We start from the raw sequence: 142741 nt of genomic DNA, 5'->3' as shown, positions 1-142741 counted from the left end.
GCTGCCCAGCTGCATGTGTTCCCTTCCTTCTGGTGACAGTATTGCCCTTACTTGCAGCAACTGCTTCTCCCTGCTCAGTGTTGTTAGGTGTGATCCAGTCCAACCCTCCTGACACCTTGATTTTGAACTTCTGGCCCCCAGAACTGTAAGAAAATAAATTTCTTGTTGTTTTAAGCCACCCGGTTTGTGGTAATTGGTTACAGCAGCCACAGGAAACAAACACATGCTAATTCCATTCCACCATTGGGGTGGGGGGTGGGGTGGGAGGGGCGGGGGCAGGGGACCCCTGCTTAGGAGATCTGACCTAAAATACAGAAAGGGGGAAATTTCAAACCTTCCTCAGGCAAGCTCTGATTGCTTGAAAAACGGTCCATCACCAAACCACCCGGTAAGAAGATAGTTATCATTTTGGCACAGATACTTAGCCAGTCAAGCACTCACAAAGTAGGACAATCTATCTCTTACACAAACCCTGTTTATTTAGTCTCCTGAAGTTGTAGGGCATTCTCTCTGTAGAGAGAGGAAAGACTCGTTGTATAATAAATTAAGAAAAAAAAAAAAAGTTTAGTTTCACTGAACAGTCCTTTCTTAGAAAGCTTACAATTAATTTCCTTTGTAATTTCCGGTGATAAGTGCTGATAGCAGATTTCCTTGCCAGCTTTTGTAATCCCAATGACATCACAGAACCTCCATCACTGTAAAAAATTGTTCTTTTAGGTGGCAGTGATGACATCAACCACTACCGGGGGGGAGAAAAAGAAACAACAGGAAATTCTACATTCAGCTGTAAACTGATAAATGAAGGAGGAACTGGTTGTTAAAGTAAGTTCCCTTAACTAAAGCCAGTAATTCTCAATTACTTGGCTTTATTTATTCGACCTATTTATTTCTATAATCTCACTTGAAGTACAAGTCCCTAGTCAAAAAGGCTCCTCACTCCCCAAAAAACCCAGGGATTATAGGTTAGAGCCCCTCACTTTGGGGGATTCCGAGGTCACGTTGCCTCATGTCAGGCATAAGCAGAGGGGCTGAAAAAGATCCAGACACAGGGCTAGGATATAATTTTTAGAATGAAGGAAGGAAGGAAGGAAGGAAAGGAGGGAGGGAGGGAGGGGAAAGAAAAGGAAAGAAGGAAAGAAAGAAAGAAGGAAAGAAAGAGGGAGAAAGAAAGGAAAGGTTAAAAGAAAAGAAATAAATACAGAAAGTCAATAAACATTTGAGCTGGGCAACCTAACAAACTGTATTAGTCAGGGTTCTCCAGAGAAGCAGAACCGACAGGATGTGTGTATATAGAGACTGAGTTTCATTTTATTACAGAACATCACGTAGAGTTTTATCTCATTTATATACAATTGAAGAAGTAAACTGCTATATTTCCTGGAAAGGATGTTTACCAGAATCTTAATTCTAGTTATCTACGAGTGGTGGAATTTCAGGTTAGTTTTGTAACATTTATTGGGGGCACACTATGTGTCAGGCATTCTTTCAAGTATTTTACATGGATTAAATTCATTCAATAATCTGTATGGTTTGCATTTTTAAGAAAACCAAAATCATGTATCATTTTCCCCAAAAAACTATGAAGCAGTTTTTTAAAATATCCCTTCTATTCTCATACATGGGCAGCCCTTGTTTCCCAAAGCTACACAACCTTGGGACTACTGAGAGTCTGAAACAGTTGTATGCAGATCCCACCCAGAGTTATTACTGGAAATCTTGCCGTTTCACAAAAAACTGATGCTCTCCCATTGCTGCTGGAGTGTTTTGTTTTATTTGATTGTTTTCATGGCTCCTCTCTTGTTTATTAAGAACTGGGTAAGTGAGTAATATGTTCCCTTTTAACCCCAGTCGTACTGTTAACCCTCTCCCACAGACACCCCTTCTAATGTATTTAGTTTGCATTCTTTTGTTTCTGTGTTCTTATAAAATATGTGCTGTTTGGTAAGCTCGTATTTTTAATTGACCTAAATGGTTTGACTTCACATCTCATTCAAGAATTCTCTCTGCCACACGCCCCCCACAACCACCCATCCAGTGCCTGCACCCACTTAATGCTCTCACTGTTTCTGCCGTTGCTGCCTCAGGGATTCCTAGAGTTGGAAGAGTGCTCTCCATCATCCCTCTGCCCACCGCTCACTCCCAATCCCCAGAACTTAAGGCTCATTAGACCACCCAAAAGTCAACCTTGTTTTTTTTCATTTGTGTAGCCCTCTTCCCTGAGAAACTTGCTCCAGGTTCTTCATTCGCCCTCCTGGAGGGAACTGCAAAGCTAGCAATGACTGCCAAGCCAAGTAGCAAAGTAAGGTCCCTGGACAAGGCACTATCTGCTACCTCTCTCACCTCCAAGTAACTCCTCTGCCCTTCTAGGTCACTTTCCCTTCTCCACTTATGGCTGCCTTTAACTTCAGTCTGATGTAATCTGCAGAAAAATGCTAAGGGTGGGGCATGGGTCAGAGGGGATTCATCTCAAAGTTAATGAAGTTTGAGTTTCAAAGCCCCCACCTTGTAAAGGCCCTAGGAAAAGTCCAACAATGCTCACAAGGGCATGTGTTTTTGTTAAATTTGCAAAATTAAGACATTGTAACCGCAGTCAGTTAAGACCTCCATCCTTGTTCTCTGACATTCCTCCCATCACAATTTCCCACGTGTCAGGGAGCTTTGGAGAGTCCTTGGACATGTTGGGATCTGGCTAAAGGAAAGTTGGCTTGCGGATACACATAGTGGGGCTTAGTAGATGTAAGCACTGTCATGTCTTCTTGTTATAGTATTTGCATCCTAAAATTGTATTCTTTTCTTAAAGAGGGTTTCCAAAATTATAATGCCTCCCTTCACCTCCCAAAGCTGGGTCTTCCCAGTCAGTGAAGCCCAGAGAAATTTGCTTCAGAATCCATGTATCCCTAGGGGTGACCTTGGACCTTGCTGGCTCTGTCCTGATCTTTGTTTTGAAACATTCCTGTTGTAGGTGGACCCCTAATTCCACTGAAGCGCAGCGCTTGGCTCAGAGTATAGCTTCCAATCTACACCTTTTTGTCAATTTTCTTTTTGTGCCTCTCCCCGCTGCCCCCCTACACACACACACACGCACACACACGCACGCGTGCGCGCACTCGTCTATATCTGGTGAAGTTGCATCTTCTATTTAAGTTTCAGAAGAATACTAAGTATTTAAGATTTAAGTATCTGGAGTGCAGATTGGCAATGAGCCAGTTGTTTTAGCTCAAATGTACAAGGCAAACACTTCCAAGAATGCCCACAGCTGCCAGTCTCAACTTTAGAGGGCAAGAGGAGGAAAAAGGCTTACATGGCAGATGTTCTGTCTGGGTGTCTCTCTGGAATTGAGGCTGTTTGATGAGGCAGAAATATTTCCAACTCTTCACCTAACAAAACAGTGAAGGAACAAAACTCTTTTAAATTAGAAAAATCTCTCAAACCAATATCTCAGCAAAATTTTTAGCACATACACCAAAAAAAGTGCTCAAGAACTATTAAGTTAACAAATTCTCCTTTTAGAGCAAAGCACCGCCCCCCCCAACCCTGGCCATCATTGCAAATGGACTCTGTTTCCATCTAAAATGTCCTGGGAGAGAGGTCTTTCCATTGGCCTACATTCAAGGTCAAGTTTTTTGTTGGTTTTTAGGGAGGAGAGGGGAGAATTGCTTTCATCTTCTTTCCCTCTGCAAAATGCCTTTCCAGAAGTGTTAACCCTAGCTATATTTTTTTTAAACGTTAACCTCCATTTCTCTGGCAGACTTTCAAATCACTTTTTCTGGTTATAAAAATAATCTATCCATCTATTACTTGAACAAATATTTACAGAGTACCTACAATATCTCAGGCCCTATTCTAGGTACTTCTTTCACTAGGAGAATTTTCCCTATCATATTAACTAGACTTTGCACACACTTTAATATCATAATATTTATGACAAGCAGACCCCAGAATTTATTTAGCCATTCTCTTTTTGTTAAACACTTAGACCATTTCCAATACCTCCCTATTGTAAATTATGCAGCAATGACCTTACTTGTAATAGTCTCTTGTCTATATCTATGATTAATTCTTCAGAACAGATATCTAGGAGTGGAATTACTAGATCAAAGGGTATGAACACTCTAAAGTTTCTTAATAAACATCCTGGCAGAGTTTCTGATGCATATTACCACCTTTGACTTCCTGAAATCTTCATCAAAGGGAGAATCACCCACCCCTATTTAAAGACAGGAGAGTATGTTCCATTCCTTCTGCGGAGATTTGCTGATTCCTAAAGGCAAAATACTTAGAGAAGAAAGAGTAGCCACACACTCATCTGCTCATTGTTATCACTCTCCACAAACAAGGACTCACCTCAGAAAGGAAATCGCTCATGACAAATATGGAATCATGCAAAGGTATGTAAGATTCGAGTAATCATCTCCATTCCTCTACGTATTGGGAGGGTTTGAGGAGGAGAGAGGATGTATAGTTAAGCATCTCCCTGATTAGCCTTGCTCACAATAACAGCACACGGAGTAAAGGAGCCTTCCCACCTCATCAGCACCTCTGCTCTGGCAAGTCAACTGGTAAAAATGCCTCACGGAGGCGCTTTTCAATATATAAGCAAATTTCATTGCATAGCATTTTATCCTCTCATTTTTATTCTGGAACCGCTTCATTCCCTGACTCTCTACTAAGAAGAATTTCTGCTTTCCAAGAAAACCAGTGCTGTCCTGAGAATGCTCCCAGTATTTTGTCCTCAAGAAGAAAAACTAGGGGAAACAAAGAAAACTAGGAGCAAGTCCCCGTCGATGTAGTTCAAGGTGGAATACTTGCTAACTGCATTGCCTTGTAGTCTCATTTGGATCAGAAGCTCCTTTAGCAGGGAGTTCATTTATATAATGGTCTGCTTAAGACAAAGATGATTAAGATTGAAATTCAAGCTCTTCTCTTTCCTGGAAGCCAGGCAGCCTAAACGTAACTGATTGCCTGGTCTTTTTTTTTTCTCCAGCTGAGTCCCAGCTATGGAGAAATCCATGAGGGGACAAAGAGTTTCTTCTCTGGATAAACAAAAGGGGTTTTACCAAAGTGGAGGACAGAATCTGTGGTGTGGTAAGGGACAGCACCATCATTCATTCATCCAACAGTGACTTATTGAATGCCTAGTACGTGCCAGAAACTAGACCAGGCACTGTGTGAGTGAAACAGACAGATAGCCTGCTCTCATGGAGCCTGAGCTGAGTGAGAAGCAAACACTAAACAAATACAGTTGACCCTTGAACAACATGGGCTTGAACTACGCAGGTCCACTTATATGCAGATTTTTTTTTTTTAGTTTTTTTCAAATACTACAGTACTACATCACCAGGGCTGGTTGAATCTGTGGATGCTAAACTGTGCGTAGGGAGGGCCGACTATAAGTTATATGTGGATTTTCCACTGTGCAGAGGGTCAGCACCCCTAACCCCCGAGTTGTTCGAGGGTCAGCTGTACTCATGCCCATGAATATAAAACCACAGTCTTGGTGTGTGCAGGGCATCAAGAACACAGAGGTGTGGATGCCTGTGATAAAGGATTTACCTTAATGGGGAAGGTGGGCAGCTGTTGCTGGAGTTTAGATCTGAAGGATAAACTGGAAAAGAGGCAAGAAAGGCCTCTTTTCCAGAGGGAAGATGGGCAGAGGGAAGAGCATGAACAGAGGGGCTGCAGTCAGAGAGTGAAGAGAAGGGGGGAGTTTGTGGGATGACCCCATGATCAAGGTCATGCAGGGTTTTGGTCTTCATCCTAAATGGGTCTTTAGGCTGTTAAAACCCCTATTACTTAACAATTCCACTCTTAGGTATTTACCCAAGAGAAATGAAAACTTATATCCCCAAAAGACTTAACATGAATATTCACAGCTGCCTTAAAATAGCCTAAAACTGGAAACAATCCAAATGTCCATCAACAAGAGAATGGATAAATAAATTGCAGTATATTCATACTCAACTGAAAGGAATGAACACACAACAACACAGAATGCTGTCCAGAAGACTATTTTGAGTAAAAATAGCCAGGCACAAAAAAAGTCCATACTGTGTATTTATATTTGTATGGATCCGAAAATGGGCTGGGCAGGGAGTGAAATCACTGGAAAAGGGGAGCAAGAGAACTTTCTGAGGTGATAAAAATGTTCTATATTTTGTTTGGGATGGTGATTTCACAAGCATATCCAATTATCAAAACTCCTGAAACTGTATTGAAGATCTGTGCATTGTATTATTTGTATAATATATATCAAAGTTTTTTTTTTAAAGTACAATACACATTAAACTGTTTAACCACAGGAATGACATCAGATTTGCAATGTGAAAAAAGCCCCCTGGCTGTGGTCTGGAGAAAGATAAGAAGGGGCCTGAATGGAAGTGGGTAGATCATTTCCTCTGCTTTATTCAAATTACCTAGAAGCTGGAATACCCCCGAGCATCAATGCATATCATCAATGCATATTCCGTCCTTAACAGAGGAGAATTCAGACTTCTCCTTGCTCACCTCCTCTACGAGTTGTGCAAAACAGTTGTCAATGAACCACAAAGGGAATTTAGCTGGAGAAAAAGGTTGGGAAGATGAGGTAAGAGATTGAAGAAACCACAAAGGCAGTAGACTGAATCAATTCTATTACACCGAATCTTTCAAGGCAGGATTAAAGTAATCCTGTTTGTTTTTAGTATTTCAAATTCTTGGGTTCTATTCCCTCATCTACAATTTTCTTCTGAAATTAAGAATCTAATGGGCTACAACTTGCTGATGCAACAGGAAGCAAAAGTTATCTTTTACCTATAGTTGGAATGAACAGAATTAAAATGAGATAAGACTGGGTCAGCTTATGTCTCAGAAAGAACACAGGCAATATTATAGCAATCAAAGAGGGTTTGGGGACAGGCGGGTTGGGTTGTAGGATCCTAAAGGGCTTATCCCAGGCACCACCACAAAGTCAGAAAGGCACCTGGCTTGCTGAAGGTTTAAAAGAACCACAGAAGCTAAGCATTTTAGAGCTGGAAAGGATTCTTAGAGGGCATTTCAGCCTATACATTTCACCCATGAAAGCAGGAGTAAAGGGACTAAATTACCCAGGAATATTCATAACTAACATTTGACTAGCACTTTACTAAGTACTTCCACATTTATTGCCTAATTAAATCCCCATAAAGTGTTGACAAATAGTAATTGTTAATTCTTTTCAGAAGTTGGGGCTCAGAGAGTGAAGCAGAGAAAGTGAATTCTTACTGACGTATGAGTTTCTCTTCTTCTTCTAGGGTGCGTCACTAGATCACTGTTCCTAGCTCTCTTGCAGTTGGAGGGATAGAGCAGCAGAGAATTAAGTTTCTGCCCAATGAAATGTGGCAGAAGCCCCCTCCTTTAGGGCTGACCCACCATACAATCCTCTCTTCACATTTTCTCTTCTCCTTTGCCTGGCATCCAGATGCATGGGATCCAGTAGAGGAAGTTCGCAGCTTCAAGGGATGGTGAAGCCACCCACTGGAAGGAGCCTGGGTCTCTGAATGACTCTGTGGAGCAGAGATGTTTTTCCCATTCATGGACCCAAGTGAGAGTATAGCAGTAATGAGAAATAAGCCCTTCCTCTGGCCAGGCACTGATGTTTTGACGTTGTTGCACCAGTTAGCCTAAATAACATAAGAAAAACTAAGGGACTCATGCAAAATCCATATATTAATTTATTTAACAAAATAATGTAAGGGCACCTACCAGGCACTGGTGGAGGACCACACACACCTAAGGGGATGGGAGGAACCCCCAGCAACTGGGTAGGATGTGGGGTGTGGGGGGAGTGAAGGGGGAGGAGAAGTGGAGATGGGACAGGACTGGCACCCCTGAGGGGCAGCTGGGGGAGGGGAAGGTATCCCACACCCAAAGGGGGAAACTGCAGAACCATTGGGAGGGCAGAGGATCAAAAGGGAGCGTGGCCAGGTTTCCCCTGCCCACTCGGGTCTCTAGGAACCTGCTGAGATCTCGGGCCTGATCCTCTGCCCACCTAGGCCCCCTCCAGGCTGCGCGGGTCCTGCCTGAGGGTCAGGGAGGAAGGGAAGGGGGAGCAAAAGTAAAGGCCGGACCTCAGGGATTGGCACTCCTTAAGGGTGGCTGGGGGACGGGAGGAGTTCCTACACCCAGTGGGACCCACCCATGGTTAGGGGTCCAGTGGCGACAGAGACCCTGGGGGAGACGGTGGGGGAGGGGCACGAAGGAACGTAAGGGAACAGGGCCAGTGCTTTCCCTGTCCACTTAGGCACCGGGGAGCCTGTTGGACTCCTGGGCCTAATGCTCTGCCCTTGGAGCCTCCCTCCTGCTGCACAGAACCTGAGCCCCGCCCCTACAGCCCCACGCAGGGCCCCACCTCTACACTCGGAGACCCCCTCCAACACGCTGGGCCCAAACCCCACCCACACACCCTCACACAGGGCCCTACCTCCAAACTCCGGAACTCCACATTCCAGAGGCCCTCCTTTCCACGGCTGCCTCTCCCCTTCCGTGCAGGTCCGAAGCAGAGGCCCCACCCCACGCTTGAACGTCGCCTCACCTAGTCCCCCGGATCCTGCCTAAGTTCCACCCCTGCCAAAACTCCGCCCCCATAGCCAAGGCTTTTTTTTTTTTTTTTTTCTCTTTTAGACTGGGGTTCTGTTTTATCTTGTTGATTCATTGCTGTTGATTCTTTTTTTTAATTTCTCCTAATAAATCTTTTATTTTTCTAATTTTATTTTATTCTTTATACTTTGTTATTGTTCTCTCCTTTTGGCTTATTTCCCCCCACATACCTCTTTTACTTTTTTCTTTTTTCTGTTGTGGTTTTATTTGACTTTTTTGCAGTTGTTTCAATTATAGTTTTATTTTTCCTAATATATTTTTTACCTTTCTAATTTTATTTTGCTTTTTATTCTTTTATACTATACTGCTCCTTCTTTTCCTTATTTCTTCCTTTTTTTTTTTTTTTTTTTTTTTAACCACACCACAAAGCTTGCGGGATCTTGGTTCCCAGGCCAGAGGTCAGGCCCAAACTCCTGCACTGGGAGCTCTGAGTCCAAGCCACTGGACTAACAGAGAACCTCAGACCCCAGGGACTATCAATTGGAGTGAGGCCTCCCGGAGGTCCTCACCTCAGCACCAAGACCCAGCTCTAACCAACTGCCTGCAGACTCCAGTGCTGGAAGTCTCAGATCAAACAACCAGTAAGACAGGAATACAACAGGACCCGTCAAAAAAATAAATAAATAAAATGACAAAAAATACGTTACAGATGAAGGAGCAAGGTAAAAGCCTACAAGACCAAATAAATGAAGATAAAACAGGCAACCTCTCTGAAAAAGAATTCAGAGTAATGACAGTAAAGATGATCCAAAATCTCGGAAACAGAATGGAGAAAATACAAGAAACATTTAACAAGGATCTAGAAGAACTAAAGAGCAAACAAACAGTGATGAACAACACAATTATTGAAACTAAAAATACTCTAGAAGGAATCAATAACAGAATAACTGAGGCAGAAGAACAGATAAGTCAGCTGGAAGATAAAATGGTGGAAATAACTGCCAGGGAGCAGAATAAAGAAAAAAGAATGAAAAGAAATGAAGACAACCTAAGAGACCTCTGGGACAACATTAAACGCACCAACGTTGGAATTATAGGGGTCCCAGAAGAAGAAGAGAAAAAGAAAGGGTCTGAGAAAATATCTGAAGAGATTACAGTCAAAAACTTCCCTAGCATGGGAAATGAAATAGCCACCCGAGTCCAAGAAGCGCCAACAGTCCCAGGCAGGATAAACCCAACAAGAAACACGCTGAGACACATATTAATCAAACTATCAAAAATGAAATACAAAGAAAAGAAATTAAAAGCAGCAAGGGAAAAGCAACAAATAACATACAAGGGAATCCCCATAAGGTTAACAGCTGATTTTTCAGCAGAAACTCTGCAAGCCAGAAGGGAGTGGCAGGACATATTTAAAGTGATGAAAGGGAAAAACATACAATCAAGATTACTCTACCCAGCAAGGATCTCATTCAGATTCGATGGAATAATCAAAATCTTTACAAACAAGCAAAAGTTAAGAGAATTCAGCACCACCAAACGAGCTTTACAACAAATGCTAAAGGAACTTCTCTAGGTAGGAAACACAGGAACAGGAAAAGACCTACAAAAACAAACCGAAAACAATTAAGAAAATGGTAATAGGAAAATACATATCGATAATTACCTTAAATGTAAATGGATTAAATGCTCCAGCCAAAAGACACAGACTAGTGAATGGATACAAAAACAAGACCCATACATATACTGTCTACAAGAGACCCACTTCAGACCTAGGGACCCATACAGACTGAAAGTGAGGGGATGGAAAAAGATATTCCATGCCAATGGAAATCAAAAGAAAGCTGGAGTAGCAATTCTCATATCAGACAAAATAGACTTTAAAATAAAGACTATTACAAGAGACAAAGAAGGACACTACATAATGAGCAAGGGATCAATCCAAGAAGAAGATATAACAATTGTAAATATTTATGCACCCAACATAGGAGCACCTCAATACATACGGCAAGTGCTAACAGCCATAAAAGGGGAAATCGACAGTAACATAATCATAGTAAGGGACTTTAACACCCCACTTTCACCAATGGACAGATCATCCAAAATAAAAATAAATAAGGAAACACAAGCTTTAAATGACACATTAAACAAGATGGACTCAATAGATATTTATAGGACATTTCATTCAAAAACAACAGAATACACTTTCCTCTCAAGTGATCATGGAACATTCTCCAGGATAGACCATATCTTGGATCACAAATCAAGCCTTGGTAAATTTTAAAAAACAGAAATCGTATCAAGTATCTCTTCCAACCACAACGCTATGAGACTAGATACCAATTACAGGAAAAAAACTGTAAAAAATACAAACACATGGAGGCTAAACAATATACTACAAAATAACCAAGAGATCACTGAAGAAATCAAAGAGGAAATCAAAAAATACCTAGAAACAAATGACAATGAAAACACAATGACTCAAAACCTATGGGATGCAGCAAAAGCAGTTCTAAGAGGGAAGTTTATAGCAGTAAAATCCTACCTCAATAAACAAGAAAAATCTCAAATAAACAACCTAACCTTACACCTAAAGCAATTAGAGAAAGAAGAATAAAAAAAGCCAAAGTTAGCAGAAGGAAAGAAATCATAAAGATCAGATCAGAAATAAATGAAAAGGAAATGAAGGAAACAATAGCAAAGATCAATAAAACTAAAAGCTGGTTCTTTGAGAAGATAAACAAAATTGATAAACCATTAGCCAGACTCATCAAGAAAAAAAGGGAGAAGACTCAAATCAACAGAATTAGAAATGAAAAAGGAGAAGTAACAACTGACACCGCAGAAACACAAAGGATCATGAAAGATTACTAAAAGCAACTATATGCCTATAAAATGGACAACCAGGAATAAATGGACAAATTTGTAGAAAAGCACAACCTTCCCACACTGAACCAGGAAGAAATAGAAAATATAAACACCAAACACAAGCACTGAAATTGAAACTGTGATTAAAAATCTTCCAACAAACAAAAGCCCAGGACCAGAGGCTTCACAGGTGAATTCTATCAAACATTTAGAGAAGAGCTAACACCTATCCTTCTCAAACTCTTCCAAAATATAGCAGAGGGAGGAACACTCCCAAACTCATTCTATGAGGCCACCATCACCCTGATACCAAAACCAGACAAAGATGTCACAAAGAAAGAACACTACAGGCCAATATCACTGATGAACATAGATGCAAAACTCCTCAACAAAATACTAGCAAACAGAATCCAACAACACATTAAAAGGATCATACACCATGATCAAGTGGGGTTTACCCCAGGAATGCAAGGATTCTTCAATACACACAAATCAATCAATGTGATACACCATATTAACAAACTGAAGGATAAAGACCATATGATAATCTTAATAGATGCAGAAAAAGCCTTCAACAAAATTCAACACAAATTTATGATAAAAACTCTCCAGAAAGTAGGCATAGAGGGAACCTACCTCAACATAATAAAGGCCATATATGACAAACCCACAGCCAACATTGTTCTCAATGGTGAAAAACTGAAACCATTTCCTCTAAGATCAGGAACAAGACAAGGTTGCCCACTCTAACCACTATTATACAACATAGTTTTGGAAGTTTTAGTCACAGCAATCAGAGAAGCAAAAAGAAATAAAAGGAATCCAAATCAGAAAAGAAGAAGTAAAACTGTCACTGTTTGCAGATGACATGATACTATACATACAGAATCCTAAAGATGCTACCAGAAAACTACTAGAGCTAATCAATGAATTTGGTAAAGTTGCAGGATACAAAATTAATGCACAGAAATCTCTTGCATTCCTATACACTACTGCTGAAAAATCTGAAAGAGAAATTAAGGAAACACTCCCATTTACCACTGCAACAAAAAGAATAAAATACCTAGGAATAAACCTACCTAAGGAGACCAAAGACCTGTATGCAGAAAACTATAAGACACTGATGAAAGAAATTAAAGATGATACAAACAGTTGGAGAGATATATCATGTTCTTGGATTGGAAGAATCAACATTGTGAAAATGACTATACTACCCAAAGCAATCTACAGATTCAATGCAGTCCCTATCAAACTACCACTGGCATTTTTCACAGAACTAGAACAAAAAATTTCACAATTTGTATGTAAACACAAAAGACCTCAAATAAACAAAGCAATCTTGAGAAAGAAAAACGGAGCTGGAGGCATCAGGCTCCCTGACTTCAGACATACTACAAAGCTACAGTAATCAAGACAGTATGGTACTGGCACACAAAAAGAAATACAGATCAATGGAACAGGATAGAAAGCCCAGAGATAAACCCATGCACGTATGGTCACCTTACCTTTGATAAAGGAAGTAAGAGTATACAATGGAGAAAAGACAGCCTCTTCAATAAGTGGTGCTGGGAAAACTGGACAGCTACATGTCAAAGAATGAAATTAGAACACTCCCTAACACCATACACAAAAATAAACTCAAAATGGATTAAAGACCTAAGTGTAAGGCCAGACACTATAAAACTCTTAGAGGAAAAATAGGCAGAACACTCTATGACATAAATCACAGCAAGATCTTTTCTGACCCACCTCCTAGAGAAATGGAAATAAAAACAAAAATAAACAAATGGGACCTAATGAAACTTAAAAGCTTTTGCACAGCAAAGGAAACCATAAACAAGACGAAAAGACAACCCTCAGAATGGGAGACTATATTTGCAAATGAAGCAACTGACAAAGGATTAATCTCCAAAATTTACAAGGAGCTCATGCAGCTCAATATCAAAAAAACAAACAACCCAATCAAAAAATGGGCAGAAGACCTAAACAGACATTTCTCCAAAGAAGATATACAGATTGCCAACAAACACATGAAAAGATGCTGACAATCACTAATCATTAGAGAAATGCAAATCAAAACTACAATGAGGTATCACCTCAGACCAGTCAGAATGGCCATCATCAAAAAATCTACAAACAATAAATGCTGGAGAGGGTGTGGAGAAAAGGGAACACTCTTGCACTGTTGGTGGGAATGTAAGTTGATACAGCCACTATGGAGAAGAGTACGGAGCTTCCTTAAAAAACTAAAAATAGAACTACCATAAGAACCAGCAATCCCACTACTGGGCACATACCCTGAGAAAACCATAATTCAAAGAGTCATGTACCACAATGTTCATTGTAGCACTATTTACAATAGCCAGAACGTGGAAGCAACCTAAGTGTCCATCGGCAGATGAATGGATAAAGAAGATGTGGCACATATATACAATGGCATATTAATCAGCCATAAAAAGAAACAAAATTGAGTCATTTGTAGTGTGGTGGATGGACCTAGAATCTGTCATACAGAGTGAAGTCAGAAAGAGAAAAACAAGTACCGTATGCTAACACATATATATGGAATCTAAAAAAAAAAAAAAGGTTCTGAAGAACGTAGGGGCAGGACAGGAATAAAGATGCAGACGTAGAGAATGGACTTGAGGACACAGGAAGGGGAAGTGTAAGCTGGGATGAAGTGAGAGAGTGGCAATGCCATATATACACTACCAAATGTAAAATAGCTAGTGGGAAGCAGCTGCATAGCACAGGGAGTTCCGCTTGGTGCTTTGTGACCACCTAGAGGGGTGGGATAAGGAGGGTGGGGGGGAGATGCAAGAGGGAGGGGATATGGGCATATACATATGCATATAGCTGATTCACTTTGTTATACAGCAGAAACTAACACAACACTGTAAGGCAATTATACTCCAATAAAGATGTTAAAAAAATGTATTGAACATCTAATATATGTGCTTGGCATGGTGTGTTCATCAGTGAATTAAGATAGATCTGGACCGTGCCCTCATGGGCTTACATCTAGTAGCTAGCTGACACAGTTATGGACAGGGATAAGACCCAAATGAAAATCTGCTAACTCTAAATTTCTTCCATTTTGTATTTCACATGCTTCCTCCCAAATAATTTGAATCAAAATGTGTGACATTCCTCAAAGGTTACTTTAAAAAGTAGACCATTTATCCCACATATGAATTATAGGATGGAGAAAAGAGGTAGGGGTTGATTTTTAAGCTTCTATGTTGCCCAAGACCTAAGACAGCCCAGCCACGGTAAAATCCCCTTGTATCATAGAGCCTTAGTCAGTAGAAGGGATTGGAAAACCATTGTTTTCATATATTTAAGTTTTCAGTTATTTAAGAATGTACAGTTGACTCTTGAACAACACAGGGGTTAGAGGTGCCGACTCTGACCCTCCACACAGTTTAAAATCCACATAAGATGTATAGTTGGCCCTCCATATACCCTGTTCCTCTATATATGCAGTTCCTCCATATCAGCGGTTCTGCATCCCTGGATTCAACCAACCGGGGATGGTGTAGTACTGAAGTATTTACTCTTGAAAAAAATCTGCGTATAAGTGGACTCACACAGTTCAAACCCATGTTGTTCAAGGCTCATCCATATATTGTTGAAAATGGCATGAGTTCATTTCCCCGCATTACTAAGTAGTAACCTAAAATTCTATGACCCGATGAATCTTACTCTCTGATAACGGTGCCTTTCTAGTGTCTCATGGTCACAGCTCAGAACAACTGTTCTCATTGTAATGCATTGTTAAGAGAGTAGATTAAATCTCAGCCTCTCAGTTATGCCAAGCAATTGGTTGGATTTTTCAGAATGTTCAAAGCCTGCTTTCTTATGTTTTACTCTCTTTTCTAGACAATTAATTTTGGCAAGCCTATAGGAGGAGCTGTCATGGCCAATATACTCTGAGTTTTCATTTGTTTTCAGATCTTGCTCCTAAAAAATTCAGATTTATATGTATTTATCCAACTTTGACTCTTATTCAAGTGAATTTTACGTGATCATTGTTACATCAGTTAAGACTCTTGGTTGGAAGTAAAAGAAAGATCCATTCAATTGTGATTAAGCAAAAGGTAAGTTTCAGTGTAACTAACTAGAACCTAGTTTTTCTTTCTCCATCTCTCAGCTTCCTGACTTTTGGGTTGGCTCCATTCTCAGACAGACAATCTCCACATGGTCATAAGATGGCTGCAGGAATGCCAGCCTCACAGACCCTTAAGTTCATATCCAGTGGAGAGAAAAAATATATCTGCTGGTGGCATTCATAAAAGTCTTGACACGTCCTTGAATTGCACTGGTTTAGGTCAGGTACCCACTCAGGAACACATGTGCAGGCTGTCTCGGGCCTGGGTCATGGCTCCACTCGATGTAAGGATCAGAATGCCACTGAGACCTCACAGACTGAGAGTGGGGAAAGGGTAAATCCCCAGAAGAAAATTGGAGGCTGATTCTGCAAGGAGAGGTAGGCAAAGAAAAATGATGGAATGCAATGATTAACACTACCATTGACAGCATTGGATGATTATAAGCATTGAACCAAACCCAGATTCTTTTTAAAGAATACAGCCATTAACCAGCTTGGATAGCTGTCCTTGAACTCAGCAATTGTCTGGGTAAACACAAGGATTAGGGTTTCTACTTAGCCTTAAGGACTAGAAAAGCTAATAGAGACAGTAAAACCTGTTAAAGTAACTCTTCATTAGAGAAAGTGTAAGCTTGAGTAGGCACTTGGGAAGTTGTTTGTAACTAAAGGAAAGATTATTTTCTCTTACAAAACTGATTTATTTCTTGTTGCTTTAGGAAAGGAAGTATTTGATAAAGTAACAAGATAATACAGATTCAGTGCAATAGTGTGATGGGGGAGGTAGGAATGGAAATACAATTTAAACTAAGGTTGCTAACAAGAAAGAGATCCTTGGGATACTGCATGGATAGGTGTTCTAATATTAGGCATAGATAGAAAAAAATCATTTTGGACAACTGCAACTCTTATTAGGAAAAATACAACAGCCATTTATGGTCACTTTATTTCTTACCATTTTGGGTGGGATGTTTGAGATGCTTATCAAAATGAAGTTACTTTCTTTTTTTTTTTTTTTTTGCGGTACGTGGGCCTCTCACTGCTGTGGCCTCTCCCATTGCGGAGCACAGGCTCCGGACGCGCAGGCTCAGTGGCCATGGCTCACGGGCCCATGTGGGATCTTCCCAGACCAGGGCATGAACCCGTGTCCCCGTCATCAGCAGGTGGACTCTCAACCACTGCGCCACCAAGGAAGCCCTGAAGTTAAATTTTGACAATATAAGTGAAGTTAGCTTTTGACAATGTCAGTTAAACACAGATTTACTTGAAGTCATATGAGTGAGGTCTCTCTCTTTGGGTAAAAAGTGACTGAAACCCACATCAAACTAGCTTAGGCAAAAAAGAATCTATGTTGGAAGGCTCAGATAGTCCTGAGATGGCAAGGGCACACCTGGGCCTCACAGACAAGGAATCAGAGATTCAAACACCACCCAGAGTCTTCTCCTTTAATCCCTTATCTCTGTTTCTCTTATGCTGGCTTTATTCCTAGGAATTATGCCAAAAACAAATCGAATGTTCCACTTCTCAATTTGTCTTAGGGAGAGAGTAAGCCTCTTTGCCCAGGGCCAGTTTTTCAAATCCTGAAGAAGGACTCTCATTGGCCTGGTTTAGGTTATCTGCAAACTCAGGACCAAAACACCGTATTTTGATCAGCCCTACTTGATATGGTTACTCATCTCTAGTCCAATTTGCTAAGGCCAGGAGTTGGGACTCCCTACAAGATGTTTGTGTTAGAAAAATAAACATTTTCCAGAAGAAAGAGGGTTGAAATGCTAGGTCAACAAAACCAGAGATGTTCACATCAAACATCCAATTTTTTCCTTAATAATAAGGAATATTAATGCCAATAAACATAATTATCACTTTAACAAGTAGAGAGTTACAATTTCAATGCTAAAGACCACAAACCAAGATGAAATGCTTGGCACAGGTAGATAACCAAACATTTCACAGGTGGTGTCAGGCTTTGCTCACTGTCCACCCTTGTCAGATGGCCTCCCTACCCTGCTGAGATCATGTAGTGTCTGTTGAAAGTCAGAGCTCTGCCCAGATTTCCTAAAATGAATCCTAACCTTAACCTTGGAGTTCTATGTGCCACTCTGGGACTCAAGATCAAATCATCTTTCACCTGCTTTTGACCTTAAGTTTCAATTCTAATAATCAGACCTCTGCTTTGCTCATCTTTACCTAAGCCAAGTTTCCCCCTCTCTCCGTCCTTCCATTCTCTTATGTGACACTGCAGAGCCACAGCCCTTCACAGACATGCTTCTTAAAAGGAGTAGTACGCAACATCTTGGTTTCTAAGTACCATTTTCCACTCAAAGGAAACAGGAGTCCTTAGAAATGGCTGATTCCAAAGCTAGAGGAAGGAAGTACAAGAGGAGCCTGAAACACCTTATTGTACCAGCAAATAAAGAGGCGCTCAAAACTGATGGGGAATGTCAAAGAGCTTGTAGGGCTCCTTATCTTAACTGAATTCTTAGCAGTATATAAAACTATTAATCTCATCCTCCTTCTTGAAACTCTCATGTCCTCTAACTTCTGGTCATTTTCTCAAAAACAGCTCCTTCTAAGAGTCTTTTCTGGGTATCTCATTTTCTGCCCACCTCATAAATACAGGTGTTCCTTGGGGTTCTGTCCTCAGCACTTTTCTCATTCTATTCCCTCTCTGAGTGATCTTAGCTAATCCCACAGCTTCAATTATTATATAAACAATGGCTCTCAAATATATACTTGCAAGTATATTTATATGTAGGTAGCAGAGGAGAGATAGATTTAGCACAGACAACTCTCTTAAAGCTCCAGAACCATAAGTCCATCCAATTGCCTCCTGGATATCTCCACTTAGTTAACTCACTGATATCTCTAAGATAACCTGTTAAAAACTGAAGACATTTTTGTCATCTCGTCTAGTATTCTTTATTTCTATTACCGATACTACCAACATCTGACTGTCTAAGCAAGAAACTCTGGGGTTATTCTTAATGTCAGTGCACTTCAGCCAGAGATCACCAGAAACACATCTCTAGTTGAACAAACTGAATTTATTACTCATTGTAGTGAAGGAGGATACACAGCCTAGGGAACCCCAGGACTCAGAAAGAGAGTGTTTGAAGGAACCTATTAGAGAATTTGAGATTTGGTTGAGTGATCTGAGAGAGGGCTGAGGAAGCAGGAGTCTGCTCTAGATTGGCCACTGTTGGAAAGAAGAGGCTAAATTTTACGATCGGCATCTCAATACATCTTATCTACAGGAAGGATGCCCCAGAGCAAGGATAGCACTATATATTGGTAAAGAAGTAGCTGTCACTCATTTCAGCCGAGAGAGGGGCGGGGTGTTTTGTGTTTTGTGGATGGCACAGTGACCCTGTTTTTGTCTGTGCTTCAACAAAATTATCAACTGGACTTGTTTTGTCTCATGTTGTGATGGTCTCAGAATAATCTTATCTGATGCTGGTATTCTGTGAGATTCTTATGCCAACAGAAAATAACATGGCCTAACTCTGAATGCCAGGTCAGATTCTGCATGTCAACAGCTGCTTTTTTCCCCTCTTTCTCATTCATTACTCTCTGTCATTCACATATAAATTTCTTACCAAGTCCTATTAATTTTACTTCCTACATATCTCTAGAATCTGTCCCCTTCTCTCCATCTTCTTTTCTGCTTCTCTAATCCAGGCCATTATCATTTGTCATCTGAATTACTACATCAGTCACCCCACATTTCATCTTGCTCCTGTTCTAGTCCATCCTCTACCCTCCCCCAGTTAGCCAGAATGAAGTTTCTAAAAATATCACCCCTGCTTAAAATCTTCTTTGGTTACATTATCAGTCATGTTGCTAACATTTAAATGGTAAAATTAAAAATCACTGAGGTTAGCACTGAAATAAAACTATTCTTTTCTCCCTAAAAGGAATTAAGAAGGGTGGAAGAATTTACTTTTACACAAGGAATTGCTGAATTTGGACACTATTTTGATACGCCTTATGACTCAATACAAATCAACAGAGTGACATGACTGCTAAAAAACAATGCATTATTGACACCATTAGCAGAAGTATACTGTCCAGAACAAGAAAATGATGTTCAGTTCAGTTCTAGGTAATACATTTTAAGACATTATTTTTAAAATATGTCCAGAAGAGGGCAACCAGGACAGGGAAACCATGTCATATGGATAATCAGAAAAAGTGGAGCTCAAAGAAAAATAGGGATATGACAAGTATTTTCTAATATCCAAAGAGCTGTCATATGTAGGAGGGACTAAATATATTTTGTATAGTTCTGAGGACAGGATCAATTCTGAGAATTACAAATCATAGGAAGATTGATTTCTACTCAGTATAAGGAAACACTTTCTAATAATTTGAACTGTCCAATAATGAGTTAGCTGCCTAAAAAGGTAATGAACTCCTGGTTACTAGAAGGGTTCAAGCCAAAGCTGAATAACTGTCTGGAAAGAATGCTATAAAACAGGAGATGTCAAGCCATCTGTGATAAAGGTACAGTTTTTTTAATCCATTGTGGTCCAATACCTTTATAAATTATAATAAAACTAAATTAGTAGAATGAAAAGAAAAAAATTAAAAGTACAAGCTCAAAAGTTTTATTACCTAATTCAATGAATATAAACTTAAATTTTAATAAATAGAATTAGAACAAACATAAAGGAAATAAAAAAGAATGATAAAACTTGTTCATTGAACATGTACATTTAGGATTAATATAGAAAATTTCTATAACTATTAACATTTTGTTGTTCTTCAATTGTAACTGAAAAAAATTATGAGTGAATTAGCAGTTTTCTAGATTAGCCCAATATAGGCATACTTTGAATAAATACCTTGCATATTAATATTGTAAAGTTTTAATATTTTAAAACACCATGTGACAAATGAGCTTGTTTCTTTCTTGTTAAAATATCTACAACAGGGCTTCCCTGGTGGCACAGTGGTTAAGAATCTGCCTGCCAATGCAGGAGACATGGGTTCAAGCCCTGATCCGGGAGATCCCACATGCCGTAGAGCAACCAAGCCCGGAAGCCACAACTACTGAGCCTGTGCTCTAGAGCCCGTGAGCCACAACTACTGAAGCCCACATGCCTAGAGCCCGTGCTCCACAACAAGAGAAGCCACCGCAATGAGAAGTCCACGCACCACAATGAAGAGTAGCCCCCGCTCGCCGCAACTAGTGAAAAGTCCGCGCGCAGCAACAAAGACCCAATGCAGACCTAAATAAAGTTATTTAAAAAAAATTTAATCCAGGTTGGATTGACGACAATGGTACTTTCAGGGAATGATGTACATCTAAACTACTTCTATGAGATGTTTTAATATCATTCATAAGAAAGAAGTGAGTTTAAAAATAAAAAACAAAACCTATGGCTCATACCATAAAAAAAAAAAGAGAACTGAGTTTATAAAGGCATGATGATGGGAATGGAAAAAAGAGGTTTTAAAATAATTTCAGCATGCTCACACTATTCATTTTTAACTTTTGTCCAAAATGAAGGGAGTGATCCTGTAATTTCAAATTTTATTTTTAATTCTTCATTAGTTGCCAGTTAGAACAATGTATCCTGTAAGTCTATAATTAAACTTAAATCATCTTTTGATGAAATAAATGGATACCACATCTATGAATTTACTGTCTGGACATTCTTTTAATGGAAAATAAAATTCTAAGCATTTTATCGAATTAATAATAGTTTGATGATAACGTTTTGCAGATGTGCAACATCAAGATAATCACCTCTTTCACTGACAATTGTTAAATTATGGAACATGTAATCACGATCTGTAGAAACCCTGTTCTTCCAGGCTTCTACATTTTGTTTTTGCCCTTTGATTTTATCTTCCACTGAAAAACACCTTGCATTCCTCCTTTGAGTGGACAAATTCTGAAGATTCAAATTCTGGAGATATCAAACAAATTAATAACTCTAGCTGGCCAATTTATATCTAAAAAGTTGGGCCGTTGCAGGGGACGCGGGTTCATGCCCTGGTCCAGGAGGATCCCACGTGCCACAGAGCAGCTGGGCCCATGAGCCGTGGCCACTGCGCCTGCGCGTCCGAAGTCTGTGCTCCGTGGCAGGAGAGGCCGCAGCGGTGAGAGGCCCGCGTAGCGCAAAAAAAGTTGGGACCAAGCTGGTTTCTTGCAATGATGCTAAATATTCAAATATACTCAATAGAATTTTCTCCCAGATAACCATCATATCTCAGCATGAAATCATAGTTCTTTATGATGTTTCCCAATTATCACATAATAAAGAGTGATTTCAAATTTATTGGATTAGCCTTTACATAATTTATAATATTTACTAAGTCACTAGCACACTTTAATTCAGCTGATGAGCTTTTTATACAAAGACTTTCTGAAAGAAAGAAGTGGTATGTTAACTTATATTCTGGGTCAAGGTCCTTAATTTAAGCAACTACTCCAGAATGTTTTCTTATCATTGCAGCTATTCATCTAATTGTATTCCTACTCAAAATTTCAAACCACATTCATTAACAATGTAATCTTTCACAGCTTTCTGTTGTTTACAGTTAGTTATGTTTGTCAGCAATGAAGCTGAAAAAGAGAATTCTTTGGACTTGCCTCTGATCGTCTAAGGCTGGGAGTTGGGGAGGAGAGGCAGCAAAAGGAGCAAGAGGTCAATCTGAGGGATGATGGAAATGTTCTCTATCTTGCCAAAGCAATCTTAAGAAGAAAAGAGCTAGAGAAATCATGCGCCCTGACTTTAGACTATACTACAAAGCTACTGTCATCAAAAGAGTATGGTACTGGCATAAAAACCGACACATGAAACAGAACAGAGCCCAGAAATAAACCCACACGTTTATGGACAATTAATCTATAACAAAGGAGGTGAGAATATACAATGGGGAAAAGACAGTCTCTTTAACAAGTGGTGCTGGGAAAACTGGACAGCTACATGTAAAAGAATGAAGTTAGAATGTTTTCTCACACCATATACAAAAATAAACTCAAAACAGATTAAAGACTTAAACGTAAAACCAGAAATCATAAAACTCCTAGAAGAAAACATAGGCAGAACACTCTTTGACAGGCACATGTAAAGATGCTCAACACTGCTAATCATCAGAGAAATGCAAATCAAAACCACAATAAGAAACCACCTCACACCTGTCAGAATGGCCATCATCAAGACCACCAATAACAAATGTTGGCGAGATTGTGGAGAAAAGGAAACTCTAGTGCACTGTTGGTGGAATGTAAATTGGTACAGCCACTATGGAAAACGGTACAGTACGGAGATTCCTCAAAAAACTAAAAATTAGAACTACCGTATGATCCAGCAATTCCACTCCTGGGTATATATCCGAAGAAAACAAAAACACTCCATGGAGAAGATACACGCACCCAATGTTCATAGCAGCATTATTTACAATAGCCAAAATATGGAAGCAACTTAAGTGTTCATCAACAGGTAAATGGAAAAAGAAGATGTGGCATATATATATATATATATATATATATATACACAATGAAATATTACTCAGCCATAAAAAGAATAAAATTTTGCCATTTGCAACAACACGGATGGACCTGGAGGGTAATATGCTTAGTGAAATAAGTCAGACAAAGACAAATACTGCAGATTATGACTTATATGTGGAATCTAAAAAAGTAAAAGAAATGAATGAATATAACAAAACATAAACAGACGCACAGATGCAGAGGACAAACTAGTGGTTACCAGTGGGGAGAGGGGAGTGGCAAGACAAGGGTAGGAGATTAAGAGGTAAAAACTACTATAAATATGCTACAAGGATATATAGTATAGGACAGGGAATATAGCCAATATTTTATAATAACTTTAAATGGACTATAATCTATAAAAAATTTGAATCACTGTGTTGTATACTTGAAACTAACATTGCAAATCAACTATACTTCAGTTTTTAAAAATGTTCTCTATCTTGGGCTTCCCTGGTGGCGCAGTGGTTGAGAGTCCGCCTGCCGATGCAGGGGACACGGGTTCGTGCCCTGGTCCGGGACGATCCCACATGCCATGGAGCGGCTAGGCCCATGAGCCATGCCCGCTGAGCCTGCGCGTCCGGAGCCTGTGCTCCGCAACGGGAGAGGCCACAATAGGGAGAGGTCCGCGTACCGCAAAAAAAAAAAAAAAAAAAAAAAAGTTCTCTATCTTGATTGTGGTGGCAGTTACCTCAGTGTATACATTTATCAAAGGTCATTAAACCCTATGTTTAAATATGTGCATTTTATTGTATGTAAATAATACCTCAATAAGGTGGATTTAAAAAATGGTTCTCCAAGAAGCAATCTTCCCCAACTAATCTAATCCTCAGTGACTGCTTCTTTTCCTGAACTTGAATGATGGTACTCAATTCATCAGTTGATTACTTAACATCTTATTCTGGCCTCCAATTGTTAAGCAGACCATGCTGCTTTATTGTTTAGCTCTCTCCCACCCCCAGCACACCCTTAGCGAACCAGTGTGTGTGTAAAAGAGACAGTATTAAAATATATGGCTTAATTGAAGGAAATTATCAGTTATTGAGCATATCAGTGAGTGATCATTCAAGGAGAGCTGGGTTATAAGTAAAAGAAATTGTCCGAATTTCTTTTGGACATTGGGAAAGAAAACTTCAATTTCTCACTAAAAGCCAACCATACCATGTGCATTCAGCTCTGTCCTACAGACACATGATGATCTAAACGCAAAAGTAAATCAGTTTAGTGATTCCTATTGTGATGGAAGGGCCATCATTTGCTGCTTCTCTTTTCAAAAGGCAGAGTCTCTTTCCCCACTCCCTGAACCTGGGATGGCCTTGTGGAAATGATGCTGTGCCAGTTCAAAGGCTTGGCCTTAAGAGACTTTACAGCTTCCAGTCTTGTACCCTTGAGACCCTGAAGCCATGTGAACAAACCAGGGCTGGCTTGCTGGATAATGAGAAACACAAAGGTCCTCTTATTGCCCCAGCTGACAGCCATTCAATTGCTGTTGACATATGGATGATGCCATCCAAGACTAGCCAGTCTCATCAACCCAATTAATAACCAGATGTATAAGCCCAGCCTACACCAGAAGAGTACCCAAAAGAACTGTGAACTAAGTTGTCGTTTTAAGCCAATGAGTTTTGGGGTAATTTGTAACTTAGCAATAGATAACAAATACTCAAGGATTCATACAAAGTTCTCTTAAAAGACAGACCAAGTAATTTTAGACACTTATCAACAAGTCATTAAATCCTTAAAAGAAACTGAAAGTGAAGGTTGAAGCTGCCACGTAAGGAACAGTTTTTCTCCCTGGAAATATTAATCAGAAAATAAGGTAAAGTGTCTCTGAATAGATAGCTAGAATGAGTGAGGAAATAATCTAATGCTTTAATAGTAAGTGTATGATTTCAGGGGTACAGCCAGAGGAATGCTAGAGCTAGTTCACACCAACCTGTGAGATCCAATTATTAAATTTTCAGAAATTTTGTGAGCCAGTTGCTAAACCACTGGTAGATTAAATCAGCCATGAGTGTACTTACACCATGGAAATTGGCAAGCACTCCCAATCAGAGCCAGTTGTTAAACCTTTACTAGTATACCACTGGGCACACCTGCTATTGGAGGCAAATTTCATCAGTAGGTGTATACATACATATATACATTAAAACATCCTTAGGGTTTCCCTGGTGGCGTAGTGGTTAAGAATCCGCCTGCCAACGCAGCGGACAAGAGTTTGATCCCTGCTCCGGGAAGATCCCACATGTCGCGGAGCAACTAAGCCCATGCACCACAACTACTGAGCCTGCGCTCTGGAGCTGTCGAGCCCACAACTACTGAAGCCCACGCACCTAAAGCCCATGCTCCGCAACAAAAGAGGCCACCACAATGAGAAGCCTGTTTGCCACAACTAGAGAAAGTCTGCGTGAAGCAACGAAGACCCAACGCAGCCAAAAATAAAAAATATATATAATTAATCTAAAAAAAAAAAAAGACGATGACATTGACTGGTTCTGCCATGATATACGATCTTGGGCAAGTCAGTTAGTCTTACTGAATCTGTTCCCATATCTGTAAAATCAGTCTATGCCTAAAAATCATCTTTAAAGGTTTCTTTCAGGTCTACTATTCTATCTTCTATGATCCTAATGATGGTAAGTATACCTGGATGGCAATGACGGAAAAGGCCAATGGGAGCAATTCAAATGATCACACTGACCATGCTACTAACCACAAACTTTGCTCTAATTCAATACAAACTAAAGTGGTGGTATAGTAGTAATTAAATGTGTTTTGGGTTATGGAGGAGGAAGAGGTGAATTCTGAGTAGAGGGGAAAGAAGAGAAGGTCTGGGCAAGATATTTTATCAATCAGGAATAAGATCTCATCTTTGAATCCACAGTGGCTTGAACTCTGTAGGTGCTTAATAAAATTTGCTGAAATGATTAGCCCCTGAATAAAACTTTAGAAAAGAAGATACTATCCTGCTGAAATGAAGTTCTACTTGAGATTACCAGGTGTAACAGTGAGATTTTGCCTCAGTTTCTCCATCTAAAAACAGGCACTCATTTTTTAAGCAAAAATTCAAGCAATCATGACTGTGAAGTATTTTAGGCTTCCTGCAGGAAAATGTTATATAAATGTGAGGTGATGTTACTAAATCTAAGTAGATGCCTTTCTGCAGAATTAGAAAACACAGTACATACTCTTTCTGAGCATTTCTTCCCAGTGCATTTAACTGTTTAACTTTCAAAGGTTAAACAGCACATGAGAAAATAGTAAGGGGCTAATAGCTGAGCTGTAATAGGGAAAAATGTCTTTAGCATTGGAATATTTGCAAATTATTTTGGTAAAAATATTAGCAAGTAATTTTGAACTTCCGTGGAAAAAAAATCTAAGAAATCATTCCCTTTGACTATAAGCAATGGAGACATTTATTTATGCCTTCAGCAAAAGAAATGGTTTGCTAACTTCTTGTGTTTATGCACTGATATCCAAGCTGACTCATTTCCGAATACACATCTGAAACTGGAAAAATATTCCTTGATGGAATTATCCCATCCAAAATGAAGGCACATGATGTCTTGTTTCCCTCTTTTCTTAAAAATGCTGGAATCTAATTAAGGTTGCTTCTGAGAATATGTGGGAACCACACTTTCTTTCAGGCATATCAGTATCATTCCAGTACTAATGTTACTATGTGCTTAGCTGCAGGCAAATAAGAACTAGAGCATAATGTGACATAGTCTTTAAGGACCTGCTGAAAAACTATTCCTAGGAAAAACCACAGATACAAAATTCAACACAATTTCAGGAGTTTCATAGATAATCCCAACCCCAAATCCCATTTACAGAATCCTTAGGTTAAAAATCTCTGCACTAGAGCAATTTCTTTTACAAATCATATTAAGATGCTTGTGGTACAATGACTGTACCAGGCCATATTAGGCTCTAGGGACATGGTGGTACACATAGCCACTGAGGGTCTTTGCAAGTCATGGAGTTTACAGTCTACTAGGGAAGATGGACATTTATCAAATAATCACACACACGCAAAAATGCCTAATTAAAAACTTTTATCAAGTATAATGGAGAAAAGAATTACATCTGACCTCTCTTCAGACACCATGCAAGAAAGAAGAGAATGAAGTGAAATATTTAAAATGCTGAGATTAAAAAATCCACCAACCTAGAATTCTGTACCCTGCAATATTATCCTTCAAAAGTAAAGGATAAATACTTTCTCAAACAAAAGTTGAGGGAATTTTCTGCCAGTAGATCTGCCTTGTGAAAAATGCTAACAGAAGTTCTTTAGAGAAAAGTAAAATGATATAGGTCAGAAATGCAGATCTACATAAAGAAAGGAAGAGCAGTGGAGAAGGAATGAGTGAAGGTGAAATAAAAACTTTTTTTGGAACTTCCCTGACAGTTCAGTGGTTAAGACTCCACGCTCCCAATACAGGGGGCCCAGGTTCAAACCCCAGTCAAGGAACTAGATTCCACATGCATGCTGCAACTAAGAGTTTGCATGCCACAACTAAGGAGCCGGAGAGCCGCAACTAAGCAGCCCACCAGGGAGCAACTAAGCCCCGGCGCAACCAAATAAATAAATAAAAATAATAACAATGTATTTGATTATGCATATATATGCTTGTGTATGAGAAATGAATGACAGCAATGATATAAGGGATAGAAGGGAGGAATTGGGGTTATTTTGTTATTATAAGGTTCTTGCACTACCCATGAAGCAGTATAGGGTTATGGGGTAGTGCAAGAACCTTATAATAACAAAATAATCCAGCAGTATGGGGTGGACTTGGCTTAGTTGCAAATATGTATTGCAAGCTCTATGGCAATCACTATAAAAGATCTAAAAAAAAAGAAGTATGAGAAATATGCTAAGAAAGAGAAAACAGAATCATATAAAATTATTATTTAAAACCAAAGGCAAGGGCTTCCCTGGTGGCGCAGTGGTTGAGAGTCTGCCTGCCGATGCAGGGGACGTGGGTTCATGCCCCAGTCCGGGAGGATCCCACATGCCGCAGAGCACCTGGGCCTGTGAGCCATGGCCGCTGAGCCTGCACGTCCGGAGCCTGTGCTCCGCAACGAGAGAGGCCACAACAGTGAGAGGCCCGCGTACCGCAAAAAAACAAACAAAAAAAAACAAAAAAAAACCAAAGGCAAAAAAGAGTAGAAGACAAAAATAAGAACAAGGGCAACAAATAGAGAACAGTAACAAATATGGCAGATAGTATTCCAACTGTATCAATAATCACTTTGAATGTCAATGGTCTAAATGCACCGATTAAAAGACAGACATTGTCAGAGTGGATCAGAAAACAAGACCAACTATATGCTGTCTGCAAGAAACCTATTTTAAACATACAGACACATATAGGTTAAAAATAAAGGGATAGAAATGACAACAACAAAAAAAACAAACAACCCAATCGAAAAATGGGCAGAAGACCTAAACAGACATTTCTCCAAAGAAGAAATACAGATGGCCAACAGGCACATGAAAAGAGCTCAACGTCTCTAATTATTAGAGAAACGCAAATCAAAAGTACAATGAAGTACCACCTCACACTGGTCAGAATGGCCATCATCAAAAAATCTACAAACAATAAATGCTGGAGAGGGTGTGGAGAAAAGGGAACCCTCCTCCACTGTTCTTGGAATGTAAATTTGTGCAACCATTATGGAGAACAGTACAGAGGTTCCTTAAAAAACTAAAAATAGGGGCTGCCCTGGTGGCGCAGTGGTTGAGAGTCCACCTGCCAATGCAGGGGACATAGGTTCATGCCCCGGTCCGGGAAGATCCCACGTGCCACAGAGTGGCTAGGCCCGTGAGCCATGGCCACTGAGCCTGCGCGTCCAGAGCCTGTGCTCTGCAACGGGAGAGGCCACAACAGTGAGAGGCCCGCGTACTGCAAACAAAACAAAACAAACAAAAAAACCCTAAAAATAGAACTACCATATCATCTAGCAATCCCACTCCTGGTCATGTATCTGGGGAAAAACATAATTCAAAAAGATACATGCACCCCAATGTTCACTGCAGCACTATTTACAATAGCCAAGACATGGGAGCCACCTAAATGTCCACTGACAGAGGAACAGATAAAGAAGATGTGGTACATATATACAATGGAATTTTACTCAGCCATAAAAAAGAATGAAATAATGCCATTTGCAGCAACATGGATGGACCTAGAGATTACCATGCTAAGTGAAGTCAGACAGAGAAAGAAGAATATCATATAATAGCACATCTATATGTAGAATCTAATTTTAAAAATGATACAAATGAACTTACTTACAAAACAGAAACAGACTCACAGATCTCGAAATCAAACTTACGGTTACCAAAGGGGAAACATGGGGGGAGGTGATAAATCAGGAGATTGGGATTAACATATACACACTACTATATATGAAATAGATAACTAACAAGGACCTACTGTATAGCACAGGGAACTCTTCTCAATATTCTGTAATAACCTATATAGGAAAAGAATCTGAAAAAGAATGGATATATATATATATATATATATATATATATATATGTATAACTGATTCACTTTGCTGTACACCTGAAGCTAACACAACATTGTAAATCAACTATATTAGAATAAAATTTTAAAAAATTAAAACGGCTTTCAATAAAAAGTATCTACCAGGATGTTAATAACAGCATTCTTCCTAACAGGGAACAAACAGAAACAACGATTATGTCTAACAGTACGGAGTTAATTAAATTATGACAATCTAGATTATAAAATAATATGAATCCATTAAATGAGAGTATTTACTGATATGGCAAAAAAATTATGATATTAAGTGAAAAAGCAAGTTATAAAACAACATGCATAATAAATACAATTTTTTTGAAATATATTTATGCAGCAAAATAACAAGAAAGGTAGCAAAAATGTTAGTGTTATCTTTAGCTGGGGCAATTATGGGTAATTTTATTTTCTATTTATTTAGTCTCTAATTTAAAAAAATAATGATGCATTATACTCATGTTTAAAAAGCAACGTTGGACTTCCCTGGTGGTGCAGTGGTTAGGAATCCACCTGCCAGTGCAGGGACGCGGGTTCGATCCCTGGTCCGGGAAGATTCCACATGCTGAGGAGTGGCTGGGCCCGTGTGCCACAACTATTAAGCCTGTGCTCTAGAGCCCACGAGCCACAACTACTGAGCCCGTGTGCCAGAGCTACTGAAGCCCGTGTGCCTAGAGCCCGTGCTCTGCAACAAGAGAAGCCACCGCGAGGAGAAGACCGTGCAACGCTACAAAATGTAGCCCCCATCGCTGCAACTAGAGAAAGCCCGTGCACAGCAACAAAGACCCAACGCAGCCAAAGATTAATTAAAAAAAAAAGAAAAAGCAACGTCATTAGAAAAGTTAAGTAGCTCAATAGATACTAGTTAAGTAGATACTATGCTCCTTAAGAAGGGCCCATTTTTTGTTATTGGCCTGCCAAAAAGTATAATGCCTCTCCATGTGTAGTAGGGGTTCAATAAATGCTTAATGACTGATCGATAGAATGAATATAATAATGGCCTCACTTAATTTCACTAGGTCATTTACTCTACTAGTCATTCTTACCTAAAGAAGTCCACATATTGTCTGTTGAACGTTAAGTCACTATCCTTTGGTTGAGGAATGTTCAAATTAAACCCTATGTGAGATTGCCCTCTGGTGGTTTCACTGACAATGCTTTTTATCAATTTGAAGTGTGTTAATCCACCTCACCAATGGAAAGAAATATGAGAGTAAGAACAGGGTAGTAAGATTTTCATGAAGCTAAATTTATTCCATTTAAAGAAGCATCAGACTTTATGTACTTTTTAAATTTCTGAAAAAAACAAACTGACCTCTCACAAAGTGTTAGTGATAGTGTAAAATAGGTTACTCCTCTGAGGTGGAGAAGCAGAGGGGAAGTGATAGTGGTGATGAAATACGTACTTATTCAGCAACTCTTGAAGACCAAAATTCCAGGAACTACAATGTCAACTACAATGTACTATATTTCCAGTACAACAAGAACTAAGTTAATTCTCCAAAGCACTGACATGTGAATGTGTGGTTTGGGCGTCTTACAATTGAACAATCTCTATTTAGTAGATCCTTGTACTTAGAAGAAAATTTGTTATTTAATTAATTTAGTTTTTATGCTTCCTACTTTTATAACATGGCATATCTCAATCTTTGTAAAAATCTGGATATAAATCAACCAGAAAAAAACTATTTTCGAAGCTATGTCACCAAACACAGTTAATATTTCTGATTATCCAACTCTATTGACTTGTTTTTCCTTTGATCTTTCCCCCAAATGAATATTAATGAAAAGAGCATAAACCACTTAAAAACACTTCCTTTCTGTAATAGAGGGTGGCCATTATTAATTATTTTCTTTACTCTTTCCTATTCACTATTCCTTACATTTTACTCAACACTTGACCCTTCACCTTCCTCTATTCAAAGAACTAGATTAAGCAATAGACTTTGAATGTGAAATCATTTTTCACACCAAATTTTAAAATATCACAAATATTGCACAAGTTTGAATAAAGCACCTTTTCACCTTCTTAATAAAGACTCCTCACCTCCTAAATAGAAATCACAGGGGCATCAATGCTATTAAGGATCATATATAAGCTGGTAGGGATAATCAACAGAATAGACTATTAACATTTTTGTAAGACTAGTTTAGTAATATTAACATTTTAATCACAGAGTTGTATGTGCTCTGAAGCAAGCATAACTTTTAAGACAGCCAGAAAAAAAATCTCAAAATGAATAATATTCTTTCTAGGAAAGCACATTCTTGGGTGAAAGAAAACACCTCTTGTCATAGTGATGCCTTGTAAAAAAGGATCTGAACAGTTTGGATCCTGGCTCTCCCATTTGCTAGGCAGTTAGGCTTCAAGTCACTTAGCCTTATCTGTAAAATGGGGATGATGCACCTTCTTCAAAGGATTATTGTGAGAATTTAATAATAATGTAAACTAAAGACCTAGCAGGTAGTAGAAACTGATTAAAATGTAACTATTTCCTAGAGCCACAAAAACGGAAACATTGTAACATCTATTTTCTGTGTGGATCTCATGAGTTTCTTTTCAAAGGCAGTTTAAAAATCTTCAGGAGAATCATGCACGTTTTTATTAATCATATTTATACTACTATTTGGCTGATAATGTAAAAGTACTTAACCATACCGGGCACATAAAAATAAATAGACTTTAATAACTCAAAAGGAAAATAAAAATAGGCTTCCGTAAATAAGAATGTGAAATCCAGAACTACTTAATATATATAAAGAAATACACATTCTAATATATGAGAAGACATTTTATTATTTTACTATATAACGTATTAATGAATATACGCAATTTGTATTTTCTCAAATGGCAAATGAGACGCAGGATAACATTTCTCTTTGATTCCTGAAAACCTCAATATCATCTGTCTTTTGGAGGATTCAGTTTTCTACGACGTCTATGATACCTTGAAAAGAAGAAAATATTTAAGATAAGATTATTTTAATACAAGTTAACTGTTCCTGATAGAAATACCAAATTTCTATTACCCTGCTGTTTACTGGTATTCAAAAAAATCAGTGAAACCTAATACACACACACACACAGTTAGACACACCTCAGGTAGAAGATACTTCTTAATAATAAGTCACATTTTCCTGCTGTGAAAATTGTCTTCTATTAATTAAGCATTTGGAAAGTCTTTTTTCAGATCTTGAGGTAGTTTCAATATGGCAATATGGATGACTGTTCCTTAAACACTGTGAACATGCAGAACGTGCTCTATTAAAGTTTTATTCAAAAGGGGATGATCAGCTCTAAATGGAGGCCTCTAAAGCTCCAAGATCATGTTTTTATAATAAAATACGATTAGTAATATGTATATGGAAAAATGTGTAATATCACAAAAATGGAAGAAATGCAAATTAAAACAGTGAAAAACGTTTTTACTTTTTTTTGCAATCACAAATATTTTAAAAATTATAATGCACAATCCAAGTATGAGTATGGTGAAGCAAGCAATATCAGATCCAACTGCTTAAAGTATTAATCAGTATAACACTTTTGAAAAACAGTGTGGTTAATACTTAAAAAAATTTTTTTTAATAATCATAATTTTTGACCTAGTAATTCCTCTTCTGGAAATCTATCCTAAAGCAGTAAGTAAGCAGTTAAAATATTAACTACTTTAATATAAAAATATTAATGGGGAAAGGGATGATACAGGATGCAAATTTATATATACAGTATGATAAAAACCATGTAAAAATTTATGTGAACTAATAAAGATTAAAACCATGTAAAAATTTATGCAAACTAATAAAATTTATGTATAGAAAGAAAAAGAGAAATAAAATGCATTGTTAGCAGTGACTAAGTGATTTCGCCACGAAGAATTCTTTCTTCTTCGCAACATTTCCTTATTTTCTTTATTGAGTTAAGAAAATGTCTGCACAGAGTACATTTGATTTCGGTGATGAATTCTCTTCAAAAATTCCCTTAAGGCCAGAATCTTGCAAGTTGGTCTGAGCTAATTTTTAACTTTTTTTGCTAGTGTGGACATTCACTGTAAAGATTTCTACACCATAAATGATAAGACATGTTCTTATGCTCTTTAGTTGTTGTGATTAAGATGATCTGGGGGGACTTCCCTGGTGCTGCAGTGGAGAAGACTCTGTGCCCCCAATGCAGGGGGCCTGGGTTCGATCCCTGGTCGGGGAACTAGATCCCACATGCATGCTGCAACTAAGATTCACATGCCACAACTAAGAAGCCCACGTGCCACAACTAAGGAGCACACCTGCAGCAACTAAGGAGCACACCTGCAGCAACTAAGACCTGGTGCAACCAATAAATGAATTTTTAAAAAAAAGATGATCTTCAGTATTTTTTGCTTATCTTAAGGTTTCATAAGGCAACTTTCCTATACACTGTTTTTTGATATTGATTTTTTGACAAATTGCAAAATACAGAAATTAACTTAAAAAAATGAAGCACATCTATATATACTAACATGGAACCCTAAGTTGTAGAATAATACATATAGCATAATATCAATTATCTAAATAAACATTTCTACATGTACTTATATTGGCATTGAGAAAATAACGGTTTTCTTAAGGGTTCCAGTTATGTGCCAAATAATCAAGGTTTTACTAGTGCAATAGTATCCCTGAAAGGTGTTCTCTCAAAGCAGTTAGATACCAGAATAGGGGGGTTTGGGAAGTCACAAACTTACTGAAATTATTTATAAAAATTTTGTATATGTGTTTTTCTGGGAAGTGGATTCATAGGTTTCATCAGATTCTCAATGAAGTCTGTGGCCCTAAAAATCTAAGCATTATCCTATAAAAATGCGATTCAGCTTACAATGCTCAACCATTTTCACTACCCAAGACTGACTGAAAATGCTTGAGACCCTGATAGCCCTAAACCTAACAAAGTCAAGCTCTGAAATATGCTCAATAAATGTTAAATAGCATTTACAGATTTCTTATCATGCATGAATGTCAATATATGCTATAATCACTCAGAAGCAAGCACCTGAATTTTAGGGTGCCCTTATAACTTATCATCCAAACTGGGATCCTTTAAAGAATAAAAACTCACTCTATTAATAATTAACAAATGAGTTAAACTGAGACTGTCCCTGGGAAACCAAAACATATTGTTACCCTTCTTAAATTACACAATGACTCAGTGATATCTGAAAGATTTGTCTACAGTTCTTAGTCCAAGACAGAACTTCACCTCCTGGTTCACAATGCAGCTAGATGTTCAAATGTCTCCTACTCATGGTGGTAGCTAATTTTTGTTGCCTCCATGGAAAAATATTAAAGTAGTCCTTTAAATAAAGTCGTGCAGCTATTCATACATTTATAGAATTGCTTTATATTTCAGAAATTTAGAATTACTTTCCAGATCCTTCTTACTTTCTATCCAGACTTCTTTCAATCCTTCCATCCTTCTTTCTTTCAACATAACTTTACAGTTAGTGGAGTTATGTTAGCTATTTTCTTTTTTAAGAGATATTATGAAAATCAGAATCATTCGCTCATTCATTTATTCATTCATTTTAAATGTGTGGAGCATCTACCACGTGCCAGGCACCATTTTTAGGTGCTAAGGTTTCTGTGGTACACAAAACATGACAAAATCCCCACCCTCATGGAGATTACATTTCAGTGTATTAGACAGAAAAACAAGATAAACAAGTTGACCAGGGGAGGCTTCAGTGAGTAAAAACGCAAAATAAGTAAGACAGCTATCTTTGCTGATATCAGCAGGAAAAAGTATTCTATATAGAGTAAACAGCAGGTATAAGGGCTCTGAGGTAGAAGGAAGGGCATGTTCAAGGAACAGAAAAGAGGTCATGTGGCTGGAACAGAGTGAAGAAAGAAGAGAATAGTAGGAAATGAGAGTGGAAAGGTAAAAGAGGGTCAGATCACATAGGTTCTAGTAGATAATAGTTAAGGCCTATAGCTTTTCTCTAAGTGAGATGGAAAGCTGTTGGAAGGTTTTCAACAGAAAAATTATAAGAACTAGTGGAATTTTTAACAGGATTACTCTGGCTGTGTGCTAAGAACAGACCACAGGGAAGCAAAGGCAGAAGTAGGGAGACCAGTTAGAAAGCCACTTCTATGAACCAGGCAAAAGGTGGTGGCGTGTACCAGGATGATGGCAGAGGGAATGGTGATAAATGGTCAAATCTGGATACATTTTGGAGATAGAGCCAACAGGGTTTGCTTATAGACCAGATGTTGGGTATGAGACAAAGAGAAAAGTCAAAAATGGCACCAAGATTTCTGGCCCAAGCAGCTAGAACAATGGAACTCGCATTAACTGAGACAGGGAAGGCTGCAAAAGAAGCTGGTTTGTGAGGGACCACGAAAAGCTCAGTTAGAGACACAATAAGTTAGGGATGTCCATTAGACAAGTAGGCCCGTGGATATACAGGTCTGGAGGTGAAGGGACAGGAAGAGATAGATTTGGGAGCCAATGTAGATGGTATTTAAAGCCATGAGACTGGATGAGATCACTGTCTTAGGGAATGGGACAGAAAAGAGAAGAGGACCAAGGACTGATCCTTGGGAAACTCCAAAATTTAGAGATAAGGGAAATGAAATGGAATCAGCAAGAGAAACCAAGATGGTATATGAACTTTGGGTACATAAACAGTTTCAACAAACTTATTATGGTTGAATTAATGAGAAAAACAATGGAAAACTCAAACAAAACCATTAGGAACTCTGCCATATTGCTAAAATGGTGTATTTTGCAAAGAATTATAATGGAAGGAATGCTTCACTGACTTTTTTATTTTTTTCACGCCAATTGAGGAAGACTGAAAAAAGGAAAAAGAGCTTGTACATAGATGCTGGCAAGTGAGGGCACTGATATGTCCTGCTTCCTGAGTACTGGCAACACTAGAGGCCAACAGGAGATACCCCAGGGGTTGCAGAGAAGGGCAAAACAACTCAGAATCATGTCCCCAGCAACTATTTACAGAGGAGCTACCTAATGCAAATTGCTACAGGAATACAAAAAAATTGATTTGCATAAGGAGCACCTTTCAAAGAATATGTTCGAAGCCCCATTACTTCAGGTAAATTATAATGTAGTGGCTAAGTTAGTTTAACTTGTTTTCATCACCTGTAATATCATCAAACAGGAAGTAGCAGGAGCCTCATGGTTACATATGCTATTTTTTTAAACCAACCTTTGCACAACTGAATATAAAAATAGTCATTCAGGCAAAGGCAGAGAGCAGGGAACTAAAAGTTCAATTTAACCTCAAGCCCAATGTCCTGGATTTCCTCACCACTAATCTCTCACACTAAAAATTCAAACAGTTCTAGTATCCAGTTTCAGTATAAAGCCTAAATCTAAGAAGACTCTTTGAATTGCCATCCTAAAGCAAACAGGATCACCAGGATTAGGAAACAGTAATATCCAAATCATAAATTTAGTGGTAACAATTTTAACCTTCGATCTCCAGACTTGAGATAATCTAATCTCCAGTGCTTATTGCCTACTAGACTATTACAGCATCAATTCTGTATAGTCATACTACATATACTCTCAGTCCACCCCACCCTGGGTGAGGCCAATAATTAAATGCAGGTAGGTTTGGGATTGGATGAGGTGGGCAACACCCTGGGATCATAAAGCCTCTGCTGACCTTGATTCAGAATTAGATAATGAAGAACATCTTAATCCACAGGTGACCTACCTAGATAAAATGGAAATTAGATAAATCCACATGACTTGATAGCTGAACTCTGGGAATAAAACTTCCAAGAATCACTGGGAAATTTACCAGCAGACCAACCCAAAGACTAGCATAAAGTATGGTCTCAAAGAAAAACTGAACACCTTCAAGAAGCTGTGAAGATAATTAGGTAAGATAATATTCCATCAGACAGTAACTTAACACACATACATTGTATTAAAGATATTTTATTAGAGGTCTTCTGGTAAACTACAAAACAGAAGTTGCATTCCTGATAAAGACAGAATAATTGAGAGCAAACGATGAAAACAAAAAATTACCCACAAATATAACATTAACAGATCTCTAATAACAGATATCTAATATCTAATATAGTTGCATAGTTACGCTAATGGGGTGGTAGCTATTCAAAGTGACTATAATCAAATTAAATTTCATGAAAAAAGTGAGCTAAGGGCAAATGGCAGAGGAAGAGTGAAAGTCCTGAAAATCAAAACAGAATGCACTGAAGATGACTTGGCACTGAAATGAGAAGTCACATTGGATAAAAAAGCAAAATCCAACTATATTCTATTCACTAAAAAAGACCCACTTTAAACTTAAAAATTTTTACACAACAAAGGAAACCATAGGGCTTCCCTGGTGGCGCAGTGGTTGAGAGTCCGCCTGCCGATGCAGGGGACACAGGTTCATGCCCCGGTCCGGGAAGATCCCACATGCCCCGGAGCGGCTAGGCCCGTGAGCCCTGGCTGCTGAGCCTGCATGTCCGGAGCCTGTGCTCCGCAACAGGAGAGGCCACAACAGTGAGAGGCCCGCGTACCGCAAAAAAAAAAAAAAAAAAAATACCATAAACAAAATGAAAAGACAACCCACAGAATGGGAGAAAATATTTGCAAACGATGCAACCAACAAGGGACTAATCTCCAAAATATACAAACAGCTCATGCTGCTCAATATCAAAAAACAAAAAACCCAATCAAAAATTGGACAGAAGATCTAAATAGACATTTCTCCAAATACAGACAAACAGTTGGCCAAAAAGCACATGAAAAGATGCTCAACATCACTAATTATTAGAGAAATGTAAATCAAAACTTCACTAAGGTATCATCTCACACTGGTCAGAATGGCCATCATCAAAAAATCTACAAACAATAAATGTTGGAGAGGGTGTGGAGAAAAGGGAACCCTCCTCCACTGTTCTTGGAATGTAAACTGGTACAACCATTATGGAGAACAGACAGAGGTTCCTTAAAAAACTAAAAATAGAACTACCATATCATCTAGCAATCCCACTCCTGGGCATATATCTGGGGAAAAACATAATTCGAAAAGATACATGCACCCCAATGTTCACTGCAGCACTATTTACAATAGCCAAGACATGGGAGCCACCTAAGTGTCCATCAACAAGAGGAATGGATAAAGAAGATGTGGTACATACATACAATGGAATTTTACTCAGCCATAAAAAAGAATGAAATAATGCCATTTGCAGCAACATGGATGGACCTAGAGATTACCATGCTAAGTGAAGTAAGTCAGACAGAGAAAGAATATCATATAATAGCACATCTATATGTAGAATCTAATTTTTAAAATGATACAAATGAACTTATTTACAAAAGAGAAACAGACTCACAGATCTCGAAATCAAACTTATGGTTATCAAAGGGGAAACATGGGGGAGAGTGATAAATCAGGAGACTGGGATTAATATATACACACTACTACATATAAAATAGATTGACAAGGACCTACTGTATAGCACAGGGAACTCTACTCAATATTCTGTAATAACCTATATGGGAAAAGAATCTGAAAAATCTGCACACACACACACATATATATAACTGATTCACTCTGCTGTACACCTGAAACGAACACAATATTGTAAGTCAACTATATTCCAATAAAAACTTTAAAAATTTAAAAATAAATAAATATTATACCATGTTAAAAAAACACAACACTCTAAATATAAAGACACATGTAGGTTAAAAGTAAAAGAATAGAAACAGATATATCATGCAAACCCTAATCAAAAGAAGGCTGAACAGGCTATATTAATACTAGACAAATTAGATTTCATAATAAGAAATATCAGTGGAAATAAAAAAGAACACTTCATAAAGATAAGGTGTCGACTTATCAAGAGAATATAACAATAATAAATGAATATACACCTAATAACAGAGCTTCAAAACATATGAAGACAAAACAGAACTGGGAGGAGAAACAGAAAAATCTGTGATTACAGTTGCAGATTTCAACATTCCTCTCATAATAACTGATTAAATAAACAGAAAATTAGTAAGGCTGTAGAAAACTTGTACACTACCAACAGCCAAGTAGACCTAATTGATATTTTTAGAAAACTACCCACAACCATGGCACAATATACACTTTCTTTTCAAATACACATTCACTAAGGCAGACAATAATCTCGGACATTAAACAAATCTCAATTAACTTAAAGACTGAAACCATACAAACTATGTTTCATGATCACAACAGAATTAAAGTAGAAACCAGGAACAGAAAGATATTGGAGGGACTTCCCTGGTGGTCCAGTGGGTAAGACCCTGCACTTCCAATGCAGGGGACCCAGGTACGATTCCTGCTCGGGGAACTAGATACCACACACGTGTCGCAAATAAGTAGCCCGCACGTCACAACTAGGAGTCCACACACCGCGATACCGCAGCTAAAGATCCCGCATGCCACAACTAAGACCCAGTGTAGCCAAAATAAATAAATAAACAAATTTTTTTTAAAAAGATATTGGAAAAATTCAAAACATCTGGAACTCACTGCTAAATAACTCTTGGGTCAAAGAAGAAATCACAGGGAAATCAGAAAACAGTTTGAACTGAATAAAAAACAAAACGTATCAAAATTTCTGAGATGTAGCTAAAAGAGGGCTGAAAGGGAAATTTATAGCATTAAATGCTTAAGGAACACAGACTTCCAAACAATAAGCCTTAAGAAACCAGAAAAAGAACAAATTAAACCCAGAATAAGCAGAAGGAATAAAACAACAGAGAGCAAAATTTTATGAAATAAAAAACAGAAAAACAATAGAATCAATTAAACCAATAGCTGGTTCTCAGAAAGACCAAAACAACGGAATAAGGAAGGTGAGTTCACTACAGATCATAAAAATATTAAAAGAATGACAAAATATGAACAAATACACAATTTAGATGAAATGAGCAAATACCTTGATATAAACTACCAAAGTTGCCTCAAGACGAAACAAATAAACTGAATAGCCCTAGCTATTGACTACAGTAATTGGATTTGTAGTTAAAAATCCTCCCACAAAGAAAACTCCAGACCCAGACAGCCTCACTGGTGAATTCTAACATTAAGAAAGAAATAATAACCATCCTACAAATACTCTTGCAAAAAAACTGAAGGGGAGGGAATACTTCTAAACTCATTCTAAGATACAAGCATTACTTGATACCAAAACCAGGGAAAAATATTATAAAATACGGACCAATATCCCTAAAAACAAAGATGTAAAACTTCTACCCAAAATTTTAACAAATCACAACCAACAATACATTAAAAAAATAATATATCATGATCAATTGGGGTTTAGCCAAGGAATGAAAGACTGGTTCACATTTAAAATCATTCAATTTAATCCATCATATTAAAGACTAAACAACAAAAATTACATGATCATCTTAAAAAATACAGGAAAAGCATCAAACAAAATTCAACACCCATTCATGATAAAAACTCTCCATACTAGGAATAGGAGGGACCTTCTCAACCTGATAAAAGGCATCTACAAAAGGACCCATACTGGCTTCCCTGGTGGTGCAGTGGTTGAGAATCCGCCTGCCAATGCCTGGGACACGGGTTTGATCCCTGGTCCAGGAAGATGCCACATGCTGCAGAGCAACTAAGCCCATGCACCACAACTACTGAGCTTACATGCCGCAACTACTGAAGCCCGCATGCCTAGAGCCTGTGCCCTGCAAGAGAAGCTACCGCAATGAGAAGCCCGCACACAACAAAGAGTAGCTAGTCCCGGCTCACCGCAACTAGAGAAAGCCCACACACAGCAACGAAGACCTAACTCAGCCAAAAATAAATAAATAAATAAATAAAATTTATTTTAAAAAAAAAGACCCATACTGAACATCATGGTTAATGTTTAGATGATTTTTTAAAATTAATTAATTTACTTTTGGCTGCTTTTTAATATGTTCCTAGGAGTTTTCTGCATAGATGATCATGCCATCATTGAATAAAGACAATTTTACTTCTCCTTTTACAATCTGTATGCTTTTTATTTCTTTCTCTTGTCCTATTGCACTGCTTAGGACCTTTAGTACACTGTTGAGTATAAGTGTTGAGTGTGGACATCATTGCCCTTTTCCCAGTTTTAGTGGGTCTTTAAACATTAAGTATGGGCTTCCCTGCTGGCACAGTGGCTAAGAATCCACCTGCCAATGCAGGGGACATGGGTTTGAGCCCTAGTCCAAGAAGCCAAAGCAATCTTGAGGGAAAAAAACGGAGCTGGAGGAATCAGGCTCCCGGACTTTATACTACAAAGCTACAGTAATCAAGACAATATGGTACTGGCACAAAAAAAGAAATATAGATCAATGGAACAGGATAGAAAGCCCAGAGATAAACCCACACACCTAGGTCAACTAATCTATGACAAAGGAGGCAAGGATATACAATGGAGAAAAGACAGTCTCTTCAATAAGTGGTGCTGGGGAAACTGGACAGCTACATGTAAAAGAATGAAATTAGAACACTCCCTAACACCATACACAAAAATAAACTCAAAATGGATTAAAGACCTAAATGTAAGGCCAGACACTATAAAACTCTTAGAGGAAAACACAGGAAGAACACTCTTTGACATAAATCACAGCAAGATCTTTTCTGACCCACCTCCTAGATTAATGGAAATAAAAAGAAAAATAAACAAATGGGACCTAATGAAACTTAAAAACTTTTGCACAGCAAAGGAAACTATAAACAAGATGAAAAGACAACCCTCAGAATGGGAGAAAATATTTACAAACAAATCAACAGACAAAGGCTTAATCTCCAAAATACATAAACAGCTCATGCAGCTCAATATTAAAAAACCAAAAAACCCAATCAAACAATGGGCAGAAGGGGCTTCCCTGGTGGCGAGTGGTTAAGAATCTGCCTGCCAATGCAGGGGACACAGGTTCGAGCCCTGGTCCAGGAAGATCCCACATGCCGCGGAGCAACTAAGCCTGTGCGCCACAACTACTGAGCCTGTGTTCTAAAGTCCACAAGCCACAACTACTGAGACCAAGTGCCAAAACTACTGCAGCTCTCACGGCTAGAGCCCATGCTCTGCAACAAGAGAAGCCACTACAGTGAGAAACCCGCCCACCGCAACAAAGAGTAGTCCCCGCTCACCACAACTAAAGAAAGCCTGCGTGCAGCAACAAAGACCCAACACAGCCAAACTAAATAAATTAAAAAAAAAAAAAAAATGGGCAGAAGACCCAAATAGACATTTCTCCAGGGAAGACATACAGATGGCAAAGAGGCACATGAAAAGTTACTCAACATCACTAATTGCTAGAGAAATGCAAATCAAAACTACAATGAGGTATCACCTCACACCAGTTACAATGGGCATCATCAGAAAATCTACAAACAACAAATGCTGGAGAGGGTGTGGAGAAAAGGGAACCCTCTTGCACTGTTGGTGGGAATGTAAATTGATACAGCCACTATGGAGAATAGTATGGAGGTTCCTTCAGAAACTAAAAATAGAATTATCATATGACCCAGCAATCCCACTACTGGGCATATGCCCAGAGAAAACCATAATTCAAAAAGACACATGCACCCCAGCGTTCACTGCAGCACTATTTGCAATAGCCAGGGCATGGAAGCAACGTAAATGCCCATCGACAGACGAATGGATAAAGAAGATGTGGTACATATATACTATGGAATATTAATCAGCCATAAAAAGGAACGAAACTGGGTCGTTTGTAGAGACGTGGATGGATCTAGAGACTGTCATACAGAGTGAAGTGAGTCAGAAAGAGAAAAACAAAAATTGTATATTAATGCATATATGTGGAATCTAGAAAAATGGTACCGATGAGCCGGTCTGCAAGGCAAAAATAGAGACACAGATGTGGAGAACAAAAGTATGGACACCAAGGGGGGAAAGCGGGGGCGGTTGGGGGGGGTGGGATGAATTGGGAGATTGGGATTGACATATATACACTAATATGTACAAAATAGGTAACTAATAAGAACCTGCTGTGTAAAAAAAATAAAATAAAATTTAAAAAAAGCTACTAGAATTATCTCAAGATCACAGGATACAATGTCAATATACAAGAATCCACTGTATTTCTACATATGAATAATAATCCACTGAAAATTTAAATTAAAAATACTATTTACAATAGCATAAAGAATACAAAATGTTTGGGATAAATTTAACAAAAAATGTACAATAGTCATACACTGCAAACTATAAATATTCATACACTGCAAACTATAAATATATATAGATATTTTTTAAAAGACCTAAATAATGGAGAAATATACTGTTTTAATCGATGGGACGATTCAATACTGTTAAGACATCAATTCTCCTGAAATTGATCTAGAGACTGAATGCAATCTCCTTCAAAATCCCTGCAAGCTTTTTGTAGAAACGGATAAGCTGATTCTAAAAGTTGTAAGAAAATGCAAAAGACCTATGACTGCTAAGACAACTTTTTAAAAAAGAACAAAATTAGAAGACTTACTCTACCTGGTTTCAAGACTTTAGTTACAATAGCCCAAACTGTGTGGTATTCCAAAGACGAACATATATTAATGGAACAAAATAGAGTCCAGGACCCACATATATGGTTTCAATAAGGGTGTTAGGGCAATTTAATGGGGAAAGATAATACTTTCAACTAGTGGTGTTGGGACAACTGGATATACATAAGCAAAAAAAAAAAAGATCCCCAACCTATGCCTCACACCATACATAAAAATTAAAACTCTGGGAAGAAAACATAGTAGAAAGTCTTAGTGACCTTAGGTTAGGCAAAGATTTTTTAAGTAGGATGCAAAAAGCCTGAAAAATTTGTAAACTGAACTTCACCAAAATTAAAAACTTCTGATCTTCAAAATACACTATTAAGGACATAAAAAAGCAAGCCACAGACAGGGAGAAAATACTTGCAAAACATTTGTCCCATAAAGGACTTTGATCCACAAGTTTTACACCTTAATAAGAAAACCAATCTGCTTTTTAAAAAATAGGCAAAAGATTTGTACAGATACTTAACCAAGTAACAAGAAAAACAAAAAAACAAATGTATGCATTGCCAATAAGCACATGAAAAGATGCTCAAAATGATTAGTAATTCATTAGGGCAACATAAATTAAAACCACAATGAAATACTACTACTCACCTAACAGAATGATTGACATTTTAAAAACTGATAATATCAAGTTCTGGGAAGGATGTAGAGCAACTAGAACTCTCACACTGCTAAGTGGGAATGTAAAATGGTTCAGCCACTTTAACTGTGGCTCATGAATTTAAACATGTCCTTATCACATGACCAAGTAATCCTACCCCTAGATATTTACTGAAGAGAAATAAAAACATGTCGATACAATGACTTGTACTTGAATGTTTATGCAGCTTTATTTACAGCCAACAAACTGGAAAGAACCCAAAATGTCCAACTGGTTAATAGATAAACAAACTGTGGTCTATCCATACAAGGGAATACTACTCAGAGTAAAAAGGACAAACTACTGGTATACACAACAACATGGATGAATCTTGAAAGCATTGTACATAGTGAAATAAGTCAGACACAAAAGGTTATGTACGGTATAATTCCATTTACATGAAATTCTAGAAAGGGTAAAACATGAAATTCTAGAAAGGGTAAAACATGAAATTCTAGAAATTCATGAAATTCTAGAAAGTGATAGAAAGCAGAGAAGTAATTGCCCAGGGTGAGGGTTATAGGAAGGGAACTGACTGCAAAAGGGCATGGAAGAACTTTCTGGTGTTATGAGAATAGTCTATATTATGATTGTAGTAGTGATTATGAAATGTAGCAGGATGCTATGGTCCTTGCCCCCCATGTCCTCAGCCTGCCTTATGTCTGTGGAAAAACTTTAGCCAATGAGTAAGTTTACTCAGAGAAGTGAGAAAATGCATAAACAAAGGAAAACAGCCCAACAAGACTAACAGCCCAACAAGACAAGTTTAGTCATTAAGCATAGTCAAGGACCTTTAGTTCCTCTTCAAGGGCTGTAGATAATATTCTGAGCCGTATCCTGTGAGCTGTCTTATAGATACTGAAACCCCCACCAGGAGGAAGAAGTTAATTACATGATGACCAGACTGCAGCCATGACATAAGCTGCCACAATTCCGAGAGCTGGGCTCAAAGAAATGGGAACAAACCAACCCTGGAACTGAAGATTAACTGTACTTAAAACAATCAAGATGATGCTGGCCAGACCACTGATAACCAATTTCAAGATGACTGTCAGAGCTGACTGTGCTGTTTCTGCATGTAGCTCCCTCCCTCTGTCTATAAAAGCTTTTGCCCACTGATAGTCAGTGGGGGGCTCAGCCTTTGGACAGGCAGCAGTAAACCACCCCCACCTTGTGTGCCAGCCTCCAAAATAAAGCAAACTTGCCTTTCCACCAACCTTGCCTCTTTATTGGCTTTTGAGTGGCAAGTAGCTCGACCCCCATTTTCAGTAGCAATTATACAACTGTATACATTTTAACGCATGTTAAAAAAGAACTGTGTACTTAAACTGGTGAGTGCTTTACTTAAAACATTTGTCAAAACTCATGAAGTTGTATACTTAAAACTGGTAAATTTGAAGTATGTAAATTATACCTCAAAAGAGCCTAGTTAAGAAAAGATGCTTCAGGGAGTTCCCTGGTGGTCTAGTGGTTAGGATTTGGCACTTTCACTGCCATGGCCCAGGTTCAGTCCCTGGTCGGGGAACTGAGATGCCACAAGCCAAGTGGCACAGTCAAAAAAAAAAAGATGCTTCTAAAAGAATAAGAGAAAAACTACGAGTAGGAGACAATGTTAATAATTATCATTACCACATTATTACTGTACACATACTGTATGCCAGGTGCTTAACTTAAATGATTATATTTTATCTCAAAACCACCAAGTGAATTAGGCATTATTATTTCTACTTTCTTTAATAGATAATAAGATTGAATAACTAGCTAGTAAGTAGCAGAGACAAGATGATTTGAGTCAGTCTGGCCTCTTTAACAAAAACTTGTACTCTCAGAAAAGTGTTCTACTTTATTGGAGTTCAAAAAGCACAAAATTGAGTACAATATGAGGTTGGGCTATTCACATAGGTAGAGTTTAACAGTGTTCATCTATGGGAAATAGGGCATTAGTAGGTATAAAAAAGATTTTTATTTTATACTTTAAATACTTCTGAATTGTTTAAAAATATTTCTTAAACAAGCATTTTATACCTTTCAGTAACATATTTAAAAAGATGTTATGGGGGCTTCCCTGGTGGCGCAGTGGTTAAGAATCTGCCTGCCAATGCAGGGGACACGGGTTCTGTCCCTGGTCTGGGAAGATCCCACATGCCACGGAGCAACTAAGCCCGTGAGCCACAACTACTGAGCCTGCGCTCTGGAGCCCGCAAGCCACAACTACTGAGCCCATGTGCCACAACTACTGAAGCCCATGCACCTACAGCCCGTGCTCCACAAGAGAAGCCGCCGCAATAAGAAGACCGAGCACCGGAACAAAGAGTAGCCCCTGCTTGCTGCAACTAGAGAAGGTCCGCGTACAGCAACAAAGACCCAATGCAACCAAAAATAAATTTTAAAAAATGTTTAAAAAGATGTTATATATCTCTAATTATTAAATTCATAATGGGTCCCATTCTTCTGTTATAAATCTAAAATTGTGAAATATTTAGTAAAACATCCTTCTATATACTGCCTGATGTTTAAGAGGTGCTAACATCTAGAAACCATTTGAAATGGCTTACATTAATCCAAAATATATATGTAGATACCAAATAAATACTTGTTGAGTATCAGTAATCACACATTAGCTTATTTAAAATTTTGAAAGATGATGCATCACAAGTATAATGCCTACAGGTTAAAATTTTCTTTATATACATAAGCTAGCATCTAGAGTTTTCCTGTTGAACTCTTTATTAGGAGAGACATTGGGATAATCAATTGTGTCTAATTAAAGTCTGCTTATAACTGAAAGTGCCTAGAAATCCTGATGCAACAAGACATACCATAGAGATTAAATTAATTAGCAGTCAAAGCTAATTAGCAGTGATAAGATTAAATAAGTAATAAGATTAAACATAGGTGGGGTACTAGACAAAAATGTCTGGAGATAACATGTTTGGTTTTAAGACTCCCCAATGGTCTTCTTGCCTTCAGTCTTGCCCCCTTTATGTTACACATCTACAGAGGATTTTCATAACTTCAGCGATTTGGTTATAAACAAAAGATGGCAAAAAAACTGCAGCAACATGAAACATGCAGGAAAGAAACAGGTACTGAAAGCCATTATAGAAAAATTTCAAGGTGGGGCTTGAACTAAAGTATCTACCTAATGGGACAGAAATAATGAACAATGTTATGAATCATGGAAAGAAATCTTAGAATACAGCAGTGATTTAGATACGGGGCTATATAATGGCTTGCTAATTTGTTTTCCCATAACCTAACTTACAACTACAAAGAGGGAATGCATAAACAAAGTGGATACAAAATAAGAAAGAAAAATCAAGGAAGGGGACATAAAACAGATGCAGAAATTGAAAGACATTATGGTGGTCAAGAGATGAATGGATAAAGAAGATGTGATAAATACATACAATGGAATATTACTCAGCCATAAAAAAGAACGAAATTCTGCCATTTGCAGTGACATAGATGGACCTAGATAATATTATATATTTTTTTAAAACTTCAGTTTTATTTATCTATTTATTTTTGGCCACGCAGTGTGGCTTGCGGGATCCTAGTTCCTGACCAGGGATTGAACTTATGCCCTCGGCAGTGAAAGCGTGAAGTCCTAACCACTGGACCACCAGGGGATTCCCAGTATTAAGCTTAGTGAAACAAGTCAGAGAAAGACAAATACTCTATGTTATCACTTACATGTGAAATCTAAAAAGTAAAACAAACAAATGTATATAACAAAACAGAAACAGAAGACTCACATATATAGCAAACAAACTCCAGTGGGGAGAGAAAAGGGGAAGGGGCAAGATACAGGTATGGGATTAAGAAACACAAACTGCTACGTATAAAATAAATAAACAAAAAGGATATATTGCACAACACAGCAAAATATAGCCATTATTTTCTATTAACTTTAAATGGAGTATAATCTATAAAAATATTCAATCACTATGTTGTACACTAATAATGTAACATTGTAGGTTGACTGTACTTTGACAAATAAATAAAAACAAATATTGTTTTACCTTAAAAAAAAAAAAAGGCTCTACAGGAGAGTTCTCTGGTGGCACACTGGTTAAGAATCTGCCTGCCAATGCAGGGGACAAGGGTTCGAGCCCTGGTCTGGGAAGATCCCACATGCCATGGAGCAACTAAGCCCGTGGGCCACAACTACTGAGTCTGTGCTCTAGAACCCATGTGCCACAACTACTGAGCCTGTGTGCCTAGAGCCCGTGCTCCACAACAAGAGAAACCACCACAATGAGAAGCCCACTCCCGCTTGCCACAACTAGAGAAAGCCCACATGCAGCAACGAAGACCCAACACAGACAAAATTAAATACATAAAATAAATAAATTTATTTTTAAAAAAAAAAGGCACTACAGTGGTCAAAAAAAAAAAATCACAGATTTTTTCCTTGGGAAATTGACACAGAAATATCACTTCTATTACAGGAAGATTATTAAGGGAGGGGCTTTTTTAAGACAGGAAAAGAAGAGTTGTGTTTTGTTAAAATGAATTTAAAACTTCGGACAGTTATCTAGTTAGTAATATTCTAAGAACAATGACATTGGGAATAAGCTTGAGGAAATTAAAAAATGTATAATGGAGCAGGTTGCATGTCATCTATATAATGAATGTAATTGAAGCTCTCAGAACAAATTTTAGCAAGACATGGAGTATAAGGCAGAGCCCTGAGGAATCTCTACTGTAACTACAGATAAGGGAGAAAGTACCTTCTAAAGAGAAACTAAAAAAGTAAACCAAGCTCCAGGTCCATACATGCACCTGCTTTCAGAACTGCTCCCCACCAGATGATCCAGAGTCTTCAGACTCAACATAACCAACAATAGGTTCATCTTCCTCACTCTCTACTTCCCCACTTGTATGAATGGCACCACCATCCACCTGAACACCTCTGTCAGAAACTTGAGAGGTCTCCTATCTCTCTCTTTAACTTTCCCCCTTTCTGTTCCCGTTGCTGGTCCTTTCATGTAGATCTTCAACAAATTTCACCTGGACTATTTTAACAGTTTCATAGCAAGTCCCTCTGACTCCAATCTTTCCACGTATCACCTTATCCCAAATACAGAACCTACTTAAGGATTTCCTAATGCATAAACTTTGGGGATGTCAGTTTGATTCTTAGAATTTGGCAATGAAAATAAAACCTAAACTCCTCAGCACGACACAAAATCCTTCATGAGACCCTTCTTACATTCCCTCCTCATATTCTGGGTCCCATCCAAGCTGAACTACTTGCAGTTTCCCCAGCTTACTCTATGACATACTGTTCTCAGCCTGTGAAGCCTTTTCCCCATTCTGCATGGCTAACTCCTAACCATCCTTCAAATGTCAATCTCTTGATTGGTTTATTTACTCTACTATCTTCCTTCCTTGACTATTAACAACTTACAAACAACGATTGTGCTTCTGATCACCCATCACTTCAAGCAGCTCAATGATTGCATATTCATTAATTCCATAAGCATGTCCTGCCATAAATGTGCCAGCCCAGTGCTAGTTACTGGGTGAGTAAAAGCAAAGTGAATAAAACAAGTGAATAAAAACAAAGTTTGCTCAAACAAACAATTTTAAAAAGCCACATTTTAGTTTCTTAGTTTAGTAGGGAATAAGATAGATATGAAAGAAATAAGAATCAAAAGAAGTAAACAAATTAAAGCCAGAATTAGATACGAGGTAAGAATCAATGTAATAAAATGTGAGTACTGGGAAACAGAGGGGCAACTGTAGTTCCTAAAGGAACTGAGAAATATATATACTTCCCAATCATTTGCTGTACCCCAATTTTTTCTGCAATAACTCAAAATCTGTTAAATAAATGGATAGAGGGCTGAGGACAAGATCAAGTATTCATCAAGAAGATGAATCAAAACAATACATAAAATGACTACATCACGGAATGGAAAAATTTTCAAGAACTCTTGCAAAATTCCCTGAAAGCTTTGGTTAAACTCCCCCACTAAAATAAAGGAAAAGAAGTACTATTTCATTTTAGCTATATATATGTAGATTTAAAAATACAATTTAATAGGTGATCATACTGGGTGTTAATTCCTTCATGCAAAGTACAACCTCAGAAGTTTGTTAATAGAAGTAAAGTTATGTATTTCTGTAGGGTTCAGTGAGAGTTGAAGAAGAGAAGAAAATAGAACTTACTGTCCACGAGGATACCAACGGTGCTTAGTAGTAAAGAACATTTTGCTAAGTTGTTCTATCATGGGTCCTTGCTCTAAGTATTCACCTTTTTCTTCTAATCTGGTTTTCAGCACTAGATCATGTGTTTCTTCATTATTCTGCACAGGATCTGGCCGAGGGATAGGCTGCAAAATAATCAGCAATGAACAAATCAAAACGTAGGAATGTTAGCCAGCATCTGATTGAGTTTACAGTAAAATAATTACCACACTGAGTACTTCATTTTCGTACCTAAAGGTGGGTAAATAAGTCATCAGAACAGTTTCACTTAGCTGCACTATTCATTAAAGAATCAGAATTTTTTTTTGGCCACACCAGGCAGGATCTTAGTTCCCTGACCAGGGATCAAACCCGTGCCCCCTGCAGTGGAAGAACAGAGTCCTAACCACTGGACTGTCAGCGAATTCCCCAGAAATATTTTTCTTCTCATATCAAGTTTTGGGTTCCCTTTCCAATAATAAAGTTCTTAAAGTTATTTTCCCCCAATAATAAAACATATTTTAGTTTCTATTTCTCAAAACTATAAATTGTGCCCATTATTATTTAACTTAAAAGTTTAGTCTCTACCTTGCATACCATTAAAGTGAGATACAATGAAAAACCTTTAATAGAAAATGACATTTCTTATATCCAAAAGAAGCAGGAAATTTCTCAATGTTTTCATTTTAGGTACCTGAAATGCCATCAAATGATGCTTTATGGTAATTCGAGTAGTTTTTTTCCCCCAAAGACATTAATTACTAAAAAAAATCTCATCTCCTCCCAACACATGAGTGATATAACATATGCCCATCAGCAACGCTGGCTGATTAAAGCCCTTAAAAATCAGTATCTTGGAAAGTCAAGCTACCTATATTTTAAATATTAAGTGATAACATATGTAACACAAGACTGTAACATTGCCTTGCTTTACAAATACCATAGATATGTATTACAACACAATGAAAACCTGAATTTACCATCAAAAAGGAAACAATTCAAACACAGATGTCTTCTTTACATTCACACACTATTAACGACAACTGCTACATTCTACCACTGTACTGAATGTTACAGCATAGACTCATATTTATTTAGTTTATGTACATGAAAAAATGAAACCTCTTTAAAAGGCAATACATAAGTACATGATGGTGGCACAACTGACTAAGTACTATAGAGATGCAAATTAACAAAGATATTAGTGAGAAATAGAACAGGAGCCAAGTCAGAACCTTGTCACAGAGTGCAGAATGAATTCTAGAAGGAATAACAAACATTATAAATAAAGCAAAGTAGGTAAAAACATACAATAAGCAGGTGATCTTAAAAAATGGATCTTGAGAAATCAGATTATGAAAAGCTTTCAAAGTTAGATTTAAGTGTAACAATTTGCTTTAAGCAGGAATAAGGAACCACTTCCTTAGTGTGGGAGGGAATAAGGAGAAAGTATAATGAAGAGGTTAAGAATTGGGCTTTGGTCAATAACTACTATCTCTGTGACCTTGGAATAGTTATTTAAGCTCTTAATCTCCCTTTCGTAAAATCTAAGGAGTAATTATCTACCTAATAAGGGTTTGATGAGGATTAAGTGAAATAATAACATGCTGAGCTGTCCCTTGTACTGAGTTCAATAATGGTAGGTAGCTGTTAACATTTATTTTAAGGCCTCAAACAGGAAAACAGTGATATAAATTTATTTAAAGAAAAAGAGCTCCTTAGACATTTTAAGTAATTTTATATGATCATCTCTTACATGTAGAGTGAAATATTAATATTTGCGTCTTTGCAAGTTACTATCAGACCCTGAGGTATACTAGCAAATGCTAGATTAGAGCCTATAGTTTTCTCTTTTAGGTTACTACACTCGTTGCTAAAGATCAAATGTTTTAACTATTATCAAACAGTTATTTTCAAGTGTTAATAAAAGTTCACTGTCTCTCTTCCTATTCCCAACAGGCTCAATTCTAATATATCACAAATTCTCTCTGCTTTGTATTTCTTTTCCAGGCACACAGATAAAAGACATTGGAATTAATGGCTTCTTAGAAGTCTAAACCAAAAGCCTCTGCAGACTCAGAACTGATTTTTAGGTTGTATTTGATCTCCTTGATCAAACTTCAAAGAAAGGGTACATGAATATTTCAGTAAAAAGTAAAAAGTAAAATAAAACTGAATGTCAACTTTAAAAAAAAACATTCAGAACTGTCATCCTGAATTTCCCTTGTTTTTCTTAAGAATTTTCAAATTTGACTTTTGAAAATTTCGACTAAATCAGCCACTAAAAAGAATTTCGAGCACTTACATTTTTACTTTATTTTTCCAAATCATTATTTTTTGCCCCTGGTTTAAAATCTTTATCTTCCTAAACTCGAAATCCTAAATTCTAGAAAAATATTTTTAGTTTTAATAAAACACATACTTGGCTGAAACAGAAAGAAGAATCTTTTTACCTGGATCCATGGAAAATAATCAACATCTTTTAGATTCAAATGTAAATTACCAGAAAACCAAAGATACAAATCATCTTAACTTTCCTAAAGCCAGTGTCAGTGGGTATTTCTACTTATGACCAGGATCTCTGTATGCAATATGCTTTCCAGGGCCTAGAGAATGAAATGGTCCACTAGAGTTGCAGCTACTTCCTTGAGAAAAGAAGAAAATCAAATCTAAATTTTAAGTCACCTTTAAATATAGTTATTTAATGTTATATACTATCTTCATGAAATTTGTAAATCTGGATTCAAAAGGAACATATTTTAACAGTAACATGTTTTCGAGAATGTTTCTTATTGTAAATAAAGTCCAATCTATAATTTATTACTTTAGAAGCAAAAAATTTCCATGCTTCTCCATGTAAATATCTCTTAGCCTTAAAACAGAAAACCCTTAAGCATGAAGAGAGAGGGCCAAATTTATTTATTTAATCAACAATATTTATTGTGCACCTACCAAGTACAGGTATTTTTCCAGGTGCTAAGGATATAGCAGGGAACAAAACAGACAAGGCCCTGTCCTCATGGAGCTTACATTTTAATGGAGGGAGACAGACAGAAAAGCAAGAAAATATCCAGTGCGCCAGAAATGATAAATGCTATTAAGAAAAGCAAAGCAAAGTGAAGGACAATAGGGATTCCAGGGGCAGGGGTACTATTTTAAATGTAGTGGCAAGGAGGGTCTCTAGGTAACAAATATGGAAAGATCTAAAGGAAAGGGAATAAACTATGAGGATTTCTGGGGGAAAAGCATTCCAGGCAGAGGAAGCAGTAACTACAAAGGCCCTGAGGCAGGAGCTTCCTAAGTACTTACCTTAAAGAACAGCATGGAGGCCAGTGTGGTAGCAGTAGAGTGATTAGTGTGAACCGACAGGAGTGATCTCCTAGACTAGAGAGAGGAATACTGAGGACATGGGAGAGGAGACAACGGATACAACAAAGGGAGTTCAACAAAAAAAGAGGCAGGGAGATGGGTATGTATGCAAGGGAGTGATTATGATGATGACCATGGAATCTATGCTGGGTAAGGAAAGAAGTGAGAATGTACAAGATACATGAAGGACTGTGAACAAGTGGTTCGATCAACTAATGCAGATCTTAATGAGGGGATGAATAATTCCTGAAGCTGGGAAACTAGGGGGAGTTGGTAGTAAGCTAGTGGAATTCTTAAAAATCTAGATTGGGAGGAAGGAAGAGGAGTTATTTGTGATTAAAACATCTCTAGGGTACAACCACAGGAGTGGGGGGCTCCACTCCCATGCGGAAAAAAGATCAAAAAGTTAAGAGGCTGGGGTAGTAGACAGATCATCTACATGGACACTGAAATAACAAAGAATTAGGACACAGTGTTGGAGAGTGTGAGAGTACATCTAAAATCTTCAAAGAAGAGTGGAGGGATGGGGTCACATGAGGGTGAGGAGAAGTGAAATGCATGATGACAGATAACAGCAAAAGAAAAAAGATAAGTAGATGGTATGGTTTAATGATACAAACTACAAAGCTAGAAATTGTTATGGAGGAGGAAAGATGATCTGGATATGACAGTGAAGAGCCACAGGGACACCTATTCCATCTCTATGCTCAGTAGTAAAAGGGTTTAGGAGAGAAAAGCACAACTACTTAAGAGTGCTAGGGAAGCAATGACACCAGGGTACAGCCAAGTTTCTGTTAGAGTCAGAAGGTGAAGGCAACATTCTGGAAGAAGTTAAGGTTATGAGAGATTTTAATGATGATAGTAAGTTCTAAAAGTACAGTGGAAAAGTTTTGAGAGTTGGGCAAGATAGGAAAATTATGATTCAGGGATGCAAAGAGCCATATGCGGATGAGAGTTTGGATACTGAGAAATGATCACACAGTCCTGGGCTTCTTAGTATAAACTGCTAAAACAAGGATAAAGCACGTGACCAGAAATATAACAAAAAATAACAATGTAAGAAGGCACAATATAGTATGAGCTAGAGGTTTACATGCCAAAAGTCAGTGACTTACTCCTATTTTCTACATACTGTCCAAAGAAATGAAACAAAAAAGGAATACTGGAATACTGCCTACGGTATCTAGCTAGAATACAAAGCAGGCAGACAAAATGGTGAGGTTTTAAAAATGGAATACAAACTAGTAAAAATAACATTAATTTGTTTTGTCAAACCGGTACTCTGGCCCTAATGATGATTTTTAAAAATAGGTATCACTAGATGCATCATGTGACGAATTATTTTCTCCTCAAAAAGCAAATCAAACATTACGAAATATAGTAGAAGAGGGCTTAAAGAAATGAGGAAGCTATTCATATATAAAATAATAAAAAGACTTGGGTCAAGTTAAATTATATTAAAAATAAAAACAAAACCTCCTTTATTTAGTGCCTGGCTTTTGAAGATATATGGAAAAAATTAAACTAGGCCAGTTAAAATATATGCCCATGTTGGCCCATTAGAAAAAAAAAACCAGGGGCTTCCCTGGTGGTGCAGTGATTGAGAGTCCACCTGCCAATGCAGGAGACACGGGTTCGAGCTCTGGTCCGGTAAGATCCCACATGCCGCAGAGCAACTAAGCCCGTGCACCACAACTACTGAGTCTGTACTCTAGAGCCCGTGAGCCACAACTACTGAGCCCATGAGACACAACTACTGAGCCCACGAGCCACAACTACTGAAGCCCACACGCCTAGAGCCCATGCTCCTCAACAAGAGAAGCCACCACCATGAGAAGCCTGCACACCACAACGAAGAGTGGCCTCCACTCACCACAACTAGAGAAAAGCCCGTGCGCAGCAACGAAGACCCAACGCAGCCAAAAATAAATAAATTTATTTTTTTTAAAAAAAGCAAAAGAAAAAACTAACTGAAAAAAGAAGAAATTCACCAAACATGAAAAGGATTATCAAAACCAACACAATATAAAAGTTATGAAACAGTACACTAAAATACAAACTTTTCATAATTTATTAGATTGCAATATATAGTAAGTAGTATGGGACAATGTGTTTTTTTTTTTTTTTGGCGGTACGCAGGCCTCTCACTGTTGTGGCCTCTCCCATTGCGGAGCACAGGCTCCAGACACGCAGGCTCAGTGGCCACGGCTCATGGGCCTAGCCGCTCCGGGGCATGCGGGATCTTCCCTGACCGGGGCACGAACCCGTGTCCCCTGCGTCGGCAGGCGGACTCTCAACCACTGCGCCACCAGGGAAGCCCGGGACAATGTGTTTTTAAAATTTATACTAGGTGTGTTTGATCCCTAGTCAGAAATCTACCAAATTTTAGACCAGAAAACTAATGTCGTAATTGTGTTAAATGTTTCACTTTGTGTACTGAAAAAAACCTTTAGAGAAAAATGATGAAAAGAAATAAGAGAAAAATCAAAACAGTAAAATAAAAAAGCCAAAAGATCTAAACCAAATAAAGAAAATCAAACAATTCCCTTCTCTTCGGATACTGTAAAGAAGGGTGAATAGTCCAACAACAAATTAAAAATTACAAGAGATTTTCTTATACATACTTTTGTGTGTTCATACGGAATGTCCACAGAAGGGTGATAGCATACTATTGTCCTGCCATCAGATGTCAAAGCAAGCTCTACTTTGCTAAAAAAAAGAATGTTTTAGAAACAGAGTTATACTGTATTCAAGGCAAAATGATTATTAGAGCCATAATTTGTTAATCACCAATCCCTGAAGAATAAATGCCATCATGTCACTGGACTGGCAAACCAGGTACCCATATTACAGGGGACAACTCATACCATCCCACAAAATGTGTCAGCTTAACTACCACAACAAACCTTTACTGCATTACCCACTATTTTATCTAAATTATTCTTCAAATTATTTGTTTTGTTAAAGTTACTTGTTTTCTTAACCTTTGGAAGAGATCTTCATGTTCATTCATCACTATTAATAGAACTTCTTTTCCTTATCTAAAAGCTACCTTCAAAAAGCTGTAAGGAGATTACTTAAATTATTAAAGCCGAAGATCAGCAAAATACATAATCTTCCAGGTAAAGGATCACCTGAATTTCCAGTCATAAAGATTGTAGCTGAGCACTTTTTCTAGATCAGCATTTCTCCAAGTGCCTTTGGCATAATGCAAAACACGTCACATAAGACTCAATCTTTTCAGGTTCAAAAATGCTACCTATTTCCTAGTCTTATTTCATCACTATCCTAATACTTACTAAATTTACAATTAAAACTGGTGTCAAGAGGGAAGAAAATACATTTTTACTAAAATTCACAATGAAAACAATGTAACTTAAGAAAACATGTTGTAGTTTCTGCACATAAGACGCTGCTATAGAGATAAAGGACAATATTTCATTCATATGTTATTCCTAGTTCTTAGCGTACTGACTAGAATAAGTACCAAATAAATTGTGGTTGAATTAAATATTTGTAATTTAGGATTATTCAATGTTAACAAAAGATAAGTAACTGCTTAAGCTAATACATATGAACCCTAAGAGAAAACCATAAAAAGTATTTAGTTTTTCCAAAAAGCTAAAGAATACTTCAGGAAGAAAAGACAGCATTTCTATCAGCAAGTCTGTCTTACAACAAATGAAGTATTCAGTGAAACACAATGATAATGATTTTTATTTAAACCATTTATAAGCCCAGACACTGGGTAAATAAGATCACTGAAATAATTTTTAAAAACAAAATTAAAGAAAGAATAATCAGAAAAGAAAGCAGAAAATACCAAAACAAGAAATAAAATTAAATCATTTCAGATAGAGCTAACGAACTTTTTTTTTTCAATTGGATTTCAATACATACCAATTATAGTCATCTGGAAGAGAAGAATACGTAGTTTTATGACAAACACAATATAAGGCTCCATCTGCAAAAACCCCAAACAGTAAGATGGATTTAGTTAATTTGAGCATATGTCCTCACACCAATGTAAAGCTAGTTTTACTCATTCAACCACTATTTACTGTATTCACTATGAAACAGGGCTGTACATGGAGCTAGGGATTCAACAAGTTAACATCCAGTCCCTGACCTCAAAAAGGGTGCAAGCCTGGTGAGAGAGAGACAAGTAAACAAACAATTCCAATATAAAGATAAGCCCTGTTAGGAAGGGTAAGCATTGGAAGTGAAAGGGACACATGGACAGATTACAAAACAGGAGTGTACAGGTTCAAGAATGCTTTTCCAGTGGAGATGATGTTTAAGGTGTTCTGAAGGATGATGGAGTAAGCTGGAGTTGTTAGGGGATGAGTACAGTGTTCCTTGCAGAGGGAAAAAAAAGTGCCAGGACCAGAGGAAAGAAAGAACATAAAGTTTCTGAGTATTCTAAAAACTTTAGTGTTGGGAATTCCCTGGTGGTCCAGTGGTTAGGACTCAGCACTTTCACTGCTGGGGTCTGGGTTCAATCCCTGCTTGGGGAACTAAGATCCCGCAAGCTGCACGGCTCAGCCAAATAAATAAATAAATAATATAATAAAATAAAAACTTTAGTGTGACTGGAGTGCATAGCTCATAAAGGGCAAGTGTTTAAGTAATGAAATACAAAATGAACTGTTCAAAATCAACTTTTCTTAATCAAAATGCAACACTTCAAAGCATATTTTCCATTTTTAGAATACCTGCAAATTCAAGAGCCATAACTACTTTTTTTAAAGTTTGTGAAAGGTCCCTCTATGTTCAGAGAAATTATGTTCTTTTAAATATAAAGAAAAAATGTAAATGTAGCTCAGTATGGTTAAAAAAAAATTCTGAATATATCTTGGCTAAAACCAAGGATCAACTTCTCTCAACTGAGCCACTTGCTCCTGAGTATGGAATGCCATCCCCACTTTGTTCAAATACCACTCATCTTTCAAGAGCCAAATGCTACCCTTCCATGAAATCCTTTTCCCCCTTCCTGCCCTACATCCCCATCACAGAAAGAGTTGTCTATTTTACATGTCCCACAACCAACACTCCATATGACATTGCTATACCATCACTGTGTCCTTTTTTTTAATGCATCAGTTATTTATATGTATCAAAGATGTCTAAACAAAGATCTGTAAACTCTCCTTTCCCAAAGGACTGCATATACTTAGAGGTCTAAATATAAATTCTTACTCCAATGCATTAAAAGTACCTTAACAAAATTCATTAGTATCATAAAAGATTACTCAGCAAAATGTCAACCCCAAAATTCTATTGATATAAAGATAACAAAATACAAAGAATTAGAAATATAACCTCATCTTTCAAAAGATTTATTAATTTTCAAATATCTGTGCTAGTACAGAAGAGCATTTATTAAGATAAATCAGAGGGTAATGTAAAAATCATTTACACATATTTTATTTTCTTGTCTGACACTGTTGGGGATCTTCTTAATTATGTATGGATTAATATTAAAAGCAGTTTGTATTCTCTGAATACACCAGCTAAGTGATGTACATGTTTGCTGAAAGAAACAGGGTTGGGTGGCAGAGGCAGGACAGACAGAATCTACCACTCTTAACTAGGCAGGAGGTTAAACTCAAGACAACAGTATTTAGTTCAACAGGAAACTGCAAAATTTGTACTCTGCACTAACTTAGACATTTGTTTGTACCCTCATGACATACATCACATTCTACCACATCATATTCCAGGTATTGTTTCCATAGGTGTCTGTTTCAACTACAAGTCTAAATAAGTTCCTTAAGGCCAGGAATCCCACCTTGTTCATTACTGTGTCCCCTATAGTTCCTACTAATAAAGAAGAGATTGTCAAACTGCCTCTAAAATGTTAATTTCTGCATAATTAATACTTGAAAAATGCATTTGACATTTTATCAAGAGAAAAATTCTAGATGTGGTTAAGTATCAGAGGTTCTAAATGCATAATTATAACTGATGCCAAAGTTAACATCAATCAATCCAAATCAACTCAATGTGCCGAAAAGAATTTCAATGAGAGTCAGCTCTCCACAACTCACAGGCTTTTCTTGTTTTACATATATATATTTATACACACACACATTTAATTGCATTTTGACATGATCTATAAAAGCTGATAGTCCCACTTCATTTTCAAATGTTGAATATTTTAAATTACAACAACAAAGGAGGTATAGCAGAAAATATATTGGGAAGACATAGGTTTTGATCATAGGTCGAATTTACCAGATATGCAACTTTGGTTGAGCTTCTGAGGGCAAGAGAACTCAAGTTCCTTCATCTTCAGAAAGAGAATAATGCCACGTGATAGGTAAGTTATTGTAAAATTCAAAGCTGTAAAGACCAAATGACTTAATATGCTTAAAAGCTGTAAAATTCCCACATTGACTGTATATTTTGGAAGGTTTTAAATGTTCCTTCTGGAATACAGGGAGGCCTTTTTATTTGTGCTCACTGAACTTTCCAATCACAGTTTTGCTTTGCCTCTAATCTTAATGTCCTTCCTTTTCATATAAAATATCAACAGTAACGGTAATAATACTTTACCTTCAATAGTAATAATAGAAAACGTGTAAAACAAGAGGGTTAAGGATGCAAGAAGTTAGGTAGTCATTAATTACTAGGATGACTGAGTGATAATGGAATAATTTTCTGGGGTAACCCAAATTCATTCTTCACTAATCAGATATTTTGACAACTGAGATCCATTCAACAAACATTTATTTATCACCTATCATGTATGAGAGGCACTGAGGACACTAAAATAGACACTGTACAAATTTACAATCTAGTTGGTAAAGTATACACAGACAATTTTAACTTACCCAGGGGCAGATGAACTGGTTTGCAGATTAACCTGAGTGAGGACAAATTGCTGTTTCAGGACATGAGCTAGGTAAAAACTGATTATGTCTGAGTTCCCATCAGCCTTGGGGCTGAGTTCCTATCAGGGCAAAAGGGAAACTAAGCAGCAGAGGTCTCTCTCCCAATTCTCAACAACAACAACAAAATGCTCCTAGGTAATCAAGAGCTGACTACAGTTTTGTTTTCACTATGATTTTAGTGTATACCTACAGTCTCTTGGCAATCTCCTCCTCTGTTTACTTAATTATACTTTCATTTATACAGCTTTTTACCCTAGTCTTCAAACAACTCTTTTCCTCTTAATTCAATAAAAATGTTCAATTACAAATGGTATTCAATAGGAAACATGAAGGAAGCAATTAAGGTCAGGCAGAGATGTGTAAAAAAGTTGGCTCACTAAACATGAAAAAGCAAACCTATTGTAGCCTCTAACCGTGTCTTCTTTACAAATGGGAGAATGCAGTTCACAGACAGAGGAAAAGTAAAGTGAAAAGAAGGTTGGTCAGGAAATAAGATTTTAATAGACTATTTATATAGATCAATTTTTGACTATCAAACATGTATTAATAGGCTTTGAAGAAAATATGTGACTATGTTTCTTCAGAAAAGGAAGAAATTAATTTTTTTAAAATTACACAGAAAAACACAAAAGAACACACCAAAATAGTAACAATAATCACCCTGTAAGATGGAATTGTAAATTTGCCCTTTGCTAATTTTAGGAACTACTAAAAAAAAGCAGTATGTGAAAATATAAATAAAAGTGATTCAAACTAGAAAAAGTTCCTCTTTATCAATCCCTCCCTTGCCCTCGGTTAAATCCCACTTGTGGTCTACAGAGATAACTTATTTGGTTCACGTCTTTTACTCTGCATTTATACATATATACACACACACATATATGGTCGATCATCTTTTAAATGCACAATGAGATCATACGATATATACTCTTCTATGACATACTTTTTCCCCCTTCTATACTGAGATCTTTCCACGTTACACTCCTATACAATAGCAGGCATATACAATAACTACATTAAATGTTCTTCAATGAACATGTATTACTATAATATTTGAAAAAGTTTAAAACTTTTTAAACATTGGACTTCTCTGGTGGTCCAGTGGATAAGACTCCGCGCTCCCAATGCAGGAGGCCAGAGTTCAATCCCTGGTCAGGGAACTTGATCCCGCATGCATGCCAAAACGAAGATCTGGCACAGCCAAAATAAATTAATAAATATAAAAAAAACAAACACTTTTTAAACATTAAAAAACTCACTTACTTTGAATTGGAAATAAATGTTTCAAGATAGTTCTGCTTGATATAGCCCATTTTACTGCTGCCAACGCCATGGTGAATCAAGATGCTTATCAGGTGGTATGAAAGATGATTTGAGGAGAAACTGCTTTTAAAATCTGCTTCTAAAAAAAAAAAAAAAATTGCTTCTAGGTATACTATTTTCACCCCTGCATAAGAGATAAAGAAAAATCAGTGCTACCTATGATAAATTAAAGTGACACAATACACTGAACACTACAAAATAGGATCACTGCCGAGAACTACAGTTGCGTAACACAAAACTTTTAAACAACTTTCCATTTCCAGGCAATACAGTACAAAAAGCAACATCATCAAAATGTATAGTAAGATCAGAAACCCAAGAACTATGTCCACTACTATTTATCTTAAATGCAAACTTCTCAACACCTAGCGTAGTTCTTTCCATTCAATGAGTGCTCAGCCAATGTGTAATTACTCTTAGAAACAGTCACTCACACATGCTACACAGAGCATTCTCCTTTCATAAAGCAAATGTGTCGGTGTACAACCTCCCAGGTACCATACACAAGATTTTATTACATCTCTTAAAGGGGTATTCTGTTTCTGATTAAATCAAATATTAAACAAGAAGGCCTAGCCTTGGCTTATTAAATACTGACTTGGAAAAACACATATAAACACCCAAAATCCCAAATAAAATTTCACCCTCTTATATAAGCTTTTTAACTTTCCAAGGTGCTTCCACTACCATTCATTTTACTCTCATCCTAATCATAAGAGGCATCTTTATTTTGATTCATGAAGAAACTAAGGTACAAAATTTAAATAAATTGCTTCCAAGAACTTCAGAGTCAATCCCTTACAAACTGGAAAAGTTTGGGCAAGTCATTAACGAAGCAACCCTCAGTTCCTTCCACGGTAAAATGGGGGGAAACAACCACAAGCTCCAGGTCTGTTGTGAATAAATGACATACATCACTTGTTTTCAACTGGCCTCGATGACTATTCCCCTCCCACCACCCCCGCACAGTGATAAAAGCTTATTTCATCAGTCTTAGTCGTTGAACTACGCAGACTGATTCCTTGCAGTGTCGGTACATTAGCAGTGCCATCCCTGAGTACCTACAGTGTGCCTCCTACACTTTACGACCCATTTTCCTATACATTATATGCTCCTTCACAAGTCTGTGAAGTAGGCGTCTCCATTTAAAACACTAAGAAGCGAGGCTCCGAAAGCTCAAACGGTTTACCTGCCACTTTACTGCTGCTTAATAGGTACTATGGGTGTAACGCAAGCCCACAGCTTCTGACCACGAAATGAGAAACAAAACACTTGAGGGGACGTTAGGTCCCCTCTGTCCGAAACCCAGAGGTCACATTATTCACCCCAGAGAGAGAATTCAGAGGGTAAACCCCTTGGCCCGGAATTCAACGCTGGAACAATAGAGGACTGCGGAGAGTCTGGGAGGGACTGAGGCTTGAGGAACAGGCTACCAGAACCAGACCCCACGGTAAGCGCGCGGCCACACGCCGGCCCTTCTGCAGGACGGACCGAGTCTAGTAATGCCAGAGGCTTTATCTTGCCGCAAACGACAGGTAGGAGACCTCGACAGCTGCCTATAAACTTTCTGGGCTTGCCCAGCTCTTAGGGACTACTAAACGGGAGAAGGAAAGGGAAATGGTTACTTGACCACAACTCACCGCGAGCCCGCCATCTTACCTCAACCCGGGTCCTAAGAGACACCGCTCCACGCGCCTTCCTGGCTCGCGGGGCACTCTGGGAAATGTAGTCTCCGCGGGAAAGAGCCCCGGTGCCGTGGGTAAGGCGGGGATCCACCCAACAGCGCCCGCGTTTAGTTCCAGCAGTTTGCCTGCAACTTTACCGGCGCTACCCAAAAAAACAAATTCACTGGCCCCGCATATATCCTTAGAAAGTAACGAACACTATTTTTTAACGTTTATACTAATAATTAGAGCAACTTGAGATCCCTCCTTGGATGAGTTAGGTTTCCCAGGGGAAGAGGCATTTCAGAGAAGTACTGAAAGCGCGGTGGGGTTGGATTTGACGTTTGAAATGGGGAAGCATGGGACAGGCTTCAACCTATGTTCTGAGAACTGTGCTAACCAGCACAGTTATTCATTATGGGAGGAGGACCTGCAGGATCCTGGACCTCGCCGTGTATCTTAGAGGGAAGAAAAGGCCCCTGGGCCTGTGCACTTTCTGTTCTCATTGCCAGCAATGGTCTTCTCTCACTGCTTCTCATGACCACTGACTTAGTTTATGCAGCTCTTGCTCAAATATCATTTCAGAGAGGACCACATCATTAAAACAGCTTCACCCGCCCTTGTCCCATTGCCCTCCTTTATTTTTTTCATAACATTTACCATTATATGACATTATATTTTCATTTGTTTCCTTGTTTAATGTCTGTCTCTTATGCCAGAATTCAAGATCCATGAAGGCCAAGAGGGACAGGTATGTTCTATACGGTATACAAATCTAATATCTAGAACTGTGCTTGGCCTCATCGTAGGCCTCCAATGTTTGTTGAATGAATAAAACAAATAACACTGCATGTATTCAAGATAGTAGGTGATTGACTGATAAAGCCTAGTTTCACCTGGGAATTCCTTTCCTCCATGATCTGCAAAATTTCGGATTTATGTACATTTTTCTGAAAAGGATTCATAGCTTTTAACATGTAATCAAGGGGGTTAATCAACCTCTCAAAAATTTAAGGGCCATAGTCCTGAAGTAGCCCTTAATATCGAAAATAAGTGAATGTAAGTTCACTTACATTCACAACATAAATGTGGACTGCTGTGATGTCTCTCTTCACTTCCCACAGCACATCAGGCTGGTTCTGCTGCTTATCTTTGCTCCTATGGAAGCTCACATTGAGGACCCATCTCTGTCCTTTCGAATCTTGTCCATCCTTCAAAGCCACCCCGTAGTCTTTCTGGACTATGCTGTAGGGAGAGACAGAGAGAAGAAACATATTTGAATGAACTATCAACTGGACTTGTCAAACATTCACTGAGCAAAGCAGAAGAGGGACGGATCAAAGATGATTCCACAGGACATGTCTTGATGGCTGTGAGTAGAGTGGGGACCACTGACCAACAGGGAGACTCAGTGCAGCCAGGAAAGGTTCACAAAGCTGAGACCAGGAAAGAAACCAGCCATGTGCATGTGAAAGAGAGCAGAGACAGCTCTAGGCTGAGGGAACAATTTAAAAGTCTAAAAGGGGGTGGAAACAGCTTATCATATGCTGGAGTATGGTGTGGAGGAGAGCAGCAGGAGATGGGATAAGAGGCAGGTCATGTTGGGCTTTATAGGCCTTGGTGGTAATAACATGGGATTAGGACACAGATTCATTTGTGTAAATGTTATTTTAATACAGTAGGGCAGGGCTTCCCTGGTGGCGCAGTGGTTGAGAGTCCACCTGCCGATGCAGGGGACACGGGTTCATGCCCTTGTCCGGGAAGGTCCCACATGCCGCGGAGCGGCTGGGCCCGTGAGCCATGGCTACTGGGCCTGCCCGTCTGGAGCCTGTGCTCCACAACGAGAGAGGCCACAACAGTGAGAGGCCCGCGTACCACCAAAAAAAAAAAAAAAAAAAAGCACTAACACAGGGAATTCCCTGGTGGTCCAGTGATTAGGACTCTGCACTTTCACTGCTGTGGCCCCGGGTTCAGTCCTTGGCGGGGGTGGGGTGGGGCGGGGGACAAAGATCCAACAAGCTGCACAGTGTGGCCAAAAAAAAAAAGTGCTAACACAGATTTTAAAAACAAAACCCAAGAGATAATCACTGCTAATATTTTGATGTAAAACCTTTCACTTTTGTCTCTTCATATATCTATATTATGATAATATAACATTTATTGGACACATGCTGTGTACTATTTTAAAGCCCTTGGCCAGTGATGGAGCTGAGATGTGAACCAGCCAGCCTGATTCTCCTTCAGCCTCCCTTTCTTTCACACAAACACATTATATTTAGGTTTTCTTTTATTACTGTTAATATACATGTACAGATAAACATGCATGCACAATAGATTTTCTTTCTTAATATATCTTTTTTCCCACTTAACCGTGTATCATGAACATCTTTCCTCTGAATAGCTTAAATATTGTCAGTTTCAAACTGCAAGGCTCCTAGAGATCATCAGGACTTACTTTAGATTATTAAAGATCCTCACACTATAGTCTAAAGTTATTTCATTATTAGATGCTTTCCTGCGACTCCTAAATTTTAACTTTCTTCTACTTTGTTCATTCATTCAACAACTATTTATTGAGCACTTATTAGATGTACCAAACACCAGAGCAACAGTTTATGTCTTCAGAGATTATACATCAAGTGGGGATGACAGATAGTTAATGTATAATTGTGTAATTAATTATTTTATTATCATTGTCCTGAGTGCTCAGAGGGAAAAAAATGCCACGGAGCATATAACTAGTCTGTTGGTGTCTGACTAGTCTATTAGGGTTAGGAAAGGCTCCCCTGAGGATATGAATTTAAGCAGAAATCTGAAGGAAGGGTAGAAGTTATAAAGATGAAGAGTACAAGAGAGAACAGCCTGAGTGAGGGCCCTAAGGTAGGAAGTAGTATGATTCTTACAAGAAACAAAAATAAGGTCAATGTGACTAGAATACAGAGTGCTAGCAAAAACAATGAGGCTGGTGACAAAGGCAGATCTATTTTATATTTTTAAGAACTATTTCACACTTGGCAAGTAATGCTTATAAAGGGCTTTCTGGGAGACCACATATATTTGAAACTTATCCAAAATAATAAGACCCCGTTTTTCTAGTATGCATTGAGTATTGTCCTTAAGAAGTGTTTGTTTTGCCTTGTGAAGATAAATTGCACACCTTTAATCACATTGATAAATAATCTCACCAGGAACTGTGAGAAATTTACAGCAGAAACTGTTATTCCCCTATAGCTATTTCTCCCTTTCTTCCATGTTAATAGAACCCCTAATCTTCTCCTGAGTGTATGTCTACTCTGAATTAAAAAATCTACATTTCCCAGCCTCCCTTGCAAGCATAGATGTAGTCATGTGACTAAGTGCTGGCCAATGAAATGTAAGCAAATGTGTCTTGCAGCAGCTTTGCTCTCTTCCTTAAAGATAGCTGGTGGGCACTCTTTGCCCCTTACTCCATCCTTACTCCAGGAGAGTGGATGTTATGGTCACTATCTTAGAACACTAGCATTTAGAGGGCCTAGACTTAGGAATGATGGAGTAGTCAGCTGGAAGGAGTCTGGGTTTTTGATAACTTTGTGGACCAGAGCTCCTAGTCCCTGCACTTCCTACTTAGGGATTTTTACAAGAGAGAAGTAAACTTTTATCTTGTTTAACCCAGCGTTACTTTGAGCCTCTTTTCTAATAGTGGAACCTAATCCTCACTGAAATGACAGAATGAAAATAGTTCAAATCACAAATGATTCAAGAAAAATATATCTAAAGGATTAGTACTGATTAAAATGTAAGGGCCTTGGACTTCCCTAGTTGCACAGTGGTTAAGAATCTGCCTGCCAATGCAGGGGACACGGGTTCCAGCCCTGGTCTGGGAAGATCCCACATGCTGCAGAGTAACTAAGCCCATGCACCACAACTACTGAGCCTGTGCTCTAGAGCCCGTGAGCCACAACTACTGAACTTGTGTGCCACAACTACTGAAGCCCGAGTGCTTATAGCCTGTGCTCCGCAACAAGAGAAGCCACTGCAATGAGAAGCCTGCACACCGCAACCAAGAGTCGCCCCTGGGCAGCAGCAAAGACACAACATAGCCAAAAATAAATGAATAAATAAATAAATTTATTTTAAAAAAAGTTGTTTCCTGAAGATGGAAATTTCTTCTTAAAAAAATAAATAAAATAAAATAAAATGTAAGGTCCTCCATAACACTGAACATAATACAGAGCACAAGTTATAAACGGCTTTTCCTTCAAAAGCTCTCTTATGAATGCTCCAAGTGGTTTTTACATTTATGTCTTCTCTACCCATAAGATCTTGGGCTTCCTGCATGTAGGTGGACCTTATTTTCCAACTATATAGCTCACATGTATAGCATAATGTTAAGGAGGCAGTAGAGCGCAGAGGTTAACAAGTAGATTCTGAGAATCTCTGCCTAAATTTGAATCTTGATTCCATGACTTCCTAGCTATGATATTTGGAGAAATTTATTTTCTTAATATTTTTTAGTCTCAGTTTATTCTTCATAAAAGGGGGAATAATAATTATATTCCCTACTTTATAGAATTATTGGGTAAATAACAGAAGGTAAGTAAAATGCTTTGCAAAGTACCTGACATGTAGTAAGCACTCAATCAATACTAGCAATAATTGTATCTTGTAGGTACTTAATAAATATTTGTATAATAAATTTTTATGAACATCTGACCCAAAGAGATTACTTATTTCTTTGACATTAAAATATATATTTTGACTGTCAGGAATAATCTACTGAATGTAATTAAAAATGAATAAATGGACTTAGTCTAAAATGGACAATAATTATTTCTAGCTTTAAGTTGGCATATCACTTAGTCTCAGAGGAAAGCAAATGACATACTCAAACTGGTATCATTCCAGGATCAGTAGTGGTATAACCTGGGCTTAGTACCACTGGCTGTTCCTTCCAGGCCAGAAGGGACAAAGAGAGGGAGCAGTAACTGGATCCCAGAAGGAGAGAACCCTGTAGTTGGCTACCTGGAGGAGAGCAGTCATCTGTTGAAGGGCGTAGCCAGCCTGAGGTGACCTTGCCAGGAGCAACCCAGGGTAATAATTACTCTGACTTCCCTATCCTTTCCCTCTCTAATCTCCTGCAAGGGCTTCTCATTGGCCCAAACCAAACAGAAACCCCCTCCATATAGTGTAGTCTATTCGAGTCTGCTTCCTGGGCAGAGAGCAGAGTGGACAAGATGAAGAGTGGATTTGGAGGAACAAAAGGGAGGTTCCTGGCACCATGTCAGAATAAGTGTCCTTAGGACGCCTTTGGTATTCTGACTGTAAAGCCAGAGATTGGTTTAGTAATCCAATTAGATGTTATTTAAATATAAACAGGGTGACCCTCCCATACTGATAGAAAGTGAAAAGAATTCTGAATAGCTTCCGGCAGTAAATACCTCTATTGAATATGTTGATAAATCAAATAAGTGAAACAGCTTGGGTAGGAGGTTAGAAACTCAAATCATACTGAAGATTTGGTAAAATGTATAACGTGAATTTAGGTGACTTGGGTGGTGAGACCACTCCATTTGGAGAGTATGGACTGGAATTCCTATTGGCACAGCAACCATAAAAGAGGGCTCTGCTTCTCCTTTCAGGTTATATAGAAGAAGGTCCTGGAAGACTGTACTTCCAGACCTCACCCTCACAACCAACCTGGAAGGCACCCCAAACTGCTTGCGTAGGTTACCCCAGGTTACTTGGGGGTTACTTGTTTCCTTGGGTGTAAGTGACTTTTAGCTCCATAAAGATTTTGAATTAAATGTAGAAATGATGATGTAAATCAAACCCACCTAGTAGTATTATTTTCCAGTTAGCATTGAGAATATAACACACAAACATGTGTATTCTATATTTATATTTAAGTATTTAGAATATATAAGAGAATTTAGACTGTTAAATTTGCTGTTAGATAGCTTTTTGATTGTAATTTTTAAAAACGTTTTATTACAGAAAATTTCAAACACATACAAATTAGAAAGAAAAGTATAATAAACCACCATGTACCCCTCATTCAGCTTCAACAATTATCAGCTTATGGGCAATTTTGTTTCATCTATACTCCCACCATTGGGGACTTCCCTGGTGGTGCAGTGGCTAAGAATCCGCCTGCCAATGCAGAGGACATGGGGTTGAGCCCTGGTCCGGGAAGATCCCACATGCCATAGAGCAACTAAGCCCGTGTGCCACAACTACGAAGGCTATGCTCTAGAGCCCGCGAGCCACAACTACTGAGCCCGTGTGCCACAACTACTGAAGCCCGTGCACCTATAGCCTGTGCTCCGCAACAAGAGAAGCCACCGCAGTGAGAGGCACGCGCGCCGCAACCAAGAGTAGACTCCGCTAGCCACAAGTAGAGAAAGCCCGCGTGCAGCAACAAAGACTCAACACAGCCAAAAATAAATAAATAAATAAGTGAATTTATACTCCCACCATGTTCCTTCTCCTATATCATTTTGAAGCAAATTTCAAGTAGCCTATTATTTCATCTATAAATATCCCAGTAAGAAATGCTAAAAGATAAGGCCTCCTTTCTTCAAACATAACCACAATATTACACAACTAAAAAAAAAGACGATGATTATTTAACATCATTAAATATCCAGTCAACATGCAACTTTCCAAATGGCTCATGAATGTCATATTTTCTATTTAGTTTGCTTGTTTGAATCAGATCCAAATTAGATCCACACCTTTCGTTTGCTTAATATCATTTTTAAGTCTCTTTAACTTATAAGTTCCTTCTCCATTTGTCTTTCTCTTTTTTCCTTGTACTTATTTGTTAAAGAAACCAGGTGTTTTTCCTGTAGAGATTCCGACAATCTGGGCTTTGCTGAGTACATTCTGGAGCAAACTTTAACATGTTCCTAAGTCCCTTGTGTTTTCTGTAAATTGTGATTCCAATTTGAACTTGTCATTAGGTGACTGATTTAGGCTTATGATTCTATGTTGAAGGGTGTGAAAGAATTATATTGTTTGGAAGCAGTATTACAATACTTAATAGAAGACTCACTGTATTAAAATTTTTTTTCATTTATAAGAATTATTTAGGTGCTTGGGAATGTTTATCTGTCAAAATTGAAGGGCTGGAAAATAAAATTGAATATGTTAAATTTGCAAGTGCAATTTAAAATGTTTAAATGTAAGTATTTTATGAAAAATTCCCTTAAAAGAGTTTTATTTTAGTTGCTAGTCTTATAAACAGAATAATAAGATTTGTAAACTGAATTTGAAAGCTTAAGGAAAAACTAGACTTTACTGTCACTACAGTAAATTGAATGTTAATTAAAAACTAATCTGTGAAATATCTCCTTGTGCAGGAAAACTGCCTCAAAGACACCAAAAATACTCTTGTCAGCATAAAGATGTTTTTGCCCTCCTCTCTCAAAAATTATACTCAAACAACAATGGGAAAGTCAAGAGATGCAGGAACGGCTCCTGACTTAGCAGAGCAGAGGAAAGTTAAGCATGCAGGTTGTACCAAGGCTCAAGTAATTGGTAGCGCCATATATTCAGGAAGAGGGAGTGAGGAAGGGGCTGAAAACTGATGGAATATTTGAAGGTCAGTATAAGGTGCAGTTAGACCCAAGACTCCCATACACGCCAGCCCATCCTGGTCAGAAATGGGAATCTGAATCTGAGAAGCTCTAGACTCAGGAACACATACCTGGAGGAGGGCAAGGGAGAAGCGTCCAACAGGAAACTGACCAGGCAAGTCCCCGGGCTCCCTTCCTTGCCCACCTCCAGAATGCCAGCATCCTCTGGTCTGCAGCCTTCCCTGTGACCATATGAAACACCTGATGTCCTCCCAATAAATTCTGTATCTGTTAGTCTGAATCAGCTTCTATGCCTGCACCCAGGAACCCTGACTAAAATAACATTTCACACTTACCTTGTATTAATGTCATTAATATATATTTGCATCCATTCTCTCCCAGGGTAATTCCTTGTCTGGCTTGGCTCATCATTCTCCCTGCAGAAACTAATATTGTGCCTAGCACTTAGCAGGCTCTTACTAAATGTTTATTGAATAACTGAGTGAATAAAACCTTCCCTGTGTCTTACATATACTCTTCACTGTATCTTATGTGGTATCTCAATTACAGAACTTATCACATCAAATATATTAATTTGTTTAAATGTCTGTCTCCCCTATAAGAACATAAGTCCAAGATCAAAGATCCTATCTTGCTCATTTAAAAAAAACATCTCCTAGGGAAGGTCTAGTACATAATAGGTAGAGAATGAAGGAAGGCAGGAAGGGGGGGATATGTGCTAAGCATTATGTTACCGCTGGACACACAGCAAATAAGAATATGGGTGGATAAAAAGGCAACATGACATCAGTGACAAGGCAACAAGATGTGAAAATGATGATGTTAGAGAGAGCATATGTATGATGGATCACGGGATATTCAAAGCAACGATGAGATTGTCCATACTGCAGGCTGAGGTTGCCTTTGGGGAACTGGGATAGAAAGGAAGCAGTAGTTTAAGAAAATGTCAGGTGGTTTAGTGATTAGAAGGTGAGAGGAGTAAGTTTTCTAACTGGTGAATTTAAAATAATGAGCTGGGTCTTCTCAGCCTTGTCTCCTTCCCTCCTTTCTTTTTCTCCCCTCCCTCCCTTTTCCCTCTCTTTTCCTTTCTCCTTTCTATTTCTTTCTCTCCTTCTTCCTTCCTTCCCTTTTTTTTTTTTTTTTTTTTTTAAAGCAGTCTGTCTTCTGCTCTCATGCATGCGCATCTGCTCTGTCTTGGCTTAAGGGGCCTGCAGTTGTCTGGCTGTGCTAAGTGACTGGGTGGCTGTGCTTGCAACTGGGGAGCTGGTGGGAGGACTATTAATAAGCCCAAATGACTGCCCACTTAGAACTGTTTTCTCCAGTCAGCTTTATTGGTAATGAAGGCAACATTTTGGTCTCCATCTCTTTCAACTGGTTATAATTTCAGGAGTGGAAATTGGGTGTTATTTATTGGCCTCCTCAAAACCCAGCAATCTGGAATACTGAACACGTGGGCCAACTTAAACTCCAACTATCTGGAATATCTAACACTTGGATCAAGAGAATTAGAACAGACAGGAGGAAAGATATGGGTATTGGGCCAAAAGGAATTAGAAAAACAGGAACAAGAAATATAAGTCCACAAATATGTATAAAATAGATAACTAATAAGAACCTGCTGTATAAAAAATAAATAAAATAGGGCTTCCCTGGTGGCACAGTGGTTGAGAGTCCGCCTGCTGATGCAGGGGACATGGGTTCGTGCCCCGGTCCGGGAGGATCCCACATGCCGCAGAGCAGCTGGGCCCGTGAGCCATGGCCGCTGGGCCTGCGCGTCCGGAGCCTGTGCTCCGCAACGGGAGAGGCCACAACAGTGAGAGGCCCGTGTACCGCAAAAAAATAAAATAAAATTAAATTAAAAAAATAAATAAAATTCAAAAAAATATAAAAGAAATGTATAAGTCGAGGTTGCTCTTGGAACCGTTTTGTTTTCTTGATCAGATCAGATAATATGGGACAGTGACTCTCAAGCTTTGAACCCTTCAGTGGTGTGGGGGGAGCTTGTTAAAATCACAGATGCATAGGGCCGGGGACTTGCAAATGGAAGATCTTGGGTGGGGCTCCTGCAGCTGTGTGTTTAACCAGCCTAGGAGGTGGTTAGCACTCCAAAGTTTGAAAACCTCTGCTTCAGAGTATATCAGACCCAAATCATTGTACTCAGAAGCAAAACAAAGTTTTCAAAACATTTCTAATCACATTGGAAGCAGGTGGGCAGTTTTCTGCAGAAAGCAAGAGACACAAGTGAGAGCATATGAGAAATCAGTAGGACTGGAGAGAGATTGGTGATGGTGGGGAGGAAGAAAGGTGATGGGAGTGTACTGACAAGAAGCTTGGGCGGGGACACCGGGTGGGAAGAAGTGGGGGAACAGTTTAGGCTGGATAGGCTGAGTAAGCACTTCACAGGTGGAGTCACAGAGCGACTGGAGCCCAAGGACATGGAATGTAAAGAATTCTCTTGGGAACCTGAATGGGTGACACACAGAGGCATGGGAAAGAGCGTTGCTTTCAGAGTTCCTGTTCCATCCAGGCTTCTGGCCAAGCCTTGAGTCACCATCCTCTGGAATCCTGTTTCCACTGGGAACTGGCACAAAGAGAGGAATACCCCCCTTCCTCTACCTTTATAGAAACATCGCAGAATCAGTGATGGGCTTTGCAGAATGCCTCCAGTGGTGCATATACTTAAAGCTCTCTGTGGATGAGATAACATTCAAAAATGCTTTGTACAGCATGAAGCGCTAAACAAAGGTCAGCCTTATTACTCCAGTTCTCTTGGGTGTCTTCTTTCCAGAGTCCTTCCACTTTGAGACAGTGCTCCTATGACCCTGGATGACCCCGCTCAGATCCTTCTCATGGGCTGGCATTGTGTTGGTTAACCGTTTGTAAGTACTCAGCTATTTATGTTGAAGTCATGAATATGAGGCAGCAGGTGTTTTTCAGTTTTTTTTTCTTTTTAAAAATCAGTGTGCAGCATTTTCATCCTCCCCACCCACTTCGAGTCAGTGTTCAGGAACCCTCTTCTCACAGATACTTCTGCTTAATAGCCCACGGAAGTTTTCCTATGCTGCAAGAAACAATATGGGTATTGCAGACAAATACATCTCCATGAAGACTATTGCTCATAATGGAAACAGGACCTCTATTAAAGGTGACTGATCTATCATTTTCCAAACTATTCTATTTTGTCTCTGCAAAGTATGAGAGAGTTTGTGAAAAAAGCTCTGTTGTCTTCCAGGAAGTCAAGTTGAAAAGTTTAGGGATGAACATAAACATCCTGTGTTTCACTTATGGATCATGAATTTAAGGCAACCATTCTCAAACAGGTGTTTATCTTCATCCTGCACTCATGCACTCATTCCCTTGACCAGTACTTTTTGAGAGCTCTCATGTTGTAGGCCTTGAGCTAGGCCCCAGGGATCCAGGGGTGCCCAAGATGGAAGAGATCCATGGCTCTGAGGAGCTCAGGTATAAATGTCTTAAGACACTACCTGCAGGGTAAACAGTACTTATACATCTGCTATTATAGGACCAAAGTAGTGAAACTGAAATATTTGTGGGTAGGGGGTGGGGAAGGAACAGGAGGCACTAAATATTATTCTGGGGAGTAAGATTTGCATAGATCAGGATTCCTCTAATTTCTTCAACACAGTGTTCTTGGGCCCTCTTTCTTATAATGCAAAGGCACTTGGAGTTTGAGTCCTGAAAGAAGCAGAGCCTGGAAAAAAAATCATGGCCAAGAATGAGGCCTGATGAAGAGCCAAAAAAAGATTAGCCAGGGGGCTTCCCTGGTGGCGCAGTGGTTGAGAGTCTGATGCAGGGGACACGGGTTCGTGCCTCGCTCTGGGAAGATCCCACATGCCGCGGAGCGGCTGGGCCCGTGAGCCATGGCCACTGAGCCTGTGCCTCCGGAGCCTGTGCTCCGCAACGGGAGAGGCCACAACAGTGAGAGGCCCGCGTACCGCAAAAAAAAAAAAAAAAAAAAAAAAAAAAAGATTAACTAGCTAAGAGTTCTGCCTAGCACTGTTCAGTTTAGTGAAGCTATTTGGTCACTCTTATTTATTCCATACCACGGACCAGAATCTTTTGAATTTTGAGTGTATGATATAATTCTTTTTTTTCTTTTTCTTTTTTTAAATTATTTTTTCTTTTTTTCCCCTTTAGTTGTATGATATCATTCTTGATCAGCATGTAAAGAGCATTGAACACCTTTTAGATTAGACTTTTGAAATTAGTGAATTGGATTATTTTATGTTTTGAATAGGTAACACATTAATACAGCTCAACATCCAAAAGTATAAAGTAAAAAGTCTGTTTTACCTCTATTCTTCAGCTGTCTAACATCCCTGCCTTGAAGGAATTAGTTTTGTGGATATCTTTATTTTAACCATATTTTATGGGTATAGTAAGTAGGATTCTTAACCAACTTTCTAACCTGAGAATAAACCCAGCATCTCAGCCGTGTGGCAACACATCCTTCTAGAATATATCCTGTTCTACAGGACTTACATGAATCAGAAGTTCGGATTTTATTTTCCAGATGCGTATAGTGTGAGTTGTTCTCAAGGGGGAAAAGAATGGGAAAGGACATTAAAAATTATGTATTTATCTAAGAGAATTTCATGCCATCAAATGAATCTCTGCCAAACAAGGTTATACTGTCAAATTTTAAAAATCTGGTTTCCTAAAGAAAACTATACCTGGTTCTTTTCAAGATTACAAAAATAATACCCCCTCTAAGTACTTAATATATATTGAAACTTCACAACAAGAACAATGAAGTACATTTTATAGGTGAAAAAAACGAAGGTCAGACAAGTTAAGCAAATTCTAAGTTTTCAAATCTAGGCAGGGCTTCGGGGCCCTCACTCTTAATCTGCAGGATACTCACTATCTATTCCAATAGAGAATAGCCAAAAGAAGGCACATGGCAACAATTTTTGTTGTTTATTCAAAATCTTTTGTTCTCAAATTTTAGGATCTATCAAAATTACCCGTGATGTTTACATGCAGAGTCCCAGGCCTCAGCAATGAACTAGAAAATTAGAATCTCTGGGAAGGGCTCCAGGAATGCTTATTTTAACCAGCATTGCAGGTGACTTTAAGCATGGTGGCTTGTAAGCATACTGTGATAAATATACCTGTGGCAGTTTGTGTTTTTCGAAGTTGGTCACAACTGTATCTTGTATCACACATACCCAGCTAGTTTCCAGAATCTTGGACTCTTCTTTCAAGAGAGGGGGTCCATGTCCCCTACTTTTCAAACTGGGTGGGCTTTTGTGATGAGTCAACCAATAGATTATGGTGGGAGTGATGCTACGTGACTTCCAAGGTTGGGTCGAAAAAGGTGACAGCTTCCACTTTTGCCTGCTAGAACACTTGTTCTTGGAACCCAGCCACCATGCAGTGAGGAAGACCAAGTAGCTCCAGGGAGAGGCCCACTCGGAGAGGAACTAACAGTCTGTACCAACTTGCCTGCTATGTGAGCCATCCTAGAAGTGGTTCTGGTCCCAGTCAAGCTGCCCAGGCTGACACAGCATGGAGCAGAGATGTGTCTTTCCTGCCAAGCCCTGCCTAAATTGCAGATTCAAGAGCTAAACAAATGATTATTGTTCTTTTAAGCACAAAATTTGAGCTGAATTGTTATTCAAGAGCTAACTGGACTAGTACCCTTCTAACCCCATATTCCCTCTGCCTTTCTTCCTATCAGGGCGGGTTCCAGACCCTCTCTAAAATATTCTGGAAGTATCTTTCTCCAATGTCATTTACTTTCCCAAATTCTTCTAAATACAGAAGAACCACTCATTTCAGACTTCTGGTTATTTGAAGTTCTCATTATTGCCTCTGAGTCTTGATTTCTCATCTAAAAAGCAACAGTAATAAGAAAGCCTACCTTATATACTTTATCATTAAATGAGATAATCCATGTAATTATTTAGCATCATGCTAATGATAATGTTTTGTCTTATTACTTTTACTAGGTTTCTTGCATTCATATTCTCCATTTCTTTAATGCACTTTTTTTTTTTCTTATAGCTCAGTGCCATTTCACAGTCTTTTTTCTAGGCCTGGCATGCTCCCCCAACCAGGTCAGTTAGATTCTTACTCATCCTTTAGGATGCCACTTCTCATTTGAGAAGCCTTCTCTGACTTCTCAAGCAATTAATGCCTCTCTTGTGCTCAAATAGCACCTTGGAGGAATCTCTATTATGGCCCTTAACACGTTGGATTGTAATTATTGTTCACTAGTCTCTCTTCTCCGATGGACTCTAAGTTCCTGGAAGGCAGGGTCAGCCTCTTTTTTGTTTTGAGTTTTGGCCACCTGGCGCGGATTGCGGGATCTTAATGCCCCGACCAGCGATTGGACCCGGCCGCAGCAATGAAAGCCCCGAGACCTAACCACTTGACCGCCAGGGAATTCCCTAGGGTCAGCCTCTTTGTATTCTCATCCACTAACATAGCATCTGGCACATCTTTATTCACCATCTACTGTCTGTGCTACCGTGCTAGGAAACACCGTGGCTAAGGAGTTAAGGGGTCCACGTTTTGGCAGACCTGCGTGGGAACAAAACAGCTCCATTTCCCTCATAACCTTGGAAAGAGTGAATGTCTCCGAGCCTCATTTGTAAAGTGGAGGAAGCGCTTTAAGATTGCTATGACGATAAAGTAAAATAATTCTCGCAAAAAGCCCATTACGGAGCAAGCAATCAATCATCAGGATGTTAGGAAATGCCTTCCCCAACAATCCCATTTCCGGGCACCCTCACTCTAATCCTCCTTTAGGGCCCCGCACTCTAAAGGTAATCCCTCTTTTAGGGATTACGCTGGGATCTCTAATCCTCTCCTGGGTCATTCCTCCAGCTCTCCAATCCGCGAGTCAACCACTAGGGCCAGGCGTTCAGAGGCCATTCTTCTTCCCCGCCCCCCAACTCTCTCCAAACCCTTTTAGCTTTTCCTGGTCTAAGGGGTGTGTCAAAAACACCCGATTTATGCGAAATTTAAACATCAAAATTCTGGCTAGGCTTTTCCTAGATAACTTTCGAGACCCACAGTTGGGAGCTTTGCTACTGACTTTCGGTCTTCCCCTACTTGTGAGGAAGGAGCTCGCGGATCAACTTGACCTCAGTCGTTCGGCCAGCGCCAGCCCCGACCGCGCACCCTGCAGTAGCGTTGAATGAACGAACGAACGAATGAATGGGCTACCTCTGCGGCCGGGCCTCTGTTACGTCGCCCATTGGCGCGGGCGTGGCCGCGAATAAGAGGCCTGCTGGTCGCAGACCACTCAGTCCCACCAGCTCGCAGCAGGACCGGCCACTAGCGACGGGGCTCTGTGGGGCTCCGCGCCGCTCCGCATTGCCTCTCCAAAATCTCTGCCCCGCCGCGGCGCGTCACTTCCGCCACCCCCAGGCCACGGCTGGGGCGGGGAGCGCGGGGGAGGGGCCAGGTCCGAGAGAAGCCCGCCCGCGCCCGAGCAGGGACTACATTTCCCGGGGGGCCTCGGCGCGGCAGCGGCGGGCGCGGCAACGTTCCCCGGAAGTAGAGCCCGGGACTTCCACTCGTGCGTGAGGCGAGCGGAGCCGGAGACGAGACCAGAGGCCGAACTCGGGATCTGACAAGATGGCCGGGCTGCCCCGCAGGATTATCAAGGTAACCGCTCGGGCCCGCTTCCGGCTACCCGCTCTGCTCTTGCCCTCTCGGCGGACCGGGCGGAGCGGTCCGTCGCTTCCTCCGGCCCGCGGCCCGCGCTGGGAGGCCCGAGGCAGCGCGGAGAGGGTCTGGCCGCGGCGGCGAGGGAAGTCGGGCGCTGGGGAGGGGGCGCCGGGGAGACTTCCGGCCGCAGTGGGGCAGCCCGGCAGCGGGGATCGGGGGCTCCCAGGCGGTCGGCCCGCGAGCGGGGAAGGCCTGGCCCGCGCCCTGGCGGAGGGTGGGGCCGCGGGCTTGCGGGGCTTTGGTCTTGGGAGCGGGCCTCCGCGGCCTCTCAGACCACCCCCGAGCGGAGGCCGCGGGCGCGCGGGAATCGCGGCGGGGCCCGGACTCCAGGCGGGGGTTGTGGCCCGACACGGGCCCTCGGCCTCGGATCCGTGTCTCGGCCCGGGCGGGAGCGCAGGGGTGCGGCAGCCGCAGGTTCAGAATGAATGAACCGGGAGGGTGAGGCCGGGCGGGGCCCTGTGCCACGGGAGGCGGCTCTGGGAGGGCCGCGCATCCTGCAGCCGCCGGCACATGCTCGCTCCTGGCTGCCGGGGTTCGGGGGACGTGGGGGCTCCGCGCCCCGCCACCCTCGCTTCCGTGATCTCCTCTTTAAATGCGTTTCCGCTCGTTATCTTCGCGAAGTGAGTTTACTCTAGTTGGCAAACTCTTTTAGGACTGTTTCTGTTTAGAGGAAATAGTTCTAACACGAGACCGAGCGGGGATTGGGGGAGGGGGTGCAGTACACAGGTACGGGGGACCTTGTGAAACCTTTTGCCTTTCGATTTTGTGCGCTTTAAATTATCAATACCGTTTTTCAGCTCTTCATGAATATGTTCTTTGACAAGTATCAATGGAACCGTGAAAAATTCATCTTGGTTTTGTAAACTCTTTACATAAATATCAAGTCCTCAGACGTGAAATGTTTCTTGCAGTCCACGAAGACAAAACCTTTAGGTTTTTTTTGTCAATTTTAGTGAAGGAAATTAGTTGAACCTCTGTGTTGCTCAGTATGCGAGTTAAAGTGTCTAAATTGCAGCATCATTTTGTTTGCTGTAACTCTGAACGTGTATTTAATCTAGTTTGTCCTTTAAGTTTGGGGGGAGATGCATGCTAAGTGATTGAAGGATGGTGTATTGTGTAGTGCGATTGCAATGAAATATATCTGAGATGGGGGTGTCTCTGACCTAAAGGTGCTTAATTTAGAGAAATAAGACGAGTTTTGTAAAGTAGCAAGTTTTAGCAAGTAGAGAAGTAGAACAGATTGTCATTGTGCGCTGGAGTCTAATGATGTGAACCTTCATAGTGTTGTGTAAAACAAAATCTTCATTTGTTGTGTTAAAGATTTGTCTTCGACTCCGTCCAAGGCAGTTTAATGGCTGTGTGTTGGAGGGTACTTACCAATGTGGTTGTAATACAATCACATGGCCCCAGTGGTCATGTTTATTGAGGCCCCACTTGAAAATGAGGGGTGGAAGATAGAGCTGTGTACATCAGATATCCTTGGATTTTTATTTACTGTTATTCAGGTTATCGACTAAGTACCTAGTACACATTGACATTCAAGATAATTCTCCAAAATACATAATGAATGAAAGACTTTACGTATTTTTTTCATTTTTGCTTAATGCTGGAGATATTCTGCAATAATATGAAAGTCTTAGATGGAAAAATAAATTCTGTGGGACCTTGTATATAAACTTATAGATATGACTTGAAGCAATAAGTTGAAGTCCTCATAATTCAATTCATTTGGCATACAATAATTTAGTTTACACCAGGCTTTTGCATTTTGCTATTTAAAACAAGACAGTGATAAGTCATATATACTCTTAAATTAAAGTCTTGTTGATAACATCTCTCTAATGAAAGGTCCCTTGGTTTGGGTATTATCTTGTAAGAGTTCGGTGGTTTTACTTTAATGCCATTTATAGCAAAAAGAACTGTTTCCTCCAATCCCTAGGAAGGATTAAAAGATTATACTATTTTTTTTCTAGTGCCCATGCTTATATTATGTAGGCTTTTTCATAATCTGTGAAAATGTTTGTTTTTTATATCAGAATTTAAAAAAAGAAGCTTGTCTCTTCTCTGTCAACTACAATACAAGGTTCTGTGTGGAATATAATGGTGGCAGTGGAATATAATGGGGTAGCACTACTGTCCTGAAGGATGGGAATGTACCATCTCTCATTGGACAGTGTGATGCTTTCTACCTCAAAATGGGCATTATTTACATTTTCAAAATTCTTCAACCACTTGGTACCTGCAGAAGTCTTGTGAAGTAGACAATACATTATATAGGCTAGAAACCCATTCAAAGGACTTTCCTAGGGTCTTAAAACTGGCAGGAGGCAGAACTTGGATCTTGACCCAGTGTGACCTTCCCCTGCCTCTTGTTATTATGAAATGACATAATATATGTCAAAGTACCTTAACAACTGTAACCATACACATAAAGATGATTTTTTGAATTACTATTCACCCAGTTGCTGTCCCACTCAGATTCCCATTTCTAATCCAGTAGCAAATTCTGTGGGCTCTATTTTTCAAATTATATCCTGAATCAGACACATTTCCCTATCTCTCTGAAACCACTGTTCAGTTCCATCATTTGTTACCTGGCCTACTGTATTGATCTCCTTTTAAACAGCAGCTAGTGTTACTTTTAAAAACATAGATCTTGTTACTTCCCTGCTCAGAACACAGAGGTTCTGCAGCACACTTAAAATCTTGACTTTTTTTCCCTCCTAGCTACAAGGCCCTCCATCCATCTGGGATCTGCCTACCTCTGAGATCATCTCCCACACTTCTCCCCTTGGGTCACTCCATTGCAGCCACACTGTTGCTCTGCTGTACCCTGAACAATAAGAGGCTACGCGTGTTCCAGTCACAGGGCTTTCCTCCTGTTTATTGCGTTGCTTGCTTTGTCATAATGTTCAGTTCTTGGCTCACATGTCATATTCTCAGAGAGGATTACCTTAACTGTCCTAAAACACAGTCCTCCCTCCTCCCCCATGGTTGCTCTTTAGCCCCTATTTCGTCTCTTCTGTATAGCACATATCATTACTCAAAGTTGTATTATTTACTGTTTATCTCTACTCCCACTAAAGCTCCATGAAAGCAGGAATTCTTGGATGACTTGGGCATTGCTGAAATGCCTAGAACACATAATCTGCAAATCTAATGTCTCGGCCCTGAAATACTGATTGAATGAATGAATGAGCTTCAGTCTCTTTGAAAGAAAGTTTCAGGAGAGTTATTCTATATAATTTGACATTGTTACTGCTCAGTAGATTCTATCTGAATCTGTGCCTGAGCTAAAAGTTTCTAATTCTACCCATAAATTCATTAAAAACAAAACAAATCAATCTTTTATTTTGTTGACTGGGAAATACGTAGAGCACCTTTGAAAGGTTCTAAAGGGTACATAGAGGAAAATTAAGACTCATCTGTCCTTCAGCATTCCAGTTTCCCTCCCCAGACAGCCACAACTTTTATTGTATATTCTTCCCAAAAGACCAGAGAGACTTAGTGCATATATGTTAGGCCTATTGCCCTCCTCCCCAAGTAAATGCTGTACTTGATTCCTCCCCTTGCCCCCACCTATGTCTTCGAGGTGACTAGTTTTCTAAAGAGCTGTTTTGTGGAACCTTGTGGTTAGGCCTTAATTTAACTAATTGCATATTGATAACTATTAGATTGTTCCCCATATTTTGTAAATGCTGTACCTGATTCCTCCCCTTGCCCCCACCTATGTCTTCGAGGTGACTAGTTTTCTAAAGAGCTGTTTTGTGGAACCTTGTGGTTAGGCCTTAATTTAACTAATTGCATATTGATAACTATTAGATTGTTCCCCATATTTTGCTATACAAACAGTGCTGTAATGAATGGTCTTATATATAGTGATATTTTGCACATGTATGAGTTACACTGAATCTTGGCAGTTACGTGTTTAGCTAGAATTATAGGATTTTTTTTTTCTCTCTCTTTTCCTGGGCAAAACCTCTTTTAGTCTCTAAAAGTGACAGAGCAATTAAAGCTTAAAGTCACATAAGTTGAAAGCCACCTAAAATAAGAGATCCTCCTTAATCTATCTGTCATAAAGAACCGGAGTATTTTGCGAACAAATAAATGAAATCTGTAGTTGTGGCTTGGTCAAAAACAAATTTATTTCAGCTTTACATGTTACACCGACAGAATGACATTCCTTTAATTTTCTTCTCAAAATTAATCATGAAGTCAATAAAATATAGGCTTAGGAAACAGTTAACTTACTCAAGCAGTTGACTTATTTGATTAAAACCTAGCAAACCAACCTTCTGAAATTAGAATTTCACCAGTCTTCCCTACAATTTATTTTCTGTTTGGTGAGGTTTAGTTTCAAACTCTTAAAAACCTGTTATGAGCTGACTGAGTCTTGAGTTCTTTTTTTTACTTTAATAATTTTTATTTCAAAAAATACAGATTTTTAAAATTATAGTTTATAATAAATTTATTTTATTTATTTATCTTTGGCTGCGTTGGGTCTTTGTTGCTGCACGCAGGCTCTCTCTAGTTGCGGTGCGCAGGCTTCTCATTGTGGTGGCTTCTCTTGTTGCAGAGCACGGGCTATAGGTGTGCGGGCTTCAGTAGTTGTGGTGCATGGGCTTAATTGCTTCGCGGTGTGTGGGATCTTCCTGGACCAGGGCTCGAGCCCGTGTTCCCTGCGTTGGCAGGAGGATTCCTAACCACTGCGCCACCAGGGAAGTCCCTCTTATCACCATTTAAAAGCCACTCATTTGATATGTATTTTAGTACATAAGGTAGTTTTTAGTAAGAAAAGCGATTCAGAAAAATGACCCTTTTTTTAAGCCCTGAGAATCTTTGGCTCATAATGTTTTTTCCCATTTAAAAAAAAAAAAAGGCATGAAAACTTACCATGATGAAGATGGACTTGTTATAAATCGTAATTAAAACATTCTTAGGAAGCAGATAAACTCATATAGTAAAAACTTGAGTAGAAACAGTGTAGTTTTTAGCTCTTTTGGTTGTTGTCCCAATTTAAGAATTTTCTGACCTTCTTCCTAGTACAATAAACGATACTTTTTGCATATGACTTCTGGGGATTCAGATTCTTGACAAGCTTATTCGTGAATCCCCTCGGTCTCCACGGATTCCAGGTTAAGAATCCCTGAACTACTTTTGGTAGTGATTAAACTTTCAGGCTATATGGATATTGTTTAATATACTACCTAATGTTTTGATTATGGAATGTAGGCATAACTGAAAGTAGGTTAAAAATCAAGTGTTGTTTTTTAAGCTTTTCTTTGTCAAGCACTTTCTTCAGTCCAGATTGATCAGCTCTCACACAATAGGAATTGAGAGTTGTCAAATTATTAAGTACTTCCTGAGTATCCAGCATGCTAAATAATGATATCAGAAATATTATGCATTTGCTTTGTAGTAATTGAGTTTTTTCCCACACTTGTGATGACTTATAGCCATATACAGTAGAGAACACTATCCTTTTCCTTCTCTGATGAGGAGACTGTAGGCCAAAGAAATTGGATGACTGAGATTCCTGGCCTGCAAGTCAGTATCTTTGCCTTTTTCCCTATGCTGTATCTAGTGTTTTGGTTTACCTGTGTGTAAATGGATTTAAGAAGAAAATAACTTACGCACCTCAGATTCAAGTAGTATGGATTCTGAACATACATTTGAATGTGCTGTCATGAACATTGATGCATAAGCACTGTAGAAATAAATAGCAGAACCAAGGAAATGAGGATGGCATGCAGCAGGAGCTTTGGACATTATGGTTGTAGTCATCACAGTTCTAATGTGGGTGCCTAATTACTATATTATATAATTTTACTTTCTAAAAATGAAATAGATCTGAAAGGCATAATATATGTAGCAATGTTACATCAAGAAATAAGAATTCTTTTTTTCCTATATGAAAGAAATGTAATGTATGAAGGACATCAGCATGGATATACAAATTAGGAGATGAATAATAGGGAATCAGTTAACTTCAGCTAAAATCTTAGCAACTTTTAAAAATGCTTCCCAAGTTTTTTTATTTTAAATACTAAGTAGTCATCTTCAATTTGTAGATTAAATAGGATGTGGGATCACCATAGTCTGAGAGTGAGATCTGTGGCCCTGGCATCTCTGGTGACAGAAACCATGTGTGATCGGAAGAAATGGGTAGGTAACTGGTTAAGAGCCCTCAGAGAATCAACAGAAAGCATTCTTTATTATCCATTTTTCCAAGAGCTACACCACACCATGCAGGGCATTGTATGTTTGTTAAAATCCTGGATGTAGCTATTCTAAACTCCCCTAGAGATACTTAGGCATAGAAATTTTTATAGTTCTGAGTTGACCTGTAACTCAGATGTTTCTGAATAATTAGGATTAGGCTATAATTTGAAGTACTTCTAGGCATTGGTTTCAGAATCTAATGTTGACATATTTTGCTTTTTCTTTTTTTTTTGCGGTACACGGGCCTCTCACTGTTGTGACCTCTCCCGTTGCGGAGCACAGGCTCCGGATGCGCAGGCTCAGCAGCCATGGCTCATGGGCCCAGCCGCTCCGTGGCATGTGGGATCTTCCCGGACCGGGGCACGAACCCTTGTCCCCTGCATCGGCAGGCGGACTCTCAACCACTGCGCCACCAGGGAAGCCCTGCTTTTTTTTTTAATTGTCTATTTCCTCTTCATATTTTCAAACTCCTTTAGTTTTCAGTACCATCACAGTATGTCACTGTCAGAGGTTTGGTCTGTTTTGGGCAAATCAGTTTTTATTTTTGAAGTCTACAATCCAGTGACTGAAGGCACTGTAGTGGAGAAAATACTAGAAAGAAATCTAACAAATGTTATCTTTGTGTCTTGAGACTATGGGTGCTTTTTATTTCTTTAGAGCTTTCTAAGATTTCTTTATAGTTTATACTAAGAAAAATGTTATTGCTGTAAAGTCACTGTGTTTTTAGTGACCTTTAAGGACCATTGGGATTACCATCCCCTTTACCCCCTTACTGTGGAGCAGGGGCAAAAGTGGCTTTAGTAAGCTAGTAAGAGCCCAAGGCCAAATTTCAATCTTCCATAACATTGCGATTTGTCTGCCTTTTTATTATCCATTCATAAAACATGTTTCAGTTCAATTAAATGGACATTTATTGAATGCACAGTATGTATTCACTAAGCCAGTAAAAAAAGATAGGCATCGCTGTCTGGTGAAAAATAGAGCTGTGAAACAAGAAATTACAGTGAGGTGTGTTATAAAAGAAGGAATATCTGGGATTTACCATAATCTGAGAAAAGGTATCAATATCTGTTGAGGAGTGTTTTTAAACTTGAAGAGCAGTGGGGAGAGTGGACACAGGGAATTGTAGATATGAAAGCTGGAAGGAGAGGGAGAGGGAGAGAGAAAGAGGGAGAGAGGGAGAGAAAGAGAGCATGAATGCATTATATATTCCAGAGATCCAGTATGTGTGGTGGATAGTGTCTTATTGTAGTTTAATTACAGGCTTTTGCGTGAGTGCTGTTTAGTAATATAGTTTACCTTAAGATGGACTGCCTCTCTGGGGTGGCATATTCCTCTCCTGCTCTCCTGGGTCCCTGGATTTGGGGAAATTCGGGGTTCCAGTGAGAAGGAACTAAAGAGCAGGTGGAAAATACATTTGAGGTATCACTGTATCAGACCATAACCACTCTAATGTGAGTTTTAAACAAGATGTTTTTCATTCAGTAAGCCTAAAGATAGAATTATCTTACACTTGTTTATATATTAATTTGAATTTTGTGTTTTCCACTAAGTGGAGGGTATTTGTACCTACTTAATTTCCTCACTTGTATTTAGAGAGAATAAGGAAAAGTGCTTTCCAGTAAAATTCCCCTTACATTTGCACTGCAGTTCTTGCTTTGGCTTTTTTAAAAAAGTCATTTCTTTTCACACTTGGAGGCACAGTGATTTACAGCTATAAAGCTTGAAGTTTCTTACCTTTAGCTGTAAAAGAGCTACTCCCATTAAGTAAATTTTTTTTTTCCCCCTGATGAAGTACTCTGTCTACCCTGTCTTTATTGTTGTGGTTCAGATAAGGGTTAAACTAAAAGTGCTGCAATCTCCGTTCAGTTCCTGCCACTGACTGTGATTAGAGGTCAGTAAACACTTGGCCAAACCTTGCCTATTTCTTATCAGAATCTTCCCTTAGTTTAATTGGGTGGGCTGCTGATGTCTTGAGTGGTAGGAAGTAGAAGATATTTTCTGTGAATATTGGTCTGTAATCTGAGCAGTTTATGGTAGTGCATCAGAATTATCTGGGTGTTTATAAATTTAACAGTTGCCAGCCCCAGAATGTTTTTTTGTTATGTTTTGTCTTAAGATCTCCAGATGATTTTAGTGTGCACCTTGCAGAAACAATGTCCTAGTATATGCTTGGCTTCAATGCAAAGTTGGGTAGAATGTGGTAGAACTAAAATCATACATAAAGCCAGTAGTTTCTCATATATAGAAAACAAAAGCATCAGTGGGAACACCGAAGATGTGACATTCTGGATGGGGAAACCCTCCAAGTTTGGTTTAGGGAAAGAAGTTTTTAGGGGGGTGACATTTGAGCTGAAGTTTGAAAGATAAGTAGAAAAACGGGGTCGGGGGAGAAGAATGTCATTCCAGGTTAGATATATCAAACTCTAGGAAGATATTTGAGCAGTGCTAAAACTGTAACATGAGTCAGCACTTCTTCGCTTGGACCACAGACACTTCAAATGCAGTCTTTAATTTGAAAGAGTTTTTTTCCTTTAGAAGTGTAATTCATGGATATATAGTCATTACTAAAAAGTCAGTATACAAACTGTTACAAACTAAAAATAATCAAGTAATACAGATGATTTCCCCTTCACTTTCTTTTGCTATTCCAGTCTCCACTTCATAGAAAAAATGCTAAAATCTTACTGAATATGAAAGGAAAACCAAAATGCTTCATATTTTTGAGATACAAATCACATATAAAATTCACCTTTTCAAATGTACAATTCAGTGGTTTTAACATTCACAAAGTTGTGCAACTATCACCGCTTTCTAATTGCAGAACTTTTTCATCATCCGAAGAAGAAACCCTCTACCCTTTAGCAGTCCCTCTCTGTCCCTACTCCCTCAACCCCTGGCACCCGTGTAGCTACTTTCTCTATGGATTCACCTATTCTGGACATTTCATATAAATGGAATCATACAATACAGCTTTTGGTGTCTGACTTATTTCACTTAGCATGTTTTCAAAGTTCACCCATATTGTAGTATGTATCAGTACTTCATTCCTTTTAAAATTTTTTTAGTTGAAATATTTCTAAGTAAATACTTCTAAGAAATTACAGTGCTGAATGAAGCAAAGCAGAAGTTTTAGCAGGTAAAAATCTGTATTGGTTCCCATAAAACTAATCACATTTGCAACCTGCATTGCTTTCTAACGTTTAAGAAGTATCCTTTAGCCTTGTGAGCCGTTATTATTATTTTTTAAATTGTCAGCAGGCAGTAAATTTTTATCGTTAAAGATTGGATTTGGGGAATTCTTTGGCAGTCCAGCGGGCACTTTCACCACCGGGCCTGGGTTCAATCATTGGTCAGGGAATTAAGATCTTGCAAGCTGCACAGCACGGCCAAAAAAAAAAAAAAAAGATTGGTTTTGATTGCTGGAGAATGAAAAACTTGAGCCAATTCTGGTGAATAATGGGTAGGAACAGCACTGACTTTTATTTTTGTCTTAAGTATTAAGAAACTTTGTGACCTTGGCCAACTCACTTTTCCTGGGCCTCCATTATTTCTAGTTCCTTTTTAAAAACTTCTCGTTGAGACAAAGCCATGATCATTTAATCCTGGAATCCTTTTTGGCTTTTAAATTGGGCTTTAAGCAATTCTCAAAAAAAAAAACAAAAAAAACAACCCAGGACAAATGCTGAGTAGTAGCAATATAATGAAATTTTGAATAGCTTTCCAGTATAGCTAATATGAAGGCCTGTATCCTATCTGCTATGATAGTTTTAAAGCCTTTAAATGTTCATGTTCTCTTGGGGTTCAGACCTTGGACCTTTTCTCATTATATATTCTCCTGAACACATTTATTCATTTTCTTGGCTGCAGTCAGCATTGATCAGTGATTCCAAAATCTAATGGTGAGTTTCAGGTCTCTCCAAGTGCCTACTTTTTATCTCCACTTAGATGTCTTGCACACATTTTAAAATCAACTTTATTTTACAGTGAAATGTATTCATTTTGCTGTCTCCCCCTCCCTTGCATTAGTACCTTTGGTGTTTCTTTTCTTTATTAATTACATTAACATTACCCAGTTGCCTACAATTTACTTCTGTTTCCTCTTCTCTCCTCCCCGCTCTTCTCTCTTAGACATTCAGTCATAAGTCGACTGAACCTTAGAAATGCCTGTCCTTCTCCTAACCCATTCCTGTCTCCCATCCTCTCAGGCTCTTACCCCCTCCTGCATGTTGTTGCAGTAATCGGAGAACAAATCTTTCTGTCTTCACTCACTCACACACACACACACACACACACACGTGCTGTTTCTCTCTCTCTTTCTCTCTTCATTTTCCACATTGCCACATTATTCTAAAAACACCCAGTGTGATCATGTTACTCTCTACTGTGTTCAGGCTAGAGTTCAGATTCCTTAACTTGGCATGCAAGGCTTTTTCACAACCTGGTCTTTTCGTCTTAATTCATTGCCATCTCCTTCCCTGTCTCCCCTCTCCTATACAACGTCTGATACTGATGGTGTTTGCCAGTTAAAATGATATATTTTCCAACTTTTGAATTATGCCATGTTGGCAAGGGAACATCCTTTGTATGAAATGTGACTGCCCAGCACTCTGTGTTGGTTGGGATTGGGTTTTTTTTCTCCTCCTGAGACAATCTTGACTGTAGTCATCTTGCTTATATTCCTAGTATGAAGTATATTGTGGTACAGAAACTAGAAATACTATTTTCTGCGTGAAAAGAAAATTAGGGATAAAATTTAAGTCATTTGCTTTATTTTCTGAAATCCTGTAAAGGCACTCTAGGAAACAAATGTTGGTCCTATTGTTAATTGAGTCATCATAGTGAAAAAAACTTTAACTTTTGACAAATAAAAATTGTGTGTATTTAAGGTGTACAAGGTGATGTTTTGATATATGTATACATTGTGAAATGATTACCACAAACTAACATTATCTGTCACTTTCCTTACTTACTTACCTTTGTTGTTTTTGTTCTGGTGGTCAGAGAGATCTCTTTTGTTCTGGTGGTCTACAGATCTCTTAGCAAATTTCAAGTATATAATACATTACTATTAACTATGGTCAGCATGCTATACATTAGGTCTTTCATCTTCTAACTGAAAGTTTGTATCCTTTGATCAATATCTTCCCTTTCCCTCCACCTTCCAGACTCTGGTAACCACCTTTCTAATCTGTTATTTTGAGTTTGACTTTTTTTTTTTTAAGGTTCTGCACATAAGTGACATGCCTATTTGTCTTTGTGTCTGGCATATCTCACTTAGCATTATGTCTTTTGGGTTCATCCACATTGTCACAAATGGCAAGATTTCATTCTTTTTTAAAAACTGGTGAAAAGATATTTTAATTTGCTCTTTGTAGCTGTCAGAAAAATAAAATATTTGACACTCCTTGGGTCAGGGTTTTGAGCGCCATGTATACTTTTTTAAAAAGCCTGTATACCCTTGCCCTCATGGTTCTCATACATACACACTAGCCTTTTGTTTTCTACTGCTTAATTGATAATAGTGGGTTAGTTGTAACAGGGCCATAAACATAGGAGTTGGAGAAGACCAATGTCATCTCCATTTGTTGTAGGGATTGCACTAGCAGATTTTACTGTATTAGTATGCAATGGGACTCTGATAGCCAAGAACCCAGTCCTATTCAGCAGGCTTTCACTCCCTAAGCCCCTCAGGTGTGGATGTAAAAATGCAGATATTCAGGTCCACTATAATGAAAAAAGAAAGTAGATCTTGCATATGTTCCCTCTTATGAGTAATTAAGTTATAGTAATTTTAATATTTTAAGAGTGCACAAGTTACAGCAATTTTAATATTTTAAGAGTGCACACATACACTTCTTTACTGCAAAGTGCTACTTTATTTTTTTCTTTCTTTATAAATTAATTTAATTTATTTATTTTGGCTGCGTTGGGTCTTTGTTGCTGCGCGTAGGCTTTCTCTAGTTGCGGCGAGCGGGGGCTACTCTTCGTTGCAGTGCGCGGGCTTCTCATTGCAGTGGCTTCTCTTGTTGCGGAGCACGGGCTCTAGGTGCGTGGGCTTCAGTGGTTGTGGCTCGAGGGCTCTAGAGCTCAGCCTCAGTAGTTGTGGCGCACGGGCTTAGTTGCTCCATGGCATGTGGGATCTTCCCGGACCAGGGCTCGAACCCGTATCCCCTGCATTGGCAGGCGGATTCTTGACCACTGCGCCACCAGGGAAGTCCTGCTACTTTATTTCTTTGGTTGAATCATTAAGCCAATTGGGGTTATGTATTTATGTAAATAAATTATGACCAATGTATGTTAATTTTTAAATTTATTTTCATTTTTTTGCGGTACGCAGGCCTCTCACTGTTGTGGCCTCTCCCGTTGTGGAGCACAGGCTCCGACGCGCAGGCTCAGCAGCCGTGGCTCGTGGGCCCAGCCGCTCCGCCGTATGTGGGATCTTCCTGGACCGGGGCACGAACCCGTGTCCCCTGCATTGGCAGGCGGACTCTCAACCACTGCTCCACCAGGGAAGCCCTGTATGTTAATATTTTAAACATTACGAGTATTAGTGAGTACACTGAATATCTACTGTGTTCCTTGTACTGCTTGTTGACAGGTCCCTCTATTGTTTATGGCAGACTAAAACAAATACTCAAGATAATTTTTTCTGCTTGGTACATATCAGCTACTTCATTTTGCCATTAGCTGGCATGTGTAGTAGAATGATTGAATTCAAATGTTTGACTTTAGTAAAATGAAAGCCAGTGTATGGCTGGAGCAGGAGGAGAGGGGTAGTATAGAAACACACTAACATTCATTAAAAAAAAAAGAAGATTGTATTTTTTAAAGCCCCAAATGTTGCAGTCCAAGTCCAAAGATTCACCTTATAATTATAAAATTGTAGGTGTTTACATTATCATACTAGTTAGTCTCCCTTATTTATATCACAGAGTTAATCATATAACTTCTGTTGGAAAACAGAAAAATGTGATTGCGAACTACAGAAATATTGCCCATTTTGCTCAGTATCAAGAGTCTTATTGTTCTTACATCTACTGAAAAGCTTTATAATGGAAGTGAGAAAGACTGAGAAAGGTTATTTATATCCTCTGGCAGGAAGATCGCTTTCCTTAATCTTGATTTGTGCAGCTTACCTTTTTCTTTAGATTCATTTGATGCCCAAATATGTGAAATTGTTGCCTCAAAGTATTACCAAGCTGTGTGCAGAATTGCTGGACTTTAAATATTTTTTTTAAAATAAATTTATTTATTTATTTTTGGTTGTGTTGGGTCTTCGTTTCTGTGTGAGGGCTTTCTCTAGTTGCAGCGAGCTGGGGCCACTCTTCATCGTGGTGCACGGCCCTCTCTTGTTGCAGAGCACAGGCTCCAGACGCACAGGCTCAGCAGTTGTGGCTCACGGGCCCAGTTGCTCCGCGGCATGTGGGATCTTCCCAGACCAGGGCTCAACCGGTGTCCCCTGCACTGGCAGGCAGATTCTCAACCACTGCACCACCAGGGAAGCTTGGGACTTTAAATCTTTTATCAGGGTACTGGAGAAGTATGGTTGGGGAGAAGTTGGTTGGATAGTGGTTGGGAGTCTCAGAATTCTCCCACGTTTGTGAAATTCTGTTTGGGTCATTCACACTTGGGTGTGGCTTACTTAGAGCACATTATCAGATTGTTCTCTAAAGAGCATCTAGCTGAGGTCCTCTGCTTTGAAAGGCGAGGAAAGGTGGCTTTTAGTTAGTATAGGGTTGGTCCTGACTTCTGTGAAACTCACTTTGATACCAATAAATCACCTTTGAATCCCGAATTTGATTATTTTCTAGTTGTTGGATATGGGCACTGTGGCTTCTGCCTGTGTCAAGTGGAAAGGCTCCCAGACATCTGTGGGCCAAGGTGCTTGTGTGGGCTCCCTCTAGACTTGTCATTTCCTTAACTGGAACAGCTGCCGTCTTGCTTCCCACCTGTCCTTTGTGTCTTTTGCTGAGTAGAGGGCCAGAGGGGTGGGGTGGTACTAGGTGGAGTGCAGGCGGCTGGGCTGATCCTTACTCTGGCAGTCTGTGAACACCTGGGAGCTGTCACATATGTCAAGTTGTTACTTAGGTGACTGAAAGATGAAAAGAGAACTTTAAGGTATTGTGGAGGTAGCAGCTATAGGAAGCAGCTACGTCTCCTAAGTCTGGGGGGAGAAACGAGAGAAAAAGTTGAAGTTATTAAAATTTAGAAACTTGAGAGAAGGAGCCCTAGCTGGGATCCAGACCTCTGAAGAGAGTCTTGCCCTCTTGTGGGGGAGCCGGTGGGGTGGTGCAGGGAGAGGTGCTGTGACAAACTGGCTCTCTCAGTGTGGGATAAACTGCGAATTGGATGAATTGCTGCAGGGATGTTGGGTGATGCTCACAGGCATTTCAGATGGACAAGAAGCCTGGAAGAGGCAAGTCCCCTCTAGCAGCTTTAGCACTGCCCACCTCATCTGCAGAGTTTAACAGGGAGCCCCTGGCAGAGCAGAAATGTGGTTTGCAGAGTCCCACCTCCAGAATCACAAAGTATAGAAGGATAAGTGAGAGATACTTACTTTACACCTGGCACAGATATAAATTTCCCAGTGTAGAGGGTTTTGGTTTCTTTTTTAATTTTTTAAAATTTATTTATTTATTTATTGGCTGTGTTGGGTCTTAGTTGCTCCGTGTGGACTTTCTCGAGTTGGGGCGAGCGGGGACTAATCTTCGTTGAGGTGCGCGGGCTTCTCATTGCGGTGACTTCTCTTGTTGTGGAGCACAGGCTCTAGGTGTGTGGGCTTCAGTAGTTGCAGCACATAGGCTCAGTAGCTGTGGTGCACGGGCTTAGTTTCTCCGCGGCATGTGGAGTCTTCCTGGACTAGGGCTTGAACCCGTGTCCCCTGCATTGGCAGGCAGATTCCTAACCACTGCACCACCAGGGAAGTCCCCAGTATAGATGTTTTAAACATAGAAAGCTGCCTGACCTTCTGGTCCAGCCCATGACAGGGAAGGGCAAGAAGCTCTTGAGATATGGCAGTATTTGGCTTGACTTCAGTCCTACAGAATTAGGAATTTATACAGTTTTTAAAAATGTGTGTATTTGTTTTGATTTTTTTTTTAAGTATTATATACTACAGAGAAATGCCTTTGTACCAAATCACTGGAATCCCCCACTTTATTTGGCCAGCCCTCAAATCTCAGGAAAGACAGAACTGCATGCCTTCAAGTGGGGATTAAAGAGAGAAAATGCCAAGGGGGACAAGTTCCGCCTGCCTTTGACTCTGCATTAGCCCTAAGGACAGGGCTTCATATACTACCAGAGCAAGTTAAGAGACATATTTTCCCTTTGCACCTTTTAGTTATAATTTTCTCTTTACACCTTTTAGTTATAAACTCTTTGTCATTCACCTAACGTGAAGGCAGAGGTGTGAAGCACTGCTGGATGCTGAGGATTCCAGGCTCTAATTGTGATGTGTGAAAAGAGCCCTTGGCTCTAGAGTGGACTTCTACTGGATAGGCTTCTGTGTGCATTTATGAGAATTAAATGAAACAATGTATGTGAACATCCAACTCAATTTTAGGGATTAATCCAGTTGTCAGTCCCTGCACATTGGAGTTTTAACTAAATTTATCTAGCTCTCCAGTTCTTTAGGCTCTGAAAGTCTAATGTCCTGCCCAAAGTTTGGCCATTTATTAGTAGTTTAAGGTCTTGAAGTTTCCTTTTTTCTGTGTGGTTCTGGGATTGTACATGCTATTAACTGAGACAAGAATCCATTAGTTGCAAGTGTTTTGCAAGTTTAGTGATTTTTATTGAGTTAGGAGTTTAGCAGCAAATGGTGTAACTCACCTTGTTGGCTCTCGGTTTTCTCTTCTCTTCTCATTTCTCTCCACTTGCATTGCTCCGCTGCTTAGATTCTCTAATGCCTGGTCAAACTGTGTAGCTCCTGCCCCCAAATCCTGGCAAGTACTCAGGTGAATAAAGAACCCTGTTTCCCTAAATTAGGACCCAGTTCCTTCCCTCAGTAAGCTTAAGGCACGGTACATACTGTACTTTTTTTTCTTTTAAATCAACTTTATTAATGTGCAATTTGCATACAGTTACACACACTCATTTTAAGTGTACAATTTGAGTTTTGACAAATGTATACAGCTGTGAAACCCATCTCAGTTAAGATTTAGAACATTCCATCACCCCAGCACAGCACTTAAATTAAAAGATCATACTGTTTTGAAGTGTGTTTTCACTTCATGTAGAAGGAATATTTTTCTACACTGTTACATTTACAGTATCTTTTTTCTTTGTTGTGATCGTTATTTCTGGAGGTGTACTTTTGAGCACATTCACAGTTTTTCTTTAGGATAGGTTCCAAGAGGTGGAATTCTTAGAGGTTGGCCAGCGTGTAGTCCCACCAGCCAAGTATATGAGATCCAGTTTTCTCCACAGCACTAAATAGCATTGTTTTTTTAAATCTTTGACTATTCTGAGTTTTAAGGATTGTCTTGATAATGAGACATTGTTACTTTCAAAATAGGGTTACTCAAAATGCACAATTTCTTTAGATGATTTTATTTAAAAACTTTTTTTTTTTGGTCTTGCACATGTTACAGAATTCAACAAAGGGGGGTACTCATTGAAAAGTGTCTCCACTTTCAGGTAATTCCTTTCCTCAAAGAAGCCATTGTTTACTTGGACAATTTAAATCAGTTATTTTATGGTTCTGTAGCCTGTTTTTTTTATTGTTGTTGTTCAGATGTATTTTTACATAATATATTAGCTCACATTGCCAGCAAGCCCTAAGTCTAGCATTCATATTCTTTAGATGTATGGTTGCATTGTTTCAGAGACTCAGGCTATCCACATGAAGTGGATGAATTTGACCAGTATTACTGTGCACAGGTGCTGTATCATATAATACTTCTACCTTAGTATGTAAATTTGTGCTTATTTCAGTTATATTAAAATCTGAGTTGTCGTGGTCATTTTCTCCTGTGGCTCAGTAGCACAGGACAAAATAATCACCTGAAATCACAGAAGAATAAAAAAAACTTATATGTACTAAGTTATACTCCAGCTGGATCTCTTAAGATTACTTAACTTTCAACCAAATTGATAATCTTTGAAATATTAAAATCCTTAACCTCATGTTAATTTGGTTTCTTGAGAAATTTCATTCCAAATTCTTCTAAAAACCTTGAGGTAGAGGACTGAATCTTTAATATGTCAACCAGTTAGTACTGAGCAAATGATCATTATTAAAGTTGAGGAAGATGACTATTGGATCTTCAAAGTTGCTAAAGGGGCAAGAGAAACTTAACCCTGCTATCTCTGCTGCTTAGTATTTGGTCCTTTAAGTGCACAACCTGTAGGGAAGGTACCAAGGCCAAAGCTTTTGAGCAAAAAGTTTGAAATAGTTTGTGAAGATTGGATTTGGAATTTTTAAAAAGTCCTTTTTTTTTTTGCATGCTCCAGCCATATACAGTCACCATCTGGCTCCTTAAAGCCTTGGGCCTACCGTTTTTGGAAGTTCTTGGATCCTCCTTTACCCAGTCAGTAGTAGTTAGATCTGTTCATTCAGCTGGTACAGAATGTGAGACAGTGTGGTGCTCAGCATTGGGACTGCAAACATTAGACCTGGGCCTTGACCTATAGAAACTGGTGTAGTTGGGAGACCAACAGTAGGGTGGCGAAGTGTGTAAGGGATGGCCTTCTACAGAAGGTACACCCCTGCTTCCCAACAATTTTCAGTAGCATTTGAGCTTCCCTGGTGGCGCAGTGGTTGAGAGTCCGCCTGCCGATGCAGGGGACATGGATTCGTGCCCCGGTCCGGGAAGATCCCACAGGCCGCGGAGCGGCTGGGCCCTTGAGCCATGGCCGCTGAGCCTGCGCGTCCGGAGCCTGTGCTCCGCAATGGGAGAGGCCACAGTAACATTTAGTCAGTTGCTTACCTCTTAAATGTCAGTTGACTTTCAAAATTGTGGAAATGCTGCTTTGTGGGCAAAATAATGTTTTATGGCTTAAATGGCTTAAGTCTACTTCCTAATTCGCAACACCAAAAGGATTTTGTGTATGTGGAGATGTGTGGAAGGAGTACAGAATCTGGGGCCAGGCTCTCTGGGATTGATTTCTAGCTCTGCCAAATACGAGCTTGGACATCCTCACTTGATCTCTCTGCTTCTTTATCTGCTTAATGTACTAATCTAGCTCTAGAGTGGTTGGGAGAGTTGGATTGCATAGAACAGAGCCTAATGTAATTCTGACCCTTTTTTAATATTGCTTACTACTGTTTTCTGATTTTGCAAAGATACTGCCTCACTCTAAGAAGAATGAACGTATTTTGTGTGGGAAACCTATGATTGTCATTTCATATTTGTTCAACAAAATAGATAATATTAAACATAACTCTGAAATGGGGCAAAGATTTTTTTTTTTTTTGGCTGCATTGAGTCTTTGTTGCTGCGCATGGGCTTTCTCTAGTTGGGGCGAACGGGGGCTACTCTTCGTTGCGGTGTGCATGCTTCTCATTGCAGTGGCTTCTCTTGTGGAGCATGGGCTGTAGGCGTGCGGGCTTCAGTAGTCGCAGCACGTGGGTTCAGTAGTTGCGGCACGCAGGCCCTAGAGCGCACGGGCTTCAGTAGTTGCGGTGCACGGGCTCAGTAGTTTTGGTGTATGGGCTCAGTAGTTGTAGCTCGCGGGCTCTAGAGCACAGACTCAGTAGTTGTGGTGCATGGGCTTAGTTGCTCTGCGGCGTGTGGGATCCTCCTGGACCAGAGATCAAACCCGTGTCCCCTGCAATGGCAGGCGGATTCTTAACCACTGTGCCATCAGGGAAGTTCCATGGGACATAGATTTTTAAAGCATAGTGAACACCCATTTGTCAACAGTGGGTAGGGAAATGGGATGTTTGGGGTAAATAATATATTTTGATTTTATTAGAATTATCATATATGTAGTCAATTTTCCATGTGTTAGACAATACTAAACTTTATTTTTACAGATGCTAAACTGAAGTTTTATTTTTAATCCAGAGTATTTAGGATTTTGCGCTGCACAACTTCAAGGGGTGTCGTTCATGCAGACTGTGATGTGAATGGTCCTCTCTTGGAGCTGTACAGTGTGGCAGACTTGTTAAAGGATGCTTATTTGGGGGAGACAGACCCTAATATCGGATTGCTTCCTAATTTATCACACAGTTGCATGCAGAGTGTGAAAAAAACTTAATTTTTCCTTTCTGGTGGTTTGGATTTTGGACAAAATTATGTCAGTGACACAGATGGATTGAGAATTCAAATCTGGACCAACTGTAACTTGTTTTTGTTTGCCTCACTGAAAATTTTGACTGCTGAGCTTCCATCTGTCTTCTTGTCTGTTAATATCAACAGAGGCCTTTCCTGTTAGTAGAGTCCTTAGGCATTTAGCACTTAAATTTTGCTGTGATTGCCACATTTGAAACCTGAAATAACTAGTAATCAAGGAAAAGGATTGAATAAATAATATATAGTAGTTGTAGAACTGTAGCCACTAGCTGGTAGGCCAGGAAAAATGCCTGTTTATGTCATATGGTTTGCAAAGAATATTGATTATCTATAAAGCAACCAGGAAAGCACCGTGCAGGGACATAATAAGTGAAAAAGTGTAACCACATTAAACTGTTTTTAAGCATTTTGTCTTTGTCAGAACAAATACAAATATACTGGAATATTAACCGGATTTTGGTTATTAGGAGTAGAGCGATTTTAAGTTGATTTCATATGTATTTTTCTTTAATGAGCAGGTGAAATAAACTTGGGGGAAAAAGCAGGTATCATTCGCAACAGATTTCTTCCTTATTTAGGTATTAAGCATTGTCATAGATACTGGGGATACAGTATATTCATTTATATCCCTTCCCTCAACAGGGAAGATGAAATAAATACTGAGTATTGAACAGTAATTACAAGGTTAAAGCGTATTACAAAAAGGGACCGTCCAGTAGAAGGAAGCATATAGCAGTAAGATTTAACGCATTCCAATGATAAAATGTTTAGCCAAATTTGGTGCTAGAGAGAACCTTTGAAATGTTCAAGGGACTAAATTTTAGTAGATTGGGGAGGTAAAAGAGTTTGTAAGGTTATATAACAATTTAGCACAATTAGAACTGGGATTAAGTTCAGATTCCTGGCTCTAAAGTTTTTTCCCTAGTAGGTACACGAGGATGCCTAGTTGAAGTTAGCTCTCTAACGTAAATTAGCTCCCTCTTTAAAGGCTCTTAAACTAGGTACAAGTTCTTTTTTTTTTTTTTTTTTTTTTTTTCTTGCGGTACACGACCCTCTCACTGTTGTGGCCTCTCCCGTTGCGGAGCACAGGCTCCGGACACGCAGGCTCAGTGGCCATGGCTCACGGGACTAGACGCTCCGCGGCATGTGGGATCTTCCCGGACCGGGGCACGAACCCGTGTCCCCTGCATCGGCAGGCGGACTCTCAACCACTGTGCCACCAGGGAAGCCCGTAGAAGTTCTTTGATAAAGAAGTTAGCCAGCTTCACTGCTCTCCTCCTTTGACCCCATTTAATTCCAAAGAGATAGCTGCTTCTTAACCTCTTCATTTTACCCGCAGTCTATTAGCCCTTTTTTTTAAAAAATTAATTTATTTTATTTTTAGTTTTGGCTGTGTTGGGTCTTTGTTGCGTGCGCAGGCTTTCTCTAGTTTCAGCGAGCGGGGGCTACTCTTCATTGTGGTGCACGGGTTTCTCATTGCGGTGGCTTGTCTTGTGGAGCATGGGCTCTAGGCACGCAGGCTTCAGTAGTTGCAGTACGCAGGCTCAATAGTTGTGGCTGGCAGGCTCTAGAGCGCAGGCTCAGTAGTTGTGGCGCTTGGGCTTAGTTGCTTCGCGGCATGTGGGATCTTCCTGGACCAGGGATCGGACTTGTGTCCCCTGCATTGGCAGGCGGATTCTTAACCACTGCGCCACCAGGAAAGTCCCCAGTCTATTAGCTCTTAACCTTTCCTTCACTTTCTTTTCTAACTTAGACTTTGTTTTCAGCAAACAATGGAAGCCAACTTTGGCTATTTTAATCCGCAGTAGTATTTATTGAGTTATGAGATACCTAACACAGTCTTTAGGAGTGCCAAAGAGAGAGGCAGTAAGGAACAAGGCTCGGACTCACATCACGGACTTCACTGTGGGCATCGCATGCAACACACACTACAGTGTGATTGCTGATGCCAAGTACAGGAGGCTGCACTTGGTTGTCTAGAGGTAACTACTGCTGTGCCCTCCAGAATGGATCCTTATTTCTTAGCTTCTGATGCACAGGTTTTTGACTGAGCCTAGGTCTCACATGCTAGGTTGCAAGAGAGTTAGGAAATAAGACTAAAGCTTCTGTTGAGGGAGGTGAGGATCCATGAAGGTTGGGGAGTGTGCTTCCCAAAAAAGGGTGTTCTAGCTGTTAGGTAGCCAAAAGCAATGATGAATGTCTACTACGAACCTCATTTTGCCTTCTGCTGCCAGGCAGTCCTTCTGTGTGACCATAGATAAGTTTTTCTATTTTATACAACAGTTACTTCAAATTTTCGCATTCTTTTTTTTTTAAATTATATAGTGGTTATGTTTTTAAAATATTTATTTATTTATTTTTGGTTGCGTTGGGTCTACATTGCTGCGTGCCGGCTTTCTCTAGTAGCGGTGAGTGGGCGCTTCTCTTCATTGCAGTGTCCAGGCTTCTCATTTTGGTGGCTTCTCTTGTTGCGGAGCATGGGCTCTTGGTGTGCGGGCTCAGTAGTTGTGGCTCACGGGCTCTAGAGCGCAGGCTCAGTAGTTGTGGCGCACGGGCTTAGTTGCTCCGCGGCGTGTGGATCTTCCCAGACCAGGGCTCAAACGCGTGTCCCCTGCATTGGCAGGCGATTCTTAACCACTGCACCACCAGGGAAGTCCCTCGCATCCTTCTTAAGCTCCCAACCTGAACATTGCACTAAGGAAGAGGAGCGAAAGGTATGAACAAATGGGGAATTTTTACTGTCGCTAAATAGTGGATAGATTTACAGACAACTGTCTAAACTCACACATAAGGGCCTTAAAATGAATTATCAACTTCAAACAATGAGTTAAAACTTTGAGAAAGAAAGAAACCCACAATCTAGATCATTTCTAACTTAAGATGAATTTTTTAAAAAGTACGTGTTCACTGGTTTTTGCTAATGTATCACTCATAATTATTGTTCACCATACAGGAACAGGCATTTAAAATTTTTCCCTGTTTCCATTCAGGATGAATTCAGAAGACTTTCCCTCCCCCACCTGTTAAGTTACACCCTCCCTACCAGAATCTTAAATATGCAAGTTTTTTTTTTTAATGGGTTTATTAACAGTGCCTTAAGTACCTTGGCACAATAGCAATCCCACTGATGAAGTGTTACTAAGTTATTAGGTCCTCTCTTCATTCAGAGGTCTAAAATATCATTCCTAAGACACAGAATTCATTAAGATGGACAGTTAAAGTATTCAAATCACTAAAGACTTATTTTTTGAGCTGGTGCTAAAGTCATTTCAAGCCATGAAGTGTTATGGCATCATCAAATAAGAAACCAAGAGAAATGGGGAAACATAACTTCTATCAGTCTACTAATTACAGTGCTGGGTATTCAAAGGACATTTTTACCACCAAGAATTTCATGAGTGCTATATGAAGGAGTAGTTGATACTGTCTTTAACTGTGATGCCAATATTTAGAAATCTTTCAAAAAAACAGAGGGAAAAAAAGATGGAGATGTAAAGTTTCTGTCTTTCCAGAAAACTTTTAAAGTGTCTTTAGAAATAGCCAAGAAAAAATATGCCCCCAATCTAGTCCTGTTGTTCATATAGTGTCCCTAACTCACACCTGTACCTACTCTAAGACCTTGAGATACCCATTCTAAAATGCATCTTCCAAAAACTGACTTTTGGGAGGGGGAAGGGTAAGCTGGGACGAAGTGAGAGAGTAGCATTGACATATATACACTACCAAATGTAAAATACATAGCTAGTGGGAAGCAGCTGCATAGCACAGGGAGATTAGCTAGGTGCTTTGTGACCACCTAGAGGGGTGGGATAGGGAGGGTTGGGAGGGAGACGCAAGAGGGAGGGGATATGGGGACATATGTATACGTATAGCTGACTCACTTTGTTATACAGCAGAAACTAACACAACATTGTAAATCAATTATACTCCAACAAAGATGTTTAAAAAAAACTCTGACTTTTGTGTATATTTATACTCACATTGAAATAAATTCCTGGGGTGGGAGGGGGCGAGGGACTCTGTTTTACTCTTACTTAGAGTTAGTTGATGCCACAATACCATGAGCAAAATAAGGAATTAATACATTTGTTAGTAAGTTCATATTTCAAAGTCACAGAACATTTCAGAGCATAATGGTTTTTGTAATATCAGAGACAGAATGGCTTAGCACATAGCAGGTAGTTAGGGTCGCAGGCCCACGCGCAGCAAGGAAGACCCAGCGCAACCAAAAATAAATAAACACATAAAAAATAACCATTACTAAAATTTAAAAAAGAATGCAAAAATTGGTTTATACCAATTTTTAACTCAAATATAGCAGATTTTTTCCCCTACCCTATTTATCTTAGTAAGACTATATACTTCTTCAGTTGACAATCCCAAAAGAAAAAAATAAGTGACATGGCTTAATTTACCTTTTTCATGAAGTACTTCCTCATGATTATGAAGCCCTTCCTTAACTTCTGTGTTATTTATTGTCCTACCAAACACTTGATATTTACTGTTTGTATTAATTGTCTTTCTCTTTACCATTGAGATTAAGAAAACGGGCTCTGAAGCTACAGTGAGTAGAGCCCAATAGCCTGGATTTTAAACCTGGCTCTGTCAACTTGCTAGCTTTGGTTATACTGTTAAGTGGTCACTCTTAGTTCCTCATTTTCCTCATTTGTAAAATGGGTCTGAGGATTAAATGAGTTAGTAATACATTTAAAGCACTTAAATTGGTATTTGACCTAGTTTTTTTTTATTACTTGAGCTTTTATAGATTCTCTGCTGATCTGGGAACATTGCTTGATAATTGCATAGAGTCCCTGACCTTATGGAATTTACAGGCTAGTGATGCGGGAGGAAAAGAAACAGACTGCAACATAACCTGATGCGTTTAGGGGGCAAAAGAATTGGGGGGTAGTAGACAAGGAAGACAAAGAATTCAGCCTAATAGTTTTCCTTGTTGGATGCACAGTTTGTTAGTAGGATTTTCAGATTTTTGTCCATTGTCACTGATTGGAATAATTGTATGTGCCGTTCCTGGGGTAGAAGTTACTAACTGACAGCAGGTAGAGTAATCCTTCTTGTCAGCTGTGTGGGACCTGAGTGTGCATGCATTTACTCCTGGAAGAAGTCTTTATTTAGCACTTAACCACCACCATTTGCTAGCTGGAGTTCCCATCTTCCAATGGTGTAGGGTCTGACAAGTAAACCAAGTTATTGTGCTAGTTATGGTAAGAGGAGTGGAGGTATTAATGTGCAGGAAACTGGAAGTATAGGGAGATGCTTCCAGACAAATTCAGACCTGAGAAGTAAGTTGGTTGGATATACTTAGCCTTTGAAAAGTTCTTCTCTGGCTCCTAAGTCTCCATTCCTTTTCACTGAACTTAACAGAAGTATTGATCTGGTCTTGGGTTGAGGAGAAAAATTAGAATGGAGAGATTTCTTGCCCAAGTCATCCCACCCTATCTATTGGATGTTACTCCAAGTGGAACACAGGAGTACTTTCCTGTTACTTATCAGTCTGACTGGAAATAAAGCTTTTCAACAAAGTGATATCTTGGTGTCCAGAGCCTTTGAAACAGTTACCTCCATTTTTCTGTCTCTGAGTGTACCACCTAAGAAATTATGAGATTTAAGTGTGTGGGAGTAGAGGGAGAAAAAGGAGGAGGAGGGTGATTAGAATGATTAGAATCATTATTCTCATCTAACTTTAGGATAAGCATTTTAAAAAACAGTGAATTAGGGTAAAATAATTAACTTATATGATTGTCAGATTTTTCATTTGACAAGGAAAAGGGGTTGATATAAGTAGATGATGTCTTATGTCCACTAGGGGGTAGTGTGAACCATAAAAATTAAAATGATTTCTCACCGATTAACCCTTATTTCATTGTGAACTTGCCTTGTTTGAATTAATTTTTCTCCATGCAGTGTTTTTTTTTTAATTGCTACAAATCATTTTCAAACACAATCTTGTGACTGTAAAAACAGTAATACACATTCCCGCCATTAGTGATTCAGATGTCTGACATTACTTCTTTTTTTTTTTGGGCCGTGCTGTGAGGCTTACAGGATCTTAGTTCGCCGACCAGCGATCAAACCTGCACCCTTGGCAGTGAAAAGCCCCGAGTCCTAACCACTGGACTGCCAAGGAATTCCCTGACGTTACTTTTCATAAAGAATTTTTTGAGGGGAATATAGTGATGCTTTAAAATTTCTCTACCAAATTTTACTCACTATATGAAGTAAGTTAAATTATTCTTAATGACCTGTAAGTAAAATCATCACATAACAGGATTGTCTTGTGTTTCACTGTCCTATATGGTAGCTACCAGTCCCATGTGGAGATTGCAGTTGAAAAGTGTCTAGTTCAAATTGATATGTGCCCTAAGTATAAATTACACACTGGATTTTGAAGACTCAATATGAAAAAAGATCATAAAATACATCAATAATTTTTATATTGGTTACGTGTTGAAATGCTATTTTGAATATATTGGGTTAAATAAAATATTAAAATTAATTTTACCTTTTTCTTTTTACCACATTACTTTTAAAAAAATTAATTAATTTATTTTATTATTTATTTGGCTGCACCGGGTCTCAGTTGCAGCACGTGGGATCTTCGTTGCTGTGTGCAGGATCTTTAGTTGCAGCATGCGAACTCTTTTTTTTTTTTAAATTTATTTATTTTTGGCTGAGTTGGGTCTTCTCTGCTGTGCGTGGGCTTTCTCTAGTTGCGGCGAGCGGGGGCTACCCTTGGTTGCCGTGCATGGGCTTCTCATTGTCGTGGCTTCTCTTGTTGCGGAGCACGGGCTTCAGTGGTTGCAGCACATGGGTGGTTGCAGCACATGGGCTCAGTAGTTGTGGCTCGAGGACTCTAGAGCACAGGCTCAGTAGTTGTGGCGCATGGGCTTAGTTGCTCCACGGCACGTAGGACCCTCCTGCACCAGTTATCGAACCCGTGTTCCCTGCATTGGCACGCAGATTCTTAACCACTGCGCCACCAGGGGAGTCCCTGATAGAGTTATTGAGTATAGTCAGATCTCAGGCGAGATGAGCTAAAAGATCCACAATTGCAGTTTTGTGTTTCAGAGAATATTCTAAATGGGGAAAACTCTAATTGCTGTACATATAATGTGTTGGGGGTATATACAGTTAATAAGTGGGACAGCTTTTCCTACATGAAAATTACCACTCTTTTTCTAAGAGTGGTTTATTATCTAAAATTTTACTGTACATAATTCATTGCCTTAAAATTTGTAAGACCTTACATTGTTTCATAGTGCACACAAATTATTACTGAACCTAAAAACAGGAAAAGTCCTAGTTAATGGAGTTTAGTTGATTGAATGTCAAGTGTTGTCATTACTGTGGTGTTATTCTGGGATTTGCTCTTTGAGTCCCAATAGATCTGTTGATAATCAGATCAATTTGATGTTATTTAAATCCTTTAAAGTATTTGTAGCATGAACTGCTATATGCATTCTGTAAGATGACATAGTTTCCTTGCGACCTAATCTTGTTGCCACTTAAATTCAAATTCATTTCTACTTTTTGTAAGCAATTTTCTAAACTAGTCTACATTACTTTCTATTCTGCATGGCCTAACCTAAGTTCTACCTGGGATTCAGTCCCAGGATTGCTTTTAAACAAATAGGATCACAAAATGCAACTACAGGTTATTGTTTTCTTTAAAAACAAACACTGTTATTTAATAAATCTTGAGACTTGTTACTGTGCTTTATTCTTACCCTAGATTCTTTTTGAGTTGGTTATAATGTGACTGTGGCCTTCTTATGTGACTTCATTTGCCAAGTCCTTTTACAGTGTTATCTCATTTGCTCTTCATAGCACCTCTGCATGAGAGGTAATGTTAACTATATAGATGAGGAAGCTGAGGCTCAGAGCAATGTAAATTACGTGCTCAAAACTGTAGTTAAGCAATGCACTAGTAATTTGAACCCATTATTTCTAGACTTGAAGAATACTTCACTGTCTTTCTGCCAAAGGATAGGATAAAACTAGAACGTGTTTCACAGTTATAACCATGTGTGAGAGTAGTAGCAGGAAGGATTTTATTTCCTACCCAGTTTTTGCCTTTTTAGGGAAAAAAATCGACAACTTCTGTGGGAGAGAATTGTTCCATTTGGTTTGGATTTTATTCTTTTTTTCCTCCTGTAATTTATGCTGTGGGTTTGGGAAATCAGTGCTGTGTAGTCAAATAATTATGCATCTGTTCATTATATCAAAATCCGTTAGGACTTGAGAGCATATAAAAACAATTTCAAAAAGTTTTCGATACCCAAGAGCTTATTCTAGAATGTGTTCTGATTAAATCTGATACTTGATCAGGCCACGTGATATGTTTAATATGTACGTTCTTTAGAAAGACTGATTTTGAGGGTGAACTGAAGATGAGGAGAATGCCCTCTCTGCCTCTGACAATGTCTACAGAGAGTGATTTTGAAGCTATTTTGGGATGTGATCTTAGAGGCCCTTCTGGAAGCTTTTTATAGCTTTGAATAGAGCTACTATTTCGTTTAACCAGGGACTGGTGTTTTGGGGCTCTTGGACCCCAGCTTTCTCTTTTTTTCCCCCAGTCTCTCTCTCTTTATGGCTTTCTAAAAATATGAAGACCTGGGGTAAAACCAAAGGAGGATGGAGGTGAGGAGTCAAAATTCAAGGAATTTTACCATCCACTTCTTTTCTCATTCCTTCACGCCTGCTGTTCATCCTGATATCTTTACTTTTTCTCTTTTGTTCTAGTTACATGTTGGAGGACTTCCCAAGATGGGAGGCTTCTTTATTGCCTCTTGAGATTTTTAATGCTCCAAAAAAATGTTTTACTTTGTTTGAATCTAAAGAATATTTTGCTGAAAGTAGTGTATATCGTTTCAGTTTTTGATTTGCCCTTGCATTGCCATGATTAAAACAAAACAAAACAAACTAGTCTTGAATTAAAGTATTAAAAGCATTACTTTAAATGAGTTTAACACATTTTGGGAAAGGATTTGATTTTGTATCTGCATCTTGTGACTATTTCAATATATAACCGTGCTGACAGAGAAATCTTTTTTTAGTATATGCACTGCAGGCTGTAGAGTGAAGTAGTGTAAGGTGTATAATTTTTCTTAAGTGAAGGCAGTGTGAATACAATATTCTCATTCATTGATTTTCATACCTAAATGTTTAGATACTGCAATGTTCTAAATGTTTTTGACTACACATACGTATTCAAAGTGTTGAAAATATATTACTAATATATAAAACTACATGTACTATTATTGTCAGTTTGTATATTGAATATTAACATTTTTCTGGCTAAATAATTTATAAATATAAATTAGATTATTTCTTCCCACACCTGAGTGGATTTTTTTTTTTTTTTTTTTGCCGTACGCAGGCCTCCCACTGTTGTGGCCTCTCCCATTGCGGAGCACAGGCTCCGGATGCGCAGGCTCAGCAGCCATGGCTCACAGGCCCAGCTGCTCTGCGGCATGTGGGATCTTCCCGGACTGGGGCACGAACCTGTGTCCCCTGCATCGGGAGGTGGACTCTCAACCACCGCGCTGCCAGGGAAGCCCCTGAGTGGATTCTTTTTCTTCTTGTGATGTGCTCATCCTGCTTTGAATAACATTAATGTTAAAGATGAAATTTCTGATTGTTTATTCCTCGTTCTTTGTAACATTAGATAGATTCATAAATCAGTAAGATATTTACTGAACATCTATGGTGCCAGGCACTGTTCCAAATGCTGAGGATATAGCAGTAAATAAACACAAATCTCCCCTTCTGTGTTACTTACATTCCAAACAAAACAAGTGAGATGTAATATGTTCGGAGGCCCTGGAGATACAGTTGGTGGGGCGGGGGGAGCAGGGATAGAGGGGGAGGGTATGGGATAGGGTGGAGTGGGGTTTGCAGATTCGATTATGGAGGCTTCACTGAGAGAAAACACATTTGAATGGAGATCTTGGGAACTGGGTGGGTGAGCTCTATAGAAAGTTGGGGGAAGAAAAGTGAGCACAAAGTACCTGAGGGAGGAGTATGCCTCGCAGGTTGAAGAACTACATAGAAGCTAGTCTGGCTGGAACAAAGCAGATGAGATGGGGGGATAGGGTGGCAGAAGCATAGCTGAAGATGGCTAAGAGATAGGTGGAATGAGGGGATCACGTAAAGCTTCTTTTGGAGGGCATTATAAGGACTTTGATTTTTAAAAGTTCTGTGGAATACAGATGGGGGTTGAGGGTCAGAAGCAGGTAGAACAAGTTAGTTGGCTGTTGAAGTCTGCCAGGTGAGAGCTGATGGTGGCTTGGATCAGAAGTGTAGCAGTGGAGTGATGAGACTTCTGTCCAATTCCGGGTAGATTTTGAAGTTCAAGCCAACAAAATTTGCTTATCAGGTTAGATGGGTGGGGTATGAAGGAAAAGGTGGATCAGTTGGAAGGATGGATTTCTGGTTAACTGACTCGAGGAAGGCTTTGAGGAGGAGCAGGTTGAGGGTGAGGAAAGGTCATGCTACGTTTGGGATGCGTATTAGACATTTAAGAGCAGCTGTTGAGCAGACAGTTATGGATAGAAGAGGCATGATTCAGGGAGATATCTGTGCAGGATATGCTTTTGGGGCTTCAGCATATATGGAGTGGATTGAGTATTTAAATTCATTGGACTGGATGAGATCACTCTGGAAGTGTGTAGGCAGAGTAGAAGACCTAGGACAGAGCCCTGGCGCACGTCAATATTGGAGTATTGGGGAGGTGGGAAGAAACTGCAAGGAGCTGCTGCCATACAAGTAGGAAGAGAGCCAGGAGAGTGTACAAGTAGGAAGAGAGCCAGCTGCAAGAAGCTGGATGAAGCCTTGCAGACCAAGGAGAGGGCAGACCAGCTGGGTAAGATATTGTGTTTAAGTCAATTAAGATGAAGATTAAGCTTTAGCCATTTGATTTTACCATGTGGGAATCATTGATGACCTCAACAAGCAGGTTGGTGGCTAGAGCCTGATTGGAGAGTTGTGTTCAAGATAGGAGGGGAGGAGAGAAATTGGAGACATGCAAGTATAGATAACTTTCAAAGAGGAGCAAAGCAATGGGGCAGTAGCTGGTGGGGGAGAGTCAGGTCAAGGTCATTTTCTCCTTTTTTGGGCGAGAAATTACAGTAAGTTTGTATAGTTTGGGGAAAGATCCAATAAAGAGGGGAAACTGATGATTCAAGAGAGGAAAGTGATGCTAGAGCAATGTCCTTGAGTAGGTGAGAAGGAGATAAGATCTAGAGGAGAGGTTGGTTTTAGCCAGTGACAGCCATTTCATCCTTAGTAACAGGAGAAAAGGTGCAGAGCACATGGGCACACACATGCGGGTTGGTATACAAATGCTACAGTGGGAACTTAAGGAGGTTTCTATTTTCTCATGAAATACAAAGCAGAGTTACCAGCCAAAAGTGAGGATGTGGATGGAGATATTGGAGGTTTGAACAGAGAGGAGGAAGGATATTACAGTTATTTAGGAGAGAGGGAGAAAGATGGAAAAGAGAACTAATGATATGAGTGCTGAGGGAGCAGGAAGGGTCCATTTGAGTCGTTGTCAATTTTAGAGACTAATCAGCGTGGTTGTGTATATTTCTCTAGCCCTGTTTAAATGCCTAGGCACTTGTACTTATTTTGTTCCATTATATTTTTCAGAGGGGAGATTTTTCAGTGGCTTTAAAAACTAATTTTACTTTTTAAACAGCTTGGTTTTGGTAAAGTTTAAACAGAGCAAGTTACTTTAGTAGTAATTCTAGTGTTTTTTTTTCTCTTTTCCTTGAGTATAAGATCAGTTTCATTAGTCTAATTTTATTCTCAACGTATTTGTAGACATTTGTAGCTGGAATTGTATATGATGTCATCAGTATTTGCTTGCAGTTGCTTTCAGCTGATTGTGATTATTTATGTTTTTTCCTTTGAACTTTGCATTTTATTAAGCTAAATAAAAACTATTTAGGAGATTGGAGAGGTTCTTTTATGTCCAATTCCAAGAGATAAATTTTCTAACTTTTATTTTGGTGTTTAGCAAAATGATATTTGTTTCACAAATGTGTTATGTTTTTCTGTTGTAGGAAACCCAGCGTTTGCTGGCAGAGCCAGTTCCCGGCATTAAAGCAGAACCAGATGAGAGCAACGCCCGTTATTTTCATGTGGTCATTGCTGGCCCTCAGGATTCCCCCTTTGAGGGAGGGACTTTTAAACTTGAACTATTCCTTCCGGAAGAATACCCAATGGCAGCCCCTAAAGTACGTTTCATGACCAAAATTTATCATCCTAATGTAGACAAGTTGGGAAGAATATGTTTAGATATTTTGAAAGGTAAGTGTTATCTTTATCATTATATGCTATTAAGATTTCACCTTTTTCTCTTAAGCATTCCCTTTTGAGAATCTGAATATTGTAATCTTACCTTATATAATATAAAGACCACAGAACTCTGTAGGAGGGAAATGCAGCAGTTCTGTGGCTGTTTTTTTCATGCTTGGTCATTCTGGGCCTGTTACCTTCGTAGATAAGTGGTCCCCAGCACTGCAGATCCGCACAGTTCTGCTATCGATCCAGGCTTTGTTAAGTGCTCCCAATCCAGATGATCCATTAGCAAATGATGTAGCGGAGCAGTGGAAGACCAACGAAGCCCAAGCCATAGAAACAGGTATTTAATATTCATTCTCCTTCACACCACTTCCACTTTAAAAAACAACCTGTACCTTTTTTCGGGGGGGGGGGTTGGGCGGGGGCTGCACTGTGCTCAGCTTGCAAGATCTTAGTTCCTGGGCCTAAGATCTCCTGGGCAGTGAGAGCACTGAGTCCTAACCACTAGAGCGCCAGGGAATTGCCCTGTACCACCGTCTTAAAAACATCATTTAGAGTCTTAACAAGAAAAAGAAAAAGTACATTAAAAGGAAAAAAAATCAGATCTTTCTTATAGTATGTAAATAACCTCTTAACAAAAGATGTTCAAATGCCATCTTATAGCCTGCTACATGACTCCCAAATTTAAAGAGGAACTGTAATTGGGAGATCTTGGACTCTTGCATAACTACACATGATTTAACAAATACCTGAGTGCCTGCCATTCATCTAGCAATACTTAAAGATAATGGAAGACCTTTAAGCTTCTTTGAGCTGTTTTTGCAATCTGTTTGATTAAACTAAACTATGTGTCAGTTTTTAGTTAGGGAGTTTGAAATCAGTAAGCTTCTTGCTACAGATTTTAACATAATTAATGAGGAGGATTATATGTCTAGAAATGAAGGAGACAAAAGAAGACAGCTCTTTTCATCCTGTTGAATTTTGTAGAACTTTAAAATTCTATTGTAGTGTTTTGGTAATTAGACACGTAGACAATCTTTCTGCCCTGATCCAGATTATAGAAAATGGCATGAATTTAAGGGATTACAGCATGCTGTTTCCATAATTAACTTAATACTGTTTGTTTACTTTTTATAGAGTTTGGAAAGAAACATATTGAAGTAAGTAAAGTAATAATTGCATGTTTGTTTTTGTCTGCAGCTAGAGCATGGACTAGGCTATATGCCATGAATAATATTTAAATCGATCCGATCGTCAAGTGTGCATCACTTCTCTTGTTCTGCCAAGACTTCTTCCTTTTTTGTTTGCATTTAATGGACACAGTCTTAGAAACATGACAGAATAAAAGCCCAGACATCTTCAGTCCTTTGGTGATTAAATGCACATTAGCAAATCTATGTCTTGTCCTGATTCACTGTTGTAAAGCATGAGCAGAGGCTAGAAGTGTCATCTGGATTGTTGCGAAACGTTTAAAAGCAGTGGCCTTTCTCTGCTTTTATTCATTTCCCCATCATGGTTTGAGTATAAAGCACTGTGAATGAAGGTAGTTGTCAGGGTTAGCTGCAGGGGTGTGGGTGTTTTTCTTTATTATTATTTTTTTGGTGGTGGGGGGAAGGTAGTTTTATTTTAATTTTATGGGCTCCTTTCCCCCTTTTTATGGTGATCTGATTGCATTGGTTAAAAGCAGCTAACCAGCTCTTTAGAATATGCTCTCTAGCCAAGTCTAACTTTATTTAGACACTGTAGATGGACAAGCTTGATTGTTTGAACCAAAATGGGAACATTAAACAAACATCACAGCCCTCACTAATAACATTGTGACTTTGCTCTCAAGTGTAGAATCCTCCCTTCAAGAAAAAGCTTGTGACCATTTTGTATGGCTTGTCTGGAAACTTCTGTAAATCTTATGTTTTAGTAAAATATTTTTTGTTATTCTACTTTGCCTTTGTACAGTTTATTTTACTGTGTTTATTTCATTTTTCCCAATGTGACAATCGTATTTAAAAATTAAAACTGATGGAACATTCTCTTTTGGTCTTCAACGTCTAACAAATTGAATGGCGAGAGGAGGATTTTGCCAGTTTCTTTTCACTAATGCAAAATTTGTGTTAAGATATATCACTGAATGCAGTATTTATAAGCTGGCCCTGAGCATGCCTAAAGCATCAGTATGTGACATTTTTTACCTCCTAGAAATTTGAAATAAATGTGTTTGTGTTGTCTGATTAGTTAGATGATCATTGGTGTCTTGCCACAATGTTTGAAAATTACTGTAGAGGAGAGAGAGTCACAGCACAGCCACACTCGTGACTGGCTTTATGTGGGACTTTCACATGTGCCACATTTGTGTCTGGCATTTGCTTTATGACTTTGCTCTTAGTTCTTGTCTCAGAACTTCATGTGTGACCACTGGTGTGTGTTATTAGGAAACACCAATCTGATAATCACTTGGGGTTTGCTCAGGCCATTTATGAGTCTTTCTTACAGACCTGCTGAGCAAATCTCAAGCAGCCAGCTTGCATAAGTGTCATCAGAAAGGTTTCTCCCTTAGAGGGCATCATATCCTCAATTAATGATTCTTACTGTCATCCCTCTAATATTTGCTACGGGAGCTCCTTTTATTCTTTAATTTGATAATCAACTCTTTTTTCTGCATTGACAGAGTTCCTCCCCCACAAAACTGTTCTTTCCCACCCTTCCATATCTAATTCCTGATTCTTGTTATTTTTAAGACATAAATGTAGTCAGTCATAAGTATGTAAATGTTAACCTGTGGGTTGGAACCTTTGTCTCTTGCAGTTTAAGGTAATGGATATTGTAGCCCATCTGAATTTTCCCCCCTCTTATTCTCGTAACTTCTGGAGTTTTTTCAGAATGTGGTGTATTTTATTGTGCTCCTATGTAAGATGAAGAATTATCTATTAAAATTACATTTTCAACATACAAAAGTTTTTGATGACTGGTAACTGATATCCTTCCAAATAAATGCATTGCTTGGAAACAAATGCTAGTTTAACTCAGAATAAAATTGTTCATAACCCTAATATTGTAAATTTAAAGACTTAACAGCAGTTGTCATTTATAACAATTCTTGAGCTGTTTAGAAGTTGTCTTGCCACTAAGGAAACTGAATCTCATTCTGGGGCCAAAATGAGTGAACACTTCAAGCAGTTAAATAGAGATCAGCTTTATTTATTGCAGATGGCACTACTCATGATGATAGCTAGTGTTACATAGTGATTTACAAGTTATAAAATTCCAGATTTAAATCTGTTGCTCTACAAAATGTATCTAAAATAGGCCTCTGAGTTTTTGAGTTATAGAAATACAGAAATGAAATAATTCACTGTTTTTATTTCAAATACATGAATTCCTAATTTCATGGCATCATGGTTTTTTCCTTTGTAATTTTGATAAGAGTCCCCATTGTTTTGGTAATACTTCCTTTCTCAACCAGTGAGATGAAACAAGAACCAGTGTGTTGAGCTTTCTTAGGATTTAAGGGGCTCTGGAAGAGTCCAAGATAAGAGTTCGAAAACTGAGAGCTACATCTGGCTTTGGGGCCTATTTTCCTTGGCCCACACAGTGTGGTTGGTTAAAACATTTTGAATTCAGTGCCAACGTTTAAAAAAATCAGGAGACTCACATGAAAATCCAGAATTCTGGTAACTTGAATAATCTGAAGTTCTGGCAGCAGCAGACATGACCTGGCTTATGTAGGGTACCTTCTGGGAGGAGCTGAGTAGCAGCCATCCTAAGAAGAGCTTGTCATTCTTCTTTTAATTCAGTGACTCTCCAGCTGGTTAGAGTCCTCTCCCAGCCCACCTGCTCCTTTATGTAGTTCTTCTTGCTCGTAAGTCTTTGACTTTGTAACTACTAAGCTTATGGACACAGTTATTCGTCAAGTAAGAGTGCCTAATATGTGCCCAACACTGTACTAGTTGGGGATGATTAGGTGTATGAGACTGGCATGGGACGTTCCTTTGTGGACCTTCTAATCTAATGGGGGAGGGGGGCATGGACAAAGAGCAGTTTCCACTCTGATGGAGAAGGGAAGTAAGCACTTGGGAGGGGCCGCTCTTCTGGATTCAACACCTCCAGGCTGGGGAACAGCATGCGCAAAGCCCTGCGAGAGGAAAAGAATCTGAATATATTGATAAGTGCTTCTTGAAAGTCAACTCTGCCCATTCAGAAGCTTTTCTGAAATCCTGAGGTATTAATAGGAGCTTCGTTTTTCATGTGATTTTTAAATTTTGTTGTCTCCTTTGCTGTGATTTGCTTCCACACTAGTTTAGTCTTGGTCCTCTCAGAGGCTGTCTAATGAGATCTCAGATTTGAAATTATGTAGAACTTAAACTCTGTTCTACACCAAGAACACACTTTTAATACAGTTTCAGAGCATTTAAAAATAAATCAATACACAGCAGCCATAGGTGCTATGGTTTAGCACTATTAAAGGAGAGTGTGGCGGGGAAATCTGGTATCCTTTAAGACATAAACACAATTTTGGCTAAATGGAACTAAATGGTATCATGGGAATGATAGGAATCGGCTTTATTTTTCTATTTGATGGTTCAGGAATCTTTTGGCTACTTACTCTAGCCACATCAACTTTTTGTTAGTTGCAGTAGCAAAGGTTTAAAAATACAGCCTTACCTACAAAAGGTGGCAAAAAAAAAGAATGCCGTGATTATAGGGCAGCTAATTCAACAGTCTATTTAAAAAAAATATTTCATTGGAATAATGTATTTTGGGGCTGGGGGCAACATTTCATTTAGCTATTTAGCATGCTGCTTAGTTTAAGAAATATCAGGGGTTTATTTTTAAATGACTTGATCACAAAAGCAAAATATGTTGACTGTAATAACTTGAAATATTAAGAATAAAAATCTGTACTCCACCATCCAGACTGGTGATACTTTGTTTCCTTAACCAAATCCCCCACCCCCTGAGTTAATTTCCATTTTTATCATTGAGGTTGGAAATTGGGAGGATTTGTTCCAAGAGTTGGCTTTGCTACAGCTTTATGTTACAAATTGGACAAGTTCCCATTGGCTGCAAAACTGGGAGTTGGACTAAAGTTTTTCCTGTTAAGTATGGAACTCAACATGAGGAGTCTGGGTCCTCCCTTCTCCCTGCAATTTCACCTTTGCTACCCTTTAGCTGATCTCATTTCGTATGTGCCAGTTGGCGTAGCATTTCGAAAGCGTATGAATGCAGACTTGCTAACCAAGCTGAGCCGCTGTGGACTTGATGTAGTTGTTTCTGGTTGGTTGGAGAAGCATATGGTAATTGTCTGAATATTTAGACCTTCCTTGTCTCGTAGCAGAGTAAATGAAATCCCATGATCTCGTAGACGTACATTTTATGGTGCTCATTAAGGAGCTTTAACATTGCTCTGCTAAGCATTTTTACCTATGGGACAAAAAAAGTTTTAGAAATTATGAAAGATTTGATAACTCAGGTTCCTATCATGTGGAATAACTAGCACATTTCCACTTTACATATTCCTGATCCATATTCACCCACCATGTGACTCCTTTTGAAATAGTTCATGATCTAGATTAGTAAATCCCAATAACTCTTGTTTCATTATAACCTAGCAAGTTTACAAAGTATTCTGGCTTAGGTTCAACAGTAGACTACTCAAGACGACTTACTCAGAACTGTCAAAAGCAGGTTAGACACGATATGTTGGTTACACTAAATTTGAACTTGGTGCTGTTTTCCTTATGTTTTGGCAGGAAGCATCAGGACTGTGAGTAACCAAAAGAGTAGGGCCAAATTCTTGTAATCCGTGTTTTTTCATTCTGAAACGGTAAATATTTTGGGCTCTGCAGGCCATGAGTCTGTCTCGATTACTGAACTCTGCCAGTGTGGTGAGAAAGCATCCATAGACGATTTTAAACAAATGGGCATGCTGTGCTCTTCTCTAACAAAACTTTAATTTTCACATGTCACAAGGTATTTTTTTTCCAACCACTAGAAATGTAAAAAACATTCCAAGTTTGTGGACTATACAAAAAACAGGCTGGGGACTCCATTTGGTCTGTAGGCTGAATTAACCCCTACCTCCTTGGCAGTGATTGATTATTCCACTGCTCTTGTGTTAGAACCGACGGAGATGTCTCTCCTCCCCCTTTTAAAAAGTGATACGGGGCTTCCTTGGTGGCGCAGTGGTTGAGAATCTGCCTGCTAATGCAGGGGACACGGGTTCGAGCCCTGGTCTGGGAAGATCCCACATGCCGCAGAGCAACTGGGCCCGTGAGCCACAACTACTGAGCCTGCGCGTCTGGAGCCTGTGCTCCACAACAAGAGAGGCTGCAATAATGAGGGGCCCGCGCCCCACGATGAAGAGTGGCCGCCGCTTGCCACAACTAGAGAAAGCCCTCGCACAGAAATGAAGACCCAACACAGCCAAAAAAAACACAAATAAGCCAAGCATTTGAAGCCCTTTAAAAAAAAAAAAAAAGTGATACGTTACTGTTACTCCAATAACGGAAAAGATTTGTGGTGCAGATTTCCTTTTTCTGCTTTGATAGTAATATATATTTTGATAAGTTATATACAGGTTGGGCACTTATAAAACCCAGTTTTTTCATTTGAGATTATTGAACATTTTCACACTGAAAATTTCTCAGAACGTTCACTTAAAAACTATACAGGATTTTATTTTTTTGGCTGCGCCTCTCGGCATGCAGGATCTTAGTTCCCCAACCAGGGATCGAACCCGTGCCCCCTGAAGTAGAAGTGCAGAATCTTAACCACTGGACTGCTAGGGAAGTCCCTATACAGGATTTTTAAAGGAAATCTGAAATCTGTACAGGCTCCTTTAAAAAATGTGACCTTAACAGGTAATGCTGTATTGTTTTTCAATTAGCATTATTGAAAGGACCTCCATCTGTGGCAGCACATTTCTTTGGTAGCTGTATAGTGTCTATCAAGTAGATGACCATAATTTAACCCCCAGTTTGTACATTTAAATTGATGCCAGTTTTATAAATAATGCAATACACATCTTTGACCATATTTTGATTTTGCAACTTGTTGAAGTATTTTTGTTGACTAGATTCCCAGAAGTGGAATTGGTGAAAGGGCTATATGCATTTAAAATTTTGATAGTTACTACTACTGTTGCTCTCAAAAAGGCCATACCAGTTTACTCTGCATCCTTAACCTGAATGCCATTTTTATGTCTATAATATTCCATTATATGGATATATTACTAGTTAACCATTACCCCTTTGGGCCTGGGCATTTTATTTCCATGTCTCACCACTTTGGTTGCCTTACCTTGGTAGGTACATCTGTATCCACATTCCTGGAGATTAGATTCCTAGTGTAGTAACTTGATTAAAAGGTATTTTATTTCTTGATACACAGTAATAGCCAAGTATTTTTTATTTCACTAATTTGATTAAGGAATGAATTTGAGTAAAAATTGAGAAAAGCAGTTAAGAATTACGGTGCTATTATAATGTCTGGCACTGGTGTTTAATTAGAACCAGGAAATGGGATGTCCAGAGGGTAGTATTCCACATATTGGGAAGAGTAACTTTTGGGATAATTAGTTGAAATCGCATCAAAGTAGAGGAATTTAAGACTAGCTTCTGGGGACTTCCCTGGTGGTGCAGTGGTTAAGAATCTGCCTACCAACTCAGGGGACACAGGTTCGACCCCTGGTCCAGGAAGATCCCACATGCAGCGCAGCAACTAAGCCCATGTGCCACAACTACTGAAGCCCACACGCCAGGAGCCTGTGCTCACAAGAGGAGCCACCGCAGTGAGAAGCCCGTGCACTGCAATGAAGAGTAGCTTCTGCCTGCCACAGCTAGAGAAAGCCCGTGCACAGCAATGAAGACCCAACCCAGTCAAAAATAAAAAAATAAAAAAAAAGCTAGTTTCAGAGTAAATTAGGGTCTTTGACATAATGCAATGCCAAGATGGCCCTTAGAAGCCTTCTCATCTTACTGCTAGAATTTAGCCAATGGCACTAGTCAGGAAGGTATTAAAAATGAGAGAAAGTAGCACCAGGGATGAGATCACTTTTCAACCTTTGTTCTACAATTCCATATAAAATGTATGTATATAAAGTATTTGATGGGGATCACATTTTTATATAAAATTTTGCTTTTGAAGATGGTACCTATATGTCTTAAAAAATAGATCTAACACCTTGAAAGACATTTTCTGATGTATAAATAAATAATTATCACTCATCTCTACTTCACTAGAATATAAGCTCCTTGAGGGTACAAACTTGTTCTGTTCTGTAGCTCTAATGCTAGGCATAAAGCAGTTGCTGACTACTGTGCAGCTAATGGTAAAGAGTTGCATTAAGAATTTATGAAACAAGGTATTGGATGGAAACTTCGAGACAATCAGCTACACAGCAACGTTCCAGCTGTCACAAATCCATTACAAATTATACTTCAATAAATGCTCAACTAGTGTTTAGTCTGTGTAAGAGATATGTAGAGAATTCTTGTATTCCAACATGAAGACATTAGAAAATGCCAAGTTTTCTCTTTTCCTCCAATTTAACAATCCTAATCAAAAACCAAATGAGATTTGAGTAGAACTTTTATGTGAGGATTCTAAGGCTCACCTTAGGTAAATAATATTTTGGGTAAATATAATGGCCTCACCAGTCACCCTTTTAAAACAGAGCTGTAATAATTAATATGGGGACTTCCCAGGTGGTCCAGTGGTTAAGACTCCACACTCCCAATGCAGGGGGCCCGGGTTTGATGCCTGGTCAGGGAACTAGAGCCCGCGTCCATTAACTTAAGATCCTGCAGGTGGCAACGAAGATACTGAGTACCGCAACTAAGACCCAGCGCAACCAAAATAATTAAAAAAAAAAAAATAATGTGATGGTAGTGTAGAAAGTGTCTGCAACATATTACAGCAAAATACTCACAGAATAAGCCAAGAGCCCTTGAAAATTGTTAAAATAATTATAACACAAACCCCATTAGGAAAGGGGACTAGCAATAAATAAGACAACCACAGTGGCATGACTGGTGTCCAATAAGATGGAAAACATACATTAGGAGAGTAATGGCAACACCTTACTGGTGAGCTGTTCCTTTTAACTCAGTTCCACTAGTAAGGATCATAAAAGGGAAGTGTATAAATGAACTACTGCTAAGAGATAATTATATGGCCACCCATGGGAAAACAGTAAAGTTGTTACTGTGGAATGCCAGACAAGTTTTCACTTGGACAGTGTTAAGATATGTTAAAAAAAAATTCATTCCCATTTTTTATTTGATGTTTCCAAATATAAAAAAAGTCAAGATTCTTACACCAATTATCTCAAATGAGACCATGCAAACCAATTTAAAGTGTATACAACAATCATTCCCCCTTCAGTTTTGCTGCTTTATACAACTGTATGATCAACAGAAAATTGAATGGCATGTGCCTGGTTGGAAAATTTCACCAGTTTACAAACAAACAAACGAACAAAAACCCAACAACACACATGCAAGATAGCTGCTACTTTGTGTCTGCGAATCAACTTACAAACTTTTTAAAATTTAGGAGCCACACGGAACTGAAAATTTTAGCTGCCCAATTTTATCCAACTACCCCACAGAAAGCACAAATGACAGTCCCAACACTGTAAACTTTTAAGAGTTGAGATAGTAGACAGTATTTGTTATTTATAGTAGATTCAACTGTTGAGTCTGCAAATGTAGGCTTTTTTCTCTTAACAGAAATAAATCTCCTTAGCGCCTTTCCTCTAATTTTGCTAGGCTGGGTTCCAAAAGAATAGTGAAGAACCCTTCATGTGAAATTTAAAGTGTGACAACTGAAATTCTGATGCATTATACAAATTTTTGCTAGTTGCATAGTAAAGACAGGTGGTTTGCTAAATGGCACTGAAGAAAACCCGACCCAGTGGCACTACTTAGTCCAAATGTTTCTGACCAAAGAAAATTATACAACAATATTTATAGGCTCACTTTTAAGAAATGGCTGACATTAATACTGTACATATTTTACATGTCAAATACATAGTCCAAGGGTTTATAAAATAAGTTCATGCATTATTACTTCTAATATCATATACAAGATACCCAGTCCTCCCCCCCACTCCCAGTACTTCTGACAACATTTCAGGTGTACACAGTCTTATATACAAAAACAATCCAGTTTCTCTGCTGTGTTAAGTATATAATTTAAAGAAACTTCAGAGATCACTGAGGAAAAAACCCTAAGTCCATTGAAGATTGATACAAAGTGTCAATCTGTGGGATTTAAAATGTTTCCTTTTAAAAAAACACCCAGAATACATAACCTCTGTACAAAGAAAAATATAAAAATTCTGGATGATCATGTTTGATCACACTACATAATTTAGAATGAAATAGCATTGGTTAAAAGTTTTTCTACTTCACTCATTCCTTTGACAGCATTAATTTGTGAACTAATATTTATATTTAGTTCAGCTGCATTTATGGCACAAGATCTCATTTTCAAAACAGTGGCACCAATTTTCCTTAAGTGTAACAGCACTCTATTTTTAGCAGCAATTATATTTTTAAAGGTTAACAATTTATAGAACAAATGTATAACTGCTTATTTTCTACTTTATATTCCACCAGTTACAATTATTTACAAGAAGCTAACGAATGTCTACATATGGAATCATCTTTCACTTGCCCCACCTCATTTCTGACTTGGTCAGGGAAGTATAGGTGTTTCAGACAAGGTATTTATGTGTTTTAGATGGGATTCTTGGATTTAAGTGACTATAAAGACAAGTGTAAGACAAAGTAATTCTTAATTCAGGTATGTTCCAGTGCCCCAATATTTAGTTATATGATAAATAGTACCTACTAACCAGCTGTAAAAGATGAGATGTTCTAAGGTGCCTTAACAATCTAGGTCTGTAACAGCTGAACAAGAGGCCATTTCACTCAATTGTGATGCAGTCAGCACTGACTGGCATTTAAGGTGGTAACCAGCAAGTTTAACTGAAGAGATGTCACTAAATTAAAAAACTGGAAATATGTTTTTAAAAGCAATTTACATTGAAGGAAATATGGTTCTCATGTATTCTGTGTAAAGAGAGATTATGGATGAAGGGAATTGGCAATGGAGCATGCTAACTCAAATTCCATGAATACAGTTTTCGTGATGTTATGTACTACATGCATTTTGCTTACTGTACCTGCCTAACAATCACCAGCTCTACAGAGTTAAACTTTGTGTTAAAGGACTATTGAGTTTTAAGGGAATTGGCCATATCAGGTAGTTAGGGACATAATACCGGTTGTGAAAACTGAGACAAATGAGTTGACAAATTCCCAAAAATAGGGCCATATAGAAATAGTCCAAATCTGGAATTTATGAATCAAAATTGTGATCCTATGAAACAAGTTTTTGGGTTGATGGACTGCTTTAATATCAAGAATTACTGTCATAAATTCCCACAACAGAAGGATTTGTTGAATATGTTAATACTGTGAAAGAGAAAACAATTTAGGGGAAAAATATACCCACAAATAAGCTGATCTGACAAAAACCACAGACTGACATCAAATGGACAAAAAACTGAAAAAAAAAATGCTGTGAAAATGCCAACCAAAATAATAAGGTTGGTGGGCTGGGGGCACAGTTAAGGCATCTAAAAAAAATTCCACATGGCTTTGGCTTATTAAAATATTTTACACTATTTTTTTTTTTTTAAAGAAGATTTGAAAGCATCTGAAAAACATGCAGATTGTTTGAAAATCCTGCATGGCAAATTCAGACAGTTTGCAAGCGTCATTCAGATGTTTGCCAAGGATAATAAAGCCTCTGCCCACGAGACTGCACATGGTGGAAGAGGTCCTTCCAATTCTCTCTATCTTACACTAGACGGCAGCCCAGAGGTCTGTGCAGCAGTTACAAACAGGGTGTTACTATCTGGAAGGGAAGGGACTGTGGAATTTCCATTGGTTGGAGAACAACCCAGCTTTAGTTTTTCCAGGTACTCGGCATGTACAGGCTTATGACACTGGAGAACTTTGATGGCATCTTCTACTTTGAACCACTCTCTCTTTCTTCCTAAAAAACAGTATGAAATTGGTTACTAAAAATAAAAAATAATGAGGTCAATTTTAAAAAGCTATACACTATTAACAATGCCCCCTCAACTGTCTCCACAAATAATGACTATGTTTTTGGGAATGTATTGTTGTTTTAGACAACAATATATTGGGGAACAACTTTAAGATAATTCAAATTTGGAGATGTATATTGATCTTCTCTAAAAAGTAACCCAAAATAATTTAAGATGAAAACTGAATACACATATGTAGTATTTGAATTAAGGGAATTCAGATAGCAAAAGGAAAGGGAATTTACCTATATTAACAGAATCTTCCCAGTCTTCTAATATTTCAGTGACAGTAAGAACATAAACATATGTTCTGTGCTTTCGGTCTTGGTTCTGCTTGAATATAAAAAGAAAAGCATTTTAATCTACAAGAGCTAGCCATATACACATTTTCGTGTGAAAAATTCAGTGTGGCATACATTAGCATAGTCTATTTGCCAATATAGGCAAGTATACTCAGTCATATAACCCAGCCTAAAAGTGAGTTTATATGAGACAAAGTATTTGAAATGGTGAAATTAGCTCCCAATACTAAACTTTTAGCACTTTGATTTCTGTCCATTAGACAATTTTCATAAAGAAAATCTTAAGATTGGAATGGAATCTATATTAAAAGAACTGCATTCCTGTCATCTTTATCCTAGGTCCTATTCCTGTGGGCTAATCCCAACAGTCTTTTGTGACTATGGAAACTGCTTCCTTTAGGACCTCTGTAGAAGAGCAAATAGCCCCAGTTCCTTTAGAACATGCCTCTTAGAGGGTCACAAGATGCATACAGAGCACAGCCCTATTAACCTAGACCAGGGCCTCTCAACCTTGACCATCTACTTCATCACCCAGGATGAAAATTTTTTTTAAGAAACACTGATTCAGTGAGTCTGAGAGGAGGCCTAAGTATTTAAAAGCTTCCAGGTGAACTATGCGCAGCAAAGGTTGAGAATAATACCTAGGATAGTCCATTTCTGGAATGTTACATTGATATTTTAGTCCTATATGCCCAAACTCAATTTTTAACCATATTAAAACTGCTGCCTAGCCTTGTCTCTAGGTTCAAAATTAAACCCAAGTTGGCCTTAAGATGAAGGGGCTCATCTTCATCTTGACTAAAGTTAGCCTTGTTTGCTATAGTCTAAGACTTTAGATAATTGCCCTATTTTTTTTCTACCACAAATCACCTGAGCAATCCACTCATTCAGTGTCTTGTCTTTGAGAATGAAAGAAAACTCGCAATATGTTTTCCAGTTTAACCAGGAGATGGTGCTATTTAACTGGCTAAAGCAAGTGCTGAATTCTGCAAAATTCTGAATAGTATCTTAAGAACTTTATTCTTAACAATTACTGTATTCTGGAAGTCATCAATTCTATCAAGTGCTGTACAATCAGAATTTTTTCTGAATCCCTGTAAAAGGCTTAAAATTAAAATCTGTAAGGACTGTATTTACGTAGTCCTACCAGCAGGACTAAACTAACACTTAAATAGTATCTTGGGGGAAAAAAAAGTCACAATGTGTCTGATATACCATGTATCTAGGTCTGAATTTTGGATGAAAATATATTTGAGAACAGCTTGGGTCTCATGACCTGACCTCATTTCTCCCCACTTTCCATAGAATACTTGTCACTTCCAAATTTCCTCTCCACAAATTCCATTCTGACTTCAGTCATAACAAATTATACAAGAAAATTCTACGCTTCTAGTATCTAGTCTGTGTATCTGAGTTCTGCATCCTCATGGTGTCCTTTCAGGATAAAGTCATTATGTATATCACCCAATGTTACATGCTGAAGGCAAAGGGTACATTTCAAGACACTATCCATGAGAAACCTAAGCCCTTAGGTGATACTGAGGATATCACCTCCTAAAAAGTCTATACCTAAACTGTATACAGTGAACCAAGAGGTAAGTCTGTCTATATCAGCCCCACTGCATTGTCATATAAAACAAATTACCACTGTAATAATGCTGTATAAAATTCATGGTATACGAAAGTCAAGCAGCTTTTACTTCCCTCCCTCCTAATCCTTATGACTTGCTTGCCTACTGATAGTTTTAGAGGAATGTCTAGTTCAGGCTGCTGCCAGAAGTAGGGAATGTCTAGTTCAGGCTGCTGGCCTGTTAGGAAGGAAGAAATCATTAATTCTATCATCAGCAAGATGAGGATTACTTTTGTAACTCACCTCAAATATGCCCAGGAGTCTGCCCAATTTTCCTTTGACTCCAGCCTATTAAAAAAAGATGAAATGTAAAAATTTTACCTCTACATAACAAAATTTATATGCAAGTTATTTTCTTTCTATGTGTTACACTTCCACTGCACAGTTCTGTTCCTTTTACCTAGTACTGTGACACTGGAACTTCAGTGTGTGCCCCATTCAAACCCATACTGCAAAATAACAAACTGGCACATGCTGTCTCCTAGAGGATGCTCATCCCTTAAGACCCGTCTCTAGGAAACCTTTCCAATTATGCACCAACACCCAATGAGAGCCTTACCATTCACTTCTCATTTATGCCCTAAATGCTGTTCAAGTTTTTATGGCACTTGATCTATGCTGTTTTGCCCCTGAGTAAAAGCAAGTTCTACCTCTCATCAGGTGTGAGAAGACAGGCAGGCCAAGTGTGCTTTTGTGCACGTGTGTGCCCTTATTTTACTGAACTTTAAGAATAAGCCAGTAAAATAAAAGCAACTGGCTTTTTTATTCATTTGAAAAGGAACTGTAGCATATGAGGAATGTCTCTGTGCATGTTTGTTCAGTTAATACAAACCTTGCTCTGGGGCAAGGCCATCATGTTATATGTTGATCACCAATCAGACTTACTGTCTATTTTTACCAGGTAGAAAAAAAAATCTGCTTAGCAAAGCACTAGCTGTAGTCACATGCTTTAAAATGTTGAATTAGACAACCAAACAGCACCTGTGGGATCTGCCTGTCTTCTTGCCTTCTCCCCGGTGTACGCAGCAAAGTGCCTTGTTTGTGAATCTCACCCAGAACATGCTACTCTTCATCTTACCTCTTCATAAACCTCCCTCACAGCAGCACCGCCAGGCTCCTCCTCGGGCTCCATTCCTCCTCCTGGGACAATCCATTGATCTGGGTACCGACTGCTGCTCACCAACAGCACCTGCAAGATCGACCATAATTGTAAACCCCAGCCCCAGAAGCACATTCACATTCATTTCCCCATGCTACAACAGCAGAATTGGGCAACTGCAACAGAAACGGTATGACCCACAAAGCCTAAAACACTGTTTGGCCTTTGCAGGAAACTCTGCAAATCTGGGTCAAGAACGGCATTAAGATTGAAATGTGCACACACTTAAAAACAAACAAACAAAAACAAACACTATATTATCACAGAGTAGTATCCTATTAGTTCACTTTTTAATGGTATCTGAAACAGGAAATATAAATTCATCCTATAAGTGAAAATTTGTGTGCCAGGTTAGGTTAGAATTCACCGAAGTTGGGGGGGGTGGAGAAAGGCTATGATAAGTAACCAAATAATGTTCATGAAGGTAACATCTTGACCAACTTGAACAAAAATGTCTGCAAAATTACCTTAGTATATTGCCTTCAAGTAAATGCAAAGAATTCTCACCAGAAATCAATCAACTGAGAGCAAAGCTTGATCCCCAATGCAGGTTCTGGTTTTCTGACACTGTGCCAGCTGTCTGCCCAGCTTCCTCCCTACTGCCAGAGGAACGGATGGCCCTCGGGAGTTCACAGCCAGCCCAGAATTCACCTACTTGAGTAAGTTGCCAGAACTCAACCTTCCCCAAATGGAAAGTTCCAGGCTGACAGCAGTAGTTTAGCAAGTCCCACCTTTCCCCCAAACCTCTAAAACAGGGTTGGAAGATGAGGGAACACCTGTCCAGGTGCACAATCCCCCTCAACTTGAAAAAAAGCAGCACACCTTTGCCTATGGACACACCATCACCACAGAGCAGTGGATCAACTAATGCTCCAGTGATCTGAGCTCCGTTTCTCTCATTCTTGATCTGGATAGGACTCTACTGCTCCTACCAGCATCACTCCTCCAAGTATATAACTGGCAGAACAGTGGCAAGTCCAGAGAAAGCACTGTAAATTAACCCAACAGTTGACAAAGCCTTAGCTAAAGTACTAATGGCTGACACTGAGGGAACCACCAAGTCCAAATATAGCAATTTTGGTAAAGTAAAATGTAAGACAGCCTTAAATTTAAGCTTTCTTAAGTATTAGCAAACAGGGCTTATGTATCAAAATTAGAAACTAAAGAGCCAGAGTAAACAAATCTAGCAAGAACTAGAAAGCACAGGTTTCAACTTGAAGATGTTTATAACTCTACTAATCATAAACAAGATGTGTTTCATTCCTTGATGCACATGGTGATGGGTACCAGTGTCGTCCTCTGTAAAAAGAAGTAACTATCCTTTCAAGACTGTTGAGTGTTAGTATTAAATACCTTAGGTCCTAGACTAAATACTCACTGTTGGCCATTACTAGCTCTTCTGCTTTCCCACCAATTGAGTTGAATTAGCCTATCAAGACAAGCTTGTTGGGATGTCCCTGGTGGCGCAGTGGTTAAGAATCCACTTGCCAATGCAAGGGACACGGGTTTGATCCCAGTCCGGGAAGATCCCACATACCGCGGAGCAACTAAGCCCGTGTGCCACAAATACTGAGCCTGCGCTCTAGAGGCTGCGAGCCATAACCACTGGGCCCGCAAGCCACAGCTACTGAAGCCCGTGCGCCTAGAGCCCGTGCTCTGCAACAAGAGAAGCCACCGCAATGAGAAGCCAGCACACAGCAACAAAGAGTAACTTCTGCTCTCCACAACTAGAGAAAGCCTGAGCACAACAAAGACCCAACCCAGCAAAAAATAAATAAATTTTAAAAAAAAAGATAAGCTTGCTCCCCAAATTTTGCCAGTTGTACTTGTTTTTATAATTACTGACAGTTAATGATAAATGACAGCAAGAAGGAATTACCAAAAATGGGTCTGCAAAGATTCATTAAAAATGTGTTATTAAAAATTGCTATCAAGGACTTCCCTAGTGACGCAGTGGTTAAGAATCTGCCTGCCAATGCAGGGGACACGGGTTCGAGCCCTGGTCTGGGAAGGTCCTACATGCTGTGGAGCAACTAAGTCTGTGAGCGACAACTACTGAGCCCGTGTGCCACAACTACTGAAGCCCGCGAGCCTCAACTTCTGAGCCCACGAGCCACAACCACTGAGCCCATGTGCTGCAACTACTGAAGCCTGCACACCTAGAGCCCATGCTTCGCAAGAGAAGCTACCACAACGAGAAGCCCGCACACAGCACGCAGAGTAGCCCTTGCTTGCTGAAACTAGAGAAAGCCCGCATGCAGCAACGAAGACCCAACACAGCCAAAAATAAATAATAAAAATAAATACATTTAAAAAATTGCTATCAAATTAAGTATGGATGAGATACTAAAAAAAGACTACAAGAAGGAAATTTTAAAAATCCAGAAAGTTAAAATTCTACTCTGTACAAAGTGAACTGCACATCAGATTTCACCTTTGTATTTTATTCAAAAACGAGACTTGCCAAGAATCTACGGTATTCAAAGACTCTGACCCTATTATCAAGACTGGCAAATGAATGTAAGTTTTTAAGTTAAAACAAAAATGTTTAAGGTACCAAAGTGTTATATCTTACATCAAGGGAGAAGTAAATGGTAACCACCAGTCCTGACCACAGAGTTGGAAGCCTCTTTTCCTGGTTACTAGGTGTGAGTTAGGGATAATCTGGTTTCTATTATCCAAACAACGTTCTTACTACACAATGCTATGCTCTCTAAGCAACCTCCTTGATTACCTTCATAATGGAACAGGACAGTGCAGGTGGCTAGCCACCAAAAAAGTACATCTTCATTTAGTAAATAGGGAGTTTCAAAACCATCAATATTTATAATGTTTTGAGTTCTGAAAAAATGAAATTCAGCGTCATATATCTAGGTCAATGACTATTATGTTCCTATTTGACCAAGACAGTCTTTAAGAACTAAATTACATAAGGTTAATGATGTTGAAAAACAATTAGTACAGTCTGTGCCTGTTTTTGAACTAACACTTAAGCTTCCGATTTAAAACCAAATCTTTATCTACAGGAGATCACTATCATATGACTAAGCTTCTCTTCCCAATGATTTAGCTGAAATCAAGAACTTTTGGTGCTGCCAGAGTCTCCTGACATTCCAAAGTGATTAGATTTGATTACACCATTAACTTCAAATGTATCTTTTAAAAAAATGGTCAATTTAAAACGAGTAATACCTAAGGTATACCATCTAAATGTTTAGATGATCAGCATCTAAACAACTAACTTAAGAGATCTGATAACGAGCCTTTGGTGATGGTACAGATTTGGAAACCAGTATGTTATTAAGTACTTGCCTACTCGTCCTGAGTACTTTATTTGGAGTTCAAATGAGGTCAAGGCTACATGGGGGGTGTGGGGGGGGGAAGGAGGATGGTGATTAAGAAACAGCAAGAGGGCTTCCCTGGTGGCACAGCAGTTGAGAGTCCGCCTGCCGATGCAGGGGACATGGGTTCGTGCCCCGGTCAGGGAAGATCCCACATGCCGCGGAGCGGCTGGGCCCGTGAGCCATGGCCGCTGAGCCTGGGAGTCCGGAGCCTGTGCTCCGCAATGGGAAAGGCCACAACAGTGAGAGGCCCGCATACAGAAAAAAAAAAAAAAAAAAAAAAGAGCAAGAACTGAGGGATATATTCCATAGACAAGAATAAACAGAATTACGGCAGAGGTCTGCCAGGGTAGAAGAAACAAATCTGAACACCATAAGCAGAAACAAGGACAATTAAAACCCCTTCTACACATTGGAAGAATCAAAACCTATAGAACCATATCACAAAGCATTATTATTCAATATCTCCCTCTCACCCCCTGCAAAGCCATCTAAACATTCTATAACATCCCCAATGTAGTAGATCTATAATGTAGCTTTAGCAATGCTAACTAATGCTCTAAGAATGGTGTTACTAAAAACAAACAAAAACTTCTAGAGAAAAGGGTTCTCAGACTATGCACTTCCATCTATACTTTGTCTCAAAATAATGCTTATCACAATTTTTAAATTCTATGGTTGCATTAACTTTTACAAACTTCTTTCTTCCCTCAGACTTCCAAAAAGAATCCATTATTTTACAGGCTCCAAAATCCTAGGTTGCCTCTTAGACGTCTGTGATGCAAAATCTGAGAGAAAGTGGTGAAATTTGCTGGAGGTTAAAACAATCTACACTGTAAGGAAGTGAGAGAGAGTGAAGGGAGTGGGGATAAGGTGTAAAAGACAAAAGGGATGAGGGTACAGAGCAGTTGCTATGAAGTAAGTCTACTGATATTTGCCACTAAACATATATATGGATATGAATATATTTATACTTATATATTACCGTTATTTATTAAGGAAATGACCAATGCTTAAAAAAAAAAAAAGAACGGTATCACTGAAGTAACAAAAGATAGGTTACAAAAGCTTATTCAGTAAGAGGATACATCAACAGCTGACAGATCCATACATGGTCATTCACAGGTTTTAAATTCCATTTCAACTACTTTTCTAGGCATATAAGATTTTATGCACCCAACAAGTTGACAGTCTGTCACCACATTAGTGACAAGATGACAAAGATGAAAGTAAACATTTTAACCTTCCAGATAAGCCAAAGCTGAGACCAAAGGAAAGATTTATAAAAAGGAGGCTAGTCCGCCCACTCAAGTTGTAGTGCTGGACTTGAATCACACTCAAACCCCAAAGCCAATGGCATTAGAGTGGTGAAAAGTGAAGACACTTCTTCCCCTGATTCAACCTGACCACCTTCATATCAGCATTCCTCCTACTGCACTATCAGACCTTATCCCTCTTCATGTACTGGGCAATTTATCAGAATAAAACACTATTCACCTGGCATTGTTGAGAAGTCATTTCTCACATTTGTCTTTTTCTTAGATACCTAAGATTTTAAGATTTGGAACAGAAGTATTCCTCACTTTTAGTAGCAACAGTATAGTGACAGTGGTCCACTTGGAACCAGTCCTGAGTCTTGCTGGACAAAGCTTTGTCTGTGAATTGGAATAACCTATAATATAGATTCTATACCCTATATTGCCAAGTCCTCCTCACTGGGGATGCGTAAAAGCGTGTAAACTAGAAAACGCCGTTCAATGTCTATATAATGCAGTCATGCCCTCAGAGGCTGGAGGTACATGGGATTGTTAGTTCCCTACACCAAGGGGCCCCAAATTGCCCTTCGTGTTTCAGCTTTTACCCTTAGAACCGCTCTGGGTCATGGCCTGCTGCCGCAAACAACTAGTCACTACAAACTACCGCTTCTTTCCTAGAAAAAACAAAGCTATCCAGAGAACCCCTCAAGTGATGCCTAAATCTAAGAATGAAGAATTTTATTTTGTGAATTGTAGCTATTTAGAAGCTGTTTTGGGGTTGTTGTTCTTTCCTCCCACATTATCATGAATAAGGATAGCATGAATGGTTAAAACTAGCTCTACCGTACTTAACTGTTTCATAGGCATTTAGCCAAAATTAGGCCCGCAGCATATTAGGAACACCTACTACACACATACACATTTTAAAAGATAGTAAGTTACAACAATAGTTATTATATCCACTAACCACTACCAACTGCTATTACTAAGCAAACTAGTACTACTTTTTTGGGCTATAGAGGCAGAGTGCTATAAGAAGATCAGAAATAACAGTGCATTGTGTTGAAAATGTGTTTAACCCAAATTAGATTATATGGATTGGTAGATAATGCTAAGTTGGGTTGACCATGACTTTTTCTCCTAGCATGTTAATGTTCTGAAGTGATGAGGTAAACTTTTACAAAATTAGAGAATGCCCTGGCGCTAAACCAAAATCACAAGAATAAAACCAGAGGCGAATCATACAGAAGTGCCTTCCCTTGAAGGAAGTGGCTGGCTGAGTAGGCGAAGTAGCCCTTCTCTAGGTCTGGGAGAGCTGCGGGCCCGGATGAAGAGGGCTGGTGACATTTTCCTGGATTTAGAAAAGGCTACCTTTGGATAGTTAATTCTGATGAAAGTGGTTTCCATTTGAAGCATCTTCAAGGACTTAAATCTCTGAGGAAGTAAGAGTCCCAGAATATATGTCTGAAAAGGATTGTTGATCCTAGGGGTTAAAATGCTAGTAGGGAGAAGTATTAATATTAGTTTTTGTTTATGAGAGCTCTGGTTTTAGAGTTCCGTAGGCTTTGAGACTCTACTCTTCCCAGCAAGTCTTAGTTTTAGTGCATGATTTTGTAGAATGCAGACATTTTGGAAACATACATTCTGCATTGAGATTCTACTATCTGTAGAATGCAGCCCCTGGCTCAGGGAGCTTAAAAATTCATTGGGGGCTTCCATGGTGGCGCAGTGGTTGAGAGTCCGCCTGCCGATGCAGGGGACATGGGTTCATGCCCTGGTCCGGGAAGATCCCACATGCTGCGGAGCGGCTGGGCGCGTGAGCCATGGCCGCTGAGCCTGCGAGTCCGGAGCCTGTGCTCCACAACGGGAGAGGCCACAACAGTGAGAGGCCCGCGTACCACAAAAAAAAAAAAGTTAATTGGAACAAAAAGTCCAAATGGAAGTTCTTAAGACTCTTTGTCTATGTTTCCCACTTGCAACTGTGCCTGGATTCCACCCAGGATCAAGTCATTTCTATTTCTCTCTTTAGAATTCTAGCCTATTTTGCTGCCAGATCATTCTCAAACTTGAATACATCTAAAATCAAAATATTCCTTGTCCAAAAGTAAGAGTTCCTTTCTTGCCTAGCAACTCCTTAACCTTACATTTAAGGTGCTCTTTGTTTTTCAGCCATTATTTGTTCTATGCTATCCTAAGCTGCAGCTTAACTAGACCACAGCCCCAAGTCTTGCTGTTTGTGATGCTTGGTCCTTCCTTTCCCACTCACTGAAATCCAACTCCAAATGACTCACGTTGAATCTTAACCCTGGAGTACCTGATGGTACTTTTAACCTTATTTTATTTCCTTTTTATCAATTATTTGTCTAACCTCCTGCTGTACAGCATGTTCCTTACCAGGTGACACTTTTCATCTTTGCATCCCTGTTCCAACTATCATTTATGCAAATATGTTCAATGGAATCCATTTCGGGTTACCTTTTGTGAATGTATTGTCCACTTTCACTGCACAAGCAGAGTATCCCAGCTACTCTATGGAACACTTACTTGTTGCCTTGACTGGAAGCCCAACTGTCAAAAGTTAGGGTGGTTCCCCACAGAAATAACTAGCTGGAGAGAGGATCAAGTGAACATGAGATTTAGAAATAAAGGGGCTCAAAATGATCTGCCAGCTTCTGTGACCTCGAGACAAGTTACTTCTGCTGCCTAATTTCTTCCTATACAAATGCTAATGCTTATTATTTAGCTCACAGGGCAGAAAGAGATACAATGGGAAAGTACATAAAACCACACCCAAAAGAATAAAGACTCCTGTTGTTAGAACATCTTTCCTTCCTACAATAACCTATTCTAAAGTAAGGTCTACTGAGACCCCCTTCAGTACAGACAGCCAGACTAGAATACTGCATAGCTTTTGAGGGTCAAACGGCAATTACTATTTTATTTCAACTTACATTCTATAAACACAACTACAGAAATGAAGATCTTGAAGATCTAAACCAGACATTAAAGAGCATATTCTCTAACAAACCGATTCACTTGGTCTCACAACCTCCAGGTTGTCAAAGTTTTATGCAATGAACTTATCTACTAAATTCTCCAAATCTTGCTCTTTACTTCATTTTATAATGGCACTGGTCTCTTGAGTCAACCAGAGGCTAGGAATTTAGCATTTATTACAGTAGAAACAATTTCAAAGCACAAAAACAACTCATTTATTTGCTAAGGTTAACTTCTGAAGCTCTCCTCAGACTTTGCTTTACCATTCACACAATACAGATCATTTCAATTTCCTCCCATTTCCCATATCTTCCCCTGGGAACTTTTGTTTTTACAAAGCCTGAATTCCAAGTTCACGTTATGGCAAGACTTCAAAGTCACTACTTTCGCAAAGTCTTCCAAGCTCAGCCTCACAAAATCTCACTCATTCAAGCAAATCTCGTGTGCCCAGTCGCTAGGGACTGAGCCCTGTGTTAAGAGCCCAGCATCAGGAGTAGGGACCCGATGCTGAATTCCAACTCTACCACTTCCTAATTACATCATTTTGGGCAAAGTACTTATGCTCTGCAACTGTCTCCTCACCTATAAACCTGCACTAAGAGGATTAAATGTAACAAACTTAAAGGTCTTCAGGCAGTGCCCAGCACCTAGTAAGCACCCAACTAAGAAAATAATTACACAATAGGGAGCCAATCAGGTAAGATTCTTGACCTATCTTGATCACTTCTGGCTACTGTATTATTTTATATTCAAAGTTTGCTTTGTCCTAACATGGTCCTTCCCTCAAGGACCTTCTAATCTTTTTAACAGAATGCACTTAAAGCTTGTTGACTCTGTAAATGCTAAAAACCTTTCCCTCTCTACTTTCTGGCTCTCCTAAATAGGCCCAGTTCAAAGACACCAATTTCCCTTGAAAACTCTTCTGGAATTTAAGTTTAACCACTTAGAGACCCCCAACTGAGCACCGGATCAGCACTAAAGGGCTTGGTTTCTTTTCAAAAAATAAAGGCAAGACAAGAGTTTGAAGAGCACCATTCTGAGGCACTTTGATCTTTGTTAGCATAGTAAGAACAACTAAGCCACTGAGAGTACGCTATGTCATACTCACCCTAACTACAGGGACTGGCAATAAGGAAGCCATTAAATTCCCGTCTCCAGCTTTAGCCTGTAATTTTATTGGACATAATTGGTTATGGAAGTAGAACTCAGAATGTTAATGCTTTCCCTGTCTAACCATTTTAGAAGTGGCAATGCTAAAAGATTTTCATCGGCTACCAATCGACTATTATTGCTCTATGGAAATTTAAAGCAGTGAACCATTTTTAAATTAAATAAATGTAACAAATAAATAAAAACTGTTCTCCAGGAAAACCTCAACGGCCTCACTATCAACCCAATGCTGATGGGTGAATTACAGAAGACTGACTGCTGCTTCCTTTTAGAAAAAGACTGCTTCTCTCCAGACGTCAAGCCAAACATAGCAAAGCAGCTCTGAAAAATATGCAGAGAGCTAGAGATTACTGTCTGAAAATGGTAACTTTGCCCAACTCTAGTCCATCTTCTCCCTTCTGGTGTGACTCCACATTTTTCACTACCCATCACTCTATAGCCAGAAAACTTTCCAAGAGTAGGCCTTGTTTTAAAAAAAAAAATCAAGTATAAATATGCCAAGTGCTTGTAAGTTAAAGGATCCACTTGAAAGTGGAAATGACAGAACTAGATCGAATGAGTTTTTATTTTAAAGCACGGGGACTGGATATTCCATAATCATGCCTACATTTATCTGAAACCGCAAACTGCTGTAACGGGAGGAAAATGTAACAGAGGCAGAAGGGCTTGGGCTGCAACACTCACGCCATTGCTACCCTCTCTGTTACAACTCAAGGTTTTATCTCGCTCCACGCTCAGTTCGCAGGTTAAAGTGGTAACTCCCCCTACGCGGGACCTAGACGGCCCGGGACCTTTCCGGGGGCCAGGAGGCGTCTCGGCCTCCTGTCCTAACCACGACCCAGTGGGAGAGCATAGGGCTGGGCGAGCCCCTTTGTTTCCACAATCAACCCAGAGAAAGGAAGGAAGGAGGGAGGGAGGGCGGGAGAGAAGGAGGGAGTGGGCTAATCCCTTCCAGCCCTGGGGCCAGACGGAGGGTCGGCTGGGAAGGGGATGCAAAAAGGGAAGGGCAAGGGCAAGGACCCTCCTACTCCGGCCAGCCCGAACACCCACCCCAACCCCGCCCCGGCGCCCCCGAGGAGGGCACCGAGCGCGCCGACCGCCCTCACCTCGTCCTCCTGCTCGCTCCGGAAGCACAGGCACGCAGCCCGCTTCTTGAAGCCCTCGCGGTCATACGTCCGCGTCTGGTTGGGCTTGAACTTCATCATAGAGGCGGGCTCTTGCTGCCGCTGCTGCTCCGGCCGCCGCCGCGGGGGCCTGGCCGCCGCCACCCGGCCGGGGAGTGGGGGCGAGGGCGAGTCGGGGAGCAAGAAGGCGAGGCGGCGGCGCAGGGAAGGGCAGCGAGGCCGGGTCAGTCCCGGAGCTGGCGGCCGTTCCGACGCGGTGCTGGGCGCGAGCGCCGGTCACTGGAGCCCGGGTGCCGGAGAGGAAGCGTCGCCTCTTCCCGGGCGTCCGCCGCTCTCCATGGAGCCCGCCGCCCGCTCGCCTCCGCTCTCTCCTGCTGCTGCAGCCGCCGCCACCGCCGCAGCCGCCGCCGGAGAAAGAGCGAGGCTCGAGGATCGCGCCACGAGGAGACAGTGGCAGGAACTGGCGCCGACTGGGCAGCAGCGCCGCGGCAGCTTCGCACCGCCCCCTCCGCCGTATTTAAGGGGACCGCGCACGCCCCGCCCCCAGGCGCGCCGCTCTGCGCGCGCCTCCGCGCCTGCGTGCCGAGACCGCTGAGGTGGGGGAGGGGCGGCGGGGACGGGGCTTCGGCCTTCAGGCTGCTGCATTTCGGCAGGGCCGGATGGCTAGAGCTTCAGTTCGGCGTGGGAGGACCGGGCTCCAAAATGCCAGCGAAGGGACGGAAGCAAAGACCCTTACCTCCCTGTTTATAAATCCCGTTATTTTCCCTGTGAGGGTCTTAAATAGCCTCTCCGCGAGAGGGGGTCTAACCACATACCTCCTCAGAAAAGTCGCTCCCTGGTCAGAAAATGCCTGGCGGCGTCGCCGCGATGGCAGTCTCCGCAGTGACTGTGTACACGTCCAGAGAGCGCCCGTCAAGTGCGGGGACAGAAGACAGTGGAGGCCTGGAAAGGTGAAGACGTTGGTTAAGAGGTTTTACTGTTTTTGTTTTGCAGGGGAAGGGAGAAGGCAGATTTCCTTTTTGTTTTTCAGTCTTTGGTTGGGGGTAGCGTCGCTTATATTCCCTCAAGAGTCAACTCAAGCTTAAACGTTTGTTTGAAGCCCTGGATAACGTCTCTCACTTTGTCCCACCCTCCAGAATGCATTCATTAATGCCGGCAATGGCTAATATCTCCTAAGTGTATCTCATAGTGAGTTAACAGGCACAGCCAGGTGCTGGGGGCACAACGCTAAATAGTGTGGAATGTCTGCTCTCTAGGGGCGTACAGTCTCTCGGGGACTTGGGACAAACAACTTTTACGTTTTCAGGCAAGCGCCAAGATGGGAGCCAGGAGGCCTGTCTTGGTGGTAAGGAAGCTCAGGGGAGCCCCTCACCCCCTCCATCCTGTCCTGCCCACAGAGCCCGGGCCTCTTAGGTCCAGCCCCATTTGACAGTTCAGTCTTCATTCCTGGAGGGCCTACTGAGTGCCAGGCGCTGGCATCTAAAACCAGCCCCTGCTGTGCCAGGAACGTAGGCACCTGAGAGCAGACAGTCAATCACACAAGTACATGTAGAACTACAAATGTGACAAGGTCTCAGGTGGTAGAGGGTTTAATGGGGAGATTTGACCAGTTCTGCAAGTCAGAGAAGGCAGCAGGGCAGGAGCTGAGGTTGAAGGAGGAGCTAAGTAGACTGGGAGCCTGGTGCAGTTTTAAGGCTGGGAGAACTGGGACTTACGCAAGGTCCAGAGGGGGAGGGAGTGAGGAGAGTTTGTAGAAATGAAAGAAAAAGGCCAGTGTGCCTGCACCACGGGTGTGGGGAGGTGGGTTCCATCTCTGGCCCAGGGAACTGTGGGGGCTGACTGTTCAGAGCCTGGGGGCCCTTGGAGAGCTCAAAGTGGGCATTGGTCTTCTTTTTCTAGGCTCTGACCTCCTTTAGGTTAAGAACTGTTGCGTCTAACTCATCTTCTTGCATCAGGTGCAAGTTTGTACAATGACTTAATGTTGAATAAGTGATTTAAGAAATGAGATTTTTACCAAGGTACAATTGGAAACCTTATCAAGTCTGTGCAGAGACATTTTCTAAGCCTTAGCTTTCTTAAAGAAACCACTTGAAGTTTATTTCCAGAGTTACAAACAGGGATAGAGCACAGCTAGCTAGGGACCCCAGTACAGCTAATATGCAAATATTGTTTTTAGATAATTGGCTCAAATTGATAAAGTGATAATCTCACTGAAGTCTTTTTAAGTGACAAGGAAGATTACGTTTCTCTTTGCTTAAAACTCTTCAAAGGTCTGTCTTCTAGTTGGCGTTCACTAAATGCTGATTGACTGAATGTTGGTTCACTCAAGTCCTTCCCATTTTAGTAATTACATGAGCCGAAGCATGAATCAGAATTAACTGGGGAGGACTGAGGAGATGCCTGGAACCAACTCACCAAAGGCAGGAAAAGCAGCAGCACAAAACTAGTGAGCAGGAGAACAGGGTCACTTGCTTCCAGCTCCAGACCATAGGGCTTGGTTGAAAAGATCTTGAGTTCAGGTCTCACATGTACTCAATTACTATATGTAGCTTTTCTCACCTCTCAAGTGGGTATAATATGATTTATACCACCTTGTACAAAGCTTAACTATGATATCACAGTGGCTCTGAAAATCCTTTAAAACTAGAAAGCATTTAAAGAAACATAAGATTAAGTTATTAATGAGGAAATTTTCATTGCAGATCTCTTTCTCCCTCCTTTTCTCAAGGAGTAGAAGAGTAATGGAGAGGGCCAGGTGCTTGGGGAGGGCTGCGGATTCTCACACTGTGAGGGAAGGTCTATTTAAAAGGAATTATGCAACAAATCATTTAAAATGAAGAATGTTTTGATACTATGAATAACTACCCCCTCCCCTTTTTGTTAACTGATTAACTTACTATATTATTGCAATTATTTGAGAGGGACCTAACAGAAGGAAACTTGTGTGACTGAAATGAGAGAATAGTGAAAGGCTGAATTTACAAATGTTAGGTCTTCATTTTCCTGTGTCAGTTCCTCTTTATTGGGGTGCACACCCCAGCCTGAAGCTCCCTGCTTAGTGTTGTCTAATGTGTATTATGCATGATCTGAAATGCACTGTTCAAAGCTTAGATCATATCTAGTCAGATCACAGTGGAGATGGAAGCAAGGTTGTTTTTGCTCCTCAGGGCCAGTAAGGACTGGGCTGCACAGGCGGGTTCCCTTGGGGATCAGAGTCCAATTTCAGGTTAATTTCTGTTTAGTTCACTTACCACAGCATTGTCTTACCTAGAACTTAACTATACACAGAGCCATTTCTTGTACTATTTTCAAATGTTTAGAACACCAGAGAGGGAAACCGTTTAACACTGCCTGTGTAGGATAGTTCTTTTACCTGGGTTCTTTTAACAATGTGTTGTTAATAGTAGTAGTGTCTTGGAGGCGGTGTGACAGGGATGTGTGCAGGGAGCTTGCTGCCTTCTCTGGTAACTGACTCACACTGTTACCATGAAGTAAGCTCCTCTCCTGATAGAACCAGTTGTGACAAAAGATCCCTTCCTGTGTCTTTCTCATCATAATAATAACCAGCCTTTACAGAGTGTTAGCCGGTGCTGGGTGCTTCTCATGATCTCATGGGTGATCCCAGCAGCAGCTCTATGAAGCAGCTTCTATTTATTGTCCTCATTTTACAGGCAAAGAAACAGAGGACAGCGTTCTCTCTTTGCAGCCCACATTCTTAACTCCTGCACTGTATTACTGTGTGCTTATCCTGCTGCTTCTATTACGTGGTAATTACTATTTTGTGTGTGTTGTATTCTGGGGTTTCTTTCCATTTTAAAATGAAAAAGGGGCTTTGTTTAAGGTAGAATCTGTAAGAGACAGTCTTACAATGAGACATGAAAGTGAAACTCTTGATTAATTTTATATCACCTCAAGTGATTTTTTTTTCTTTTACCAAAGGCACAGACTAGAATGGAGTGAGCAAAGTTTGAAAATTCAAAAACTTTAAATTAGATTCAAGCTTTAGGATTAAAAATCCTAAGAAGGGTTCATCAATCCAACCAGCGTTGGGAAACTTTAAAAGCAGACTATTTGGTTTGGCCATTTATAATCTTCTCTTTCACTGAAATAGAGAAATGGTTTCCAGATTTACAATCCATTTTCTATTTCCTCAATTTCTGTTTACTGTAGGGCACTTTGTTTCACTAGCATCATGTTTGTATTCAGTTCTCTGTGGCTAATAAAAAAGTTTACCAGGAAGCACACTTCCTCCTTTCCTTCTTTATCATTCAGAGAAAGGTATATGCCAAGTGCTTATCTTCTCAGTAAAGGCAATGACTTGACATTTTCACCGACTCCTCCAGGACAGCATTTTGAACTTCTCCTTCATTCGAAGAAGGTTGTTTTTTGCTACATAAACAAAAACAAATTCTGCATTTTTGTTTGGGGTTAAAGGCTAAAAAAAGAATGTTTGCTCATAAGAGAATGCATGTTAATCAGTTGCAATGTATCGACCTTGTTTTGCTCTAGATTCAAACAAACAACAAAAGACATTTGGAAGACAATTAGGGAATATGAACACCGAATATTTTATGTTAAGCAACTATTGTTACTTTGGGGGGCTGTGATCATGTTTAAAAAGGAGTCTTTACCTCTTCAATCAACAGTGACAGTAGAACTAACAACGCAGAAAACATCATGGAGGAATGGAAACAACAACAATATATAAATGATAACAGTGATAGCTAGCATCTATTGAGTGCTTCCTGGGTAATAGTCTGCTCTACATACTTTCCACGTACTCCTTTATTCTCCATCATCATTCCCATCTTACAGATGAGAATATTGAAGCACAGATGAGTTAAGTAATTTATCCAGTTCACAAAATTAGAAGGTGGCAGTGAGATAAGAGTTGAACTCAGGATTCCAGAACTATAATTATCATCATAGTGACAAACATTGATGGCAGAACTAATAACCAGAAGACACAATAGCAATCTCTGATGGACGCCTAACCTTCAGCTAGAGACCATGTTTTGTTTAGGTAAAGATAACTGGGAGGTAAATTTGTACTCAGAGCTCAAAAGTTTGCAGGCCTGGGACAAGTCCTAGGCAACCTGGAAGTTTCTTATACGCCTGAAGATTGAACTAAGTCTTTGAATGCACAACAGGTTCTTATATAAAAGTGAAGGAGAATTTGAAGGAAGGATGTTGTGAAAGTCTAACAAATATGAATTAAAAAAGACTGGAAATTAGTACACTAAAATATTGACAATTGGGCATCTTTAGTGCTGGGATTGTGAGTGATTTGAAAATTCTTATTTATGCTTTTCCTCGCTTTCCAACACTTCTACAATGTACATATATTACTTTGGTGATTTTTTTAGGAGGAAAATCTTGGGAGTGATAAAGACAAGCACTAGCTTTTCTCAGACTCCAGCAAAGGTTAATTGCATCTGTTTGTAGTGACTAAAACAGATGCAGTTTTTTTTTTTTATACTATAGGTTAACCTACCAGTAGACGTCCCTCAAAAGGAGCCTCTAAAGGATCATGAATCTCTTGAAATTATACGCAGATCTGTGTGTTTGTGTACATATATATCTTTTTTATAGGGGATGAGTTCACAGCTTTCATACATTTTTCAGGGAACCCCTCAATAGGATTAAGAACCACTACCTGAAACGGACCCACCTAAAAATCCTGGACAAGAGCAACAGGAGTCTGAATCTTTTGATAGGAAGCTAGAGTCAAAGTTGGAATCAGGTGACACTGTCAATAACCCAGATGTGGGGTTCAGTAATAAGATATTACAGTCATGGGTTGGTCATAAGCTTGTAAATCAGAATCCAGATGTAGGGACAGAAATTGTCTAGAACCAGGAAAGAGGAACAGATAGAACACAACGAAGGCAGTTTTAGTAAATACCTGTCACGTGAAAAGGAATTAATTTTAGATTTGGGTAAGACAAGAAGTTTCCCAGTAACAGTTATATATCAGTATGAGTTAATGTGTCTGAGCTCCCAGATAACTATGTGATTACTCTAACTCCTTCCTAAGGGGTCTCTCCATACCCTATGGACAACTTACAGAAGATTCAAGGATGATGGACTCCCTGCTTTCTGTTACTTTCTTACTACCGCCATTACATTTACAAATTGTGTCTGAGACTTTAAACTCTTCAGGGAGTGACCACAGAAAAGTGATTATTTATCATCATCACCATCATCTTGAAACCATATACAAATGCAGATTATTGTAGAGTCAAGATGTTCCACAAAATAATAATAACATTTGGTTTTATAGTTCAGAGAATGAGAATAATTTATTTCAAAGATTGGATGGTTCGTAG

At 39.4% G+C, this 142741-nt stretch overlaps 3 protein-coding genes and 1 pseudogene across 12 annotated transcripts; 1 reads left to right on the top strand and 3 right to left on the bottom strand.

Annotated features, from left to right (window-relative positions):
* Positions 1-32361: 32361 nt before the first annotated feature.
* On the bottom strand, positions 32362-65345 carry MRPL42 (mitochondrial ribosomal protein L42). 8 transcript variants are annotated; one of them, XM_089921128.1, is made up of 8 exons: positions 64243-64312; positions 62524-62662; positions 61201-61232; positions 58265-58328; positions 56989-57073; positions 54305-54379; positions 51063-51141; positions 32362-32532 (listed from the first exon to the last, which is right to left on the bottom strand). In XM_089921128.1, exons 2-8 carry the CDS (start codon positions 62571-62573, stop codon positions 32507-32509), a joined length of 411 nt encoding a protein of 136 aa, XP_089777254.1. In that variant the 5' UTR covers positions 62574-62662; positions 64243-64312; the 3' UTR covers positions 32362-32506. The 8 variants fall into 8 exon arrangements, with proteins under 8 accessions (XP_089777254.1, XP_089777249.1, XP_089777252.1 ...); XM_089921123.1 differs by having other exon boundaries at positions 50978-51141; positions 64243-64303; XM_089921126.1 differs by lacking the exons at positions 61201-61232; positions 64243-64312 and adding an exon at positions 65321-65345 and having other exon boundaries at positions 50978-51141.
* A 238-nt stretch (positions 65346-65583) lies between these two features.
* Positions 65584-80401, bottom strand: LOC149748056 (uncharacterized; annotated as a pseudogene).
* On the top strand, positions 79322-113342 carry UBE2N (ubiquitin conjugating enzyme E2 N). The gene is made up of 4 exons (XM_022552404.3): positions 79322-79465; positions 111075-111321; positions 111515-111655; positions 112516-113342. The coding sequence occupies exons 1-4, from the start codon at positions 79436-79438 to the stop codon at positions 112554-112556; spliced, it is 459 nt and encodes a 152-aa protein (XP_022408112.1). The 5' UTR covers positions 79322-79435; the 3' UTR covers positions 112557-113342.
* Positions 95126-136873, bottom strand: NUDT4 (nudix hydrolase 4). Of its 3 annotated transcripts, none has more exons than XM_089921122.1 (5): positions 136395-136500; positions 126444-126554; positions 125609-125653; positions 123679-123766; positions 95126-101682 (listed from the first exon to the last, which is right to left on the bottom strand). In XM_089921122.1, exons 1-5 carry the CDS (start codon positions 136491-136493, stop codon positions 101585-101587), a joined length of 441 nt encoding a protein of 146 aa, XP_089777248.1. In that variant the 5' UTR covers positions 136494-136500; the 3' UTR covers positions 95126-101584. The 3 variants fall into 3 exon arrangements, with proteins under 3 accessions (XP_089777248.1, XP_022408113.1, XP_022408114.1); XM_022552405.2 differs by lacking the exon at positions 95126-101682 and adding an exon at positions 120571-123378 and having other exon boundaries at positions 136395-136873; XM_022552406.2 differs by lacking the exon at positions 95126-101682 and adding an exon at positions 120571-123378 and having other exon boundaries at positions 123679-123763; positions 136395-136871.
* Positions 136874-142741: the final 5868 nt, after the last annotated feature.

The sequence above is a fragment of the Delphinapterus leucas genome, chromosome 11 (assembly GCF_059928025.1).
Source record: "Delphinapterus leucas isolate spDelLeu-1000000601 "Yukka" chromosome 11, BTC_Dleu_Yukka2, whole genome shotgun sequence".
NCBI classification, from domain to species: Eukaryota; Metazoa; Chordata; class Mammalia; order Artiodactyla; family Monodontidae; genus Delphinapterus; species Delphinapterus leucas.
Note: the sequence above shows the minus strand (reverse complement) of the source record. Positions and strands in the feature narration are given on the sequence as shown.

Excerpts from the sequence above, each read along its gene's own strand:
- MRPL42 (XM_089921123.1), bottom strand. The coding sequence starts at position 62,573 with ATGGGCTATATCAAGCAGAACTATCTTGAAACATTTATTTCCAATTCA. Across the intron at positions 54,380-56,988 it reads TTCCGTATGAACACACAAAA|TCTAGGAGATCACTCCTGTC; the intron begins GTATGTATAAGA and ends TCCTCTCTCTAG. Across the intron at positions 51,142-54,304 it reads CCTCCATGCTGTTCTTTAAG|CCTATCCCTCGGCCAGATCC; the intron begins GTAAGTACTTAG and ends ATTATTTTGCAG.
- UBE2N (XM_022552404.3), top strand. The coding sequence starts at position 79,436 with ATGGCCGGGCTGCCCCGCAGGATTATCAAG. Across the intron at positions 79,466-111,074 it reads TGCCCCGCAGGATTATCAAG|GAAACCCAGCGTTTGCTGGC; the intron begins GTAACCGCTCGG and ends TTTCTGTTGTAG. Across the intron at positions 111,322-111,514 it reads ATGTTTAGATATTTTGAAAG|ATAAGTGGTCCCCAGCACTG; the intron begins GTAAGTGTTATC and ends TTACCTTCGTAG.
- NUDT4 (XM_022552405.2), bottom strand. The coding sequence starts at position 136,493 with ATGATGAAGTTCAAGCCCAACCAGACGCGGACGTATGACCGCGAGGGC. Across the intron at positions 123,767-125,608 it reads GACTCCTGGGCATATTTGAG|CAGAACCAAGACCGAAAGCA; the intron begins GTGAGTTACAAA and ends TTTATATTCAAG. Across the intron at positions 123,379-123,678 it reads GGAAGATTCTGTTAATATAG|GAAGAAAGAGAGAGTGGTTC; the intron begins GTAAATTCCCTT and ends ACTGTTTTTTAG.